This window comes from Ranitomeya imitator, chromosome 2 (genome assembly GCF_032444005.1).
Source record: "Ranitomeya imitator isolate aRanImi1 chromosome 2, aRanImi1.pri, whole genome shotgun sequence".
NCBI classification, from domain to species: Eukaryota; Metazoa; Chordata; class Amphibia; order Anura; family Dendrobatidae; genus Ranitomeya; species Ranitomeya imitator.
The window spans coordinates 50,151,561-50,295,739 of NC_091283.1; the positions used below are offsets into that span (position 1 = coordinate 50,151,561).

The 144,179-nt window shown below is 45.8% G+C and overlaps 1 protein-coding gene across 1 annotated transcript; it reads left to right on the forward strand.

The window, feature by feature from the left end:
- Positions 1-7,119: 7,119 nt before the first annotated feature.
- Positions 7,120-118,221, forward strand: LOC138661784 (cytochrome P450 2A4-like). Its single transcript, XM_069746701.1, has 10 exons — positions 7,120-7,237; positions 15,836-16,049; positions 16,148-16,310; positions 62,559-62,708; positions 72,427-72,587; positions 72,862-73,038; positions 86,779-86,920; positions 110,354-110,541; positions 114,465-114,606; positions 116,826-118,221. Exons 2-10 carry the CDS (start codon positions 15,882-15,884, stop codon positions 117,008-117,010), a joined length of 1,476 nt encoding a protein of 491 aa, XP_069602802.1. The 5' UTR covers positions 7,120-7,237; positions 15,836-15,881; the 3' UTR covers positions 117,011-118,221.
- Positions 118,222-144,179: the final 25,958 nt, after the last annotated feature.

Sequence of the window (144,179 nt, forward strand, 5' to 3'; positions counted from 1 at the left end):
CCTAGTCATATATTTAGAAGCACCTAATATTTTCCCCTTCTTCCCTTCTACAGGCCAGTGACCGCCTCATTCTGACACTGGAGCGAGTTAATGTAACTACAGAAGTTCTGGCGAATCTGTCCACATCTGCTGTACCTGACCTGGCATCACAGTCACTCGGGATGTTCCTCAAAATCAGAGATGATCTTTCAATCTGTGTAAGTTCATATGGTCCTCATGCTCATTAACTGCATGGACTGGGCTTTTATGTTTCGTGGATGATATTAGAAATATTGACGTATGACTAATCAATCTCTTGCATTTTTCACATTCAGAAAGAATCACCAGGACACAGTAAAACACCTTCTGATGAGCTGAAGCCATGGTTGCACCATCTCCAGCACTTTGTAGAAGAGGTAAATGTCCTTCACTAATCTACAGATGCACTAATAGCATCCTGTCTTTTTTGGTGGAGGAGATAATTAACCCTGGACATGGACAGTAGATGAGGGTCAACTTTGGCTTGAGAGACCCCATAATGCTCTTAATGGAAACTAAATTTGATGATATTATAAAACTGAATATTAAGAGAACATAGATACAAGGAAGAATCCAATGGCATATAGACTAGGAGAAATTATAGGTAATGCTGAATCCATAACAAGCATAATAAACATTTTTCATATTATTTTGTAGGAATCTTTGCAATGTCTCCAGGAAGCCGTGCTACTCAGTCTTATCTCGCTGGTGGTAGAAGATATTGGATGTTGGGCTCATGGGAAGTAACTACAAAGATATTTTATAAAAGTTTCCAAGTCTAGACGACGCTCTTCAAATGGTGGAACATTTTCCAATAACATCGCTGTGATTTTGTTCCCTATTTATATGTATGATACCCTTCATGAAGAATTGACTAGGACATTACATGATAGCTCTCATTAGAAGCTCTCTAGAAACTGATCTACAGTCACCTGTTGTAAAGTCTCAACATCAAGATCAAATAGGAAATGAATTTTCTCTTTGTGAATTTTCCTAAATATGCATAATTTGGTTGTGCTTTCGATATTTTCAATAATATATTTATTTATATCTGTTATAATATGTATGTAATTATTTTATTTTGATATTTTGAAATGTATATTTATTAATATCTATTTTTTTAAATATGTAATTTATATTTTTATTTATTTGCATTCTGGTTTTCTGTTGAAAAAAATAATTTTAATAAAAGTAAATTAATTTACCTATTGTTCTTATAACTATGGGAAAAAGAAAAGCTACGATTGAGAAGTGGTTAAGAAGTGAATGTTCACTTGGGATGATTCCAAAGATTTAACAGGAAGAGATGTGTACGTTGCCACAAAGGCATTGCCTTCCTCACGGGGAGGGTGATGCCATGCCTGGACGCAAGGAGGGATTCCCTAATCAGGTAATACAAACATACAACACCTTCCTAACTCCAGACCAGAAGAGGGAGCTCTAAACCCGGTTTCAGGATTGCTTCCCTATAAGTTCTGGTCTGGAGGTGGTGTTAGTGAGTTTAGTGTGAGACGATGAAGGGAAAGGAAGCAAGACAGAGAAGCCTGGGGTTTGGAGCTGCGATTGGGCTCATCCCAAGATAAAGCGCAAAGAGACCGGACACCGGAGTCTGTGGTGTTGAGAGTATTGCATACTCAGCCAACAAATCTGGAGGGCAGGAGATTCCAAGTCTGCTGGCTCCAACTGACATCCGGAGGCAACACAGCAGGTCAGGAGCCTGGGGCTGCCATTGAAAAGGCAGTGCCCAAGATAGGCTCAGACTGTCAGCCATATGGGTGTTAGGGCTAGCGGAACGCACCAAATAATTAGAGCGAAGGTATGAGGTGTGTTCGCAGCCCAGGGTCCACCGTGCAGAGATGGAACGTGCTGCTGAGTAATGACGGACTATATGGCGGTACAATGTGGATACAGACATGGGTTAACTTCACAATGTATGAAGGAAGCGAACCCTGTTGTGTCACAGGGCCACGGTATCGCACAAAGAGCGCAAGCAAGGAATCACAGAACTCTATCCCAGGACACAGGATTAGAGTTCGTGGATACCTCTTGCACTCGACACCACAATTGGGGTATCAGAGTAACTGAGAAAGTAACTTAAATTCACAAGAGTGCGTGCTATGCCACTCTGGCGGATGCCACTAACCACCCAGACTTGGGTCAGGAAAGCACTCTTATAGCGCACGGCGCCACACTGGCAGTCACAGCAATTAGACACTGTTTTGTGTGTCATTGTGCTGATTGCTCAGCCAGGCGCTAGATAGCAGACATCCACCTTACGCGAACAGTCATACACAAGGGAGGGGATGATTAAAGAACGACTTGCACTCATCAACACACACACATTTTCAAAAGCACACTAGCTCAAAGCCGAGCGGCCATGCAAACCTTTTATAGCGGCAGTACTGCAAGACCTTCCAGATGGACCAATAGGAGCCACAACAGGACCTGAGCATGTGACCCCCAACCTCCAATGGGAGGTCGTCCCATGGGCATGCTCAGTATGAGATAAGCAGGAATTCTGATCACTGCTGGCTACAAAGACAGAGCCTGGAAGGGCAGCAGTAACCAGTCGTCCAGTATCAGCCTGAGGTAGACGCTGGGACCGACGTCTCTGCTGAGCAGGTTCCACTGCGGCTGGAGAAGAATGAGAGACCGCAGTGGAGATGGTTCGAGATTCCCCCTGTGCAGAGGTGGGAACTTGACACCTAAAAATGGGTTGGAACTACAGACGCAGAGGACTTGTGCAGAGCTTCAGGCAGCAAGAGTCAGAGTCCAAACATTGAAGGAAGACCTCCGAACCCACCTGATTAGATGGATCCCAAGCTGTTTCCAGGCTGCCCGGACCCCATCACCAACTGCTACCTGTATCCTGGACTGTACCTGCTTTTCATCAGTAAAAGGTAAAGGAAACTGCTATCCCTGTGTCCCTTATTTCCTGCACTCCACCATCAATCATCCCTCTTACCAACTGTACCGGTATCCCTGGGGACTAAGCTCTACCTGTGGGGAGCTACAGTATACCAACTCTGCTGCAACTTCATCAGCCCCAGTGGACCCCCTTAAACAACGTTGGTCATCCCTGGCCAAATACCACAGGTAGCATCACAAATTATCCTTCATAGACTTATTATCCACTCATCCCCTTTTAGTGGACGCCCGGGGCACCGGACCTGGTTACTGCCACTGTGACCACCCCTTTAAGTACCGCCGGGCCCGAGTACCCCACGGCCCTAGCAGGTGCTCCAAACTTGGCATCACGAACAGGATTCGCACCCCGGCTTTGCCGGGTGCTGTGTGCTGTAGACTTTGTTAAACTAAGTGATAACAGCCATTGCCGCGCCACATGGTGCACGAGGAACAAAGGAGGCGTGTCTTTGTGGGAGGAGCCTAAGAAAAAGCGCGAAGGAAGTGGCGCTTCGTGCTCTGCTGTGCACAGATAAAATAAGCAGGAGGCCCCGGACTAGAGAACCAGAAGGAACACCGTACAGACCGCCGGTGGACCAGCCGTAGACTCCGGTAACAAAACACAGAGCCTGGCTGAGGTTATCTAGGGGGAAGGAATAAGTCCAACTCGGGTGGAGATTCAGCGGCAGCCGCAGCCGCAGCCCCCTTGATACCGCCAGATCCCGCAGCGGCCGCAGCCCCTATAAACAGGCCAGATCCAGCCGCAGCTACAGCATGCATAATGCTGCTATCGATGCCATACATACCGGGAGCTTCCTAGTTACCACAGTACTGAGGGGAGTCACACACTCTGAACAATTTTAAGGAGAGACTCTGCAGTTTGTTTGAAGTGTACCCCCTGTCTGAACATCAGAAAGTCAGCATCCTCACTGGCCAGTTAATTGGTGCAGCTCAGAGAGAAGTAAAGTCCTGGCTGGACACTGATAAAAGGAGTGTTAAACATATCTTGGCCAGGTTAAAGGATACCTTTGACACCAGCACCACAGCAGAGATAAAGATGAGATTCTTTGGGTGCAAACAAAGGGTGCAGGACAGTGTACAGAACTATGCCCTTAGTCTCTATGAGGCACTGCGGGCCATTAAGCAGGTTGACCCTGATAGCATGCAGGATGAGGACAAATTGTTAAAGGAGCAGTTTATTGAGGGAGTCCTGTCCAGCACCTACAGGACACAGCTGCGCATCTTGGCCCTACAGAACCCTGACCTGGACTTTGCACACTTTAAAGATAGGGCCATCCGGGTGCTGCATGAACCAAATTCCAGCCACACAGTGCCCCCTAGGCACCCAGCAATTATATACCACCGGGAAATGGCATCCTTTCCACAGACCCTCGTGGAAGCCGACACACAGACCCTGGATAATACATACATAACTACATCTCCAGGTCCAGGAGCTGACCAAAAGTGTAGCTGCACTAGCCAAAACTGTACAGTCTCAGCAAAAGTCCTCAAGGGAGAAAATCCAGCTAGCTTCAAGTACAGATGACCTCTTGTGACAATGGCAGAAAAGGATCTCACCGACCCTAGGGAGAGACATTGACCGCTATGACCAGAACGGATAACCATTTGTCGCCACTGCAGGAAGGCGGGACACATCGCAAGATTCTGCAATTTAAACAAGCAACCCCTGGGGCAGAGGCAAGCCAAGTACGTCAGAGGAAGGCTGGTCTTCCCAATTTTAATTGACGGCATCCCAATGAACTCTTTACTGTACACCGACTCTCGGGTGACTACTATGCCATATATATTTTACAAATGGTACTGGGCTGACTCTGATATTACCCACACCCCAGATAGTGATTTGACAATAGTTGCCAGCAATGGTAAGTCTTTTCCACAAATGGGGTACAAGGAGGTGTGTTATGAACAGGTGATTCAGAACCACAATGGACCTGGTGGTTACGAGCACAGAAAATGACCTGATAGTTGCTAATCACATAGGACGAGCTCTGAGACGTGGGAACTCTGCTGACCGCAATTCCTAATCCTATCATACCACACTAAAGGTAGCCGTGGAGCGTTCCTGACCAGACCTAGACGCCTCGGGCACAGCCTGAGAAACTAGCTAGCCCTGAAGATAGAAAAATAAGCCTACCTTGCCTCAGAGAAATTCCCCAAAGGAAAAGGCAGCCCCCCACATATAATGACTGTGAGTTAAGATGAAAATACAAACACAGGGATGAAATAGATTTTAGCAAAGTGAGGCCCGACTTACTGAATAGACCGAGGATAGGAAAGATAGCTTTGCGGTCAGCACAAAAACCTACAAACAACCACACAGAGGGGGCAAAAAGACCCTCCGCACCGACTAACGGTACGGAGGTGCTCCCTCTGCGTCTCAGAGCTTCCAGCAAGCAAGAAAAACCAATATAGCAAGCTGGACAGAAAAAATAGCAAACAAAAGTAACACAAGCAGAACTTAGCTTATGCAGGGCAGACAGGCCACAAGAACGATCCAGGAGAAAGCAAGACAAATACTGGAACATTGACTGGAGGCCAGGAACAAAGAACTAGGTGGAGTTAAATAGAGCAGCACCTAACGACTTAACCTCATCACCTGAGAAAGGAAACTCAGAAGCCGCAGCCCCACTCACATCCACCAGAGGAAGCTCATAGACAGAACCAGCCGAAGTACCACTCATGACCACAGGAGGGAGCTTGACCACAGAATTCACAACAGTGGTGACCATTAAGGTTGGGCAAGTAGAGTTGAAAGCCTGAGGTCTGATAATTGTAGATATTGATCAACGAGAATGTAAGCCAATGATGTCCTTAGGTACTAATGTAATAGAAAACTGTCTTGGCAAGGTTATTGTGTTGTAGCAACAGGTGGCCGAAACTGCTGGTTCCAGTGAGCAGCGTGTCCTGCAGAAGGAGATCAAAGCACTCATGCAGAGACAACAGATAGAACTATCTGGTGGAGAATTTGGCAGTGTCAGAGTGAGTGATCCAATCCCCATTGCAATACCCCCCAGGAGTGAAATGTTAATCTGGTGTCGAGCAGCGATAGGCCTCAGAGGTAAAGACTACCAGGCCCTGGTAGAACCCGTGTATTCTGATAGTAGGCCCAACATCCTGATAGCCAGAGGGGTAGTCGATGTCCGCAAGGGGAGGGTACCGATAAGTGCTCACCACACGTCTAGATGAATTCGTTGAGGAGCCCAGTTTCCAAAATGGAGTCACTTTTTGGGAATTTCCACTGTTTAGGCACATTAGGGGCTCTCCAAATCTGACATAGCAACTGATAGCGATTAAAGCCAATTTTGCTTTCAAAAAGTCAAATGGTGCTCCTTCTGTTCCAAGCTCCGCCGTGCGCCCAAACAGTAGCTTTCCCCACATGTAACATATCGACAAACTCAGGAGAAATTGCATAACAAATTGTTAGGTGCATTTTCTCCTGTTACCCTTATGAAAATAAAAAATATAGGGCTAAAATAAAATTTTTGTGAAAAAAGTAACTTGTTCAGTATTCCCTTCCACATTGCATTAATTCTTGTAAAGCACCTGAAGGGTTAATAATCTTCTTGAATGTGATTTTTGAGGACTGTAAGGGGTGCAGTTTTTAGAAAGGTGTCACTTTTGGATATTTTCTTTCATGTAGGCCTCCAAAGTAACTTCAAATGTGATGTGGTCCCTGAAAAATGGTTTTGTAAATTTTGTTGGAAAAATGAGAGATTAATTTTAACCCTTCTAACTTCCTAACAAAAAAAAAAAATTCAAAAATGATGCTGTCGTAAAGAAGACACGTTGTAAGTGTTATTTATTAACTGTTTTGTGCAGCATAACTCTCTGATTTAAGGGCATAAGAATTAAAAGTTTGAAAATTGCTACAATTTCTAAATTTTTGCAAATTTTTTAATATTTTTACAAATAAATGCAAGTCATATCGCACAAATTTTACCATGTAGTACAATACGTCATGAAAAAATAATCTCAGAATCAGTGGGATTCGTTGAAGCGTTCCAGAGTTATTACATAAAGTGACACTGGTCAGAATTGTAAACTTTTGCCTGGTCATGAAGATGAAAACTGGCTTGGGCGATGAAGGGGGTTAATGTTTCTGGTAAATAACTAAACCTGTAAAAATGTAATCTGTCTTCACCTAAATTGATGACGTAAATAAATAATCACTTTGTTAATGTTACCACTGAATTTCCATCTTCTGTGCCGTTGTTTCTGCGCACCTGTTTAGAGCAGCGTTGACCCAGTAGCTTCGTGAACGCGGTCTGGTTCATCAAACACTTAACGGAATGAGGTAAGAAAGGAGGATAGAGAAAGCATAATGGGGTCATCTCCTTTCCACAATAGTGTAGCCCCTAAGCATCCTAAGCATCACCAGAAAATAAAGAAAAAATGCATGCCTCTACACTGATCAGAAGAAAAACGCTGAGGGCATGATTCAAATTGTATGACGCATTGATTGTTAACGGGCTTTAGGGTCTCTATTAAATTGTGCAGGCATAGGAATATGTAGAGTTTCCCAAGCAAAGTGTTGCTCATTAGGATGAGGCAGGTGTTGAGGATCTGGTGGAAAGACTGCAGGAGTCTGAGGCAGTGGATCCAGAGGGTCTGTGAGGTTTTGCACAGCTTCTTCACTGACAGTTGCACTATAGGTTCAGGCAATTAATCCATATGTCACAGCAACAATGTTGTTACTGCTGAGCTTTTGGAATCCATGGTCTTTTTATTTTGTTTGGCTCACCTGGTGAGATGAATCGTCCACACCCAGGGTCTGAGTGTGCATATGGGCCATGGGCATCCATGCGGCAGACTTGTGAGGGGCGAAGGGCACAGATAACAGAGGTACTGTAAGCCGCCGACAGATAAGCAGAGGTATTGTAAGCCACGGGCAGCCACGTAGCTGAGATACTGGAAGCTGAAGGCACATAGGTAGCTGAGGTTCTGGAAGCTGCAGGCAGAAAAGCAGCTGAGGTTCTAGATTCCTCAATCAGACAAGTTTCTGAGGTACTGGAAAACTCAAGCAGACAGGTAACAGGTATTGGAAGCAGCAGGCGGACAGATAACCGAGTTTCTGGAAACCGGAAGCAGACAGGTAGCTGAGGTACTTGAAGCTGCAGGCAGACAAGCAACTGAACTATTAGTTGCATCAGGTAGACAAGTTGCTGAAGTACTGAAAATTGCAAGTGAGTCACCCACCAGGGCCGTGGCGTACTCGGTCCGGTAGTTAAGGGGATGTGTTACGGCAGCGATCCGGTACCGGGCCCTGGGCGCCCAATTAAGAGATAAGTGTCTTAGGGGATTTATGAATAGAGTTTGTGTTCGTGATGCCACCTGTGGTATTCAGAAAGTAGGGACCGATGCTACTTAAAGGGGTCCTCTGGGGTGATGGTATGGCTGCTTGATGGTATAACTTCCCACAGGTGAAGTGTGTCCCCAGGGCTCCCGGTGTATAGGTAAAGATGGTGGATGGTGTGATGAAGAACGAGGACACAGGTTTGCAATGTCTTTACATGGTTTACTGTAACTTCAGGCAACCACAGTCCAGGGCACCAGACAACAGGTACAGGCAGGATCCGGATGGCTTAAAAGCGAATCCAGAGTCCCCTTTACCAGGTGCAGATCAAAGCCTTCTTCCAAGTGTGGTGTTGATATGGTTCCTTACTGCCTAAGGTTACAAATAAGGTCCTCACAGTTCCTCTCTGTCCCCCATAAAGGTTAGAACACAACCCGTATGACAGGTGAACTGGGCCGTTTTACAGGGTCTCTATCACGACCCGGGCCTTATAGATATCACTGTGTCTCCTGGGTATCAATACGGGCAGGTGATGTACAATCTAGCTGTCCTGCCAGTTTCAGCTATGCCACTATAGAGTTCAGCACGGCCACGGTCTTCTAGCTACCGGAATCTGCACTAGCCAGGGTGGTAGCCACTTCTAAGTTCTGCTCCACTGGTGTTATTCTCCTGTGCTTTGTCTCTTGTTGACTCTTTCTACAAGTTGTTCATTTTTTCTGTTCTCTTCCTCCAGGAGCTGTAGTACCTCGGACTACACGGTTCCTTCAGACCTTCCGACAGTATAGGTCTGTTTGCTCTCTTCCTTGTCCTCTGACAGTCTGCTCACTACCTTCCCATCAAGCCAGAATATAAGAAAGTTCCCCTTAATCCGGGTTCAGAGCTCCCCCTTCTGGCCTGGAGTGTGAACATGTTGTATGTGAGATTTACCTGGTGAAAGATATCCTTCATCGCTTCCAAGTGTGACATCTCTCTCCCCAAGGGGAAAGTAATGTCACTGTGATGACCAGGACCCTGGGGCGTCACACTCCCCACCTTTAAAATCCAGTACTACCGGACTGGGAAAAGAAACATAGACAGATGGTATTAATAAGACATGTACATTTTTGATATGCATAATAATGCATAATAACATTTTAAACAGGTAAATTAATAACTTGGAGCTTCCTTTTATGGGAGGAATTAATTTCTTTTTAACGTTACCAAACATATTTATACTAATGTAAATAACTTCTCAAGACTATGTAACAGTAATTACCCTTATGGGGATGCTATCTTTAAGAGTTCAAAGTGCAACACAAACGTAATTTTCATTTTCATTCACTATCTCTCACTTTAATATTTAAACTCTCATTTTAATATTCTCTGCAATCATATTTTAACTATCTGACATTTAAACAATTTCTCTGTCTAACTTTTCTCGCAATATAATTCAGTGCAATAAATCAACATTCCTTTAAGGGTGCAAACATTTTTCAAATCTTTCAACACTTTCTTTCAACTAGGTTAAACTTTCATTACTGAGGTAGTGCAATTAAAGATGTAAATGATATTTAAGTCAAAAACTTTTCAACAGCAGCAACGAAGTGAGGGACCCGTTATCAACCCCCAACGTAGGACTGGGGCGGGCTACAAGGTGTGTATCCAGACCCACTGTTCTGCTGTGCCAACGGGTTTTTCTTTAGATCTCTATGTAAACAGATTCAAACTTTTAAAATTAACATTAGAAACAGTTCCTTTAAGAGCTTTATGTAAAACCAATAGAAAGCACCTTAAGAAGTGCCAACTATTGACAACACAGTTTGTGAATCATTCCCTGTTCATGATCCTCATGTCCTTTTAATGATCAACTGAACTTTCAGAACGGAAACCTGGTCAGGTTTAATGAAACGTTCCAACTAGAACAACAAAGGTATTACTCAACAGGGTTAATTTAACTTTTTGCAGTCATATTCAAACTGTTTATTTCCTTTGCCAGGGTAGCTGGGAAGGATTGCTACTCCCTGACCGGGAATATTCTGGATCATATCTCTCCATGGGTACTGCACACCAGAGTCTGCTGGCTGGTTCCACCACTTGTGTCTGGGTGGATTGATAGCACTTGGGCATTGGCCTGGCCTGCTGCGTCTGCAGGGACTGAGGGTGTCACACATCTTTTGCAATCCAGAGCATACCACCCCTTTTCACCTATATGACGGGTGTAGGTTACACGGTCACCAGCATTTAAATCCCTGTCAGGGAGTCCTTCTATCAAATGGGATTCCATACACCTCCGGTTGATGAAGATCTCATTTATCATTCCGGCTTCTGTTATAAATCCCCAGCCTCTCTGCTTATTGAAAACCACTACTTCCCCCTGCCACAGTGGTCCTCTTTCTGCCCGGGGAACTTTGCACATACAGGCCTTCCCTGCCAGATTTCTATCCTCAAATTCAGCTTCATGGGCCAGGGATTCCTGTCTCTCCCTATCCTCCCGATGCCTGCAGTGCTCCAGCCAGGTAATCATGGGGATCTCACCCTGAAGCATGATCAGGTCCTTCTCTGCGGGTCCACCTGCAAATATCATGGGCTCTGGGGAGCTAGCCTGGGGTCCACTTAGTGGGATTAGTGAAGCTGTCATCTGTCTCAGGCTGCTGTCGTCCTGCGGTAGCCAGTGACTTGTCCGTCCGAGTGTCGGTGCTGACGGGATCGGGAAGGGGCCTAGCAGGAAGTTGTCGGGCCCAGGGGTTTTGCGTAGAGCTGGTGGCTGGGATACTCTCGAGGTGCGGTGGCGTGTACTTGAGGGCCTCGTAACCCTGGTCAGGTGCATACAGCGGTGGAGGTAAGTCGGGGATGTCTGTCAGGCCTTTCGCCACCGGGGTCGTCAGAGCCTTGTCACTTACCTCTGCGGAGCACTGGAACTTACTTTTGGCCCCAGACCAGTCAGGGTATTTAGTGGTAGTCCAGCGAGACTTCCTATGAGGGCCTCTCTCCACCTGGCCATGGTCTCCTGCTGTAACTGCGTGAGCTGCCGGATGAGTTCCTCCACTTCTCTCCGCAGGAGGTCCGGGTTCATCATCGGCTGGGAGAGTCCTCTTGCTCTATCCCATGCATCAGTGTCTGCTCACCTCCCTCCACCATGTTGAATTCCGGTTCTGCCTCCTCGGTGTTCTTTCCCGCGGTTTCTTTCCATCACGCCCATCTTTGTGGGCGTTTCCTTTTTTTCTCCCCGCCATTCCAGATCAGGAGGCGGACCTCTCTCGCTGAAGGGCATATTTCTCTCACATAGTAGTACTGATGAGGGGCGGCCATAGTTTCCTCCAGGTGCCGCCCACGACAACGCACCCATTTCCTCCCGCATGCCACATGATGCTATAATGGTGGCGGTTTTGGTGCAAGTTACAGTTCAATAGTCACACAGCAAATCACAGTTTCTTAGGTGCACATGACCGGAATTTTTTCGGGTCGGTCAATCCTGTTCTTGACGCCAAGTTGAGTCACCCGCCAGGGCCATGGGGTACTCGGTACCGGGTCCGGCACTTAAAAGGAAGTGTCATGGCAGCGACCCGGTCCATGGCCCTGGGTGCCAAATTAAAGGATAAGTCTTTTAGGTGTTTTATGAATGGAGTTCGTGTTCATGACGCCACCTGTGGTATTCGGTCAGTAGGGACTGATGCTGCTTAAAGGGGTCCTCTGAGGTGATGGTATGGCACTAGATGGTATTAATTCCCACAGGTGAAGTATGTCCCCAGTGCTCCCGGTGTACAGATAAAGATGGTGGATGGTGCGATGAAGAACGAGGACACAGGTTTGCAATGTCTTTACCTGGTTTACTGTAACTTCAGGCAACTGCAGTCCAGGACACCAGACAACAGGTATAGGCAGGATCCGGATGGCTTAAAAGCAAATCCAGAGTCCTCTTTAACAGGTGCAGATCAAAGCCTTCCTCCAAGTGCGGTGGTGATGTGGTACCTTACTACCTAATGCTTTAAATAAGGTCCTCACAGTTCCTCTCTGTCCCCCATAAAGGTTAGGACACAACCCGTATGATAGGTGAACTGGGCCTTTTTGCAGGGTCTCTATCACGACCCGGGCCTTATAGATATCACTGTGTCTCCTGGGTATCAATACAGGCAGGTGATGTACAATCCAGCTGTCCTGACTGTTTCAGCTATGCCACTATAGAGTTCAGCATGGCCACAGTCTTCTAGCTACCGGAATCTGCACTAGCCAGGGTGGTAGCTACTTCTAAGTTCTGCTCCACTGGTGTTATTCTCCTGTGCTTTCTCTCTCCAGCACTCTTTCTAGAAGTTGTTTGTTCTTTCTGTTCTCTTCCTCCAGGAGCTGTAGTACCTCGGACATCATGGCTCCTTCAGACCTTCCTACAGTATATGTCTGTCGGCTCTCTTCCCTGTCCCCTGACAGTCTGCTCACTAATTTCCCCTCCAGCCAGAACATAAGGAAGTTCCCCTTAATCCGGATTCAGAGCTCCCCCTTCTGGCCAGGAGTGTGAACGTGTTGTATGTGAGATTTACCTGGTGAAAGATATCCTTCATTGCTTCCAGGTGTGACATCACTCTCCCCAAGAGGAAAGTAATGTCACTGTGACAATCAGGACCCTGGGGCGTCACAAAAGCAGACAATTTGCTGAGGTACTGGAATCCACAAGCAGACATGTAACTGAGGTACTGAAAGCTGCAGGCAGACTGGTAACTGAGGTACTGAAAGACGCAAGAAGACAGGTAGCTGAGGTACTGGAAGCAACAAGCAAACAGGTAGCTGAGTTACTGGAAGCTGCAGGCAAACAAGCAACTGAAGTACTAGATACAACAGGCAGACAAGTTGTTGAGGTACTGAAGGCCACAAATAGACAGTTTGCTGAGGTACTGGAAGACACAAGCAGACAGGTAATTGAGGTACTGAAAACCACAGGTAGACAGGTAACCGAGGTACTGGAAGCCCAGGCAGACAGTTAACTGAGTTACTGAAAGCCGCAAGCAGACAAATAGCTGAGGTACGGAAAGCTGCAGGCAAACAAGCAACTGAGGTACTAAATGCATGAGGCAAATAAGTTGCAGAGGTTTTAAAAGCCGCAAACAGACAATTTGCTTGGGTACTGGAAACAGCAGCAGACAGGTAACTGAGATACTGGAAGCCACAGGCAGACAGGTAACTGAGGTACCGAACATCGCATGCAGACAGATGTGCACAGACAAATTAAAAGTCTTAATACCAAGACACAGGTGTGTGTCTTGGTAGGCCTTATATAGGTCCAAGCAGATGATCACATGAAATCATTCCAGCCATTTGCAAAGCCCGACACGGAGCACAGCAAAATTTAGTGGAGTGGAGTGAGGGAAGCAAAACCCAGACCTGAAACAGGTGCGTAACAGAAAACAAAAAAACATAAAAAAATTAATAAATTAAATATCACAGTAATCATACTGACCAATAAAGTTATTGTCATACCACATAGCGAAGACCACAACTCTCCCCAAAAAGCAAAACAGATATTCCTGTTTATTTTCCTATTACGCCTCACAAGGATATTGGAATCCCTTCTAGACATGTCATATGCCCAGTCCCATTTTATGAATTGGACTCAGAAACTAAACCCACTCCATACAATGAGGTTGACTGATGCTTAAGCCCTGAGATACTGTTATTAATTGCGACTGCAGCAACTAAATGGTTGACAGAGGGGTGGCTTTTTCGGTCACCCCATTGACCAATGTCAAAAGGATGTCATGGAAGCTGGGGACCTGTTGAAGATAATTGAAGTAGATTTGCAGCAAACAAGCATTATCAAGTTCAAGTCCTTTAGAGCTAATTATAAAATGTAAAAAAAATGATAACACTGCAAATTTGAGTCACCACATTTTTACAATTCTTAATAAATTATTGAACATATTAGGTATTGCTTCGCCGTAAAAGTCCAGACTTTAAAATTTTATATTTATCCTGCCCAATGACCAATGTTAAAAAAGAAAAATAAATACCAGAATTCATGCCTTTTTCATAGTTTTTTTTTTAAATAATCTTGATTTCCATTCAAAATTAATAAACAGTGATCAAAATGTCTAAGTAAAAGTTTTCTTTAAGAAAAAAAAGGAGCTCTTGACCATTATATAGCCAATAATCAAACATATACTGTATGTTCCAAGATTTTTTTTCGTCATGGTTCCAGTTAAACTCTACAGCAGCTACATGATAATTGATCCAAAAATTTATGGCCAAGTCCACCAAAGGCTTGATTTCAGAAGAAGCTCTGAAACATTCTGGAGTGGTCATCACAAATTCCTGACTTGAACCCCATAGGAATTCTTTGGTGGGATTTGAAGAAGGTGGCTGATGCATGCAAACCCAAGAACATTTGTAACGTGGATGCCATTGCCCATGAGACATCCTCAGGAATGCTACCAGAGGCTGGAGTCTGACTATGCATCACATTTGCGGCAGATTATCAAAAAGGCGCTTGTCATGAAGGGGTGAATAATTCTAAGACTGCAGTGTCAAAGTGACATTTTGTAATGAAATTAGAGAAAGCTCCAGTTATATTAGTTGTGTTGAGCAATTTACATTGTTTTGCTTGGTTTATTAAAATCAGCAGAAACTTTTCTAAGTATTGGGTACCGTTACACTAAACGACTTACCAACGATCACGGCCAGCGATACGACATGGCCGTGATCGTTGGTAAGTCGTTGTGTGGTCGCTGGAGAGCTGTCACACAGACAGCTCTCCAGCGACCAACGATGCCGAAGTCCCCGGGTAACCAGGGTAAACATCAGGTTACTAAGTGCAGGGCCGCGCTTAGTAACCCAATATTTATCCTGGTTACCATTGTAAAAGTAAAAAAAAAAAAACACTACATACTCACATTCCGATGTCTGTCACGTCCCCCGCCGTCAGCTTCCCGCACTGACTGTGTCAGCGCCGGCCGTAAAGCAGAGCACAGCGGTGACATCACCGCTGTGCTCTGCTTTACGGCCGGCGCTGACAGTCAGTGCAGGGAAGCTGACGGCGGGGGACGTGACAGACATCGGAATGTGAGTATGTAGTGTTTTTTTTTAATTTTACAGTGGTAACCAGGGTAAATATCGGGTTACTAAGCGCGGCCCTGCGCTTAGTAACCCGATATTTACCCTGGTTACAAGTGAACACATCGCTGGATCGGTGTCACACACGCCGATCCAGCGATGACAGTGGGTGATCAGCGACCAAAAGAAGGTCCTGATCATTCCCCAACGACCAACGATCTCCCAGCAGGGGCCTGATCATTGGTCGCTGTCACACATAACGAGATTGTTAGCGGGATCGTTGCTACGTCACAAAAAGCATGACGTTGCAACGATATCGTTAACAAAATCGTTATGTGTGAAGGTACCTTTACTAATCAACTAACTAATAATTAACTAACTAATAATTTGCAATGAGTGTGCAATAATTTTGATTGCAATCGTTAACAAGGAAAGCAAAAGCAGATAGTGTTACATACAATCCTTGTCCAAAATAAACTAATTATATAACTTGCTAATAAGGAGTTAATATAAAATCTAGTGGAACCTGATCGTGATGTCTCCGCCTAGTCATGTGTATAGTATTCCTTCTCACTTTTTTGACAGGAAAGCTATTTGAGCGCAGTGAGTTGTGAGCTCTAGGTCTGTGAACATGGACATTACATGGATGGGAATCCTGGTCGTCATCTGCATTATCATCTACTCAACATGGGACACCTTTTACAGAAAACGTAACCTTCCTCCTGGTCCTACACCACTGCCTCTCGTAGGAACATTGCTGCACATTAAGAGAGGGGAGATGGTTAAGTCTCTCATAAAGGTCTCTTGCTTTTATTTCTCCATAAGATAGGGAAAGGAACATTTTAGAATATTTTATTTTCATTTTGGAATCATGTCGATGTGTAACCTATTTTTCAGCTTTGGTCTCAATATGGATCAGTGTACACCCTTTACTTTGGTTCTCGGAGAGTGGTCGTTCTCTGTGGATACGAGGCAATGAAGGAGGCACTTATTGATCAAGGAGAAGTATTTGGTGCCCGTGGAAGCTTACCTATATTGGATAATTTTTTCCAGGGTTATGGTAAGCAAAACATTTGAACAATATTCCTTAGTAAATGAAATTATGGATTACAAGAATAACAATTTATATAAAACTATCATAGTAGACATTTAATGATTTCCAACTTCGGAACGTAGACAGTCAAGCAGTAGCTCCAATGCTTTGCACGGATGTATACGTTATTGGCAGAACTGTGTATGGCATTAGAATGAGCCAACATATTAATTTCCTAGAGGATAACTAAATTTTTTAATAAAAAGTTTGATATTTTATAGTCACATGATAGTAGTATAAATCTTTCAGCGTCCTGACAACTCATTAATTGTCTAGATGAAGAGGCAGATCCTCAGAGCTTGAGCAGAGTGGTAAACCAAACCATAGATTTTCAAGGGGGCTCCTCTGTAAATACAGATGCAAATTTTGTCTTAAAGGAAACCTGTCAGTATTTTTTTTTAAATATGAAAGTTGTAGTACTGCTGTTTACGTGTTTGTCCACCCCATTCCCCAAAAAAACATAATACCTAGTTTATTGAGATTTATTGTGCCAATCATGAAAAATCCAGCTTAGAAATAATATGCAGATAGGATTTGAAGTGCATCAGATGTGTGCCAGTACATTTAGGGCTCCTGTAGATATCCATGCAAATCAGTCTGATCTTGGCCTGCATTGAACAGAATGGTTGTGGATTTTCCAACTCGAGTGAGACAACCTCACAGAAAGGCGTGAGTCTGTCACAGTGTCAGGTGACCTGTGGCAAGTTTGCAGTTAGACTGCATCTTCCTAGGACACAGCCACCCTGTCCAGATTTCAGTCAACAAAGATCTTCTGTCTTCTTCACAGATCTTGTCCAGTCTTCTACTGCTCCATAGGGTTGAGCGAAACGGGTCGGCCATTTTCAGAAGTCGCTGACTTTTGGCAAAGTCGGGTTTCATGAAACCCAACCCGACCCCTGTGTGGGGTCGGCCATGAGGTCGGCGATCTTCTGAATCTGGTATCGGAATTCCGATACTGAGTTCCGATATGTTTGCAATATCGGAAATCAGTATTGGAATCCATATTTAAGTGTAAAATAAAGAATTAAAATAAAAAATATTGCTATACTCACCCTCTGACGCGCCCTGGTACTAACCGGCAGCCTTCCTTCCTTAGAATCAGCGCATGAAGGGCCTTAGATGACGTCGCGGCTTGTGATTGGTCACGCGAGCGGTCACATGGGCGGTCGCGTGACCAATCACAAGCCGCGACGTCATCTAAGGCCCTTCATGCGCTGATTCTAAGGAAGGAAGGCTGCCGGTTAGTACCAGGGCGCGTCAGAGGGTGAGTATAGCAATATTTTTTATTTTAATTCTTTATTTTACACTTAAATATGGATCCCAGGGCCGGAAGGAGAGTTTCGTGGGTTTCGTGTTTCGGCCGACCCCGACCCCGACCCCGACTTTTTTATAGGATCGGCCGATTTCACTCGACCCGACTTTTGAAAAAGTTGGGTTTCGTGAAACCCGACCCAATCCTATAAAAGTAAAAGTCGCTCAACTCTACAGCTCCAGCATTGTCTAGATTTTGGCATTTTATTACGTAGAACGTGACCTCGCCAGTGACTAGTGTTGAGCGATACCGTCCGATACTTGAAAGTATCGGTATCGGATAGTATCGGCCGATACCCGAAAAATATCGGATATCGCCGATACCGATATCCGATACCAATACAAGTCAATGGGACATCAAGTATCGGAAGGTATTCTCATGGTTCCCAGGGTCTGAAGGAGAGGAAACTCTCCTTCAGGCCCTGGGATCCATAGAAATGTGTAAAATAAAGAATTAAAATAAAAAATATTGATATGCTCACCTCTCCGGCGGCCCCTGGACATCACGCTGCTAACCGGGAGGCTTCTTTGTTTAAAATGCGCGCCTTTAGGACCTGCGAATGACGTCCCGGCTTCTGATTGGTCGCGTGCCGCCCAAGTGACCGGCACGCGACCAATCAGAAGCCACAACGTCATTCGCAGGTCCTCAATTCCTAGAATTAGGAGTTTTTGTGAATGAGAATGACGTCGCGGCTTCTGATTGGTCGCGTGCCGGTCACATGGGCGGCACGCGACCAATCAGAAGCCGCGACGTCATTCTCATTCACTAAACTCCTAATTCTAGGAATTGAGGACCTGCGAATGACGTCACGGCTTCTGATTGGTCGCGTGGCGGTCACATGGGCGGCACGCGACCAATCAGAAGCCGGGACGTCATTCGCAGGTCCTAAAGACGCGCATTTTAAACAAAGAAGCCTCCCGGTTAGCAGCGTGATGTCCACGGGCCGCCGGAGAGGTGAGCATATCAATATTTTTTATTTTAATTCTTTATTTTACACATTTCTATTGATCCGATACCGATACCCGATATTACAAAAATATCGGATCTCGGTATCGGAATTCCGATACCGCAAGTATCGGCCGATACCCGATACTTGCGGTATCGGAATGCTCAACACTACCAGTGACTGATCAGCACCTGTAGTACTAAAGACTGGACGAGACCTGTGAAGAAGACCAAAGAACTGTTGTGATGGAAACTGGACCAGTGCGAACTAGACAGTGAACTGCAAAGAGCAGGTGAGGACTGGGAAGAGGTGAATACTATTTTTTAATTATATTTTTTAAACCATTGCTAGCCCTTTTGAATCCAGCAAAATAGTAGCCCCATTTGTTGGGATATTGGGCATCTCCAGTCACCAATAATGTAAAGTTTTCTCCTCACCATACATGTACAGTAGATCGCACTAACTTTTATCACCAACATTGCGTATACATGCAAATGTCACCAAGAAGTTAACTTTGTCTTTTTTTAATGTTTTTATTATTCTGATAAAGGGACAGAAGTGACCAGTCCTGTCCGGCACCTGGCAGTCTTCCCACCACAGTTGACTAACATGTCTCTCCCTATGCGCACACTTATGAAAGAGCTATCAATGAACTGTAGTGGGACATAGAGAAGCCAGGCTGTGACAGGCAGGATGATTTTAGTGACAGGTTCTCTTTAAGGAATAAGAACTACTACCATCCCTTACTTTTACCTCAGGCTGTAGCCAAAACTATGTCCACCGGGGCCGGCTGGCGAATGCTTGGAGGGGTTGTTAAAGTTTAGCACAATGTCCAAAGAAAAAAAAAACAGAATCAAGATAAGATCTGGGATCACAGCCATGGACAAAGGTTAAACCATGTCCCAAAAAAATCACAAGAGTTCAAAGCCGGACACATTACAGCTGATGTTGGATTATACAATAAATGTCAGCAATGTTTTGTCAGGTGTCCAAGGCAAATGCCTGTGTTCATGTGAGCAGGGGACAGGTGGGGAAGTGCATCAGGTTGATGCGAAGCTGAATACAGTTCCTCCGATAATTGTGGTACCTGTCAAATGATATACTGTATACAATGTTACATCTAAGTTTATGTGTGCTACACCCTTTTCTATTACAGTATGCAACCTGTATTAATAACAACTATAAATCACTCTGTTTAATTTATGCAGCATATGTACAATTGCATCTACTGGTTTTATGTGGATAACTTGTTATGATACTTATCTTATATCGCGGATCCCCTAGCAGCCGCAGCAACTTTGGGAGGGTATGTGCCGGTAGGAGCTTTACTCCAGCATATGCCGATATACGACGAGCATATCATGGCATTGCAGGATTGGGCTGAGAGGGTCTGGAGTATTCAGCGTATGTGTAATCTGGCCTCCGCGTTACGTGCAGAGTCGGCATTAAATGCACTAGAGGGTGATGCTAGGCGAATGGTGATGATGGTACACCCAGAACCAGGGAGTAATACATTAGAGAACATTTTGGAACTGTTAGAGGGGACTTCGGGGGATCCAAGCTCGTGTGGCCCAGCTTCTGTCCCTGCTCTTTAATCGCCCTCGGCCTCAAAGGGAATGTGAGTCCCTGATACAGTACTGTAATATCTTACAGGTAGTGATAAGCGAATAGCATTGTTGCTTGGGTTTCCCCGAGCATGCTCGGGTGATCTCCGAGTATTTTGGCCTACTCGGAGATTTATTATTCGTCGCCTCAACTGCATGATTTACGGCTGCTGGACAGCCCCAATACATGTGGGAATTCCCTATCAAACAGGCATTCCTCACATGTATTCAGTCTGTCTAGCAGTTGTAAATCATGTAGCTGAGGCAATGAAAATGAAATATCCGAGCACGCCAAAATACTCAGAGATCATCCGAGCATGCTCCGGGAGACCTTAGCAACGAGTATACTCGCTCATTACTACTTACAGGAGATGTTGAATGAGATGCAGTGACTAGACCCAGGGTCTATGGGGGTATTCTGAGAGGTGGACCGCTATACAGTCATGGCCAAAAGTATTCACACCCCTGCAATTCTGTCAGATAATACTCAGTTTCTTCCTGAACATGATTGCAAACACAAATTCTTTGGTATTATTATCTTCATTTAATTTGTCTTAAATGAAAAAAACACAAAAAGAATTGTTCTAAAGCCAAATTGGATATAATTCCACACCAAACATAAAAAAGGGGGTGGACAAAAGTATTGGCACTGTTCGAAAAATCATGTGATGCTTCTCTAATTTGTGTAATTATGAGCACCTGTAACTTACCTGTGGCACCTAACAGGTGTTGGCAATAACTAAATCACACTTGCAGCCAGCTGACATCGATTAAAGTTGACTCAACCTCTGTCCTGTGTCCTTGTGTGTACCACATTAAGCATGGAGAAAAGAAAGACCAAAGAACTGTCTAAGGACTTGAGAAACCAAATTGTGAGGAAGCATGAGCAATCTCAAGGCTACAAGTCCATCTCCAGAGACCTGAATGTTCCTGTGTCTACCGTGCGCAGTGTCATCAAGAAGTTTAAAGCCCATGGCACTGTGGCTAACATCCCTAGATGTGGACGGAAAAGAAAAATTGAAAAGAGATTTCAACGCAAGATTGTGCGGATATTGAATAAAGAACCTCAACTAACATCCAAACAAGTTCAAGCTGCCCTGCAGTCCGAGGGTACAACAGTGTCAACCCTTACTATCCGTCAGTGTCTGAATGAAAAGGGACTGTATGGTAGGAAACCCAGGAAGACCCCACTTCTTACCCCGAGACATAAAAAAACCAGGCTGGAGTTTGCCAAAACTTACCTGAAAAAGCCTAAAACGTTTTGGAAGAATGTTCTCTGGTCAGATGAGACCAAAGTAGAGCTTTTTGGGCAAAGGCATCAACATAGAGTTTACAGGAGAAAAAAAGAGGCATTCAAAGAAAAGAACACGGTCCCTACAGTCAAACATGGTGGAGGTTCCCTGATGTTTTGGGGTTGCTTTGCTGCCTCTGGCACTGGACTGCTTGACCATGTGCATGGCATTATGAAGTCTGAAGACTACCAACAAATTTTGTAGCATAATGTAGGGCCCAGTGTGAGAAAGCTGGGTCTCCCTCAGAGGTCATGGGTCTTCCAGCAGGACAATGACCCAAAACACACTTCAAAAAGCACTAGAAAATGGTTTGAGAGAAAGCACTGGAGACTTCTAAGGTGGCCAGCAATGAATCCAGACCTGAATCCCATAGAACACCTGTGGAGAGATCTAAGAATGGCAGTTTGGAGAAGGCACCCTTCAAATATCAGGGACCTGAAGCAGTTTGCCAAAGAAGAATGGTCTAAAATTCCAGCAGAGCATTGTAAGAAACTCATTGATGGTTACCGGAAGCGGTTGGTCGCAGTTATTTTGGCTAAAGGTTGTGCAACCAAGTATTAGGCTGAGGGTTCCAATACTATTGTCTGGCCCATTTTTGGAGTTTTGTGTGAAATGATCAATGTTTTGCTTTTTGCTTCATTCTCTTTTGTGTTTTTTCACTTAAGACAAATTAACCCCTTCCCGACCTTTGACGCCACGTAGGCGTCATGAAAGTCGGTGCCAATCCGACCCATGACGCCTATGTGGCGTCATGGAAAGATCGCGTCCCTGCAGATCGGGTGAAAGGGTTAACTCCCATTTCACCCGATCTGCAGGGACAGGGGGAGTGGTAGTTTAGCCCAGGGGGGGTGGCTTCACCCCCCCCCCGTGGCTACGATCGCTCTGATTGGCTGTTGAAAGTGAAACTGCCAATCAGAGCGATTTGTAATATTTCACCAGTTATAACTGGTGAAATATTACAATCCAGCCATGGCCGATGCTGCAATATCATTGGCCATGGCTGGAAACACTAATGTGCCCCCACCCCACCGATCGCCCCCCCCAGCCCTCCGATCTGTCCAGTACACTGCTCCGGCTCCCCTCCGTCCTGTGCTCCGCTCCCCCCGTGGTCTTGTCCGCTCCCCGCATGCTCCAATCACCCCCCCGTGCTCCGATCCAACCCCCCTGCACTACGATCAACCCCCCCGTGCATCATCCACCCCCCTGTGCTCCGATCCACCCCCCCGTGCTCCGTTACACCCCCCGTGCTCTGTTCCACCCCCCCGTGCTCCGATCCCCCCCGTGCTCCCCCCCACCCCATCATACTTACCGATCCTGCCGGGGTCCGTCCGTCTTCTCCCTGGGCGCCGCCATCTTCCAAAATGGCGGGTGCATGCTCAGTGCGCCCGCCGAATCTGCCAGCCGGTAGATTCATTCCAAAGTGCATTTTGATCACTGAGATATAATCTATCTCAGTAATCAAAATAAAAAAATTAATAAATGACCCCCCCCCCCGCTTGTCACCCCCATAGGTAGGGTCAATAAAAAAATAAAGTTTTTTTTTTTTTTTTTTTCCACTAAGGTTAGAATAGGGTTAGGGTTAGGGGTAAGGTTAGGGGTAGGGTTAGGGGTAGGGTTAGGGGTAGGGTTAGGGGTAGGGTTAGGGCTAGGGCTAGGGCTGGGTTAGGGGTAGGGTTAGGGTTAGGGGTAGGGATAGGGGTAGGGGTAGGGATAGGGGTAGGTTTAGGGTTAGGGTTAGGGGTAGGGTTAGGGGTAGGGTTAGGGTTAGGGGTAGGGTTAGGGGTAGGGTTAGGGCTAGGGCTAGGGTTAGGGCTAGGGGTAGGGTTAGGGGTAGGGTTAGGGGTAGGGTTAGGGGTAGGGCTAGGGTTAGGGTTTCGGTATGTGCACACGTATTCTGTTCCTCTGCGGATTTTTCCGCTGCGGATTTGATAAATCCGCAGTGCTAAACCGCTGCGGATTTATGGCGGATTTACCGCTTTTTTTCTGCGCATTTCACTGCGGTTTTACAACTGCGATTTTCTATTGGAGCAGTTGTAAAACCGCTGTGGAATCCGCAGAAAGAAGTGACATGCTGCGGAATGTAAACCGCTGCGTTTCCGTGCAGTTTTTCTGCAGCATGTGTACAGCGATTTTTGTTTCCCATAGGTTTACATTGAACTGTAAACTCATGGGAAACTGCTGCGGATCCGCAGCGTTTTCCGCAGTGTGTGCACATACCTTTAGAATTAGGCTATGTGCACACGGTGCGGATTTGGCTGCGGATCCGCAGCGGATTGGCCGCTGCGGATTCACAGCAGTGTTCCATCAGGTTTACAGTACCATGTAAACATATAGAAAACTAAATCCGCTGTGCCCATGGTGCGGAAAATACCGCGCAGAAACGCTGCGTTGTATTTTCCGCAGCATGTCAATTCTTTGTGCGGATTCCGCAGCGTTTTACACCTGTTCCTCAATAGGAATCCACAGGTGAAATCTGCACAAAAATGCTGGAAAACCGTGGCAAATCCGCAGGTAAAACGCAGTGCCTTTTACCTGCGGATTTTAAAAAAATGGTGCTGAAAAATCTCACACGAATCCGCAACGTGGGCACATAGCCTTAGGGTTAGGGTTGGAATTAGGGTTGGGGTTAGGGTTGTGATTAGGGTTATGGCTACAGTTGGGATTAGGGTTAGGGGTGTGTTGGGGTTAGTGTTGGAGGTAGAATTGAGGGGTTTCCACTGTTTAGGCACATCAGGGGTCTCCAAACGCAACATGGCGCCACCATTGATTCCAGCCAATCTTGTATTCAAAAAGTCAAATGGTGCTCCCTCACTTCCGAGCCCCGACGTGTGCCCAAACAGTGGTTTACCCCCACATATGGGGTACCAGCATACTCAGGATAAACTGGGCAACAATTACTGGTGTCCAATTTCTCCTGTTACCCTTGTGAAAATAAAAAAATGCTTGCTAAAACATCATTTTTGAGGAAAGAAAAATGATTTTTTATTTTCACGGCTCTGCGTTGTAAACGTCTGTGAAACACTTGGGGGTTCAAAGTGCTCACCACATATCTAGATAAGTTCCTTGGGGGGTCTAGTTTACAAAATGGGGTCACTTGTGGGGGGTTTCTACTGTTTAGGCACACCAGGGGCTCTGCAAATGCAACGTGACGTCCGCAGACCATTCCATCAAAGTCTGCATTTCAAAAGTCACTACTTCCCTTCTGAGCCCCGACGTGTGCCCAAACAGTGGTTTACCCCCACACATGGGGTATCAGCATACTCAGGAGAAACTGGACAACAACTTTTGGGGTCCAATTTCTCCTGTAACCCTTGGGAAAATAAAAAATTCTGGGCTAAATAATTATTTTTGAGGAAAGAAAACGTATTTATTATTTTCACGGCTCTGCATTATAAACTTCTGTGAAGCACTTGGGGGTTCAAAGTGCTCACCACACATCTAGATAAGTTCCTTTCGGAGTCTAGTTTCCAAAATGGGGTCACTTGTGGGGGAGCTCCAATGTTTAGGCACACAGGGACTCTCCAAACGCGACATGGTGTCCGCTAACAATTGGAGCTAATTTTCCATTCAAAAAGTCAAATGGCGCGCCTTCTCTTCCGAGCCCTGCCGTGTGCCCAAACAGTGGTTTACCCCCACATATGAGGTATCGGCGTACTCGGGAGAAATTGCCCAACAAATTTTAGGATCCGTTTTATCCTATTGCCCATGTGAAAATGAAAAAATTGAGGCGAAAAGAATTTTTCTGTGAAAAAAAAGTACTTTTTCATTATTACAGATCAATTTGTGAAGCACCTGAGGGTTTAAAGTGCTCACTAGGCATCTAGATAAGTTCCTTGGGGGTCTAGTTTCCAAAATGGGGTCACTTGTGGGGGAGCTCCAATGTTTAGGCACACAGGGGCTCTCCAAACGCGACATGGTGTCCGCTAACGATGGAGATAATTTTTCATTCAAAAAGTCAAATGGCGCTCCTTCCCTTCCGAGCCTTACCATGTGCCCAAACAGTGGTTTACCCCCACATGTGAGGTATCGGTGTACTCAGAAGAAATTGCCCAACAAATTTTTGGATCCATTTTATCCTGTTGCCCATGTGAAAATGAAAAAATTGAGGCTAAAAGAATTTTTTTGTGAAAATAAAGTACTTTTTCATTTTTACGGATCAATTTGTGAAGCACCTGGGGGTTCAAAGTGCTCCATATGCATCTAGATAAGTTCCTTGGGGCGTCTAGTTTCCAAAATGGGGTCACTTGTGGGGAGCTCCAATTTTTAGGCACACAGGGGGCCCTCCAAACGTGACATGGTGTCCGCTAAAGAGTGGAGCCAATTTTTCATTCAAAAAATCAAATGGCGCTCCTTCCCTTCCAAGCCCTGCCGTGCGCCCAAACAGTGGTTTACCCCCACATATGAGGTATCAGCGTACTCAGGACAAATTGGACAACAACTTTCGTGGTTCAGTTTCTCCTTTTACCATTGGGAAAATGAAAAAAATTGTTGCTAAAAGATAATTTTTGTGACTAAAAAGTTAAATGTTCATTTTTTCCTTCCATGTTGCTTCTGCTGCTGTGAAGTACCTGAAGGGTTAATAAACTTCTGGAATGTGGTTTTGAGTACCTTGAGGGGTGCAGTTTTTAGAATGGTGTCACTTTTGGGTATTTTCAGCCATATAGACCCCTCAAACTGACTTCAAATGTGAGGTGGTCCTTAAAAAAAATGGTTTTGTAAATTTCGTTGTAAAAATGAGAAATCGCTGGTCAAATTTTAACCCTTATAACTTCCTAGCAAAAAAAAATTTTGTTTCCAAAATTGTGCTGATGTAAAGTATACATGTGGGAAATGTTATTTATTAACTATTTTGTGTCACATAACTCTCTGGTTTAACAGAATAAAAATTCAAAATGTGAAAATTGCGAAATTTTCAAAATTATCGCCAAATTTCCGTTTTTATCACAAATAAACGCAGAATTTATTGACCTAAATTTACCACTAACATGAAGCCCAATATGTCACGAAAAAACAATCTCAGAACCGCTAGGATCCGTTGAAGCGTTCCTGAGTTATTACCTCATAAAGGGACACTGGTCAGAATTGCAAAAAACGGCAAGGTCTTTAAGGTCAAAATAGGCTGGGTCATGAAGGGGTTAAATGAAGATAATAATACCAAAGAATTTGTGTTTGCAATCATGTTCAGGAAGAAACTGAGTATTATCTGACAGAATTGCAGGGGTGTGAATACTTTTGGCCATGACTGTAGACCGACAAGAAGCGGAGCATTGTTTTGCTGTAGCTGTTTTGGCGCCAAAGAATTTGGGACTGGCTGAAGCTGATGCAAGTCATATGCCTGAGTAGAGACTCACCTCAGGTTAACGGTATTGTAATAATAGATACCCGGGTATCCCCAGATTAAGTGTTTAAGAACATTATTGTATTTATATTTATTGTTATTGTGGGTTTTGAATGGTTTATGCTCAGTATGCCATCCCAGGGGGTCAACTAATACCACCCCATCCAATTTACCCCTGTTTTCTTAGTACATTGTTTGAGCTCTTGGACAGGTAAATGTATTCCAAACCTCAGTGTAACACACTCAGAGCGGGAACTTTTGGATTGGCACATTGTTTTCAACTCTGGCTGAATGAGTGTAATAGAAAGGGGATCAATTTATAAATTGTAAATAGACTCCTCCAGGACAAAGTGATAGAGATGGCCCGGTCTGCACCAGAATTATCCTTCTGGCAGATTTATTGAGCCACAGTGGAAGGGGAGGAGGAGTCTACCCTGGTGGTTGAGGGGGTCGTGGACAGTGCACAACTGGGGGAAGGCCAGGCATCAGGTTCAGGAGGGGAAGAGCTGGTAAATGTTATACAGGCTCTGCGTGCTAAGTTGAAGGAGCTAAAGCTTGAGGTGTCTCAACTCAGAGTGAAGCCGGTCTCTATTCCCATGGAGGGGGCATATGCTGTTCCTTCTGGAACAGTGATTCCGCAGACTGCCAGGTCACCCCCCCCTTGAATGATTCAAGTCCTCATCCACGAGAAGCTGTCACCTGCTGGAGATGTGAGTGCCTGGACATATCTCTTGTTACTGCTGGATGTCCGCAGCCCAGGAGGCTCCTTTTCTTGCGTTAAACTCCCCACCACTGATGAGAGGGTGAGCAGCAATTGCCCACTCTCCACAAAGCACGCGACGGGATGAATAAGATTTGTTTGCATGCAGTCCAGTGCTGGAAGCAGAGTTTGAAGAGTGGAATATGAGATGCTTGGTTGACACGGGATTCGAATGTAACATAATGCTCATAGAAGTGTATGAGAGATACTACAGTCAACTAGTGGTTCCCAAAGATGACTGAGTGATACGACTTACCACCGCTAACAATGTCCAACTGATGGTTAAGGGGATCGTGTGGATGCAGTTGAAAATGTTTGGTCAAGAGCTCTGTCAGAAAGGGATCGTGCTGTGGACCATCTCCCCAGAAGAGGAATTGAGGTGATGCTCGGAATGAACGTGTTGAGAGTTTTGAATCATCAGATGTATGCCATTGATGGACCCCGATACCGGGCCTGCACTACAAACCACCGACCCACACAGAGAATGTTACACCATCTAGTGCCGAGCTGGGACCTTCTGGAGAGTGCAATCCCAGAGGACCGGGTGGGCCTAGTTCAAGTGCCATCGCAGACCACGATCTTGGAGGCACCAAGACAAGAGGAACTCTTAATGCTGCTGGTGGGGGCTATGCAGAGATTGAATGGGCTTGAAGTACTACTGGAGCCAGCTCCTGAGAAGTCCTCATTTGCCAAGGCACATGTGGCCTGGTCTCTGGCGATTGTGAAGAATGGTCGGGTGCCAGTCCAATGCATCAACGTCTTAGATGAGGCTATTACAATTCCCACTGGGACTATTCTGGCAGAACTGTTTGTGCCGGTGGGAAAGGTGCCTGACAAGGCAGTATTTGAACTGTGCCCAGATCAACTGTCATCCTGAACATATGCAGTCAAGGTAGGCCAGACTGAACCTCCTAAGAAGAATGGAATTGTTGTGTGATGATCATGGATCAGATGGAAGTGGATCAGCAGAGACTGACCTCCGTGCAGTTGGAGCAGTTGGAGAGCGTTTTGTGGGAGCATCAAGAGACCTTTTCGTGACAAGGGGAAGACTTTGGATGTGCTCGGACGATTGAGCATGAGACTTCCACTGTGGAAACTCCTCCCATGAGGGAAATTTATCATCAAATTCCCCCAGTGCTCTATCAAGAGGTGAAGGTTATGGTGGCCAGTATGCTTGACAATCAAGTGATCCAACAAAGCCAGAGTTCCTGGGCAGCTCCTGTCGTCTTGGTAGAAAAGAAGGATGGGACCCTTCTATTTTGTGTGGACTATCGAAAATTGAATGCCCACATGATGCGGGATGCTTATCCTTTACCTCGTATTGAAGAATCTCAGTCAGCATTGGGTCGAGCCAAGTATTTCTCGATGTTGGATTTGATAAGTTAAGTGGCTACTAGCAGGTACCAATGGCCAAAAGAGATTGGGCCAAGATGGCGTTTATCTTACCAGTGGGGCTCTATGAATTCAACCGGATGCCTTTTGAGCTCACTAATGCTCCAGGAACCTTCCAACGCCTGATGGAACACTGCTTATTTGATCTGAATTTTGAATCGGCCTTGATATACCTAGATGATATTGTGGTGTTCGGGACCTCATTTGAAGACTATTTTGAGGGGTTAAGTCAAGTTCTCTGGTGGCTCAGTCGCTATAGCCTGAAAATAAAGCAAAAAAAGTCAACTGTTCCAGAGCCAGATTGAGTACTTGTGCCACGTGGTGACCTCTGACAAGGTGTTGCCTGCGGCTAGTAAGGTTAAGGCTGTACAGGAGAGGCTCTGCCCGCGACCTGCAAGAGGTGCGGGCCTTCTTGGACTAAGCAGGATACTATCATTGATTTCTGCCTAAATTCTCACAAGTGGTGGGTCCCCTGAATGAACTTTTAAGAGGGACATCACTGGTGTTAGGGCTGGCGGAATGCACCGAGTAAATATAGAGATGTTATTTGGTGCGTTCGCAGCCCGGGGTCCACCGTGCAGGAAAAGAACCTGCTGCTGGCAAACAGCGGCACAATATGGTGGTAGAAGCGAACTCTGTTGCATCACAGAGTCGCTATAAGGAAAGTACTGTGTCCTGTTAAACTCCACAGGAATACACAGTAACTGCTGAGCAGATAGCAGCTTGTGGTCACGCAGTCCAGGAGGCAAACATACAATCTCCTCACCGGAGGAGCCGGTATTCTAGTGGCTTATTTCAGCCGGGTCCCTGAATACACACAACCGTGACCACACTGGCGCAAAACTCATGTCATGCATTGATACTAGCGCATGGCCGTGCGGCCATGCGAGCCTTATATAGCTGCAGCAAGTAAAAGACCTTCCTAGAAGGACCAATGAGAGACATTACATTACTTAGTTCTCTTAGTTCTCTTAGTTCTCTCTTAGACTGCCATACCTGAGCATGTGACTCTAGATCTCCACTGAGAGATCTTACCCTGGGCATGCTCAGAGTGTGAAAAGCAGGAGTTAGTCCTAGCAGCTATAGGACCTTGCTACCATGTGACCCTCGATCTCCACTGAGAGATCTTACTCAGGGCATGCTCAGAATGAGAAAAGCAGGACTTAGTCGCAGAAGTGTTTGCTTGCCGCTGCCCAGCACTGACTTCAATGGCAGAAGCAGGAAAGGCAGCAGTAACTCTTTGTACAGAGTGGGACTGAGCAAGACGCTTGGACTGATGTCTCCGCTGAGCAGGCTCAACTGCGGCAAGAGAGGAATGGGAGACTGCAGCGGAGATGGCCCGAGATTCCCCCTGTGCAGAGGCGGGAACTCGACCCCTAACATTACCCCCCCTCCTACGGCCCCCCCCTCCTTGGACCTCGCTACGCTCAAATGCAGCAATGAGCTGCAGAGCCTGAATGTGCTCAGCAGGCTCCCAGGACCTGTCCTCAGGACCATAACCCTTCCAGTCCACCAAATAAAAAATTTTACCACGTACCACCTTGCACCCCAAAATAGCATTCACCTCGTAATCGTCCGTAGACGAACCCGATGTCCCAGCAGATGACTCGGAAAACCGGGACATGTATACGGGTTTCAAGAGGGACACATGAAAGGTGTCGGTGATACCCAGGCGTGGCGGAAGGGCTAAACGATAGACCACAGGATTAACCTGTTCGAGGACCTTAAAAGGACCCAAGTAGCGAGGTGCAAACTTAGTGGACTCCACTCGCAGCCTGATGTTACGGGCGGAGAGCCACACCAAGTCGCCAGGAGCAAAGGTCGGAGCGAGGCGCCGATGTGCATCGGCGGAGGACCTCATTCTCTCCTTGGAGGCCCGAATGGCATCCTGAGTGCGGTCCCAAATATCCCTTGCCTCCACAGCCCAGTCTGCCACCCTGGAGTCGGCGGAAGACACGGGCAAAGGCACAGGTACCCGCGGATGCTGACCATAGTTAAGGAGAAATGGGGTTTGTCCAGTGGAGTCGGCCACGGCGTTGTTCAGCGCAAACTCTGCCCAAGATAGCAAGGATGACCAGTCATCCTGCCTGGCTGAGACAAAATGTCGCAGATATGTGACCAAGGTCTGGTTGGCCCTCTCTACCAACCCATTCGTCTCGGGATGATATGCGGAAGAGAGATTTAACTCAATGCTGAGAAGACGACAAAGCTCTCTCCAGAACCGAGACGCAAACTGGGGACCCCGGTCACTGACAATTTTGTCCGGCATACCGTGTAGGCGGAAGATGTGTTTTATGAACAACGCTGCCAAGGCCCGTGCAGAAGGTAACCGTGGAAGCGGGACCAAATGCACCATTTTAGAAAAATGATCGGTGACAACCCAAATGATGGTACAGCCACGAGACTTGGGCAAACCCACCACAAAGTCCATCCCGACCATCTCCCAGGGCCTGTCTGCCACCGGCAAGGGATAGAGTAACCCTGCTGGCCGTTGTCGAGGAGATTTATTTTTGGCACAGGAGACACACGCCTGAATGTAATCTCTGACATCACGAACCATATGTGGCCACCAGTACGACCTCGCCAGTAGGTCAGATGTCCTTTTTGTCCCAAAGTGTCCACCCACCCTGGACGAATGAGCCCAAGAGAGAACCTCCTGTCGCAAATTAATGGGTACAAAAGTCTTGCCCAGAGGCACAGACTCTAGCGAAACCGGAGCTACGGTTCTCAGGCTCTCAGAAGGGACAATAAGCCGAGGCTCCTCTTCCTCCTCCTCAGATGACACAACAGAGCGAGAGAGGGCGTCAGCACGAATGTTCTTCTCCCCAGCGAGATAATGGAGGGTGAAGTGGAACCGGGAGAAGAACAAGGACCATCTGGCCTGGTGAGAATTTAGCCGCTGGGCTGTTTGCAAATATAACAAATTTTTGTGATCCGTGAAGACTTGAAAGGGAAAGCGAGCCCCCTCCAAGAGATGTCTCCACTCCGAGAAAGCCAACTTCATCGCTAGCAACTCCCTGTCCCCGATGGAATAATTCCTCTCCGCTGGTGTGAAGGTCTTGGAGTAGAAGAAGCAAGGATGCTTCCGACATTGAGCATCCTTTTGGAAGAGGACTGCTCCTGCACCAACGGATGAGGCATCCACCTCCATTATGAATGGCTTATCAACATCGGGACGATGTAGGATGGGAGCGCTAGCAAAACGGGACTTAATAGAAGAAAAGGCCCTGGAGACCTCTTCTGACCACAATTTTGGATTTGCTCCCTTCTTGGTGAGGGCTACCAAGGGAGCTACCAAAGTTGAGAAGTGGGGAATGAACTGGCGGTAATAATTAATGAACCCCATAAAGCGCTGCACCGCTTTAAGAGAATGGGGTTCTTGCCAGTCCATCACAGCCTGTAGTTTGGTAGGATCCATAGCCAATCCCTGGGCGGAGATGATATAGCCCAGGAAAGGTAAAGACTCCTGCTCAAACATACACTTCTCCAACTTTGGGGTGGATCCGGTCCCTGAGCACCACATCACACTCACCATGGGTAAGCTCCCGTTCTAGTAGAAGTGCTTTATATGTACTTTACTTCCCTCAGTATCGGCACTTGTCCATATAATGATCTGAAGGGGATGTTTTTTGGCACTGGTGACATTTAGTTTCAGGAGCTAACTAGGTAAACATATGAACCATGTTATGATATATGCAGGACGTATTGGTCATTCATATGATTATTAATGATTACTTATACCATGGTGTTGTTTGGTGATGTCTGTGCCCAGGCTTTTCACTTGATTTTTACTAGGGCCTCTTTCTTGTTTCTTTATTTATTTATTTATTTAGTATTATAGTTGTATGTTTACAATAAACTTTATTTATATTTTTCTATTTTTGTGTATGGAACTCCATTTCTTTTTGATGGAATATGTGTGTATTGGGAGTATACACTCACGTTGTCAGTATTGTATGGGTAGAGACTATTAACCACAAAAATATTACGCAGTATATAAACCCCATGCTTTATCTGTGAGTTTGAGTTTACTTCTCCAACTTTGCATAGAGAGAATTTGCCCGTAAGAGGTCGAAGACTCTGCCAACATCTCTCCGGTGGGAGTCAATATCTGGAGAAAAGATGAGAATATCATCCAGATAGACTACGACCGAGGTGGAAAGCATATCCCGGAGGATGTCATTGACAAAGTCTTGGAAAACGGCTGGGGCATTACAGAGCCCGAAGGGCATCACCAGATACTCATAGTGCCCATCTCTGGTGTTAAATGCCGTCTTCCATTCGTCCCCCTCACGGATGCGAATCAGGTTATAAGCACCCCGCAGATCTAATTTGGTAAATACCTTAGCTCCCCTTAGCCTATCAAAAAGCTCAGAAATCAGGGGCAGCGGGTACTTATTCTTAACGGTGATGGCGTTAAGACCCCTGTAATCTACGCAAGGACGTAATTCTCCATTCTTCTTCTGCACGAAGAAGAACCCTGCCCCTGCTGGTGACACTGACTTCCTAATGAACCCTCTTGCCAAATTCTCCTGGATGTATTGGGACATGGCCTCCGTTTCCGGAAGAGAGAGGGGATAGACACGTCCCCGAGGAGGTTCTGCTCCAGGCAAGAGATCTATAGGACAGTCATAGGGGCGGTGAGGCAGAAGGGTCTCCGCAGCCATTTTGGAGAAGACGTCTGCATAGGACCAATAGTATTTGGGAAGAGAAGAGAGATTTGCGGGTATCTCAGTGGTGGAAACCTGAACGCACTCTTTCACACATCTGCCCTTACAGGATTCACTCCAACCCAATATCCTCCCAGAGGACCACTCAATATGTGGGGAGTGGAAATGGAGCCAGGGTATTCCCAGCAGAATCTCATCCATTCCCTCGGGAAGGACAAGAAGGGAAATTATCTCCTGGTGGGATGGGGACATAGCTAACGTGAAAGGGACAGTCTGGTGTGTGATCTGAGATGGAAGTGTCGACCCATTCACTACCCTAACAGTCACTGGTTTGGCGAGCATCACCAGAGGTATTGCATGTCGCAGAGCAAAAGCTGAGGAGATGAAATTCCCCTCAGCTCCAGAATCCACACAAAGCTCGACTGTTAGAGAGTAAGAGCCTAATATGATTGTCCCTTTGAAGGACAGCTTGGAGGAAAATGCCGCGGTGTCTAGTGAACCTCCTCCAAGGGTTACTAGACTCGATCGTTTACTCGACCGCCGTGGACATTTATTGGCATAATGTCCTTCTTGTTGGCAATTTCTGCAAACCACGGGTACTCGAGCGGTCCGAGACTTAGGTCCCGCTCGAGAAACCTCCATGGCCTCATGGGAGTCGGACGCCTGAACGGAAGATTCCAGAGGTCTGGCGAAGGTGGGAGCCAGCCGAAACCTCTGCCTACACTGGGCCCGCTCCAACTGTTATGTTTGCTAATGACAGGTGTTATGAAGGCAATCCAGAAACACAGTGTGCTTAGCGATCAGAGCGCACACAGTGATCTGACAAATACCCAAAAATACAAGAACGAGCTCTGAGACGTGGAAACTCTGTAGACTGCACACCTGATCCTATCCTAAACACAACTAAAAGCGGCTGTGGATTGCGCCTAACAACTACCTAGGCAACTCGGCACAGCCTAAGAAACTAGCTAGCCTGAAGATAGAAAAATAGGCCTGACTTGCCCCAGAGAAATTCCCCAAAGGAAAAGGCAGCCCCCCACATAAAATGACTGTGAGTAAGATGAAAAGACAAAACGTAGGGATGAAATAGATTCAGCAAAGTGGGGCCCGATATTCTAGGACAGAGCGAGGACAGTAAAGCGAACTTTGCAGTCTACAAAAAACCCTAAAGCAAAACCACGCAAAGGGGGCAAAAAAAACCCACCGTGCCGAACTAACGGCACGGCGGTACACCCTTTGCGTCTCAGAGCTTCCAGCAAAACAAAAGACAAGCTGGACAGAAAAAAAGCAACAAAAAAAACAAAAGGCACTTAGCTATACAGAGCAGCAGGTCACAGGAACAATCAGGAGAAGCTCAGATCCAACACTGAAACATTGACAAGGAGCAAGGATAGCAGCATCAGGCGGAGTTAAGTAATGAAGCAGTTAACGAGCTCACCAGAACACCTGAGGGAGGAAGCTCAGAAGCTGCAGTACCACTTGTGACCACAGAAGTGAATTCAGCCACAGAATTCACAACAGTACCCCCCCCTTGAGGAGGGGTCACCGAACCCTCACCAGAGCCCCCAGGCCGACCAGGATGAGCCGCATGAAAGGCACGAACAAGATCGGATGCATGAACATCAGAGGCAAAAACCCAGGAATTATCTTCCTGAGCATAACCCTTCCATTTAACCAGATACTGGAGTTTCCGTCTAGAAACACGAGAATCCAAAATCTTCTCCACAATATACTCCAATTCCCCCTCCACCAAAACCGGGGCAGGAGGCTCAACAGATGGAACCATAGGTGCCACGTATCTCCGCAACAACGACCTATGGAATACATTATGTATGGAAAAGGAGTCTGGGAGGGTCAAACGAAAAGACACAGGATTGAGAACCTCAGAAATCCTATACGGACCAATAAAACGAGGTTTAAATTTAGGAGAGGAAACCTTCATAGGAATATGACGAGAAGATAACCAAACCAGATCCCCAACACGAAGTCGGGGACCCACACGGCGTCTGCGATTAGCGAAAAGTTGAGCTTTCTCCTGGGACAAGATCAAATTGTCCACTACCTGAGTCCAGATCTGCTGCAACCTATCCACCACAGAATCCACACCAGGACAGTCCGAAGACTCAACCTGTCCTGAAGAGAAACGAGGATGGAACCCAGAATTGCAAAAAAATGGAGAAACCAAGGTAGCCGAGCTGGCCCGATTATTAAGGGCGAACTCAGCCAACGGCAAAAAGGACACCCAATCATCCTGGTCTGCAGAAACAAAACATCTCAGATATGTTTCCAAGGTCTGATTGGTTCGTTCGGTCTGGCCATTAGTCTGAGGATGGAAAGCCGAGGAAAAGGATAGGTCAATGCCCATCCTACCACAAAAGGCTCGCCAAAACCTTGAAACAAACTGGGAACCTCTGTCAGAAACAATATTCTCAGGAATGCCATGCAACCGAACCACATGCTGAAAGAACAAAGGTACCAAATCAGAGGAGGAAGGCAATTTAGCCAAGGGCACCAGATGGACCATTTTAGAAAAGCGATCACAGACCACCCAAATGACTGACATCTTTTGAGAAACGGGAAGGTCAGAAATGAAATCCATCGAAATATGTGTCCAAGGCCTCTTTGGGACCGGCAAGGGCAAAAGCAACCCACTGGCACGAGAACAGCAGGGCTTAGCCCTAGCACAAATCCCACAGGACTGCACAAAAGTACGTACATCCCGTGACAGAGATGGCCACCAGAAGGATCTAGCCACTAACTCTCTGGTACCAAAGATTCCAGGATGACCAGCCAACACCGAACAATGAAGTTCAGAGATAAGTTTATTAGTCCACCTATCAGGGACGAACAGTTTCTCTGCTGGACAACGATCAGGTTTATTCGCCTGAAATTTTTGCAGCACCCGCCGCAAATCAGGGGAGATGGCAGACACAATGACTCCTTCCTTGAGGATACCCGCTGGCTCAGATAAACCTGGAGAGTCGGGCACAAAACTCCTAGACAGAGCATCCGCCTTCACATTTTTAGAGCCCGGAAGGTACGAAATCACAAAGTTGAAGCGGGCAAAAAATAACGACCAACGGGCCTGTCTAGGATTCAAGCGCTTGGCAGACTCGAGATAAGTCAAGTTCTTATGATCAGTCAATACCACCACGCGATGCTTAGCTCCTTCAAGCCAATGACGCCACTCCTCGAATGCCCACTTCATGGCCAGCAACTCTCGATTGCCCACATCATAATTACGCTCAGCGGGCGAAAACTTCCTGGAAAAGAAAGCACATGGTTTCATCACTGAGCAATCAGAACCTCTCTGTGACAAAACCGCCCCTGCTCCAATCTCAGAAGCATCAACCTCGACCTGGAACGGAAGAGAAACATCTGGCTGACACAACACAGGGGCAGAACAAAAACGACGCTTCAACTCCTGAAAAGCTTCCACAGCAGCAGAAGACCAATTAACCAAATCAGCACCCTTCTTGGTCAAATCGGTCAATGGTTTGGCAATGCTAGAAAAATTACAGATGAAGCGACGATAAAAATTAGCAAAGCCCAGGAACTTTTGCAGACTTTTCAGAGATGTCGGCTGAATCCAATCCTGGATGGCTTGGACCTTAACTGGATCCATCTCGATAGTAGAAGGGGTAAAGATGAACCCTAAAAATGAAACTTTCTGCACACCGAAGAGACACTTTGATCCCTTCACAAACAAAGAGTTAGCACGCAGGACCTGAAAAACCATTCTGACCTGCTTCACATGAGACTCCCAATCATCTGAGAAGATCAAAATGTCATCCAAGTAAACAATCAGGAATTTATCCAGATACTCACGGAAGATGTCATGCATAAAAGACTGAAACACAGATGGAGCATTGGCAAGTCCGAACGGCATCACTAGATACTCAAAATGACCCTCGGGCGTATTGAATGCAGTTTTCCATTCATCTCCTTGCCTGATTCTCACCAGATTATACGCACCACGAAGATCTATCTTAGTGAACCAACTAACCCCCTTAATCCGAGCAAACAAGTCAGATAACAATGGCAAGGGATACTGAAATTTAACAGTCATCTTATTAAGAAGGCGGTAATCAATACACGGTCTCAGCGAACCATCCTTCTTGGCTACAAAGAAGAACCCTGCTCCCAGTGGTGATGACGATGGGCGAATATGTCCCTTCTCCAGGGATTCCTTCACATAACTGCGCATAGCGGCGTGTTCGGGCACGGATAAATTAAATAATCGACCTTTAGGGAATTTACTACCAGGAATCAAATTGATAGCACAATCACAATCCCTATGCGGAGGTAGAGCATCGGACTTGGGCTCTTCAAATACATCCTGACAATCAGACAAGAACTCTGGGACCTCAGAAGGGGTGGATGACGAAATCGACAAAAATGGAACATCACCATGTACCCCCTGACAACCCCAGCTGGACACCGACATGGAATTCCAATCCAACACTGGATTATGGGTTTGTAGCCATGGCAACCCCAACACGACCACATCATGCAGATTATGCAACACCAGAAAGCGAATAACTTCCTGATGTGCAGGAGCCATGCACATAGTCAGCTGGGCCCAGTATTGAGGTTTATTCTTGGCCAAAGGTGTAGCATCAATTCCTCTCAATGGAATAGGACACCGCAAAGGCTCCAAGAAAAACCCACAACGTTTAGCATAATCCAAATCCATCAGATTCAGGGCAGCGCCCGAATCCACAAACGCCATGACAGAAAACGACGACAAAGAGCATATCAAGGTAATGGACAGAAGGAATTTGGACTGTACAGTACCAATGACGGCAGACCTAGCGGACCGCTTAGTGCGCTTAGGACAATCAGAAATAGCATGAGTGGAATCACCACAGTAGAAACACAGACCATTCAGACGTCTGTATTCCTGCCGTTCAACTCTAGTCATAGTCCTATCGCACTGCATAGGCTCAGGTTTAACCTCAGGCAGTACCGCCAAATGGTGCACAGATTTACGCTCGCGCAAGCGTCGACCGATCTGAATGGCCAAAGACAAAGACTCATTCAAACCAGCAGGCATAGGAAATCCCACCATGACATCCTTAAGAGCCTCAGAGAGACCCTTTCTGAACAAGGCTGCCAGCGCAGATTCATTCCACTGAGTGAGTACTGACCATTTCCTAAATTTCTGACAATATACTTCTATATCATCCTGACCCTGGCACAAAGCCAGCAAATTTTTCTCAGCCTGATCCACTGAATTAGGCTCATCGTACAGCAATCCGAGCGCCAGGAAAAACGCATCGACACTACTCAATGCAGGGTCTCCTGGCGCAAGAGAAAATGCCCAGTCTTGAGGGTCGCCGCGCAAAAAAGAAATAATAATCAAAACCTGTTGAATAGGATTACCAGAAGAATGAGGTTTCAAGGCCAGAAATAGCTTACAATTATTTTTGAAACTTAGAAACTTAGTTCTATCTCCAAAAAACAAATCAGGAATAGGAATTCTTGGTTCTAACATAGATTTCTGATCAATAGTATCTTGAATTTTTTGTACATTTATAACGAGATTATCCATTGAAGAGCACAGACCCTAAAAATCCATGTCCACACCTGTGTCCAGAATCACCCAAATGTCTAGGGGAAAAAAAAAAAATGAACACAGAGCAGAAAAAAAAAAATGATGTCAGAACTTTTTCTTTCCCTCTATTGAGAATCATTAGTTTGGCTCCTTGTACTGTTATGTTTGCTAATGACAGGTGTTATGAAGGCAATCCAGAAACACAGTGTGCTTAGTGATCAGAGCGCACACAGTGATCTGACAAATACCCAAAAATACAAGAACGAGCTCTGAGACGTGGAAACTCTGTAGACTGCACACCTGATCCTATCCTAAACACAACTAAAAGCGGCTGTGGATTGCGCCTAACAACTACCTAGGCAACTCGGCACAGCCTAAGAAACTAGCTAGCCTGAAGATAGAAAAATAGGCCTGACTTGCCCCAGAGAAATTCCCCAAAGGAAAAGGCAGCCCCCCACATAAAATGACTGTGAGTAAGATGAAAAGACAAAACGTAGGGATGAAATAGATTCAGCAAAGTGGGGCCCGATATTCTAAACAGAGCGAGGACAGTAAAGCGAACTTTGCAGTCTACAAAAAACCCTAAAGCAAAACCACGCAACGGGGGCAAAAAAACCCACCGTGCCGAACTAATGGCACGGCGGTACACCCTTTGCGTCTCAGAGCTTCCAGCAAAACAAAAGACAAGCTGGACAGAAAAAAAGCAACAAAAAAAACAAAAGGCACTTAGCTATACAGAGCAGCAGGTCACAGGAACAATCAGGAAAAGCTCAGATCCAACACTGAAACATTGACAAGGAGCAAGGATAGCAGCATCAGGCGGAGTTAAGTAATGAAGCAGTTAACGAGCTCACCAGAACACCTGAGGGAGGAAGCTCAGAAGCTGCAGTACCACTTGTGACCACAGGAGTGAATTCAGCCACAGAATTCACAACATCCAACCTCCGCTCGTTAAAACGGAGGTCGATGCGGGTAGATATAGAAATAAGCTCCTCCAGTGTGGCGGGAACCTCCCTGGTGGCCAAGGCGTCCTTCACATGGTCTGCCAGTCCTCTCCAGAACACCGGAATAAGGACTTTATCCGGCCATTCCAGCTCAGAGACCAGAGTCCGGAATTGCACAGCGAACTGGCTGACCATGGACGAACCCTGTATTGTTGCCAACAATTGGAGCGCGGTATCGTGGGTGACACGAGGTCCCAAAAAGACCTGTTTCAGAGCGTCCAGGAAGAGAGGAGCACTCTGCGCCACATGATCATTGCGCTCCCATAGCGGCGTTTCCCACTCCAACGCCCTGCCCGACAAACGGGATAAAATAAATCCCACTTTCGCCCGTTCCGTAGGAAAACGTGCAGCCAGAAGCTCAAGATGTATGGAGCACTGACTCACGAATCCCCGACATAGCTTACTGTCACCAGCAAACTTGTCTGGAAGCGGGAGACGGGATAAAGTCGGAGCAGGGGTGGCAGAGGACAAACTGGCTGCAGCTACACTTGCAGCCTGAACAGCGACTGCCGTAACATCCACAGCTGAGGTTGTGCGCTCGAGAGCCGTCAACCTACCCTCCAGCTGCTGGATGTACCGCTGTAAACGCTGATCGTCCGCCATTTACCAGCCAGACCCTGGCGCTAGTATACTGTTAGGGCTGGCGGAATGCACCAAGTAAATATAGAGATGTTATTTGGTGCGTTCGCAGCCCGGGGTCCACCGTGCAGGAAAAGAACCTGCTGCTGGCAAACAGCGGCACAATATGGCGGTAGAAGCAAACTCTGTTGCATCACAGAGTTGCTATAAGGAAAGTACTGTGTCCTGTTAAACTCCACAGGAATACACAGTAACTGCTGAGCAGATAGCAGCTTGTGGTCACGTAGTCCAGGAGGCAAACATACAATCTCCTCACCGGAGGAGCCGGTATTCTAGTGGCTTATTTCAGCCGGGGCCCTGTAACCAAACACACAATCTCCTCACCGGAGGTGCCGGTATTCTAGTGGCTTATTTCAGCCGGGTCCCTGAATACACACAACCGTGACCACACTGGCGCAAAACTCATGTCATGCATTGATACTAGCGCATGGCCGTGCGGCCATGCAAGCCTTATATAGCTGCAGCAAGTAAAAGACCTTCCTAGAAGGACCAATGAGAGACAGCCATACCTGAGCATGTGACCCTAGATCTCCACTGAGAGATCTTACCCTGGGCATGCTCAGAGTGTGAAAAGCAGGAGTTAGTCCTAGCAGCTATAGGACCTTCCTACCATGTGACCCTCGATCTCCACTGAGAGATCTTACTCAGGGCATGCTCAGAATGAGAAAAGCAGGACTTAGTCGCAGAAGCGTTTGCTCGCCGCTGCCCAGCACTGACTTCAATGGCAGAAGCAGGAAAGGCAGCAGTAACTCTTTGTACAGAGTGGGACTGAGCAAGACGCTTGGACTGACGTCTCCGCTGAGCAGGCTCAACTGCGGCAGGAGAGGAATGGGAGACCGCAGCGGAGATGGCCTGAGATTCCCCCTGTGCAGAGGCGGGAACTCGACCCCTAACAACTGGGTCCTCAAAATTGCGCCCTCCAATGGGGACCCCAAAAGAAAATAGCATTTGATGAAGTGAAAACCACCCTAATGAGTGCCCCTTTGTTGGTGTATGCCTGGCTTGATGCCCCTTTTCTGTTGTACACAGATGGTTGCCTTCATGGATTGGGGCGGTAATAGCACAGGTGCAGGATGGCCAGGAGTATGTGATTGCCTATGGCAGCAGGTCTTTAAGAGACATCAAGTGAAATCTGGCCAACTACAGCTCATCTCAGCTAGAATTGCTGTCTCTGGTGTGGGCAATGACAGAACGCTTTGCAAAGTATCTAACAGGAGCTGAGGTGCTAGTCATGACAGATAACAACCGGCTGGCTCACTTAGAGAATTGAACATTGGAGCAGTGATGGGTCACTCGCCTTGCTAAATTTAATTATCGGATTAAGTTTTGGCGCCAAAGAATTTGGGACTGGCTGCAACTGATGCAAGTTATATGAGCACTCACCTCAGAGACTCACCTCAGGTTAACAGTGCCGTAATAATAGACACCCAGGTATCCCCAGTTTAAGTGTTTAAGAAATTCTGTTGCATTTATATTTATTTGTATTGTGATTTTTTAACAGTTTAAACTCAGTTTGCCATCCCAGGGGGTCCCATAACACCACCCCATCTGATTTACACCTGTTTTCTGAGTACCTTGTTTGAGCTTTTGGACAGGTACATGTATTCTAAAACTCACTGTAACACACTCAAAGCTGGAACTTTGGGACTGGCATGCTGATTTCAACTCTGGCTGAATGAGTATAAGGCCGGCGTCACACACAGCGTAAAACAATACGGTCCGTATATTACGGCCGTAATACGCTGAAAAGTCCCGAAAAAAGTGGTCCGTAGCTCCTCCGTAGGCAGGGTGTGTCAGCGTTTTTTGCGCATGGCATCCTCCGTATGTAATCCGTATGGCATCCCTACTGCGTGGTTTTCTCGCAGGCTAGCAAAACCAACATACCGCTATAGAAGTGATCCATGTGTCCCAAAAAGAAAAGAAAATATATATATACTGTCTATATATATATATATATATATATATATATGTCAGTAGACACATATATTAGAGAGAAAGGCCGGTAATTCAGTGCGGTGTACAGTAAAATCACACTGACAGCTTACAGTAGAATAGGTAGAATAAATGTGTACACATAGAATAGGTATATATATATATATATATATGTCAGTGAGACACATATATGTATATATATTAATATTTATTCCAGCGCTATACAGCTTGAAAGCCGGTAATTCAATTACCGGCTTTTTCTTTCTCCTTCCTAAAACCCGACATGATTTGAGACATGGTTTACATACAGTAAACCATGTCTTCTCTCCATTTTTTTTGCAGATTCCACACTACTAATGTCAGTAGTGTGTATCTGCAAAATTTGGCCGTTCTAGCTCTTAAAATAAAGGGTTAAATGGCGGAAAAAATTGGCGTGGGCTCCCGCGCAATTTTCTCCGCCAGAGTAGTAAAGCCAGTGACTGAGGGCAGATATTAATAGCCTGGAGAGGGTCCACGGTTATTGGCCCCCCCTGGCTAAAAATATCTGCCCCCAGCCACCCCAGAAAAGGCACATCTGGAAGATGCGCCTATTCTGGCACTTGGCCACTCTCTTCCCATTCCCGTGTAGCGGTGGGATATGGGGTAATGAAGGGTTAATGCCACCTTGCTATTGTAAGGTGACATTAAGCCTAATTAATAATGGAGAGGCGTCAATTATGACACCTATCCATTATTAATCCAATTGTAGTGAAGGGTTAAATAAAACACAAACACATTATTTAAAATTATTTTAATGAAATAAAAACAATGGTTGTTGCAGTATTTTACTCAACGCCCAATCCAGTCACTGAAGACCCTCGTTCTGTGAGTAAAAAAACATAATAAACCAACAATATACTTACCCTCCGCAGATCTGTAACGTCCAACGATGTAAATCCTTCTGAAGGGGTTAAAACATTTTGCAGCAGGGAGCTGTGCTAATGCAGGCTGCTCCTCGCTGCAAAACCCCAGGGAATGAGGCTAAAAATAGATCAATGATCTATATTTAGCTTCATTTGCGGTGAGGCGCCCTCTGCTGGCTGTTCATAGATCGTGGGAAATTACCAGGGAGCTTTCTAGGTAATTTCCCACGATCTATGAACAGCCAGCAGAGGGCGCCTCACCGCAAATGAAGCTAAATATAGATCATTGATCTATTTTTAGCCTCATTCCCTGGGGTTTTGCAGCGAGGAGCAGCCTGCATTAGCACAGCTCCCTGCTGCAAAATGTTTTAACCCCTTCAGAAGGATTTACATCGTTGGACGTTACAGATCTGCGGAGGGTAAGTATATTGTTGGTTTATTATGTTTTTTTACTCACAGAACGAGGGTCTTCAGTGACTGGATTGGGCGTTGAATAAAATACTGCAACAACCATTGTTTTTATTTCATTAAAATAATTTTAAATAATGTGTTTGTGTTTTATTTAACCCTTCACTACAATTGGATTAATAATGGATAGGTGTCATAATTGACGCCTCTCCATTATTAATTAGGCTTAATGTCACCTTACAATAGCAAGGTGGCATTAACCCTTCATTACCCCATATCCCACCGCTACACGGGAATGGGAAGAGAGTGGCCAAGTGCCAGAATAGGCGCATCTTCCAGATGTGCCTTTTCTGGGGTGGCTGGGGGCAGGTGTTTTTAGCCAGGGGGGGGGCCAATAACCGTGGACCCTCTCCAGGCTATTAATATCTGCCCTCAGTCACTGGCTTTACTACTCTGGCGGAGAAAATTGCGCGGGAGCCCACGCCAATTTTTTCCGCCATTTAACCCTTTATTTTAAGAGCTAGAACGTCCAAATTTTGCAGATACACACTACTGACATTAGTAGTGTGGAATCTGCAAAAAAAAATGGAGAGAAGACATGGTTTACTGTATGTAAACCATGTCTCAAATCATGTCGGGTTTTAGGAAGGAGAAAGAAAAAGCCGGTAATTGAATTACCGGCTTTCAAGCTGTATAGCGCTGGAATAAATATTAATATATATACATATATGTGTCTGACTGACATATATATATATATATATACCTATTCTATGTGTACACATTTATTCTACCTATTGGACTGTAAGCTGTCAGTGTGATTTTACTGTACAACGCACTGAATTGCCGGCTTTTCTCTCTAACAGCGCTGCGTATTTCTCGCAAGTCACACTGCTTGTCCGTGTGTAATCCGTATTTTTCACGCTTCCATAGACTTTCATTGGCGTATTTCTTGTGCAGTACGGTGACAAACGCAGCATGCTGCGATTTTGTACGGCCGTAGAAAGCCGTATAATACTGATCAGTAAAATACGGCAAATAGGAGCAGGGGCATAGAGAATAATTGTGCCGTATTTTTTGCGAGTTTTACGGACGTAGATTCTGCGCTCTTACGTCCGTAAAACTCGCAAGTGTGACGCCGGCCTAATAGAAAGGGAATTTCAGTCTGTTTCCTTCAATACTAAACTTCACTCAAACTGTCATTTTAGTAAAGATAGTATTGTTATTTCTGCCTCAGTCTCAGTTTGTGACCACCTGTATCTTATTCGGACGTCTGGTCTTTACAAAAGGAGCTTATAGTTAGATTTATTCATTCCAAAAAGTTCTTTTAAGAGCAACTGAGGGTGAAAATAAGTTATTTGTTAGAGAGATTTAATACAAAGAGAGCAAAAGGCAGGCACCTGGGTGTCACATCATGATTGCAAGTACATGCTGGACATCTCTGCTATTTTGCATTGTGAGTTGTATATTTTAGGATTATGAAAAGACTATGGCATTAGGGAGAGATAGGCAGGCTTACTTCCACTACCATAATCTACAAATCAGCTCTTTTTAGAGGCAAATAATATTTGTACCAGCATATACAAAACCAATTTTTTTGGAGCTATATAATATTCCTGTGTAGCAGAATATACATTTTTTTTTACAACTAAATAATATTCCTTAGTGCCAGCATATAGTAAAATCATTTTAAAAACCTAATTGCTAAATAATATTCCTCATCTATTGCTTAAATAGCTAATATTTATTTAGCAGTTGTGCGACTGGCGTAAAACCAGTTGTGCTACGAAAACGTCACTATTTACCAGTAATTTCCCTTAGTCTGCTGTTGACATGTCTCATAAAGGCGATGTAAAAAAAATCCCCCAAAATTTCTATTGGTTAAAAAAATAGCGTATTTTTATCTAGTAGTTGTGTGACTGGCGAAATCTCAGCAGAGATAAGCAAACGTGACAATTTACCAGTGGCAATAATTTTAATTTGTCCGCTGTTGCAGTGTGTCAGCAAGGTGATATAAAAAATACTAATTTTCTATTGGTTTAATAAATAACGTATTTTTATCTAGCAGTTGTGTGACTGGCGCAACGCTCTGAGGGTTCTTGTGAAAAATAAAGACAGGAATGTTTTTTTCATAAGCATAGCGCATTCAATATGAGAAAGTGTGACATTAAGGGACGTGGGTGTGGTGGTGCCAGCCAAGGCCGTGTGACAGATCAGAAGGTGACTGTATCTCATTCTAGCTTCCTGTCAACATTTGCTTAGCGCACTACACCACTGACGAACCCAGATGAGTGAGAGGATGTTGTGGGTTTTGTGGCAGACAAAGGTTCCAGTGTATTGACAAGCTGTACCACAAAGTCTTCCACATGGTCCAATCTCAGTAGCCAAGAGGCTGGGCCTCTGAATCCTCAACCCGGTCCTCCTGTCTCCCACCATCAAGAGTCCCAGGAGACATATGATTCCAATGCTGGACACTTTGAGGAACTGTTTACTTCCCCTTGAAATTTTTCAGGTCTCACTATGCACCATTAAAGAGGTTCATGATGCACAGTTGACATCAAGGCAGCCTCAAATCGCAACTGAGAAGGAGGATCAGATTGTTGAATTGGAACACAACATGGTTGATAATGAGGCCACTGATTAACCTGGCACAGAGGCACACCTAACGAGCACAGCAATGCAGAGAGGGATGGATTTGTGGCACGAAAACAAGCAAGAAGAGGTAGTGGTTTGACCAGAGGAAGAACTCAGTCAACTGTTCCACAGAGCCCCCCCCCCACTCGGTTAGATAACAGGCCAAGGTTGCGTTGTTCCCCTGTATGGCAGTTTTTCCTGAAATTACTTCAGACAAAACAACTGTAATTTGCAGTATCTGCCAAAACAAGCTAAGAAGAGGCAAGAACACTGCCAACCTGAGCACCACCAGCATGGCAGCCAAGCGCCCAGTAGTTGGGCGGAACGCCTGGGTACAAAATCTGTGTCTGAGGCTGTGTTACAGCCTTCCCAATCTGCTGTCCATGAAGCAGACACTGATGCCTCCTTGAAAAAAATAGGAAAATCTAGTACCCACATTGCCAGATTGCTAGCCCTGTAAATGTTACCGTTTCGACTTGTGGGAACTGAGTCTTTCCACGACCTCTGGAATGTGGCATCACCACAAGACTCGATTTCTAGCTCCCACTATTTTTCCCGGTGTGATGTCCCAGCGTTACATAAGCACGTGTTACACAATATCAGCTGTGCTCTGGCCAACGCAGTCACAGAGAATGTCCACCTAACCACAAACACGTGGACAAGTTTTTGTGGACAGGGATGCTACTTTTCTCTGACAGCACACTGTGTTAGCCTGGTGGAGTCTGGGATAGAGTCAGACGCTGAGACATCACACAACTTACCCTCACCAAGAATAGGGGCCCAACTTCCATCAGGGTTTCAGTCTCTTCGTATTCCAGTTACTGTCTTTCCTCCTCCTCATCCTCAGCTGAACTAGTCTCCCCATCACTCCCCAGCTAGGAAGTCTGCAGCACTGTCTTGGCAAAGTGGCAGCACGCTCTGCTGAAGCTCATCTGTTTAGGTGATAAAGCTCACAACCCAGCTGAGCAGTTGAAAGGGGAAAAAGAACAGACCGATCAGTGGCTCTTCCGGCTGAGCCTCCAACCAGGTCTAGTTGTGTGTGACAATGGGCATAACTTGGTGGCAGCATTAAAGCTTGGCAACCAGGTACATGTTCCATACATGACCCAAGTGCTGCACTTGGTTGTACAGTGGTTTTTAAAAACATACCCTGACTCTCCAGACCTACTTGCCAAGGTACGCCGTTTCAACGCACATTTTTGAAAATCATCTCAGGCTTTCACTGGTCTAGCTACACTGCAGCAATGCTTTAGTTTGTCTCGTTACTGATTTGTAACCTGCCCACATGAGAGAATTAGACTTTTCATATGTTGGCAAGACTTAGTGAGCAGCAAAGGCAGTGTCTGAATTCCAACTTCTCAATGCCCGTAAGAGAAACAGTCAGCCCCCACACATAACAACTGCCGAGTGGGTATGGATCACTGACATATGTGATGTTCTTCAGAACTTCGAGTACTGCACCAAGATGGTGAGACCTGATGACGCTTTTGCAGCGCCCCAGAGATCTGGTCGTTGCAGTAATGTCGCTCTGCCACTAAGGGGAGTGATGGTACCTCTGATGGCACTAAAGGAGTTCTACTGACCAGGTATCACCAAACACACACTACACTTCACACTCCGGCCACTAAAGAACGAGGCCTGGGAGAGCTCCAGGGAGGACCTGTCAGAACTGGGAAATCTGGCAGGTACCTAGCGAAAGGACAGATTGTTACGGAACCGCGCCTGCACTACCTTGCGGCGGTATCCTAAGAAAGAGACAATAAAGGAAGGATATTGTGGAACAGTGAGAAACAAGATCAGCACAAAGGAGATCCAGTAGGAGTCGTACCCCGAGAACGGCAACATCTTACTGAGGCGCATAGCCGGTGGCCGGAGCACCGAAGAAGTAACAGTCTCCACGCATTACTTCAAACAGCGGCCGGACAGTTAATTACAGGTTGGCTATCTACCATACAACACCTAAGAAGGACATAGGAGGCAATCGTGGGAGATGGGCGACACTAGGGTTCCAGAATAACTCCAGGCCTACCTGTCATAAAGGTGCGTCCTAGCCATAACATACTTGGGGGACGGAGAAGAGAAAGATCTAGAACGAATATGAACAGAAGTTGTGAGGACTATCCTGAATGCTCAGCAGGGAAGCACTACAACACACAGGCGCTAGTGGGTAGACACTGATTTCCACCTGCAAAGGGAACTCTGGATGTGCCTTCGGACCGGCCGGTCTCAGCCAGCCCTGTTGAAAGTGCTCTGGATTGAGGATCCTGAAACCTTCAGTAAAAGGTAAAGAAACTTCAACCTTGTGTCCTCATTATTGACTGTACCTCACACCATCACCATCCACCTTACTGTGAAGCCCTGGGGACATACTTCACCTGTGGGAAGGTATACCATCCAGCTGCCATTCCATCACCCCAGTGGACCCCATAGCAGCGTCGGTCACCCTCACCGAACACCACAGGTGGCGTCACGAACCACTGACAGACTGTTTCACCACTTTCATTGGATGCCCCTTAGCAGGGTCGCGGACTGGGTCTAGCCACCGTGACAGCCTCAGAACCGAACCAGAGAGGCCCGGTACAGAAACGCGTGGCCCTAAGTCTGGGGTTGCTCCACTTTTATCAGTGTAACCATCCATCTGCTCTTTTTATTAAAATGTTTGCTGCAGAATTTAAAACAGGAAGCTTTGAATGCCAAGCAGGTAGTTATGGAGCAAGATTTTTCAGTGGCTGATACCACACAGCGCAGCCTCATACAATATTCTCAGGCGACATTAGGCTATGACGAGGAACAGGATGAGGAGGAACAGGAGTTTTAGGTCTGCGCATCAGAGGGGATTCCCAATCCCAGCATCATGCCTGTCCAGCATGGATGGCCTGAAGAAGAGGAGGAGGAGGCTATGCGTCATGAGGAGGAGAGGATGGTTACTGTTCTTCCTGGTAAGGACAGTGAAAGTTTGACTCTTTGTAGTCTGCCACACATGGCAGAGTTCATATCCAGATACCTTTCCCAAGACCCTCTCATGAAACACATTTTGTCCAACATGAAATACTGGCTGCGCACCTTTCTTGACCCATGGTACAAAGATAAATTTGCTTCTCTCATGTTGGAGGCAGACGTGCCATTCTCAGTGCATGCATGCCAGAGGGAACACTTGCTAAAAAGATTACCCTCGGACAATGCTGCTGACAGAGGTACCAGCTCTTTTTACCCACAAGGATTAGAGGGGAGGGCCACGCACATGAGGTGCAACTCAGGGGGGGAATGTCTACTAACTAGGCCATTTTCATAAAATTGTCACATCAGCAAGGACTATCTGTGGGTGTAACTATGATGATGAGGGAGAAATTGACCATGATGAAGGACTACTTAAGTGACCATATCAGCATCCTTCATGATTCTCCAGTGCCCTTTAACTATTTGTTGTCCAAACTTCGCCCGACCTCTCCTTTTACGCCTTGGAGTTGCCTCCATGCCCTGCTGCAAGTGTTTTGTCTGAGCAGGTTTTTAGTTCGGCCGGTGCAATCATAAAGGATAGGCGCACACGGCTGTCAATGTAAAATGCAGACAGGCTGACTACTCTAAAATTGAACAAGGGCTTGATTTTCTTCAACTTTGTAATCCCTACGAAGGACAGCAATGTAATGTAAATGCTGCCCACATTTTGTTTTTTCGGAAGCTGTCTTAATGTCCATCCCTTACCATTTTGTTCAGTAAATCATCTTCTCTTCCTCATCTTCCTCGTCCTCCTGTTTCTGCAACAAGTACTTATGGTCATCTATGTATACCCCACGTGGGTAATGTTTTTTACTTTTTGAAAACTTTGCACATTGTGCAATGGTGAAAACTATACTCCCTATCTCTGCCTCTTGTAATAACTGCAAAGAGTATTGTGAGGTCACCATCATGGCATCGTTCAGCTGATACAGAACCCTTGGGTAAATTTTTTAAAACATTGCACATTGTGCAATGGTGAAAATTGTACTCCCCATCTCTTCCTCTTGTAATAACTACAAAATGTATTGTGATGTCTCTATCACGGCCTCTTTAAAATAGTCTAATACAGACCCCATGGGTAATTTTGTTAAAGTTTGCACACTGTGCAATGGTGAATCTTATACTCCCATCTCTACCTCTTGTAACAACTGCAAAATGTTTTGTGAGGTCCACATCAAGGCCTCTGTCAGCTTGTCTGATACAGATCCCTTGGGTAATTTTTGGAAATTTTGCACATTGTGCAATGGTGAAAATTGTACTCTCTATCTCTACCTCTTGTAATAACTTCAAAATGTATTGTGATGTCCCCATCATTGCGTCTTTCAGCTGGTCTGATACAGACCCCTCTCACCCAACATTTTGAGAACACGAGGATGATGGGAAAGGCAGCGGAACATAAACTCAGGCATGCATGCAACACTGCTAACAGTCGATACTTCCGTGTCATCACCAAGAGGACAACTGACCATGCTCTCCTCCTCCTCCTTGTCCTCCGGCCTCCACAACTTTCGAGAAACCTCAGTAATATCATTGTAAATACATCCTTGTAAATACATTCTACTGTAGTTTGTATCTCCCCCACCTCATTGTAGATAGTAAGTTGTCATGAGCAGGATGTTTTTTGGGGGCTTAGTTATTGCTCTCATTGTAGTGTAGATTGTAAGCTGTCACGAGCAGGGTTGTTTTATTTCTGTTTAATTATTATTGTTATCGGTGTTACTTTGGACTGTTTTGTTTTAAACTGTAAATATGTTGACGCTAGATAAATAACTATAAATAATAATATTAGAACACAGAGAAGCAGGATGGAGATGTTAATTATGGCGTCATTGCCTCTCACCATCTTGGTGAATTCCTCAAAGTTTTGGAGGATGGTACATATGTCTGACATCCATGTCCACTTATGAGATCTTACGTGTGAAGTCAGAACTGAATACCAATGGCCTTATTGATGTTGGTAGTCAACAACTGCCCTCTTCTGCTCACAAATCCTTTACAAAATATGCAGTGTAGCGTTCCAATGCATGGGGAGGACATCACGCACCAGTCGGTGAGCCAAAGGCTGCAAGCGCAGCAGAATCACGGCAAGGGCGGATGAAGCTGTAGCTCACTTTCTAAAATGGATACGCAGAGCCTCGTACTTTTCCTAGCAGATCAGGCACCTCCGTGTCGCTTTTCAGGAAACGTTGAATAATCAGGTTAATCACATGAGCCAGGCATGGCACTTGTGTGAGCTTGCCTCGACACAGAGCAGCCACCAGGTTCCAGACATTGTCACACATGACTATGTCTGGCTGTAGGTTCAGTGGTGTCAGCCACAGATCTGCCAGCTCTTTCAGAACTGTCCTCAACTCTTCATCATTGTGCGGTTTGTCACCTAATCATATTAACTTCAGCACAGCCTGTTGCCGATTGCTTGAGGCAGTGCTGCAGTGCTTCCAGCTTGTGACAGATGTGTTACTTTTGGAGATGGAGACCAAAGAGGATGCAAAGAAGGAGGAGGTGCAGGAGCTGTTGACTGTGGCAGCAACCCAGATTGACGTAGGGCCAGCAATACTCAGGGTTGGGAGGACGTGCACCATCCCAAGGTGGGACTGTGTCCCGGCTTCCACTATGCTAACCCAGTGTGCCATTAGTGAGATGTACAGTACCTGTCGACAAGCACTTGTCCACGTGTCTGTGGTTAGGTGGACTTTCCCAATAACAGCATTGAGGAGGGCATGGGTAATGTTGCGGGACACATGCCTGTGTAATGCCGGGACGGCACACCGGTACAAATAGTCCCGCATATTCGGGGCCTCGGGGTGATCCTCGACTCTGCCCACTCTTTCAAGATACATATCCAAGCTCTTGGCCACTACAACTCAAAAACATTTCCAGGATCCGTACATTCCAAGAAACTGCAAAAATGTTTGCGCACGCCCTCATGATCTCCCGCCTACACTATTGCAACCTTCTACTCTCTTGCCTCCCCTCTAGCACTCTTGCACCACTCCAATCTATCCTAAAGTCTGATGCCCGAGTAAGCCAACTATCCCACATCATAGGTATCAAATCTGCATCATCCTCAACGCACCTTGGGCATTTTGAGTCACCTCTCAGCCCTGCCTTCCTCATACATGCCGTAGTCCTGTACACCCTATACACCAAGTATAACTCCGACACCCTCTTAGCCTCACTCAAGGAAGCCCTGGGGATGTATTGAAGTATAGACTCCCACTGGGACTCCGACAAAGGACCCACGTCTGCCACCCATTTTTCATTTAGCCTTAAAAGATGTTTCAATAAAAAGGTATCCATCAGACCCCTCTACATCATGGTAATGAAGCCTCTCGTACTCCTCTGAGGCCCGATAAGATTCAACAAGCTATCGGAGTGCAGAATCACGCGCGACCCCTCCTTTTGACAATTTAGGGCATGTCTCAATTGCAAATATTGAAAGAACATCTTCAGGGACAAAGGAAACTCAGTCCTAAGTGTCTCGAATGTTTTAATAACATCCCCATCAAGCAACTGAGACACGAACCAAATGCCAATGCGCCTCCACTGACTGAACCCCGCAATCTCATGAGCTCTGACAACCTAAGATCAAACCAAATCGGCTTATATCTCATAAATTCCGTAACTCCCCTCCAATACTTAATTTTCTGCCAGAATTTCCACATCATAGCTATTGTTGGGAATTGTTTGGGGTTAATTCTGAATCTGCCTGCTTCCAGACTGGCTAACAATGGGCCTTTCCCTACCGCGTGTTCAATGATTATCCCCGCTTAAGCACTCTGTTCTGGTTCTCCCCAACCTACCATATGCTGGTATTGAGATGCTATATAGTAAATCCATGGATTGGAGACCGCCAGACCACCCTCATCCTTCACCCTTAGCAGATGTTCCAATTTGATGCGCGCCAGGCCACACTTCCAAATTAAGTCCCTAAATAGAATTCTGATCCCATAAAATTTACTCTGAGGAAGCCACATTGGAGCATTATGCAATGTGTATAGGAGCTGAGGCATAAGTATCATTTTGATCAAATTTACTCTTCCTGCAACCGACAGAAATAGCTTCTTCCAGGCCCCAATCTTCTGCTGGAACTTCACAGGCTGAGCAGTGCATAGGAGTCAGGTTGAGCCACACATAGTCCTCTATTTTGCCCAAAACCACGATGCCCAGATATTTAAACTCATGTACCACCCTTAAGGGAACCCCAGGGTCTAGTGTCAGTGGAGCTGCTGCGTCCATGGGCAACAACACAGACTTATCCCAATTAATAGATAATATGGAAAGAACCCCAAATTTTTTAATGCTGTTCATAACAGCCCCCAAAGACTAGTGCCCATTGTTAGGGCTAGCGGAACGCACCAAATAATAAGACTGACAGTGTACGGTGCGTTCGTAGCCCGGGGTCCACCGTGCAGAGATGGAACCTGCTGCTGAGTAATGACGGACTATATGGCGGTACTCATAAGTATACTAGCGTGGGTTAAACTTCACCCAACGTGAAGGAAGCGATCCTGTTGCGTCACAGGATCGCGGTACCGCACATAGAAGGCGAGCAAGCAGTCAGCGAACTTAACCCCAACTAGGATTGAAGTCCGATTAGACCACTTGCTGACACAACACCGCAACAGGGTGTGTTAGGCAACTCTTATAATTAGAGCACCGAAGTGCGAACTGTGCCGTGCTGGCAGGCACCACTAAGCACCCAGACGTGGGTCAGGAAGCGCACTACTGGCGCGTGGCGCCGCACTGGCGGTCACAGCAATAGATGCTGATACGTGTGTGACACGTTGAGTGATTTGTCGGGCGCTAGATAGCAGCCATACTCCATACGCGAACAGTCATACAATAGGGTAGGGGTATTTAATGAACGACTTGCACTCACAACAAACACACGTATTCAATTGTACACTAGCGCATGGCCGTGCGGTCATGCGCAGTTTATATAATTGCAGGACAGGAAGTGGCCACAGAAACTTTGCCCTTCCAGGTCCTGCCAAGAGAACCAATGGAATGCGCTGCAGAGCCAGAGCACATGACCCTCGATCTCCAACGGGAGATCTTGCTCTGGGCATGCTCAGTGTGCGCAAACAAGGACTTAGTCCCATGGAAGTCCGCTCGCCGCTGACCAGCACTGACTTTAATGGCAGGAGCTGAAGAAGCAGCAGTAACTCTCTGTACAGAGTGAGAGCGAGCAAGACACTGGGAGCGACGTCCCTGCTGAGCAGACTCCACTGCGGCTGGAGGAGAATGGGAGACCGCAGCGGAGACGGATCGAGATTCCCCCTGTGCAGCAGAGGAAACTCGACTCCTAACACCCATCTTCCAAGAATAGCAACCCGTCGTCCGTGTACAGGGCAATCTTTTTTTCATAGTTTCCATTTCTAAATCCCTTTATTTCCCTATACATCCGTATCGCCGCTGCCAAGAGCTCAACAGCAATTGCAAACAAGAGAGGAGACAAGGGGCACCCCTGCCACGTTCCCCTATACAAAGGGAAATCCCTCGACAAGAGCCCATTTACCTGTATCCTGGCTCCTGGAGAGGCATATAACAATTGCACCAAATTATAAATCTCTCGCCAAAACCCATAGCCTTCATAACCGCCCACAAATAACGCCATTCCACACTATCAAAAGCCTTAGCGTCGTCTAAAGACACCACAACCATCTGACAACCATATTGTTTGACTTTACCTGCATATTGAGAAACAATCATCTAAGTTTACATGCTGTAGAAATATTGGGCATAAAACCGGACTGCTCCCGGTTTATTAGCGTCGTTATCACCTTATTAAAACGATTAGCCAACATTTTCGGCAAGATTTTGATATCTATGGTTAATAATGAGGTTGGGCGATAAGAAGCTGAATCCGTCGGATCCTTACCCTGTTTTGGCAACACTTCAATTACTGCCTCGGGCATGGACCGCAACAACTCACCCTCCACCACAGCAGCAGCATACACCTCCAACAAAGCAGGAAGCAATATCTAGTCTTTACATTTTATTTACACCTCCCCTGGGATAACATCCACTCCTGGGGATTTATCATTAGGCATAGAGGCCAGTGCGGCGTCAAGCTCCTCCAAATTAAACGGCTCTTCAAGAAATCCCTGATCAACCATACACAGTCTAGGAAGCTGAACCTCTGCCAGAAAACCATCCACCTCCTCCATAGTTGGTTGTACCCGCGATTTAGAAAGATCTGAATAATACTCCGTCATCACCTCCAAAATTGCCCCGCAACCAGTATGCTCTGACCCATCCTTTCCCTTCAAAGCAACTATATGGTTGTAGTCTTTCTGTGCTTCCAGTATTCTAGAAAGTAGATGAGCCGACTTGTCCCCCTCCTTGTGCACTCCTCTTTAAACTTAGTTTTTCACAAGCATCCATCAGTTTGTTTGGTTTTCTTCCAACACTGATCTACTTTCTATAATTCAGCATCTCACAAACATGTTGCACTTTGCCCATTAGACAGACACGTGCGTCTTTGGTTTGCCAACATATTTTTGACAGGCATTTTTTAGGCCGAGTCAAACATGCGCATCTGTTACACCGATCTTCTGACGAGCATGAAACACATTCTGGTAATTGGTGGTGCACAACTATTTATTATTATTATTTATTTATTTATATAGCACCATTAATTCCATTGTAGGCTATATCCTGGATCTCATACCTCCCGTAGCCACCGCTGTTATTAATCATGTATGTTCCCATTCCTGTCATCACCATGCCCCTTTTCCTGATCACTTCATCCAAGGATTCGTCCGCTATATTTTTACTACAAACCTGCACCTTCCCGGCAGCAACTGTGTAGGAAACCACTTTACAGTTTTGCAAGGTGTTTATGATGCCCGTAAACAATTGTTTTAGAAAAATTGCCACCACCATGGGGAAATGTTTGTCAGCCCATGCACTTAGTGTATGAGCATTACAAGTGTAGGAGACACAATCCTTTACATTGGGCCTAGATTTTAATGAGGCCTTCAGCAATGTCTCATCATATTCCACCACCAGAACACCAGGGTTCACATGTTCCCTGCTGCTGCAGAAAGTAAATTTTTGGGAAAGGGTGTCTAGGATCCACATGAACAATTTTTTTTTACAAATTAACCACGCATGAGCAAATGCTTGTCAGGCCAGGCACTCCATTACAAGTCTAAGAGACCAACACCCCTACATATGGCCTGCTTCTTAACTCTGTCTCCTGCAATATGTCCTTTACCTGCCACTAGATGACCAGGGTTAACGTGCTCTGTATGGTGAGTTTTGGGCAAGGGGGCTGTGAAGGCACTCTTATTTTTTTTAAAAAGGACCCCACATTGGGGAATTGGGCATGACATTACATTGGGCCGACTTCTTCATTCTATCTCCTGCAATGTGTCCTTTAACTGCCTCTAGATCATGAGGGTTAACGTGCTCTGTACGGTGTATTTTTACGATGTATTTTGGGCAAGGGGGCTGTGATGGCACTCTTATTTTTTTTTTAAAAAATGACCCCACATTGGGGAATTGGGCATAACATTCCATTGGGCCGACTTCTTAACTCGGTCTCCTGCGATCTAAAATGTACCTGCCACTAGGTCACCAGTGTGAACGTGCTCTGTACTGTTATAGGCTGTTGAAGTTTGGGCTAGGGGCATGCGATGGCACTAGTCTATTTTTTAAAAAAGGTACTCCCATTGGGGAATTGTTTGGCAGATCATGCACTGCATTACAAGTCTCAGAGACCCACACCACTACATTGGGCCTAATTCTTAACTCTGTCTCCTGCAATGTCTCTTGTTTAACTGCCACTAGATCACCAGAGTGAACGTGCTTTGTACTGCTATAGGCTGGTGAAGTTTGGGCAAGGGGGGCTGTGATGGCAATAGTATATTTTTTTAAAAAGTTCCCCACGTTGCTGTAACCACATCCTTGATGGCAAACACTTGACATTTGTTTATCTTAAGAGCCCACTTGAAAAGCTCCTTTTTGTGTTGCCTGGTTGCTAACATTGGACACAATACACTTCATATAATATTGATAAAGCAATGCTGTTACTTTGGCTCAGTAGTTCATTACAAATATTTCTTTGTCCACTATACTAGTTTCTTTCCTTGAGAGCCATAACTTTGGCTGCCTCAAATGTACAAATGGAGAATATGCAAATGGTGATTTGTAAACAAGATTGAAATACTGTAGACCGAATGCATTCAGACAATCACATAGCTGCATTTTCTGTAAAACATTTACAGATATGACAGACAATGCTCATAGTGACACAATCTTGATAAATGTTTGTTTACTCACTTCACAAACAGTTCTACGCCTCTATATGTTTGTTGTTTGCCATTGTAAAACATTAATGTGTACTAAAACTCTGCCTGTGGTGGTTTGGTCTAAATCCTTGTGACGTTGCAGCGTCCTGGATAGCGATCTCGTTGTGTTTGACACGCAGCAGCGATCAGGATTCCGCTGTGACATCGCTGGTCGGAGCTAGAAGTCCGGAATTTTATTTGGTCGTCAGGTCGGCGTGATTCGTCATGTTTGACAGCAAAAGCAACGATGCCAGCAATGTTTTTACATGGAGCTAACAACCAGCGAGAACGATAAGTACGTCACCGGATCGCTCCTGCATCGTTCTGCTGTTGCCGTGTTTGACATCTCTAAGCGACCTAAACAGCGACGCTGCAGCGATCGGCTCGTTGTCTATATTGCTGCAGCATCACTGAGTGTAACGGTACCTTAAGACAGATGCCAAACCTGTGGTACCTGTACATGTACAGTATGCTGATACCTGCATAATTGGGGATGCCCATGCAGTGTAGGTAATCTCCCAGGGGTTCTCTGTCTTGGTGTTGCTTCTCTGAAATTTCAGACGGACGATGTTTAAAAGCCTCTTGGTGATGATCTAAGTATACTGTATGTAGTTAATCTTCATATATACGTAATCAGTATATTTATGTAATCCTTATATGTACTTATTAACCTTTGCATGTTATTGTTAACATAGTACATAAACCAAGAGAACAACATATAGTAGATGGAGTGCATCCACCGAATATAACACAACCTATAAATATGATGCACAACTCAATATGTATAACAAATCATGATTTTATTAAAGAAAAATAATAAAATTAAATAATACAGGGGAAAACAATAAGGTAGATGGAATACAGGATATCACAGGGTATCAATAAAGTTCCATCTAGTATATAGTAACAAATAACAAGTATAATTTTTGGATGATACAACCCATATGGTTAGGTAACCACATTACATGATCTCAAACATCTGGTACAAAATTGGCAATTAGATTAATAAATATATCTTCCCCTCAAGCTTTAAACATGCCTCCATCACACCTATCCTCAAAAAGCCCTCTCTTGACCCATCCTCTGTATCTAGCTATCGGCCTATATCACTTCTCCCCTATGCCTCAAAACTACTGGAACAACACGTCTACCTTGAACTGTCCTCCCATCTCTCTTCTTGCTCCCTCTTTGACTGCCTACAATCTGGCTTCCGGTCACACCTTTCCACCGAAACTGCCCTAACTAAAGTCACCAATGACCTCTTAACCGCCAAGAGCAAGCGACACTACTCTGTCCTCCTCCTCCTCGACCTGTCGGCTGCCTTTGACACAGTGGACCATTCCCTATTATTACAAACCCTCTCATCCCTTGGCATCACAGACTTGGCCCTATCCTGGATCTCATCATACCTAACAGACCGGACATTCAGCGTCTCCCACTCACACACCACCTCCTCACCTCGCCCCCTATCTGTCGGAGTCCCACAAGGCTCAGTCCTTGGGCCCTTGCTCTTCTCCATTTACACCTTTGGCCTGGGACAGCTCATAGAATCTCATGGCTTTCAGTATCACCTCTATGCTGACGACACACAGATCTACATCTCTGGACCAGATATCGCCTCCCTTCTAACCAGAATCCCTCAATGTCTGTCCACTATTTCATCCTTCTTCTCCGCTAGATTTCTGAAACTTAATATGGACAAAACAGAATTCATCATCTTTCCCCCATCTCACGCGACCCCCCCAACGAACCTATCCATTACAGTAAATGGCTGCCCACTCTCCCCAGTCCCACAAGCTCGCTGCCTCGGGGTAATCCTTAACGCTGATCTCTCCTTCAAACCACATATCCAAGCCCTTTCCACTTCCTGCCGACTTCAACTCAAAAATATTTCACGAATCCGTTCATTCCTCAACCATGAATATGCAAAAACCCTAGTCCATGCCCTCATCATCTCTCGCCTTGACTACTGCAACCTCCTGCTCTGTGGCCTCCCCTCTAACACTCTCGCACCCCTCCAATCTACTCTAAACTCTGCTGCCCGACTAATCCATCTGTCCCCACGCTATTCCCCGGCCTCTCCCCTCTGTCAATCCCTTCACTGGCTCCCCATTGCCCAGAGACTCCACTACAAAACCCTAACCATGACGTACAAAGCCATCCACAACCTGTCTCCTCCATACATCTGTGACCTCGTCTCCCGGTACTTACCTACCCGCAACCTCCGATCCTCACAAGATCTCCTACTCTACTCCCCTCTTATCTCCTCTTCCCACAATCGTATACAAGATTTCTCTCGCATATCACCCCTACTCTGGAACCCTCTACCACAACACATCAGACTCTCGCCTACCATTGAAACCTTCAAATGAACCTGAAGACCCACCTCTTCAGACAAGCCTACAACCTGCAGTAACCACCGATCGACCAAACCGCTGCATGACCAGCTCTATCCTCACCTACTGTATCCTCACCCATCCCTTGTAGATTGTGAGCCTTCGCGGTCAGGGTCCTCATTCCTCCTGTACCAGTTATGACTTGTATTGTTTAAGATTATTGTACTTGTTTTCATTATGTATACCCCTCCTCACATGTAAAGCGCCATGGAACAAATGGCGCTATAACAATAAATAATAATAATAATAATCATATGTAAAGTGCTATGTGCACAATAAATATATAAATAATAACCTCCTTAGGTAAAAGTATAAAAAAATGTTTTCAGGAAAGTATCATAGTGCCGTAAATAATATGGAGTGGGATACCAACCAGTATGGGAGCCTGTGAGAGCCTGCGTTTCGCCTGAGCTTTGACGAGGGAATGAAAGACCGGAGGTAAGGAGCAGCGTTTTAACTGAGAAGGAGCCAATAGTGAAGTGGCCGTAATCAAGTCAGCTGTGTTATGAGCATGTGACATACCATGCATGGTAGCGCCGGAGACTATCTCCTCCCAACAGACGCGTCTCCAAGGAGCGCGTCATATGGGGGAGACCGAAGCCGGCGTGCGCTCCAGCTTGGACCGCAAGGAAAGACCGGATGTGGTGTGTGGTATTTAAATGACAATGACGTGATGTGTACAAGCAGAGCGGACGGAGCGCACAAAGTAAAGAGAAAAAATTCAATATAGAATGTAAGTGTCGTGTCAACAATACATGGTGATACAGATATAACAATTAACAAGTGATAGAATAGCCGCAATACAATTCGGCAGTGAATAAACAGTGACAATTAACTCCGTAATTCTACAATAATTACATAATGAATAAACCAACATAACAATACATAAGGTTATACCAAATAGGATTTTTTTTTTTTTTTTATATATATACCAACAGATGTGTAGTAGACATAAAAAATATATAAAATATAAAAATAGTAATAATATATATGGTTATATAGTACTAACCAGGAAAAATGGCATGTATCTCGGAAAAAAATGATTAAGGCTAGGAGTCAGGAATGCTTCCAGGGGCGATCCCCATGATGTCCCTGTGTCATTTGAGCAGTGCTTCCATCATTTTCAAATGTTTTTAGACCTTAAAAGGACCACCGGGGGATTGTGGTAAAAATACTCGGGTCTCCCATAGACTTACATTGGGCTCGTTGTTCTGGCCGAGTACCCGAGTATTCAAATTTGCTCGACCCGAGCAATGAGCACCCGAGCATTTTAGTGCTCGCTAGTGATGAGCTAATATACTTGTTACTCGAGATTTCCCGAGCACGCTCGGGTGGTCTCCGAGTATTTTTTGTGCTCGGAGATTTAGTTTTCCTTCAGCTGAGGTGAGGAAAACTAAATCTCCGAGCACAAAAAATACTCGGAGGACACCCCAGCGTGCTCGGGAAATCTCGAGTAACGAGTATATTCGCTCATCACTAATAATTATACACCATAGTGATCATCTGGGCATCATACTTTCTCTGGTGATGTAATATGTACTTTTATTCTGCTACAACTTGATTTCATTAGCACAGTTTGTGTCTGTTCATAGGATCAGCCCTAAACGGATTATAGAAAAACGTATTCCCTTTGGCGTTCGCTATCTTAAGAATAGTACTCTTTGCACCTTGGAATTTTACAGTGAGTTCTTTAGATATCATATTCTTCTTACCAGATAACAGCCCTCCTTCTAGACTGAGGATACACAATATATCTTTTATGCTAAGGCTACATTCTACCCTTTTTTACTGGGGGATATCGGGACATTATGACCATTTTTTTTTAATTTAATCTGCTTCCATCAGCAATATAAATTGTTTCCATGTAATTAAGTTCTGTTAAAAAAAAAACGTTGTTGTGTCACTTGTTACCAAGTATTGACGCATTGTCATTGTCCGATTCATGCTGCGCTTGGATTGGGTAGCATGTGTCAGCTGTCAGGTTACCTTTAAGACAAAATGTCTGCATCTGTATTTCCTTTTGTTGTAATTAAAAAATTGCTGTAGACAAACCAAAAAAATTACAAATACCATTCGTTGTTTCTATTTACATCAAACTTGCAACAGAACAAATATTCTACAGTGTTGCCTTGTAGGCATCAGTCTGAGCAATGGCGAAAGGTGGAAAGTCATCCGGACGTTTGCTGTGAAGACACTGAAGAGCTTCGGGTTTGGGAAGAAAAGTATCGAGTCCAAAATTCAAACAGAAGCGCAATGCATTGTGGAGGAATTTAGGAATTCTAATGGTAAGATGAGCACGATTCCCAAAATGTAGAGCACATAATTTGGGACATTTAAGTCCTGCTCCCAAAGAATGGCTTCTATAAAATATTTTGGTCTTGGCTTTGTTAAATGTTACCCCTTTTGCAGTCCTGGAATTGTGATGTGAAAATTGAGACGCCAAAAAGGAGAAAATTGAGACTGTTGGCAACTATAAAAAATGCCGTGCAATAAACTGATATCTAGATCTGAGCTCTTGTAGAAATATGACGGACGACAGCACCTCTTAGTGGAAAGAATATGAATGGTGCAGGTTCAATGACTACATATAAGCAAAAGGGCCCAAGGATGAATGTATTTATACAGGGTATATCTAGATGTAGCGGGGCTGATTTTGTCATATAAGGCTGTAGGTTTAGTTGGATTGTTTTTTTGATACCACTCTTAGCAATGGAGTAAACGTAGAGGGAACCTAAGGCACATGTTGCACCAATTAATCTCCCCCTTGCAGCAAAATTAAGCCATTTCTTCTTTCTTTGTAAATAAATAATAATGAGGATTGTATAGTGTGTGATTATAGCAATTGAGACAAAAGCTGCAATATTTTTCATTACTACTATATTTTTCATTATAGATAGAAAATGGTGATTCTGTGATTCTGGAGGCTGTTTTTGTCTATTATGTATCTCTAGAATTCTTTAGTAAATGTGAGACATGACATATGTTAGCTCAATCTTCACATTCAAGTGGTTCAATCCAACAGACAATCGCGAGCAACTTTGATAGATTTAATAGATAATAGATAGATAGATGATAGATAGATAGATAGATAGATAGATAGATAGATAGATAGATAGATAGATAGATAATAGATGATGCTGATATAATTTCCTTTCCCTACATATATAATAATTCTGGGAGTTTCTGCCTTTCTGGTGAAAGAATCTTTTTCTGGGAATTCTTGAGCTTTGCAGTGTTGAAGTTGGAGTAGGGTTGAGCGAAATGGGTCGGCCATTTTCAGAAGTCGCCGAATTTTGGCAAAGTCGGGTTTCATGAAACCCGACCCGACCCCTGTGTGGGGTCGGCCATGAGGTCGGCGATCTTCTGAATCTGGTATCGGAATTCCGATACCGAGTTCCGATATGTTTGCAATATCGGAAATCGGTATCGGAATCCATATTTAAGTGTAAAATAAATAATTAAAATAAAAAATATTGCTATACTCACCCTCTGACGCGCCCTGGTATTAACCGGCAGCCTTCCTTCCTTAGAATCAGCGCGTGAAAGACCTTAGATGACGTCGCGGCTTGTGATTGGTCGCGCGACCGCCCATGTGACCGCTCACGCGACCAATCACAAGCCGCGACATCACCGAAGGTCCTTCAAGCGCTGATTCTTAGGAAGGAAGGCTGCCGGAAAGAAGCAGGGCGCGTCCAAGGGTGAGTATATTCCTTCCCCGACTTTTCTATAGGATCGGCCGATTTCAGTCGACCCGACTTTTGAGAAAGTCGGGTTTCGTGAAACCCGACCCGATCCTATAAAAGTAAAAGTCGCTCAACCCTAGTTGGGAGTAGTTGCTGGAGAGTTTTGTGTGCAATAGTTTAATGAATCTCCTCGTCCTTAATCCAATTTATTTTGTGTATTCCTCCCTTTACCTATCATCCTCCTTATATTGGTGAGTGCTTTGTTGGATAGTGGTTTTCAGTTACCTGTCTGTCTTCGTGTCTTGTTTCCCTTACTTTTCTCTCCCATCCCTCATGTGGTGGGGAGGGGGCAGATAAGGATTTAACAGAAGCAGAGTAAGGCTAGAGACCCAGGCCTCTCTACCATCAAGGGTACTCCTGGGACAGCTATAGTTAGAATATCAGTTCAAGGGACAGAATTGGGCCTCTGTCCCTTACTTCAGACTGTCATATCGTGACAGCTACATCATATCAAATCATAAAATAATGTCCAAAAAGAAGAGAGATGAGACAAATTATGTCTTCTAAAGATTGTATATTATTTAAATTCCACATTTAATTCATTAGGCTACAAAGTATTAATTCTATCAATCCATTGTAAATCTTTCGTTTTAGGTAAGTTAATTCAATCACTGCCCTTTCTCAAAGGTGGTACATGATCTATAACGCAGAATTTTAGATGTTTCTCATCAACTTCGTACCATAAATTGAAAGGACACTGTAACAAATAGCATACTCGGACTCACAAGTTAAAAAATGCTTAATACCAAATATTTCCTCAGTGATGAGGTGTTAAAACTTTTCACCATATAACATGTTTGTACTGGTAATATAACCGAGGCAAAGAAAACATCCCAACTTGCGATTACCAGGCAGGGTAAGTTGAATATGGGATTTTAAAGAACCAATATTAAACTTCTCACAATTTGGGTCCGTTAGCTAGGTCAAGAAAGTCTTACATACAGGACACTACAGACTTTCATTGTAAACTGCAAGAAGTTTAATTGGAGCAAATATTATTCTTGTGATCTTGTATCACTTTATGCATCATTAGTCAAGATAAAGAACTTATGGCAGTTAGTAGGAAGTTATATAACTCATCATGTACACCAGAAAGTATTGATATTATACTTAAATATGTAGTTATGGTACTTTGGAATAATTACTTCCTCTTTGGTTCTGTATATTGTATTCAACAGTTGGCGACCGTGATAGGCACAAATTTGGCGCCCACTTATGCTAATTTACTGATGTTAAATTTGGAGGAGGTCTTTGTCTATGTGTCGCACCACTTCAACCATGTTATCAGGTGGTAAGAGATACATGGACGATGTCTTCCTCCTATGGTCTCGCTCTGTATCTGAACTGAACAGTTCTGATAAATTTTTGAATGGCTTGGACAATGAAATCAAATTTACTCTAGTTGCATTCTGAAACTGAAATCCAATCCTCAATTTATTGGTTACTTATAATGAAGGAAGTTTACTTACTAAACTGAATGCAAAACCAACAGATAAAAATAATATTTTGAAATATGAGATCCATAATTCCAGTAAATGGTACAATCATTACCCTATAGTCTTCTTTTATGAGTTAAAAGAATAGTATGTGAACCTGAAAGAGGGTGGAGCAGTGCTTTGTACAAATAAAGATTTTTTTTTGCGTGTGTTTTTGCTTTAAACTTACATGGTTAGTAATAGTGGTGTTTTATAAACACCTCTCTATTGCTAACCCCTGGGCTTGATGTCAGCTGACATTACAAAGCTGACATCAACCCCAAAATATTACCCTGCATTCCAGCACACCAGAGCAAGAGGGAAGAGACAGGTGAAGTGCCAGAAGTGGCATATCTAATGGATGCTCTTTTTGGGGGGCGGCTGTGGGCTACTATTTTTATGCTGGAGAGGACCAAATATCCATGGACCTTACCAGCCTGAGAATACCAGCCCCAAGTTGTCTGCTTCACATTGGCTGTTTATCGAAAAAGCTAGTCTGAATAATGTGTATGGTATGAATGTACCAAGACAAATCTAAATTTTATACCACTCTACTGTCAGTGGATCCCCAGCCCTATCTATAGGGCACACTACACATGAAAACCTTCCATTATATACAGTCATGGCCAAAAGTATTGACACCCCTGCAATTCTGTCATATAATACTCAGTTTCTCCCTGAAAATGATTACAATCACAAATTCTTTGGCATTATTATCTTCATTTAATTTGTCTTAAATGAAAAAACACAAAAGAGAATGAAGCAAAAAGCAAAACATTGATCATTTCACACAAAACTCCAAAAATGGGCCAGACAAAAGTATTGGCACCATCAGCCTAATACTTGGTTGCACAACCTTTAGCCAAAATAATTGCGACCAATCGCTTCCGGTAACCATCAATGAGTTTCTTACAAAGCTCTGCTGGAATTTTAGACCATTCTTCTTTGGCAAACTGCTCCAGGTCCCTGATATTTGAAAGATGCCTTCTCCAAACTGCCATTTTTAGATCTCTCCACAGGTGTTCTATGGGATTCAGGTCTGGACTCATTGCTGGCCACGTTAGAAGTCTCCAGTGCTTTCTCTCAAACCATTTTCTAGTGCTTTTTGAAGTGTGTTTTGGGTCATTGTCCTGCTGGAAGACCCATGACCTCTGAGGGAGACCCAGCTTTCTCACACTGGGCCCTACATTATGCTGCAAAATTTGTTGGTAGTCTTCAGACTTCATAATGCCATGCACACGGTCAAGCAGTCCAGTGCCAGAGGCAGCAAAGCAACCCCAAAACATCAGGGAACCTCCACCATGTTTGACTGTAGGGACCGTGTTCTTTTCTTTGAATGCCTCTTTTTTTCTCCTGTAAACTATGTTGATGCCTTTGCCCAAAACGCTCTACTTTTGTCTCATCTGACCAGAGAACATTCTTCTAAAACGTTTTAGGCTTTTTCAGGTAAGTTTTGGCAAACTCCAGCCTGGCATTTTTATGTCTCGGGGTAAGAAGTGGGGTCTTCCTGGGTCTCCTACCTTACAGTCCCTTTTCATTCAGACGCCGACGGATAGTACGGGTTGACACTGTTGTACCCTTGAACTGCAAGGCAGCTTGAACTTGTTTGGATGTTAGTCGAGGTTCTTTATCCAACATCCGCACAATCTTGCGTTGAAATCTCCTGTCAATTTTTCTTTTCCGTCCACATCTAGGGAGGTTAGCCACAGTGCCATGGGCTTTAAACTTCTTGATGACACTGTGCACGGTAGACACAGGAACATTCAGGTCTTTGGAGATGGACTTGTAGCCTTGAGATTGCTCATGCTTCCTCGCAATTTGGTTTCTCAAGTCCTCAGACAGTTCTTTGGTCTTCTTTCTTTTCTCCATGCTCAATGTGGTACACACAAGGACACAGGACAGAGGTTGAGTCAACTTTAATCCATGTCAACTGGCTGCAAGTGTGATTTAGTTATTGCCAACACCTGTTAGGTGCCACAGGTAAGTTACAGGTGCTTTTAATTACAAAAATTAGAGAAGCATCACATGATATTTCGAACAGTGCCAATACTTTTGTCCACCCCCTTTTTTATGTTTGGTGTGGAATTATATCCAATTTGGCTTTAGGACAATTATTTTTGTGTTTTTTTCATTTAAGACAAATGAAGATAATAATACCAAATAATTTGTGATTGCAATCATTTTCAGGAAGAAACTGAGTATTATCTGACAGAATTGCAGGGGTGTCAATACTTTTGGCCATGACTGTATTTTAAGCTGTAAGCATGAGACAATTTCAATATAAGTTGTCTAATCATCCTATCAAATTAGGATAGTAGCATCAATTTACATATAGTAGAATGAGATGAAAGTGGGGAGACAGCGGCGCCACATTGCCAAGGTAACAGAGTCACTACAGCACAGACTGGGTAGCGAGCAGCCGCTTAGTTATGCCCTCTATTCCCATGTGACTGCATAGACACACAGCTAGACTGGAGGAGAGACAGGAACAGTGTGCATTCCAAGTCCCCTCCAGCCTTGCAGCACACAGGAGACAGGAAGTGGATGCATTCCACAGCATAGACGCGGCCGGATGGCGTGCATTCCTCAATATCCTGAGAGAAGACACAGATTAGATATGGGTGGTTGATTACAGGAATATGGGTCAGCTGATGTATGAAAAGGGGAACACTGACTAGAGGCCCAATTAACAATTGGCTATAAAAAAAGACCATTAAGATGATGATCTGGCTACTAGCAGGATTTATAATTAGGAGTATCTGGCCATAGGCAGAATACTTATGTTTGTGCAAGGGTCTCCCCTGAAGAACACAGAAGGGGAAAGTGCATCAGGAAGCACAAGAAAAATATACAGGGTGAGTTCACTGTGAGGGCCAGCTGTGGACTGCCCTTATAAGGGCAGGAGCAATGGGAACAGGGCCAACTTGAGGGTGATACAGGACCTCCATGAAACTCTAGCCAACTTGATAAACATGAAAGATGGATATCTCTAGCTGCAGTTGATCTCAGAAGGATCAACAAATGAGTGAGACCATTCCTTTTCTTTTGATATAATGTTTACAGGACTCAGTTGTTTAGCATGAACAGATATTAACCCATTACTTGCCAAATTAGAATTTTTACAAGTACGGATTTTTCAGAAAAGGGCGTCCCAATATACATTTAAAAATGACAATGACATGATTTCCTATTTTGAAAACATTCATTTTACAAACACAACACAAAAAATTGGACCTAATTATAAAAATGATAAAATCTTAGTTGCTAGAAGCTAAAGATTAGGCATCCCTAAAAAAGGACATTGGTAGATAATGGTTTAACATTTAGGGACTAATACTGAATTTACGGTAGTTCTATCTGCAGATTCCCTGTTTCTATTAGTGCTATATATACACCAATATAACACAACCCTTTTGTTTGTTTGGTGGTCAAAATACAGAATTTATGCTACACTTGGTTTAGACTGGTTTGATGGTGACATAGTAATTTGTATAGCATATATCTAGGAGACTATAGGTTGAAAAAGGAAGGCCTATTTTTGCCTGGACTGGTGAGAATAAATTTATATAAATAATTTGGGCCGGGGTCTAGTGTACATTTCTGTCATATATTACACTCCAAAAAAAAGTGTTAAAACATTTTGCTGGGTTAAATTTCTCAGACATATTCTATTCCGGGGTTACATCTCTGTGATATCTAGCACTTCCAAAAGCATTTTAAAACATTTCTGGGTTAAATTACTCATTCTTACAGTATTCCGTGGTGTGGGGTACATTTCTGTTATATCTAACACTGCTAGCAGAAACCTGCACTGTCTAATATGTAGGTGAAGGGCTTCTAATCAGTGCAGGAGTATGATCAATCAGACAGTGCGGTCTTCTGGCTCCTCTCTGTCGCGGTAACCCCGTGACACTATACTTATACATTTTAGATGCAGAGTGTACAAATTGGTCATTTCGTGTGTGCCCATCAGCGAAGACAAGATGTAACTTTCTTTGATGAGAAACTAAACTATCAGACTTATTTCTTCTGGGCCAAATCCTACTAATTTAAAGGAAGGGTCGAATCCAGCACTTAACAAATCCCAGATCTGTGGATGTCTCTGTACAGATCCTTCTGTCCCTTCATTTACAGACTAGGTGATGTTTACATCAGGGCGCTTTGGGGGTCACATCATTACTTCCAGAACTCCAGTATTGGATATCATGAATACTGACCAATTTCCCATCTTAATTTGCTGAAATGTTGCCCTAAACTTGCAAGTACTCTACACCATCCATCACAGCTGCCTTCAGTCACTCATTACGATCTCCAGTCTTTCAGTAAAAAAATGCTTTTTATTACATCCAAAGATTTCAAATTTTGACTCATCAGTAGTGAGGAGTGACTATGCTCATTGCTCTGGTCTCCCCGAGCATGCTCTGGTGATCTCCGGTTTTTGGATGTGCTCGGAGATTTAGCTTTCGTCTCTCAGGAACTCCCACATGTATTTAGGCTGTCCAGCAGCTGTAAATCATGCAACTGAGGCAACAAAAACAAAATTTCCGAGCACTAACAAATACTCGGAGACCAACCGAGCAGCAATTCGCTCATCACTACATCAGTCCATTGCACCTTCTGCCATTTTTCTGCATTTAGTGGCTCAAGGTGCCTACTGTTGTGAATTCTGCTTTTGGGTTCCCTCCAGTGGTTGTAGGTGGGAATGCAGTTTTCTCTGAGTCACAATCCTGGCCAGGTGTATCTGCTGATAGCAGTTCTGACTGGGATATTTAGGTGTGCAGGATTCATTAGTCCTTGCCAGTTGTCAATGTTTCTTGTGAAGTGTTGGATCACTTTCTGGCTTCTCCTGCTTAGCTGCCATTTCAGCAAAGATAAGTGTCTGTTTGTTTTTCTGTGGCACACAAGCTGTGTGCTTATATTCTGTGCTATTCATTTGTTTTTCTCTTGTCCAGCTTAGACTGTGTCAGTGTTTTCTCAGTCTTTTTGGATTCTCTGGAGTTGCAGATATACGCTCCACATCTTTAGTTAGATGGTGGAGTTTTTGTATTTTCTGCTGTGGATATTTTTGGAAGGATTTTTTTTACTCACCGCTTAGTATCCTGTCCTATCCTTTCCTATTTAGCTAGTGTGTGCCTCATTTGCTAAATCCTGTTTCCTGCCTGCGTGTGTCTTTTCCTCTACTACTCACAGTCAATATTTGTGGGGGGCTGCCTATCCTTTGGGGTTCTGCTCTGAGGCAAGGTAGAATTCCTATTTCCATCTATAGGGGTATTTAGTCCTCCGGCTGTGACGAGGTGTCTAGGGTTTGTTAGGCACACCCCACGGCTACTTCTAGTTGCGGTGTTAAGATCAGGGTTTGCGGTCAGTATAGTTACCACCTACTCCAGTGAAAGTTTTCATGCTGCTCCAAGGTCACCTGATCATAACAGCCTACCTCAGCAAAGCTTCTGATCTCAGTGATTCACTACAGCAGTGATGTATGCAGTCAACGTGACATAACTAGTGCAACTGGAATTTTGAAACCAAAGCAACAGTGGGAAGCCAAGGCCCGGGGAAGGTAAGTACATGCATTGCTTGTCACTTTAGGTATTTTACAGTGGTTTGATTGGCGTCCACTTCCTTGAAAGTGGAAACTCATTTAACACTTCTATTTTTTGCAGCATTTTTACATTGCAGAATTTTTCCCATACCTGCCTAAACCATTTGCACTGCACTATACTGTATATCTTGGCAGCTGCAGTGTGCTGCTGTATGTATTTCAGTCACTGCAATTTCCCCTTTTTACATTGAATTATTTTGTGAGGAGGTGGTTTTGGAGATAGTGATTGCCTCCATGTTTAACACTCACCCTCCCATCAGTCTAAGGTTGTTTTCAAGTAGAGCTGGATCCTACCTGCCCTTTAAATTTTCTGGCCTTGGCCCAGAAAAGGTGAGCCTGATACACTAGATTCTCATCAATAAAAGATAATCGTTGTTTTGATTGGTATGCACACATAAACTGGCCAATTTGTTATATGTTCAATCACAATTTCAGGTTTTCTATATGAATGAAATTAATGTAAAATAATGTACAATCCTGTCACTGTTGCATATCACACTTGAAAGATGTATCATCCCGTATGAATGAAACTAAATCACTGTATCTAATCAACTGCGTTTATTAATTGTCAATTATATAGTTAACGTATGTAACTGCTGCACTTACTTAAAGAAGCACTCCTCCCATCAAAACATTCATCATATTATAAAACACTGCATACTTACAATTGATCATTTTGCCTTTCTACCCAGATAATTCTTCTCTTTTTCTCTGCTATAGGTGAAAATAGGATGTCTCTTGTCACTGCATTTATCATTTTCTTTTTTAACTCCTGATCCAGCTTCTCTGCCAGGCACTGCTCAATGACTCCTGCAAGGAAAAGAGACTTCCTATTTCTACATAGAACTTGGAAGGATTCAGCTAGTCTGTTTTAAATCGCAAGATGTCATAGACCTAATGGAAAAGAGAAAAACTAATTGGGTAGAAAGGCAAAATGAGCAATTGTAAGTACACAGTGGTAAATAATATGATGATTGCAATGTATTAAGAGAAGAAAAATTTGATGGGAGGAGTGCTCCTTTAATTTTTCACACCAGAACACTGCTTGAAAAAGGTTCTATCTGGAACTGAAATGTTGCATTTTTTGATTTCGGAGAATAAATCATGTTACTTTTTTATGAATACTGCCATATTTGTACTAGATAGCTATACACATAGATAAATAATTATTAAAATTCAATTCCAGGTCAACTCTTGGATCCAAATAAGAATATCATGGTTGCATTTTCTAATGTTCTCTGTTCTGTCATATTTGGAGATCGTTTTGAATACAAGGATGAGAGGTTTATTAAGTTCCTCAAAATTATAGAAGAAACTTTTTATCTGACAAGCTCCACCTGGGGACAGGTAAAGAATGAGTATAATCTGCTGGTGATTAGACCGATAATCAAGGTAGAGGAGCATGTTGGTATCATGTTTAAAGTGTAGTAACCCAAATAATGCGATCCTCTGGGGAAGGGAGTCCTGCACAGGTTTTAACCTTTGGGACCATATAAGGTGGATCCCATCTTCCCCAAGGGCTCCATAGCACTTACATGGTCTGCAAACTTTTCACAAAATGACGGCTAATGTGCTCCCTTTCTGACTAATCACTATTTTCATATTTTCCTTGGCATTACAGCTACAGAGTATTCTTCCCACAATTATGAAGTTTGTTCCTGGACCTCATCATAGAATTATCACCATCGCAAAAGAACTGGAAGATTTTATTCATGAGAGAATCAAAGCCAGCAAGGAGAACTTGGATCCATCCTCACCCAGGCATTTCATTGACAGCTTCCTCATCAAAATGGAAGAGGTATTTATCCATAAAATAAAAATAGGAAACCCTAAAGTCTAAATATTGATATGAATAGATTTTGTAAGGCAGCGGCATTCATGACAGTGTGGTAATGAGGCACTGACCCATGATAGTTCAACATAAATGTCTTTATTTTGGCAAATTACGAAAATTAACTCACATGTTGTCCTCCTATTCTGGCTATCCAAACCTCTGCACCTATGGAAGTCTAATGATTGATTGATGATTGTAACTTGATACAATATTTACGGGTATTGCATGATGGTCACTGATCACTTCATCAAGTTTGCAGTGATGACCCCCACCTGGGATCAGACAGCAAATGCTACAATCAGAGCCATTTGTCAGTAGTACATCTGCATATATGGGTGCCGAAAGCGATTTCACGCCAACCAAAGTTTCTGCTTCCAGGGGCGAGTGATGGACGAACTGTATCGTATCGATAGAATCAGTAAATCCACGAGGGAACTGGGCCTTTGAGAGCTTTAACTGGACCCTCTTGCAAATGTTGCAAATACTTGAAAAGGACAAGAAGATGAAGGGCCCGAATTCGTGTTTGAGTTGGTGCGGGTTTACAATAATTGAGTCCATGCGACTACAGGGTACACATGCTGCTGTTGGCAGAGAGATCACTGAACTGGAACTGAATTTGGAAGACTACTGTCCAGGCAGTAGTCCAAGTGCCTGGATCCGAGAACATCGACTTCAGATGGTAAGGAATCTGGTTGAACAGAAGTTTCGGGAAGTGGAACATTCAAATCTATCCCAATGTCAGGGGGATAACTTCAGCCAGGGGAATGTGTATTGGTGTGAGCCAAGAGAACCGGGAACAAGCTGGATCATCAATGGGAGGCGATACCCTATCGAGTGGTGAGGAATATTCACCTGAATAACTCAGTCTACGAGATTAGACCTAAGGGAGATGATGTAGTGGCACCTCGGGTGCTGCACTGGAATATGCTATGACCCTGCTCTTCCAAAGCAGAAGACCGTACCAAGGTCAGACCCCTGACAGATGTGGCTTAGGTCCAGCAAAGAGGAGTCTTAGAAGAAGAGGAAGAATGGGTGGCAGGGTGGGTGAGTTCTCAGAATATAGCATTGCCACTCTAGAATTGGACAGAAAGTGAAATTGGGGTCAACTTACCACCTCCAGTGGCTGTCTCCAAGTACCTCAGGCGCTCCTCTGCAGGAAGTGCTCAACGGGACTGAGAGGTCCAATGCCAGAATTCCCCCAACCGGAATGCTCAGGATGAATTTGCCTGATTACAGATACAGGAGAAGATCAAGAAGTGTGCTCACCTATTGGCTTAACTGAGTCTACCTGTAGAGAAACTTCGAACTTATAAGAATTCTTCTCACCATAGGACTGAAAAACAAAAAAGGGGGGAGGAATGTAGCAAGAAGCCATGACATCTCTGGAGAACTCTTGCAGGATGTGCCTTTAATGAGGAGAGACTGTCATATGCTGGCCAGCTGAAATCAAGCAGAACCAAAGTGTGCCGGTAGATTTGCAGGGGGAGCGACCTTGTGTGTTAGACTGGATCAACTGTAGCAGCACAAGTGGTTTTTAAAAAATGTAAACCACCGTAATTTTACACAAGGCAGGTTAAACTGCAGGGATGACTAATTTAATCCAGAAACATTTTTTACCTTTTCTTTGGAGTTTTATATACCACCGTAATATAACACTAAGCAGTGCATTAAAGTCTATGGATAATAATAATTTTATTCATATGGTGCCAAAATATTCCACAGCACTCTATATTTTAGAAGGGACTTGTACAGGCATTAAATGACATTACAGAATAACAGTAATCACAGAAATCAACAGATACTAAGAGGAGTAAGGACCCTGCTTACAAACTTACAATCTATTAGGAAATAGGGGAGACATGAAAGGTGGATGTAATAATTGCTTGCATTGTATGGTCCAGCCATCAATGTAACAAATAGGGAGTTCACGTAACGCTGAATGACCCGTTAACCATGTGAAAGTGCAGACACATAGCTATTACATACAGTGGGGCAAAAAAGTATTTAGTCAGTCAGCAATAGTGCAAGTTCCACCACTTAAAAAGATGAGAGGCGTCTGTAATTTACATCATAGGTAGACCTCAACTATGGGAGACAAACTGAGAAAAAAAAATCCAGAAAATCACATTGTCTGTTTTTTTAACATTTTATTTGCATATTATGGTGGAAAATAAGTATTTGGTCAGAAACAAAATTTCATCTCAATACTTTGTAATATATCCTTTGTTGGCAATGACAGAGGTCAAACGTTTTCTGTAAGTCTTCACAAGGTTGCCACACACTGTTGTTGGTATGTTGGCCCATTCCTCCATGCAGATCTCCTCTAGAGCAGTGATGTTTTTGGCTTTTCGCTTGGCAATACTGACTTTCAACTCCCTCCAAAGGTTTTCTATAGGGTTGAGATCTGGAGACTGGCTAGGCCACTCCAGGACCTTGAAATGCTTCTTACGAAGCCACTCCTTCGTTGCCCTGGCGGTGTGCTTTGGATCATTGTCATGTTGAAAGACCCAGCCACGTTTCATCTTCAATGCCCTTGCTGATGGAAGGAGGTTTGCACTCAAAATTTCACGATACATGGCCCCATTCATTCTTTCATGTACCCGGATCAGTCGTCCTGGCCCCTTTGCAGAGAAACAGCCCCAAAGCATGATGTTTCCACCACCATGCTTTAAGGTAGGTATGGTGTTTGATGGATGCAACTCAGTATTCTTTTTCCTCCAAACACGACAAGTTGTGTTTCTACCAAACAGTTCAAGTTTGGTTTCATCAGACCATAGGACATTCTCCCAAAACTCCTCTGGATCATCCAAATGCTCTCTAGCAAACTTCAGACGGGCCCGGTCATGTACTGGCTTAAGCAGTGGGAAACGTCTGGCACTGCAGGATCTGAGTCCATGGTGGCGTAGTGTGTTACTTATGGTAGGCCTTGTTACATTGGTCCCAGCTCTCTGCAGTTCATTCACTAGGTCCCCCCGCGTGGTTCTGGGATTTTTGCTCACCGTTCTTGTGATCATTCTGACCCCACGGGGTGGGATTTTGCGTGGAGCCCCAGATCGAGGGAGATTATCAGTGGTCTTGCATGTCTTCCATTTTCTAATTATTGCTCCCACTGTTGATTTCTTCACTACAAGCTGGTTGGCTATTGCAGATTCAGTCTTCCCAGCCTGGTGCAGGGCTACAATTTTGTTTCTGGTGTCCTTTGACAGCTCTTTGGTCTTCACCATAGTGGAGTTTGGAGTCAGACTGTTTGAGCGTGTGCACAGGTGTCTTTTTATACTGATAACAAGTTTAAACAGGTGCCATTACTACAGGTAATGAGTGGAGGAAAGAGGAGACTCTTAAAGAAGAAGTTACAGGTCTGTGAGAGCCAGAAATCTTGATTGTTTGTTTCTGACCAAATACTTATTTTCCACCATAATATGCAAAAAAAATGATAAAAAAACAGACAATGTGATTTTCTGGATTTTTTTTTCTCAGTTTGTCTCCCATAGTTGAGGTCTACCTATGATGTAAATTACAGACGCCTCTCATCTTTTTAAGTGGTGGAACTTGCACTATTGCTGACTGACTAAATACTTTTTTGCTCCACTGTACATAAAGAATGTGAGAACAAATGATACAAGGGTCCTGATTTTGAACTAAATTTTATATGGGCAAAACAGAGATAGCTAGATAAATATGTTGAGTTAGTAGGTCAGTCTTAAGAAATGTTTTTTAGGGCATGCTTAAAACTGTGGGTTTTGGGGATTAATTGAATTGTGCGGCTACATTCTGCCACTCTCCCTGCTCCTGCAACTGTCCCTAGGCTAAATGCAGAATGTCTCAAAAAGGACAAATGGAGTTTAAAAAAAAATGCACAAAGGCCTTTATTGACACAATAATAAACATACAAAAAGACAGATAAAACCATGTGCTATAAGGGACACCACAAAAAGTGGTGGTGTTCAGTACAAAATATAGCTCAATTCACAGTAACTAACTTAGTAATGGTAAGATGAGGACTTGCTGGTTGAGCTCAGAGAGTCACATAACAATGTCCCTTGCTGTAGGCAAAAAGTACCATCAGTCATTATACTATTTCTATGTCTATACCAATGCCCAGGGTTGCATCGTTTGTGGTCAAGAGCTAAGGGTCCAAAAGCAATCTGCCATTACAGTCATCAAAGGTTCCCCAAGTTCATTTGTATAATACACAGTCATAAAATCATCTTACCCCATATTGAAACGCCAGCACCCAAACCCCGATGCGCGTTTCGCTGTACATTGACTTTGCTTCCTCAAGGGGGAGTACTATTCTTAGTCAAGCTGCAGGACCTTTTATCTCCATAGTAACAAGTCATGTGAAAATCAGACCATGATCTTTCCACCACCAAATTTAACTGTTTTGTGGGTGTATTTTGGATCAATACGGGCTCCAGTAGGTCTTCTGCAGTGTTTGCTGTCACTGTGGAGTAATTCTATTGAAGATTCATCAGAGAAATCCACCTTTGCCACTTTTCCAGAGTCCACACGGTTTTTTATTTGCCTTTTGTTTAGTGCTGGCTTCTGGGCACTGATTCGACCATGGAGGCCATTTCAAGACAGAATAATACAAACTGTTCTAGTTGACACAGGGATTTGAGGTGACCAGGCCTGTTGGAGCTCTGCTGCAGTTGAAGAGGGGCTTGCTTTGGATTTTCTAACCAACAAGCGTTCCTCCTGAGCAGTTGTCTTGTGGGATCTGCCAGACCTGGGCTTGTCAAACACATCCTCAGTCTCTTCAAATATTTTTGTAATTCTTTGTACTTGACAATGAGACACATTAAAGGTGCCAGCCACCTCTGCAGTGTATCTGTTATTCAGCCTCTTGATAATCCAGGCTTTGGTCGCAGGGTGGATTTTTGGCATGTTGTCAGAGCTCAAGATGCAGTTCAAGTGAAGGTCTGAGGTGCTAGGTTTCTTTTTATGCACACACAGTAATTAACCGATCATTTACTAAGCACAGGTGAGGATGTAAACTAGGATTAGGTGCATTGTATGACCAGGCAACAAAACTTTTGTCTTGCCAAAATCTGACCATTCTGTGTCCATTAAATGATTAATATTTCTGCATTGATGCCAATTTATTTTAGTAACATAGTAACATAGTTATTAAGGTAAAAAAAAATCCTTCCCGACTCCACATATGGCAATCAGACTAGTTCCCTGGATCAACAACCTATCAAGGAATCTAGTACCCTGTAACATTATACTTTTCCAGAAAGGTATCCAGTCCCCTCTTAAATTTAAGTAATGAATCACTCATTACAACATCATATGGCAGAAAGTTCCATAGTCTCACTGCTATTACAGTAAAGAATCTGCGTCTGTTATTATCCTTAAACCATCTTTCCTCCAGATGCACAGGATGCCCCCTTGTCCCTGTCTCAGGTCTATGATTAAAAAGATCATCAGAAAGGTCTTTGTACTGTCCCCTCATATATTTATACATTAAAATAAGATCACCCCTTAGTCTTCGTTTTTCCAAACTAAATAGCCCCAAGTGTAATAACTTATCTTGGTATTGCAGACCCCCCAGTCCTCTAATAACCTTGGTTGCTCTTCTCTGCACCCGCTCCAGTTCAGCTATGTCTTTCTTATACACCGGAGACCAGAACTGTGCACAGTATTCTAAGTGTGGTCGAACTAGTGACTTGTATAGAGGTAAAATTATGTTCTCCTCATGAGCATCTATGCCTCTTTTAATGCATCCCATTATTTTATTTGCCTTTGTAGCAGCTGCCTGACACTGTCCACTAAATATGAGTTTGTCATCCTCCCATACACCCAGGTCTTTTTCATTGACGGTTTTGCCCAGAGTTTTAGAATTAAGCACATAATTATACATCTTATTACTTCTACCCAAGTGCATGACCTTACGCTAGGTTCACATTGCGTTAGTGGGTGTCCACTAACGGAATCCATTACATTGCACAATTGTCGCAATTAACGCTATGTAATGGATCCGTTAGCGCACCCATTGACTTCAATGTGCTAACGGATCGCTAACGCATCGCTAACGTATGCCTTTTTTGGCATGCGTCAACGATGTCCTGTTATTTTCAGACGGACCTCGAACGCTGCTTGCAGTGTTCAGGATCCGTTCTTCACTAGCGCAGCTTGGGCATCAGCGCTAGCGGGATTGCCAAATGCAATCCCTTTTTGGACATTGCATTAGCGCATTCCATTAGCGTATCCGCTAAATGGATTGCACTAATGCAATGTGAACCTAGCCTTACATTTATCTCCATTAAAGCTGACTTGCCATTTATCAGCCCAAGCTTCTAGTTTACATAAATCATCCTATAATATAAAATTGTCCTGCTCTATATTGATTACCCTGCAGAGTTTAGTGTCATCTGCAAATATTGAAATTCTGCTCTGTATGCCCCTTACAAGGTCATTAATAAATATGTTAAAAAGAAGAGGGCCCAATACTGACCCCATGGTACCCCACTGCTAACCGCGACCAAGTCCGAGTGTGCTCCATTAATAACCACCCTTTGTTTCCTATCCCTGAGCCAGCTCTCAACCCACTTACACATATTTTCCCCTATCCCAAATTATTCTCATTTTATGTATCAACCTTTTGTGTGGCACCGTATCAAAAGCTTTTGAAAAGTCCATATACACTACGTCCACTGGGTTCCCTTTGTCCAGTCCGGAACTTACATCTTCATAGAAGCTGATCAGATTAGTCTGACATGAACGGTCCCTAGTAAACCCGTGCTGATACTGGGTCATGAGGTTATTCCTCTTCAGATACTCCAGTATAGCATCCCTTAGAATGCCCTCCAGGATTTTACCCACAGTAGAGGTTAAGCTTACTGGCCGATAATTTCCGAGTTCAGTTTTTGTCCCCGTTTTGAATATTGGCACCACATTTGCTATACGCCAGTCCTGTGGTACAGACCCTGTTATTATGGACTTTTTAAAGATTAAAAATAATGGTCTATCAATGACTGTACTTAGTTCCTGCAGTACTCGGGGGTGTATCCCATCTGGGCCCGGAAATTTGTCAATTTTGGTGATTTTTAGATGCCGCCATACTTCCTGCTGGGTTAAGCAGATGACATTTAATGGGGAATTTTTGTCACTAGTCATTTTGTCTGCCATGGGATTTTGTTGTGTAAATACTGATGAAAAAAAAGTCATTTAGCATATTGGCTTTTTCCTCATCCTCATCCACCATTTCACCCAGACTATTTTTAAGGGGGCCAACACTATCATTTTTTCGTTTCTTACTATTTACGTAGTTAAAGAATATTTTGGGATTATTTTTACTCTCTCTGGCAATGAGTCTCTCTGTCTCAATCTTTGCTGCCTTGATTTGATTTTTACAGAATTTATTCAATTTTCTGTATTTATTTAATGCCTCAACACTACCTACTTCCTTTAATTTTCTAAATGCTTTCTTTTTGTCACTTATTGCGCCCCCTACAGCTCTATTTAACCATATTGGTTTCCTCCTATTTCTAGTATGTTTATTCCCATACGGTATATACTGTGCACAGGTCCTATCCAGGATGCTAATAAATGTCTCCCGTTTTCTTTGTGTATTTTTATGTCTCAGGATATTGTCCCAGTTAATTGCACCAAGATCATCTCTCATCCGTTGGAAATTTGCCCTCCTGAAGTTTAGTGTCCTTGTAACCCCTCTACTACACATCTTATTAAAGAATACATGAAAACTTATTATTTTGTGATCACTATTCCCCAAGTTTTCTTAACCTAAACCACATTTCGGAGGGTTTCAGCTTTCAAAAGAATAATTTATACAACCAATGGATGAATTTAACGTCAGGTTATAAACTTTTATTTACATAAATGGATAATCAACATAACTTCTGTCAGGGAGTGTAGTTCAGCATCAGCACCAATATCAAAACTATCGGACTCTGATTAGTTCAACTTTGCACATTCAGGCCTGGATAACTGCTCTTTCTCTCCAATCAGAACTATCTCTGAGTTGTGCAATGGTGTCAGTGAGCCGAGAGTGGCAAGCCTGTCATTTTATAATCTGTGAGGCAATGCAAGCAGCTAATCACAATGATGCCATTACCAAGATGGCTATGGTATTACACTGACAGGCAGGAAATCCTTGCATGCTTATTGGCTTTGTAACATGCGTAAAACATGCCAGGTGGTGATTCGAGCTTCAAATCCAAGCACCAGCCACTGCTCGTCAAGTAAATAGCATATCCAAGCACCGAGATACTCGAGTGATATCCGAGTATCACCGAAGATGTTTGCTAATCCCTAGTACCCATCAATTTAGCTTTGGAATCAGTACAATAGGACTAGCCAACTCACTCCTGAATTCCTTAATAACTCCTTGCATTTGTTTCACCTCAGCCACAATGACTTGTCTCCTGACCCCCTGTATGGTATGGTTTCATTCAAACCTTTACCTGAGGCTCGGTGACAATATCATAGTGGATCACACATGTACAACCGAGCAGTTCTGTGAATATGTCCGTATTCTGCTGCAGTTTTCAGAGAGCATTGCTTATATTAACCTTATTTCCAGCCTACTCCCGGGCCAGTGTTGGAGGGTTCATAGTCGATTCGCATCAGTATTCATACATTCCCGTGCTTTCCACACATTTGACAGATTAACATGATATAGTTGCTCAGGTTTCCTCTTCCCAGACTGATATACCCTGTAATTCACCTCCCCAAGACTTCATATGGCCCTTGCCACATTGCCGTGAGCTTACTTTCTGTGGTGGGCACCAAAACTAATACCCTATCCATTTTTTAAATGGCCTGACTGTGGCCTTTCTATTGTACACTTGGCTCTGTGGTGCCTGGGATTCCACTAGATGTTCCTTTACAATAGGTATCACAGTCGCTATACTCAAAACTTGCTTCATTTCCCTTTTATGAGGAGTGGGCTCCTGTTCCCACATCTCTTTGACTGTGTCCTGCAAGCTCCTGCGATGTCTACCATATAATAGTTTGAATGGAGAGAACCCCGTTGAGCACTGCGGTACCTCCTGGATGGCAAATATTAAATAGGGCAGTAACATATACCAATCATTCCCATCTTTGAAGTCCACATTCTTTAACATAGGTTTAAGTGTTTTGTTAAATCTTTCAATAGACCATCTGTCTGTGCGCGGTACTTCGATGTGCACAATTGTTTTGTTTCGAGCAGTTCACACAATTCCTTTGTAATCTTGGACATAAAAGCAGTTCCGTGATCAGTTAGGATCTCCTTACGTAGCGCCCAAGGTGACAGAACATGGAAAACAGCTCCCAAACAATAAGTTTAGCCAAGGTGTGATAAATCGGAATTTCCTCCAGTTAATAAGTAGCATAGTCTACTACCACTAACATGTATTGGTGGCCATGGGCTGACTTTACTCTGAGCCATACAAGATCCATAGCAATCTGCTCAAAAGGTACCTCTATATTAGACAGAGGAACTAATGGACTATGGAAAATTTCAGTAGTTGTGGTCAGCTGACACTCTGGGCATGACTCCTAAAACCTGAACCTTGAGGAAAAACCCGGGCAAAGAAGAACCTTTGAAGAATAAGGTCTTGCGTCTTTTTTACACCTCAATGATCACCGGCATGTGTTCATGAACAATCTTGAGCACCACCCTGTGGTACAATTGGGGCACTACCAGCTGTTCAACTGCTTCTTCCCAGATTTTGTGGACCCGACATAGCAACTCCTGGTTGATCTCCAAGGGCGTAAAAAATGCCTTTGCCCCCAGTTGCTTAGCTACCCTATTTATCTCTATCACCCTTTTCCATGTCTGGGCCAGTGAGGGATCCTGTAGCTGAGCTGTCCCAAAAGTCACCTGGGATACTTCCAGCTCTGGGATGATGTGTTATCCTTGATCTCTACTGCCAAGACCTCTTGGGGAAACCTATCAGGTTTACACTCTCTCCCTTTGAGGGTGGCCCCCACAACAGGTATTCCCGAATCGGTATTTTCAGGTTTCATCCCCCGACAGACCTTTACCATGGTAGCGTTATTTTGACTCTTCCACAGGGACCAGAACAGGGGCAAGTCTCTTCTTATTATAGAAAGGATTTATACTACACCCATCATATGTGTTTTCTCCCACATTGATGAGGAAAAGGTAACTTCTTCCGTTGGATACTCTCAGAGAGGGCTGTCTGTGTATACAAATGACCCCAACTTTCCCCTCAGTGGATTCTAACACAGAGATCAATGACCCATGGACAATTGTGACTATGCTCCCGGAATCCAAGAGAGCCTCCACCCGGTGTATTTTGACATACACCTGGTTCCCCACGGTGTGGATGGTGGGCATACATTGATACCCAGCGAGTAAACCTGCAGATCATGGGTTCAGCAGTCAGGGAGCAATTGGCAGCCAAATGTCAAGGCCCATGTCACTTCCAGTACTTGATAGTGGCAGCACTGTTTGTCTACGGTTTAGGGATAAGTTGTCTCCTGCCACCCTCACTCTGGGGTACCCACTCACTATGGGCTCAGTTCTGACTGACCCAAGCAGAGGGTCAAGTCCCTTTTCCAGGCTCCTGGGTTTGCATCGGCTGGCGTGATTCCTGCCATGGGGCACAGTACCATACAAAGACCTGGGTGTCCACATAACGCTTGATCAGGCTAACCACGGGATTTAAATTGTCTGTGTCCTCTTGCCCCACCGAGTGCTGTATGGCTACCATCAGAGTTCACACCAACTGGTTGACTGCTACTCTCTCCACCATCTGGACTCTGCTCAAAGTCCTAGGCAGGAGCCATTTTTTACTAGAAGTAAAAAAATTATATGCCTGAGATCTAGCGCGTCGGGCTTCAACAAAGGATTACTGGTACGCTTGCTGTGATATATGTATTAACCCCTAGCTGGGCAAGGACCTCACCTTGGAGTTTCCAATAGTCCTGGATATCCTCAAAGTTGAGGTCAAAGTAAGCCTTCTGGGCTTCTTCCATCAGGAATGGCTCCACCATTTCAGCCCACTGGGAAATCAACAAGCTCTTTTGCTCCACTTTATGTTCAAACACAGTGAGGAAAGCTTCCATATTGTCCTCTGGACTCATCTTCCTCAATGCTGACCTGACTCAGTCCTGAGCCTCAAGATGGACACATCTGAGGTGGGGGCATCTTTGGCATGGCAACAATCTGTTGTAGAATCTGATTGTTAGTCTGCTGCTGCAGCTGCTCCTTCTGAAACTTCTGCTGCTGAGCCCAACTACTGTAACGCTCGCGCCGAGACTGGTTGGCGCGGGCACCTGGGGGTGTGGCCCCACTGGACCACAGACCGAACTTCCCTGGAAGGGGCGTAACTAAGTAGCTTCCTAGGTGTTCGCTGGAGCCTCTGATGGTGAGGTCAGACTTGTGCAATAGGAAGCTACCAGGTACCACTCCAGGGTGGAGTCGGACTGTGGATGCTGATCCCACCGGGGACAAGACACGGGCAGGCAGGCACGGCTGTGACACTGGCTGACAGACGGGTATGGCAGAGGCCCTGACGGGCGGACTGGCTTGACGGAGATACAGGCAGGCAGACGGGCGTGGCTGGCATTCAGGCAGACAGGCGGGCACGGCTGGCACTGGCAGACAGGACTGATACTCTGGTAGGAACTGGTATTCAGATGGATGTGTGGAAACAGGTAAGAACCTGTTCAGACTGGAGAATATAAAGGAACAGGTAGAGACATGTAGGGAAAGTTGCAGAATTAAGATAGAGCAAGAGTGGAAGAAAAGCTGAATTGCAAGAGGCGGAGTACGAGTTGAAGGTGGAGCTATGAGCAGAGAATGAGAAGGCAGAGCAGAGAGTAGAGGAGGGGAAGGCAGAGCCAAGGACGGAGCTGCAGGATGCGGAGCCAAGAGCAGAGACGCTGGAGGCAGAGCCAAGAGCGGAGACGCGGGAGGCGGAGCCAAGAGCAGAGATGCTGGAGGCGGAGCCAAGAGCAGGGACGCTGGAGGCGGAGCCAAGAGCGGGGACGCTGGAGGCGGAGCCAAGAGCGGGGATTTTTCGCGTTTTTTTCGCGTTTTTTTGGCTATAAAAACGCTATAAAGCAGTGAAAAAAATGCTCACATTAAGCATCCTATTTAATAGAATGCAATCCGCATTTTTTGTGCACATGCTGCAATTTTTTCCTGAGCGGATTCACATTCCAGAAAAAAACGCAGCATCTTCATTAAATTTGCGGAATCGAGTGGATTCCGCACACCTAGGAATGCATTGATCTGCTTACTTTCCGCATGTGGCTATGCCCACCATGTGGGAAGTAAGCAGATCGTGTGCGGTTGGTACCCAGGGTGGAGGAGAGCAGACTTTCCTCCACGGACTGGGCACCATATAATTGTTAAAAAAAAGAATTAAAATAAAAAAAATCGTGATATACTCACCTCCGATGGCCCCTGGAGACTTCCTGCCCCTCAGCGCTGCACGTGGCCGCTTCCGTTCCTGTAGATGGTGTGTGAAGGACCTGCGATGACGTCGCGGTCACGTGACCGCGACGTCATTGAAGGTCCTGCACACACACCATCTATAGGAACGGAAGCCGCTGAGGAGATCGACTGTTTGCGGTAGGTGAGTATAACCATTTTTTTTTAATTATTATTATTTTTAACATTCTATCTTTTACTATTGATGTGGCATAGGCTGCATCAATAGTAAAAAGTTGGTCACACTTGTCAAACACTGTTTGACAAGTGTGATCGACCTGTCAATCAGTTTTCGAAGCGATGCCACAGATCGCTTGGAAAACGCTAGCATTCTGCAAGCTAATTATGCTAGTAAAACGCTAGTTTTCTGCGGGAATATGCATGCCAATTCTGCATGCGATATACCCGCGGCAGAAGCGCAGAATTGCCGCGGAATTTTCCGTGGCAATGCTGCAACGTGTGCACTTAGCCTTAAGGTGATTCTTTGCCATTTTTTGCCTGCTTCTCCCATATGTATAAGGGGGTAATTATATATATATATATATATATATATATATATATCTGTGAATGTATATGTTAATGCACTAAAGGAGACTCCTTGGTATCTTTCCCGCTTCTCCTACATCTAGTAGGATAAAATATATACATACTGTATACATGTACATGTTAATCCTTCATGCGTTGAAGGCGACTCTGATAGTTTTCCTGCTTCTCCTATATTTACAAGACATGACTCTCCAGAGATGCTATCCAGTATCCTCTTTATAAGATGTTGGGTTATTGTATATAAAGCTGTGTATAGTTCTTCTTTGTGTAGGTTTTCTTTGAGGGAATCGTTGTTTTTTAACATGGAGGGTCTAAGCTTGTTTGTATATTTGCTCATGTATATATGTACAGCACATTTATATTGTGTATTTATTGTTTACTATTTATTTTTTATTTATATTATGAATTTACTCTGCTCCAACCGCAACAAATTCGGCGCGGGTCGGCGCAGCGTGAAAATGACGTATGCGTAGGCATCCGCAAACATCCGCATGGCCTGCGTACCCAAGATAGGGTGAAACTAGCCTTGGTGCCTGTGACTATACTGTGGGAGACCAATTGGCTGAAACTTATCGCTTAGCAAGGCCTGGAGTTTGTTACAAGGAAAACGCTAGAATACCCCATTACAAGCCCACTGCCGTTGTGAGAAATGGATGAGCCATCAATGTAATATTCTATAAACCTTAGCTAAATACCGGTAGTCATTATTGAACTTTGGGACTGAAATCTGATTTTTTTTACAGGAAAAGAATAATCCCAACACTGAGTTTAATTTAAAAAATCTCCTAAGGTCGACTCATAACTTATTTGTGGCGGGTATAGAGACGGTCAGCACCACCCTGCGATATGGATTGCTTATCTTACTGAAGTATCCAGAAATACAAGGTGTGTAAGCAGTCACTGTTGCCTATATTAGGCCGGCGTCACACTAGCGAGTTTTACGGACGTAAGAGCGCATAAAATACGTCCGTAAAACACGCATTACACACAGCCCAATTATTCTCTATGCCCCAGCTCCTATCTGCTGTATTTTACTGATCCGTATTATACGGTGTTCTACGGCCGTAGAAAATCGCAGAGTTTGTCACCGTATTGCGCAAAAAAATCGCCAATGAAAGTCTATGGAAGCCAGAAAAATATGGATTACACACGGACCAGCAGTGTGACTTGCGAGAAATACACAGCGGTGTTAGAGAGAAAAGCCGGCAATTCAGTGCGGTGTACAGTAAAATCACACTGACAGCTTACAATAGAATAGGTAAAATAAATGTGTACACATAGAATAGGTATATATATATATGTCAATGAGACACATATACAGTGGGGCAAAAAAGTATTTAGTCAGTCGCAAAAGTGCAAGTTCCACCACTTAAAAAGATGAGAGGCGTCTGTAATTTACATCATAGGTAGACTTCAACTATGGGAGACAAACTGAGAAAAAAAAATCCAGAAAATCACATTGTCTGTTTTTTTAACATTTTATTTGCATATTATGGTGGAAAATAAGTATTTGGTCAGAAACAAAATTTCATCTCAATACTTTGTAATATATCCTTTGTTGGCAATGACAGAGGTCAAACGTTTTCTGTAAGTCTTCACAAGGTTGCCACACACTGTTGGTATGTTGGCCCATTCCTCCATGCAGATCTCCTCTATAGTAGTGATGTTTTTGGCTTTTCACTTGGCAACACGGACTTTCAACTCCCTCCAAAGATTTTCTATAGGGTTGAGATCTGGAGACTGGCTAGGCCACTCCAGGACCTTGAAATGCTTCTTACGAAGCCACTCCTTCGTTGCCCTGGCGGTGTGCTTTGGATCATTGTCATGTTGAAAGACCCAGCCACGTTTCATCTTCAATGCCCTTGCTGATGGAAGGAGGTTTGCACTCAAAATCTCACGATACATGGCCCCATTCATTCTTTCATGTACCCGGATCAGTCGTCCTGGCCCCTTTGCAGAGAAACAGCCCCAAAGCATGATGTTTCCACCACCATGCTTTACAGTAGGTATGGTGTTTGATGGATGCAACTCAGTATTCGTTTTCCTCCAAACACGACAAGTTGTGTTTCTACCAAACAGTTCCAGTTTGGTTTCATCAGACCATAGGACATTCTCCCAAAACTCCTCTGGATCATCCAAATGCTCGCTAGCAAACTTCAGACGGGCCCGGACATGTACTGGCTTAAGCAGTGGGACACGTCTGGCACTGCAGGATCTGAGTCCATGGTGGCGTAGTGTGTTACTTATGGTAGGCCTTGTTACATTGGTCCCAGCTCTCTGCAGTTCATTCACTAGGTCCCCCCGCGTGGTTCTGGGATTTTTGCTCACCGTTCTTGTGATCATTTTGACCCCACGGGGTGGGATTTTGCGTGGAGCCCCAGATCGAGGGAGATTATCAGTGGTCTTGTATGTCTTCCATTTTCTAATTATTGCTCCCACTGTTGATTTCTTCACTCCAAGCTGGTTGGCTATTGCAGATTCAGTCTTCCCAGCCTGGTGCAGGGCTACAATTTTGTTTCTGGTGTCCTTTGACAGCTCTTTGGTCTTCACCATAGTGGAGTTTGGAGTCAGACTGTTTGAGGGTGTGCACAGGTGTCTTTTTATACTTATAACAAGTTTAAACAGGTGCCATTACTACAGGTAATGAGTGGAGGAAAGAGGAGACTCTTAAAGAAGAAGTTACAGGTCTGTGAGAGCCAGAAATCTTGATTGTTTGTTTCTGACCAAATACTTATTTTCCACCATAATATGCAAAAAAAATGATAAAAAAAACAGACAATGTGATTTTCTGGATTTTTTTTCCTCAGTTTGTCTCCCATAGTTGAGGTCTACCTATGATGTAAATTACAGACGCCTCTCATCTTTTTAAATGGTGGAACTTGCACTGTTGCTGACTGACTAAATACTTTTTTGCCCCACTGTATGTATATATATTAATATTTCATACAGCACTAGATAGCTTTAAAGCCGGTAATTCAATTGCCGGCTTTTGCTATCTCCTTCCTAAACCCGACATGATATGAGACATGGTTTACATACAGTAAACCATCTCATATTCCCATTTTTTTGCATATTCCACACTACTAATGTTAGTAGTATGTATGTGCAAAATTTGGGTGCTCTAGCTATTAAATTTAAGGGTTAAATGGCGGAAAAAATTGGCGTGGGCTCCCGCACAATTTTCTCCGCCAGAGTAGTAAAGCCAGTGACTGAGGGAAGATATTAATAGCCTGGAGAGGGTCCACGGTTATTGGCCCCCCCCTGGCTAAAAACATCTGCCCCCAGCCACCCCAGAAAAGGCACATCTGGAAGATGCGCCTATTCTGGCACTTGCCCACTCTCTTCCCATTCCCGTGTAGCGGTGGGATATGGAGTAATGAAGGGTTAATGTCACCTTGCTATTGTAAGGTGACATTAAGCCAGATTAATAATGGAGAGGCGTCAATTATGACACCTATCCATTATTAATCCAATAGTCTATTAATATCTGCCCTCAGTCACTGGCTTTACTACTCTGGCGGAAAAAATTGTGCGGGAGCCCACGCCAATTTTTTCCGCCATTTAACCCTTAAATTTAATAGCTAGAGCACCCAAATTTTGCACATACACACTACTAACATTAGTAGTGTGGATTGGAATATGCAAAAAAAATGGGAATATGGCATGGTTTACTGTATGTAAACCATGTCTCATATCATGTTGGGTTTTGGAAGGCGATAGCAAAAGTCGGCAATTGAATTACCGGCTTTCTGCTATATCGCGCTGGATGAAATATTAATATATATATATATACAGTGGGGCAAAAAAGTATTTAGTCAGTCAGCAACAGTGCAAGTTCCACCATTTAAAAAGATGAGAGGCGTCTGTAATTTACATCATAGGTAGACCTCAACTATGGGAGACAAACTGAGGAAAAAAAATCCAGAAAATCACATTGTCTGTTTTTTTTATCATTTTTTTTGCATATTATGGTGGAAAATAAGTATTTGGTCAGAAACAAACAATCAAGATTTCTGGCTCTCACAGACCTGTAACTTCTTCTTTAAGAGTCTCCTCTTTCCTCCACTCATTACCTGTAGTAATGGCACCTGTTTAAACTTGTTATCAGTATAAAAAGACACCTGTGCACACCCTCAAACAGTCTGACTCCAAACTCCACTATGGTGAAGACCAAAGAGCTGTCAAAGGACACCAGAAACAAAATTGTAGCCCTGCACCAGGCTGGGAAGACTGAATCTGCAATAGCCAACCAGCTTGGAGTGAAGAAATCAACAGTGGGAGCAATAATTAGAAAATGGAAGACATACAAGACCACTGATAATCTCCCTCGATCTGGGGCTCCACGCAAAATCCCACCCCGTGGGGTCAGAATGATCACAAGAACGGTGAGCAAAAATCCCAGAACCACGCGGGGGGACCTAGTGAATGAACTGCAGAGAGCTGGGACCAATGTAACAAGGCCTACCATAAGTAACACACTACGCCACCATGGACTCAGATCCTGCAGTGCCAGACGTGTCCCACTGCTTAAGCCAGTACATGTCCGGGCCCGTCTGAAGTTTGCTAGTGAGCATTTGGATGATCCAGAGGAGTTTTGGGAGAATGTCCTATGGTCTGATGAAACCAAACTGGAACTGTTTGGTAGAAACACAACTTGTCGTGTTTGGAGGAAAACGAATACTGAGTTGCATCCATCAAACACCATACCTACTGTAAAGCATGGTGGTGGAAACATCATGCTTTGGGGCTGTTTCTCTGCAAAGGGGCCAGGACGACTGATCCGGGTACATGAAAGAATGAATGGGGCCATGTATCGTGAGATTTTGAGTGCAAACCTCCTTCCATCAGCAAGGGCATTGAAGATGAAACGTGGCTGGGTCTTTCAACATGACAATGATCCAAAGCACACCGCCAGGGCAACGAAGGAGTGGCTTCGTAAGAAGCATTTCAAGGTCCTGGAGTGGCCTAGCCAGTCTCCAGATCTCAACCCTATAGAAAATCTTTGGAGGGAGTTGAAAGTCCGTGTTGCCAAGTGAAAAGCCAAAAACATCACTACTATAGAGGAGATCTGCATGGAGGAATGGGCCAACATACCAACAGTGTGTGGCAACCTTGTGAAGACTTACAGAAAACGTTTGACCTCTGTCATTGCCAACAAAGGATATATTACAAAGTATTGAGATGAAATTTTGTTTCTGACCAAATACTTATTTTCCACCATAATATGCAAATAAAATGTTAAAAAAACAGACAATGTGATTTTCTGGATTTTTTTTTCTCAGTTTGTCTCCCATAGTTGAAGTCTACCTATGATGTAAATTACAGACGCCTCTCATCTTTTTAAGTGGTGGAACTTGCACTTTTGCGACTGACTAAATACTTTTTTGCCCCACTGTATGTGTCTCACTAACATATATATATATATATATATATATATATATATATATATAGACAGTACATATGTTTTCATTATTTTTTGAGCACATGGATCCCTTGTATATACGTATGTCGGTTTCGCAAGCCTGCGAGAAAATCTCGCAGTACGGATGCCATACGGATTACATACGGAGGATGCCATGCGCAAAATACGCTGACACACCCTGCCTACGGAGGAGATACGGACCACTATTTTGGGGACTTTTCTACGTATTACGGCCGTAAATTACGGACCGTATTTTTATACGCTGAGTGTGATGCCGGCCTTATTCTGTGATACAAAAACTGACACCAACACTTATCATAGAAAAGCTTGGGACAGTCATCTAAGCAGCAGGGATCTCGGGTGCCAATGAAAAAATACAAATATTGTGGAATGTGAAAGAGGAAAAACTCGCACTCACTGTCTCTTAAAATGGTCCTTTATTCATGAAGTTTAAAACATGGCGGCAGGTAGAAAATGCACCTCAGTAAGTAGTCACTGCTACCTATATTACTCCATGTAGTAATATAGATAACACAATATAAATAGAAACAGCTGACCGCACCACCGCTCCTCGGACCCGAAACACAACAGACTCCCAAACTTCAGCCACCCGGCAGACCTCGGGTGCTTAAGCCAGAAAAGCGAAAATCCACAACATAACGATGTAGGGACAACGGCAGCACTCACCAGTCTTCGCAAACAGGTACTTTATTAATACATATCTTCACGGCACGGAACCCGTTGAAGCGCCAGGTGGGCGCGAAACGGCCGTCGTTCGGCTGCCACTTTTTTGTATCATACACACCCCCATGCCGTGAAGATATGTATTAATAAAGTACCTGTTTGTGAAGACTGGTGAGTGCTGCCGTTGTCCCTACATCATTATATCAGTAATATTGATAAGCACACAAGCATCCCACTTACTTTCTAGGGCACATTTCTAATGGTATACAAGGATTGTGGCCATTTTATGTTTAAGCAGTATTTATTCCCCCAAGAAAATGAAGAATTGAAAGGGAAGGTGCCATCAAAAAAACATTTTTTTCCAGCAATGGAAAAAAATGTAAAGAATTAATGTTTACATAAAATATGAAAAATAATTTGAAAAGGTATTGTATTTCCAATTTTAAACACTAGGGGGAGCAGCTACTGAAATTTGACAAAATCCTAGTGTACAATTAGCTCACATTACTGCACTGCAGTAATTATGGGTGGAATCTGCTGACATGGGTGTGATGTCACTCCTCTCCTCCACTTCTGGGTGTTTGCTAAGGGATAAGTGAGGTTGATATTCAGGAACACAGTGAGAAGCCATTTTGTTTGTGATTGCAAAGTTATACTGACAAGTAGTCACAGAGGATGGCAGGCAGCAAAGATTCTGGCAGATATATGGTTAAGGGAGCAGGATGACAGCAGCACAGAGTATTTCAGGAGAGCAGTGTGCTGGTGTATGGGGGGCACCCTGTTCAGTGTGCGGAGGAAAGGCTTTTATTCTCCACCTGGACAAGGGGACTCTGGATTTGCCTCCAAACCGGCTGGACTCTGCCTGCCCTGTGATCTGGTACTCTGGACTGTGGATGCTGAAGTCTTCAGTAAAGGTAAAGAGACTGCAACCCTGTGTCTTTGTTCTTCTCTGCGCCACTCACCATTCACCATCTATACACCGGGAGCCTTGGGGACATGCTTCACTTGTGGGAAGGTATACCATCTAGCTGCCATAAAATTACCCAAGCAGACCTCTTAAAGCACCGTTGGTCACCTTGACCGAATACGAAAGGTGGCGTCACAAACATAAACTTTATCCCTTTAAAGACCTTCCCCTTTTTCATGGATGTCCCAGGGCCACGGACCGGGTCAGCCACCATGACATCCCCCTGTGAACACCAGAGTCGGCACCGAGTATCCCACTGCCCTGATGTGGCTCTCCAAACACACGGCTCAGCAGTCAGTATCACAGGATAGGATTAGATACACGGCTCAGCAGTCAGTATCACAGAATAGTATTAGATACACGGGTCAGCAGTTAGTATCACACAGGATAGGATTAGATGCACAGCTCAGCACAGTATCACACAGGATAGGATTAGGAACACGGCTCAGCAGACAGTATCACGCAGGTCTGATGTCCTGATCAGTAGCTGCAGTGAGAGGCAGGGCCGGAGCAGCACAGAGAGCCTCCCCCCTTCCGTCTCTGTGTTAACTCTCTGCAGCTCATGATAAAGACATCAGATCACAGCACGTCATCCTCTAGCGATTCTAGAGAATACAACCAGCGCACCAGGCAGCATAGAAGACGACATAACAGCGCGGCCCTCAAGTGGAGCTCACAGATATACTGTGGGCTCCAGAAAGATGGCGCCGATCTCCTCTCTCTGCTGTGATCTGGACAGCCCAGATCACAGCAGGGAGCAGCTCAATACAAAGTATAGCATTGGCATCCGACCGCTGTCTCCTATGTCCAGGGCAGCCGTATTTGCAGAGTGTAAGTGTCATGCTGGGACCCTTACACTTCTGTAAAGCAAAATGGAGGTGTCCAGTGGCTGCAAAAATAATTATTAAAAAAAAATATTAAAGTTAAAAAATTCTATTTTGTATTAAAATTAATTTTTTATATAAGCAATCATTTTTAGTAAAAAATTCCCTTTAAGGCCACGTTCACTCATTCAGTATTTGGTCAGTATATTACATCAGTATTTGTAAGTGAAAATCAGGAGTTGGTGAAAGATGCATTATTATTGGTGTACATGTTTCTATTATACTTTTCCTCTGATTGTTCCTCTCCTGATTTTGGCTGACAAATACTTAGTGATGAGCAAGCACTAAAATGCTTGAGTGCTCGTTACTCGAGTCGAGCAAATCGTAACGCTCTGGTGCTCGACTAGAGTAATGAGTATAACGAAAGTCAATGGGAAACTCGGGCATTTTCAGGTGGCCAACCCCCAGAGGTCTGGAGTGGTCTGAAAATTGCTCAAGTCAATGGAAATGGCACTAAAAATGGCATGGGAACAGAATGGGGAAGACCCATGGAAACATCTCTGAATCCCAGGTTGCAGCTGAGAACAATATTGTTAAGAGTATTAGCCAACTTTTGTGGACTGACAATAAAACATTCAAAACAGGAGATAAAATGTATTTTACTAGAAAAAATGTTAAGAAACTTTCTTTCCAGGATAGTGACTTGAAAGTAAGGCAAAACAAATAAGAGAAAAAATGCTCTTCCACACCTTGGGCTATGTTCACACGTAGTGTTTTTGATGCTTTTTTGCAGGTTTACATTGTTTTAAATGGTTAAAAAACAATCACCAGGAAATGCAATTTTAAACTTTTAATATCTTATCTGACCATGTGGTGAGTGAGACATGATCAGACACATTCTGTTTAATTTATGAAGGAGGGACTATGAAAGTCGTCATTTTTTGTTTCAGGGCTGACAGACGGCCCTCACTATTTTTAGAGAACCATCAAGTAGCCCTTTCTATTGTTAGAAGGCCAGCAAGCCTCTTGTGGGCTGATGAGACGCAGATAGAGCTTTATGGTAAAGTACATCATTCTACTGTTTACTGTAAATGGAGTGAAGCTTACAAATAAAAGAACACAGTACCTACAGTCAAATATGATGGAAATTCAAAGATAATTTGTGGTTGTTTTGCTGCCTCTGGCCTTATGTGCATCGTGAAATGTGAAGATTCCCAAAGGATTTTGTGTGGCAATATAGTGCTTAGTGTCAGAAAGCTGGTTTTGCATCCTAGGTCAGGGATCTTTCAGCAGCGCAATAACCCCAAACATACCTCAACAAGTACACATAAATGGCTTGAAGCAAAGCACTGGAGAGCTTAGAAGTGGTAATTCCTGCTTTAGTAGCATAAAGTCACCCACCACTACCTCCTACAATCAAATGCTACAGAGAATCTACGAATTAAATCAGGTAATTTTGCCTGCTTTGATAAATTTCTGAGCACAGATCACCGTAAAGAACACGAATCTGTCAATGAGTGTATAGAAAAAAGCAATCAAGTTATGGACTGTAGAAGAGATCTATGAGACCACAATGAACACTCATTTCCAGCAGATGATCCCTAGCACCTATCCCTATACTAAATGCAGCTAACAGAGGTATTAATAGGGAATAGAATAGATGTTACCTTGATATAATTTTTTTAAGTTGCATCCCAAGGATGATAATTTATAAGGCAATAATCCATGACTACATGCCTGTGATACGCTGTCCCTACTGCAACAACTCACCCTACATGAATTGCAGATAAAAGCGGTATCATAGCAGAATATAGAATGGATTTGACTCGGCCCTGAAAAGATTTTTTTCTTGTACGTGGCAGCAGCAAACTCTAGAGGCAACCAAGCCTGCTTTTGATGTATTTCTGAGTACAGAACACCATAAAAAACAGGAATCTGTCAATGAGTGTATAGAAAAAAGCAATCCAGTTATGGACCGTGGAAGAGATGTACAGTATGCATATTGTGTATATATTTTACCTGAACTAGAAGGTGGAGCCTTAGAAAAACATTTTTTTCCATTCTTAAGGAGTGGGTCTCCTAGACTGGTAAAGTGTATGCACTAAGTGCAAGGTTGGCAAAAAATTAGAAGGAGGCACTCCAATACCCCTTTGAACAGATGCAAAGGAGTATTTTTTTCCCATTATTAAGGAGTGGGTATTCTAGACTGCATGACTGAAAAACATTTACACCAGGGATATTAAATATATATAAAAAATATTAGAGGTAGGCATCTTAAAATTCTTAATGTGGGCATCATAAGCATCTGAACCCCTTCATGGCCCCAGCTTTTTTCGGTTTTGCGTTTTCGCTTTTCGCTCCCCTCTTTTCCAGAGCCATAACTTTTTTATTATTCCGTGAATATGGCTATGTGAGGGCTTATTTTTTGAGGGAGAAGTTGTACTTTTGAACGACACCATTGGTTATACCATGTCATGTACTAAAAAATGGGGTAAAAATTCCAAGTGCGGTGAAATGGCAAAAATGTGCAATCCCACACTTGTTTATTGTTTGGCTTTTTTCTAGGTTCACTAAATGCTAAAACTGACCTGCCATTTTGATTCTCCATTACGAGTTCATAGACACCAAACATGTCTAGATTATTTTTTTATCTAAGTGGTAAAAAAAAATTCCAAACTTAGCTAAAAAAAAAAATTGCGCTATATTCCGATACTTATAGCGTCTCCATTTATCATAATCTTGGGTTGGGTGAAGGCTTATTTTTTGCATGCCGAGCTGAGGTTTTTAATGATACCAATTTGGTGCAGATATGATCTTTTGATCGCCCGTTATTGCATCTTAATGCAATGTCGCGGTGACCAAAAAAACGTAATTCTGGCGTTTCAAATTTTTTTCTTGCTATTCCGTTTAGTTATCAGGCTAATCCTTTTTTTATTGATAGATCAGACGATTCTGAACACGGCAATACCATTTTTTTAATTGTTTTATTTTGAATGTGGCGAAATGGGGGTGATTTAAACTTTTTATATTTTTTTATTTTTTTCATATTTTTTTCTAAAAAATTTCTTACTTTTCCCATGCTTCAATAGCCTCCATGGGAGACTAGAAGCTGGCATAGCCTGATCGGCTACATAGGAGCGATGTTCAGATTGCTCCTATGTAGTAGAATTGCTGCATTGCTATAAGCGCTGACCACAGGGTGGCACTCACAGCAATCCGGCATCAACAACTATAGAGGTCTTCAATAGACCTCTGGCTGTCATGCCGATGCATCGCTGACCCCCGATCACGTGACGGGGCCAGCGATACGCGCATTTCCGGCCCGATGGCTGGAAGCGCTAGTTAAATGCCACTGTGAACGTTTAAAAAATGTATCGTTAGGGAGCATGATCACCCTGTTGATATGACGGTGGAGGAGTACGACACAAAAAAAGATGAAATCCTGAAGCGTATATCCATGTTTGGATGGGAAGAGGTGCATGGGAATACACCAGAAAAAAAGAAAAAAACACTGCATTTCAGTTTATGTTCTGCTGCTGTCATCTGGTGGTGTACAGAAGTCTGGCCCAATTCAGCCCTTGTTCATTTTGATCAGAGTCAGCCTATCAGCATTTTCAATTGACAGATGGATGCACCTATCGGTTATAATACTTTAGGCAACTCTAAAAACCCGCTGTGAAAAAATTCTAGCGGCAGGACAGGTCAGGTCCTTCAAGTCGTAGAGACACACTTCAGGCCATGTGTCTAGCTTGGATACCCAATACTCCTTCAGCATTTTTCAAAACTTTTCACTCCTTGTCAGAGTATTCTGCACATCAGGCCCTGGGTACTAGGAGGATCTGAGAAAACTCCCAGACATTTGAGAGTGTTCCGCTGCCTCTGCTGCTGTATCTGTTGTGTGTCTCCCCTGTCTCTTCTCCTTGGCTGTCCAAGGAACTGTGACCTCTGCCTCCATCAATGTCAGATGGGAATTTTTTAAAGAATTCTTCAACTTGGGCCTTCTTGTACTGTAACATTTTATTAGCCCTCTCCATCACGGGAAGGAGAGATGGAAAGTTCTCCTTGTAACAAGGGTCTGTAAGGGTGACCAACCTGTAATTAGTGTTGGCCAAAATGTGTACAAAGTGAGGGTCATGGGAAAGGCAGCGGAACATAAACCCAGCCATGTGTGCCAAACTGCCAACACCCAAGACTTCCCTGCCCCAACAAGAGGACGACTGGCCATCTTCTCCTTTTCATCCTTGTCCTCCTCCCCTTCAGGCCATCCACACTGAGCAGACAGAATTAAGGTGGTGTGGGTAGTACTGTCTGTAGCACAGGCAAGCAGCTCCTGTTTCTACTCCTTCTCAATATTACCCAATTCGTGTTGAGAAGATGAGATGAGACTAGGCTGTCTGACATCTGTACTGTTCTCCAAAACTCTAAAGTCTTGACTAGGGTTGAGCGAAACGGGTCGAACATTTTCAAAAGTCGCCGACTTTTGACAAAGTCGGGTTTCATGAAACCCGATCCGACCCCTGTGCGGGGTCGGCCATGCGGTACACGACTTTCGCGCCAAAGTCGCGTTTCAATGATGCGAAAAGCGCCATTTCTCAGCCAATGAAGATAAACGCAGAGTGTGGGCAGCGTGATGACATAGGTCCTGGTCCCCACCATCTTAGAGAAGGGCATTGCAGTGATTGGCTTGCTGTCCGCGGCGTCACAGGGGCTATAAAGGGGCGTTCCCGCCGACCGCCATGTTACTGCTGCTGATCTGAGCCTAGGGAGAGGTTGCTGCCACTTCGTCAGAAGCAGGGATAGCGTTAGGCAGGGTCCATTAACCACCAAACCGCTTGTGCTGTAGCGATTTCCACTGCCCAACACCACCTTCGGTGTGCAGGGACAGTGGAAGCTACATTTTTTTTTTTTTTCCCCCTCAGCGCTGTAGCTCATTGGGCTGCCCTAGAAGGCTCCCTGATAGCTGCATTGCTGTGTGTACGCCGCTGTGCAAACCAACTGCTTTTTTCAAAGCACAAATCCTCTTGTTCCTTCCTTTCTGCACAGCTATCTTGTTTGTTTGTCCACACTTTTTATTTAATTTGTGCATCAGTCCACTCCTTATTGCTGCCTGCCATACCTGGCTGAGATTACTGCAGGGAGATAGTAATTGAAGGACAGTTCCTTTTTTTTTTTTTTTTTTGTGGGAGATTAAGATTGGCATTTCTGCTAGAGTGCCATCCCTGTCTGTGTCATCTCTCACTCAGTGGGCCATAGAAAGCCTATTTATTTTTTTGCTTGATTTGGGTTCTAAAATCTACCTGAAAAAATCACTACATCAATCAGTGGGAGAAAAATATTGGCCTCAGGGCTTGTGTGCCACTCCTTACTCCTGTGTGTGCCATCTCTCAGTGGGCCATAGAAAGCCTATTTATTTTTTTGCTTGATTTGGGTTCCAAAATCTACCTGAAAAAATCAATAAATCAATCAGTGGGAGATAAATATTGGCCTTTGGGCTTGTGTGCCAGTCCTAAGCGTGCCATCTCTCTCTCTCAGATAGTAGGCCATAGAAAGCCTATTTATTATTTTTTTTATTTGGTTTATAAATTTTCCCTGGAAAAAAAAAAAAAAAGTGGGAGATTAATATTGGCCTCTGGGCTTGTGTGCCAGTCCTGAGCGTGCCATCTCTCTCACAAATAGTGGGCCATAGAAAGCCTATTTATTTTTTTGGTTGATTTGGGTTCTAAATTCTACCTGAAAAAATCAATAAATCAAACAGTGGGAGATAAATATTGGCCTCTGGGCTTGTGTGCCACTCCTGACTCCTGTGTGCGTCCTCTCTCACTCAGTGGGCCCTAGAAAGCCTATTTTTTGTTTTATTTGTTTTCTAAATTCTCCCTGAAAAAATCATTTTATTTTATTTGGTTTCTAAATTATTCCTGAAAAAAATCATTTTTTTTGTATTTTTTTTTTCTAAAGTCTCCCTGAAAAAAAAAAAAAAAACAAATCAGTGGGAGATTAATATTGCCCTTTCTGCTTGTGTGCCAGTCTTGACTCCTGGGTGTGCCATCTCTCTCTCTCCAATTGTGGGCCATAGAAAGCCTATTAATTTTTTTGCTTGATTTGGGTTCCAAAATCTACCTGAAAAAATCACTTAATCAATCAGTGGGAGATAAATATTGGCCTCTGGGCTTGTGTGCCACTCCTGACTCCTGTGTGCGTCCTCTCACTCAGTGGGCCCTAGAAAGCCTATTTTTTGTTTTATTTGTTTTCTAAATTCTCCCTGAAAAAATCATTTTATTTTATTTGGTTTCTAAATTATTCCTGAAAAAAATCATTTTTTTTGTATTTTTTTTTCTAAAGTCTCCCTGAAAAAAAAAAAAATCAAATCAGTGGGAGATTAATATTGCCCTTTCTGCTTGTGTGCCAGTCTTGACTCCTGGGTGTGCCATCTCTCTCTCTCCAATTGTGGGCCATAGAAAGCCTATTAATTTTTTTGCTTGATTTGGGTTCCAAAATCTACCTGAAAAAATCACTTAATCAATCAGTGGGAGATAAATATTGGCCTCTGGGCTTGTGTGCCACTCCTGACTCCTGTGTGCGTCCTCTCTCACTCAGTGGGCCCTAGAAAGCCTATTTTTTGTTTTATTTGTTTTCTAAATTCTCCCTGAAAAAATCATTTTATTTTATTTGGTTTCTAAATTATTCCTAAAAAAAATCATTTTTTTTGTATTTTTTTTTTTCTAAAGTCTCCCTGAAAAAAAAAAAAAATCAAATCAGTGGGAGATTAATATTGCCCTTTCTGCTTGTGTGCCAGTCTTGACTCCTGGGTGTGCCATCTCTCTCTCTCCAATTGTGGGCCATAGAAAGCCTATTAATTTTTTTGCTTGATTTGGGTTCCAAAATCTACCTGAAAAAATCACTAAATCAATCAGTGGGAGATAAATATTGGCCTCTGGGCTTGTGTGCCACTCCTGACTCCTGTGTGCGTCATCTCTCACTCTGTGGGCCCTACAAAGCCTATTTTTTTTTATTTGTTTTCTAAATTCTCCCTGAAACAATCATTTTATTTTATTTTGTTTCTAAATTCTTCCTGAAAAATTCATTTTTTTGTATTTTTTTTTCTAAAGTCTCCCTGAAAAAAAAAAAAATCAAATCAGTGGGAGATTAATATTGCCCTTTCTGCTTGTGTGCCAGTCTTGACTCCTGGGTGTGCCATCTCTCTCTCTCCAATTGTGGGCCATAGAAAGCCTATTAATTTTTTTGCTTGATTTAGGTTCCAAAATCTACCTGAAAAAATCACTAAATCAATCAGTGGGAGATAAATATTGGCCTCTGGGCTTGTGTGCCACTCCCGACTCCTGTGTGCGTCCTCTCTCACTCACTGGGCCCTAGAAAGGCTATTTTATGTTTTATTTGTTTTCTAAATTCTCCCTGAAAAAATCATTTCATTTTATTTGGTTTATAAATTCTTCCTTAAAAAATCATTTTTTTTTTTTTTTCTAAAGTCTCCTTTTTTTAAAAAAAAAACACAAATCAGTGGGAGATTAATATTTACATTTGCGCTTCAGTGACAGTCCTGCGTGTGTGGCATCTCTCTCATTTGTTGCCACCAACAACAGAGTGTGTAACATTGTGCCTGATTTTCGTTGTGGTCTCACCCACCTGTAAAGGGGTAGCTAAATCATACTGAAGTTATAGCTCACCGTGTAAGTTGTGTTACTGCAACAAATACCGTTAGTTTGGTAACGTTTTTAAAACAATGAGGAAGTCTGGTGGAAGAGGTCGTGGCCGGGGGCGTTCATTGTCAGCTGGTAATGAGGGTAGTGGTAGTGGTGGAGCATCAGGTGGTCGTGGGAAAAAAAATATTGCACCTAAGTCTGGAGCTGTGGAGCCAGGTTCGTCGTCTGGCTACACAAGGCCTCGAACGCTCCCTTTTCTGGGAGTAGGAAAACCGCTTTTAAAGCCGGAGCAGCAAGAGCAAGTTTTGGCTTATCTGGCTGACTCAGCCTCTAGCTCTTTTGCCTCCTCTCGTGAAACTGGTAAATGTAAAAGCAGCGCGTCGTTAGTGGATGTTCACGGTCAGGGACAAGTCGCTTCCTTGTCCTCTTCAGCAAAAACAACAACAGAGAAGAATGCAGCAGGCGACACAACGGGTTACTCCATGGAGCTCTTTACACATACCGTCCCTGGCTTAGAAAGTGAAGCAGTTAACAGTCCATGCCCATTACAAGTTGAATCTGACATGGAGTGCACTGATGCACAGCCACAGCCAGACTACTATGCTGGTCCTTTGACTCAGACCACAACATTGCCCTCGCAGGGTGCTGATCAAGAATCAGACCCTGATGAGACTATGTTGCCCCATCACGAACGCTATACCACCGACCGACAAGGTGAGACAGACGAAGTTGCACACGAGCTACAAGAAGAGGTAATAGATGACCCAGTTCTTGACCCCGATTGGCAGCCATTGGGGGAACAGGGTGCAGGCGGCAGCAGTTCTGAAGCGGAGGAGGAGGGGCCACAGCAGGCATCAACATCGCAACAGGTTCCATCTGCCGGGCCCGTATCTTGCCCAAAACGCGTGGCAAAGTCAAAACCTGTTGGAGGACAGCGTGGCCATCCGGTCTGCAATGCCTGAAAAGGTATCCGATGCTAGAAAGAGTGCAGTCTGGCATTTTTTTAAACAACATCCAATTGATCAGCGCAAAGTCATCTGTCAAAAATGTTCAACTACCTTAAGCAGAGGGCAGAATCTGAAAAGTCTCAATACAAGTTGCATGCATAGACATTTAACCACCATGCATTTGCAAGCTTGGACTAACTACCAAACGTCCCTTAAGGTTGTAGCACCCTCGGCCAATGAAGCTAGTCATCAACGCAACATCCCTTCCGGCAGTGTAGGGCCACCATTTTCTGCACCACCTGCAGTATCTGTGCAGGTTTCTTTGCCAGGCCAAAGAAGTCAGGGTCAGGGAATCACCAGTTTCGTAGTAGGAAACACTGCATCTAGGGCACCGGCGGCAACAATACCATCTCCCACCGTCTCTCAGTCTGCCATGTCCACCGGCACCCCCGCTAGTTCCACGATCTCCAGCTCTCCAGTCCAGCTCACCCTACATGAGACTATGGTTAGAAAAAGGAAGTACTTAGCCTCGCATCCGCGTACACAGGGTTTGAACGCCCACATAGCTAGACTAATCTCGTTAGAGATGATGCCCTACCGGTTAGTTGAAAGCGAAGCTTTCAAAGCCCTGATGGACTACGCTGTACCATGCTACGAGCTACCCAGTCGACACTTTTTTTCCAGAAAAGCCATCCCAGCCCTCCACCAGCATGTTAAAGAGCGCATCGTCCATGCACTCAGGCAATCTGTGAGCACAAAGGTGCACCTGACAACAGATGCATGGACCAGTAGGCATGGCCAGGGACGTTACGTGTCCATCATGGCACACTGGGTAAATGTGGTGGATGCAGGGTCCACAGGGGACAGCAAGTTTGGGACAGTTCTGCCTAGCCCACGGTCTAGGAAACAGTTGGCTGTAGCCATTCGCACCCCCTCCTCCTCCTCCTCGTCCTCCTGCAGAAGCGAGACCTCGTCCACAGACCGCAGTCGCACAACCACTCCATCCGCAGCTGCCACTGTTGCACACCAGGTCTCCCATTATGGGGCAGCTACTGGCAAACGTCAGCAGGCTGTATTGGCTATGAAGTGTTTGGGCGACAACAGACACACCGCTGAAGTTCTGTCCGAGTTCTTGCAGAAAGAAACGCAGTCGTGGCTGGGCACTGTAGATCTTGAGGCAGGCAAGGTAGTGAGTGATAACGGAAGGAATTTCATGGCTGTCATCTCCATTTCCCAACTGAAACACATTCCTTGCCTGGCTCACACCTTAAACCTGGTGGTGCAGTGCTTCCTGAAAAGTTATCCGGTGTTATCCGACCTGCTCCTCAAAGTGTGTGGACTTTGCTCACATATCCGCCGTTCGCCCGTACACTCCAGCCGTATGCAGACCTATCAGCGTTCTTTGAACCTTCCCCAGCATCGCCTAATCATAGACGTGGCAACAAGGTGGAACTCAACACTGCACATGCTTCAGAGACTGTGTGAACAGAGGCGGGCTGTTATGTTTTTGTGGGAGGATACACATACACGGGCAGGCAGTAGGATGGCAGACATGGAGTTGTCAGGTGTGCAGTGGTCGAAGATTCAAGACATGTGTCAAGTCCTTCAGTGTTTTGAGAAATGCACACGGCTGGTTAGTGCAGACAACGCCATAATAAGCATGAGCATCCCCCTAATGCATCTGCTGATGCAAAGTTTGACGCACATAAAGGATCAGGCGTCTGCAGCTGAGGAAGAGGAAAGCCTTGATGACAGTCAGCCATTGTCTGGCCAGGGCAGTGTACAGGACGAGGTAGCGGGCGAAGAGGAGGAGGAGGACGAGGAGGATGATGGGGATGATTATATTTTTAATGAGGAAGCTTTTCCGGGGCCAGTGGAAATTGTTGGCGCGGCAAGGCCGGGTTCTGGTTTTTGGAGGGACACAAGTGACGTGGATTTGCCTGAAACTGCCCCTCAACCAAGCACAACCACAGATTTGAGAACTGGAACTTTGGCCCACATGGCGGATTATGCCTTACGTATCCTCAAAAGGGACACACGCATAACAAAAATGATGAACGATGATGATTACTGGTTGGCCTGCCTCCTTGATCCTCGCTATAAAGGCAAATTGCAAAATATAATGCCACATGAGAACTTGGAACTAATATTAGCAACCAAACAATCAACTCTTGTTGACCGTTTGCTTCTGGCATTCCCTGCACACAGCGCCCGTGATCGTTCTAACACGAGCTGCAGGGGCCAGCAGACCAGAGGTGTTAGAGGGGCAGAAATCAGAAGTGTCGTTGGCCAGAGGGGTTTTCTGACCAGGTTGTGGAGTGATTTTGCTATGACCGCAGACAGGACAGGTACTGCAGCATCAATTCAAAGTGACAGGAGACAACATTTGTCCAGTATGGTTACTAACTATTTTTCATCCCTTATCGACGTTCTCCCTCAACCGTCATTCCCATTTGATTACTGGGCATCAAAATTAGACACCTGGCCAGAATTGGCAGAATATGCATTGCAGGAGCTTGCTTGCCCGGCAGCTAGTGTCCTATCAGAAAGAGTATTCAGTGCTGCAGTTTCAATACTAACAGAAAAAAGGACTCGTCTGGCTACCCAAAATGTAGATGATCTAACCTTCATTAAAATGAACCACAACTGGATTTCGAAATCTTTTGCCCCACCTTGCCCGGCTGACACCTAGCTTTCCTATGTAAAGGTCTTGCCTGTGGACTATTCTGAACGACTTTTCCAATCTCGTAATTTGCAGCACCTGATTGTCCAGCATCCGACATGTTAATACCTCCCTAAATGGCCAAAGTCCCCACACGGGGCCGTGGTATCGCCACTTGGCGCCAGCACCCGTGAGAGTACTGTTTGTCTGAAGAGGTGGGTGTGCCCGCTTTTGGTCGACGGCACTGCCACTAGGTCCCTCATAGCACAATAAAGTGTCTGGCGGTGGTGGTGCGCACCCAACGTCAGACACACCGTTGTAATATGAGGGGCCCTGGGCCTGTACCGCCGGCCACAAGACAGTCCCCCCCCCCCCCCCCAGGTCAAACAGTGCTGTACCACTTGCAAAATTTTCTCTCACAGCTCCACCAATGTTTAGTCTATGCGCTGACATCCTTCAATGCCTGGCACTGTCAATACCATTGTATTGACATTTTTCTTATGTTAGGCCTTCGAAGCCTGTCTGCGGTCCCTCCTTCCACTAGGCCTCCACTGACCTGTCTACTGCTGCCCGGGTTCCCCTGGAACCAATTTTAAATTGCCTACAGCCAGCCCAATTTATTATGTTAGGGCTTCGAAGCCTGTCTGCGGTCCCTCCTTCCACTAGGCCTCCACTGACCTGTCTACTGCTGCCCGGGTTCCCCTGGAACCAATTTTAAATTGCCTACAGCCAGGCCAATTTATTATGTTAGGGCTTCGAAGCCTGTCTGCGGTCCCTCCTTCCACTAGGCCTCCACTGACGTGTCTACTGCCGCCCGTGTTCCCCTGGAACCAATTGTAAATTGCCTACAGCCAGGTCAATTTATTATGTTAGGGCTTCGAAGCCTGTCTGCGGTCCCTCCTTCCACTAGGCCTCCACTGACCTGTCTACTGCTGCCCGGGTTCCCCTGGAACCAATTTTAAATTGCCTACAGCCAGCCCAATTTATTATGTTAGGGCTTCGAAGCCTGTCTGCGGACCCTCCTTCCACTAGGCCTCCACTGACCTGTCTAATGCTGCCCGGGTTCCCCTGGAACCAATTGTAAATTGCCTACAGCCAGCCCAATTTATTATGTTAGGGCTTCGAAGCCTGTCTGCGGTCCCTCCTTCCACTAGGCCTCCACTGACCTGTCTACTGCTGCCCAGGTTCCCCTGGAACCAATTTTAAATTGCCTACAGCCAGCCCAATTTATTATGTTAGGGCTTCGAAGCCTGTCTGCGGTCCCTCCTTCCACTAGGCCTCCACTGACCTGTCTACTGCTGCCCGGGTTCCCCTGGAACCAATTTTAAATTGCCTACAGCCAGCCCAATTTATTATGTTAGGGCTTCGAAGCCTGTCTGCGGTCCCTCCTTCCACTAGGCCTCCACTGACCTGTCTACTGCTGCCCGGGTTCCCCTGGAACCAATTTTAAATTGCCTACAGCCAGCCCAATTTATTATGTTAGGGCTTCGAAGCCTGTCTGCGGTCCCTCCTTCCACTAGGCCGCCACTGACCTGTCTACTGCTGCCCGGGTTCCCCTGGAACCAATTTTAAATTGCCTACAGCCAGCCCAATTTATTATGTTAGGGCTTCGAAGCCTGTCTGCGGTCCCTCCTTCCACTAGGCCTCCACTGACCTGTCTACTGCCGCCCGTGTTCCCCTGGAACCAATTGTAAATTGCCTACAGCCAGGCCAATTTATTATGTTAGGGCTTCGAAGCCTGTCTGCGGTCCCTCCTTCCACTAGACCTCCACTGACCTGTCTACTGCTGCCCGTGTACCCCTTGAACCAACATCAGAAAATATAAAAATAAGCATTTTGCTTATAAAAAAGAAAATACTGGAGAGATATCAAATGCAGACATTTTAACATTAAAAACAAACACATACAACAAAAATCTGGTACAGTACTAAAAATGGCCACCAGCTACAATAACTTTCTCCTGCAAGTAGTTAACTGAAAGTTTTTTTCAATTTAAAACACAGATATTACATCCACCGAGTGTTGTCCTGTCGCGTCTTCTTTATATTATTGCCAAGAAGATGCAAAACAATGAAAATAATAAAATCATTATTTACCAAAAAAATAGAGTAAGTCAAAACCACATTGCAAATAAACATTCATTACAAATAAAGAAGCAGGGCGCGTCCGAGGGTGAGTATATACCTAATAAGAATATAATCACCCTCGGACGCGCCCTGCTTCTTTCCGACAGCCTTCCTTCCTAAGAATCAGCCCTTCCGTGGTGTAGAGAGAGGGTGTGTTACACTCGAAGGTGTTCCCCAGGTTGCCTTTCCTGAGCTTCAATCTTCATGCTCTCGTTTTGTAGTTGTCGGAAAGTAGGCTGCATTAGGCCTACAAAATGGGTATGGGGTGGAGAGAGATGGTGTGTTACACTCCAAGGTGTTCTCCAGGTTTCCTCGCCATTGCTTCGATCTTCCGACTCTCGTTTAGTAGTTGTAGAAAACTACACTGCATTAGGCCTACAAAATGGGTATCGGGTGGAGAGAGATGGTGTGTTACACTCCAAGGTGTTCCCCAGGTTGCCTTGCCATTGCTTCGGTCTTCCGACTCTCGTTTAGTAGTTGTAGAAAACTACACTGCATTAGGCCTACAAAATGGGTATCGGGTGGAGAGAGATGGTGTGTTACACTCCAAGGTGTTCTCCAGGTTTCCTCGCCATTGCTTCGATCTTCCGACTCTCGTTTAGTAGTTGTAGAAAACTACACTGCATTAGGCCTACAAAATGGGTATCGGGTGGAGAGAGATGGTGTGTTACACTCCAAGGTGTTCCCCAGGTTGCCTTGCCATTGCTTCGGTCTTCCGACTCTCGTTTAGTAGTTGTAGAAAACTACACAGCATTAGGCCTACAAAATGGGTATGGGGTGGAGAGAGATGGTGTGTTCCACTCCAAGGTGTTCTCCAGGTTGCCTTTCCTGAGCTTCTATCTTCAGGCTCTCGTTAAATTGTGGTTAAATGGAACAACTGCATTTGGCGTACTAGTTGGTTTGGGGCCTACTAACAGTGTCTGCCGCTCCTTGCTGTTCTCCTGGTTTCCTGTCCTGAAATTCCGTTTTCAGGCGCTCGTTAAGTAGTTGTTAATGTTAGACTGCATTTGGCCTACTAGTTGGGTTGGGGCCTACTATCGGTGTCTGCCACTCCTTGCTGTTCTCCTCCACTGAACAAAGCTGTGCCGCCTGTTTACTACGGTTGCCAATTTTGAACAGCATTTCGACTACTTACTGATTTGGGCCTACTCTCTGTGTCAGCCTCTCATTCCAGTTGTCCTCCACTGCAATGCCCCCTGGTTATTCCTGTGTTACCAATTTTGAACTGCATTTAGCCCACTTTATTATTTGGGCCTATATCTGTGTTTCCTCCTCATCCTGCCCATTGCCCAGCCAGTGATAGATGAGTCTGCTGGTACATTGACCCATAACGCAACATTCCCCGTGCACGCTACACAACAACATTGTGACCCTGCTGAAAGTCAGGTTGCTCTTCCCGCATACCATACCACCTTACACGGGGACAAAGAGGAAGGTGCAGATGAAAGTGCAGGTTCCTTCATCAGGTGGGGGGAGGAATACTAGTTGGCGACGTCACTGGCACAGGGCCTCTCATAGTACGCAAAAGTGTTGCTGCCGGTGGGAGGCGCCCCCGCCGTGCAAACACACCGCTGTACTTTGAGGGGCCCTGTGCCAGTGCCAATGCCAACGAGTGGGCCCCCCCTGCTTGCTCAGGTTCACAGCACTTGCAAAGTTGAAATACTTACCTCTCCCTGCTCCACTGCCGTGACGTGGTCCAGATTTCCTGGGCCCACAAATTCTTGAACCAGCCCTACCCACCACAACTTTAGCCAAATGACCCCCAATTTCAAATGCCTTCCAATTATTATAAGGTAAATTACGCTTGACAAGCTTCATTAAGAAGAATGGATGGTTTTGACATTAAAATGGGCACTCTAGGTGTTTTCCTGGCCCCCACTCACTGCCGACTATGCTGCCCCATTGACTTGCATTGGGTTTCGTGTTTCGGTCGATCCCGACTTTACGTCATAATCGGCCGATTTCACTCGACCCGACTTTTGAGATAGTCGGGTTTCGCAAAACCCGGCTCGACTCTAAAAAGGTCAAGGTCGCTCAACTCTAGTCTTGACCAAGATAGTAAGTGGAGATGATGCTATGATCAGTGTAACTATCCCACTTCTGTCTACTGAAACGCTCACTGCTCGCAATTAAAGAGGAGGTGTTTCATGCGGAGCAAGTTGACATGGATGAATTGAATGAATATAACATCCAAGGAGAAAGTCCCAAGATAAATGTAATGTCCTGGTTGACGCGTTTCGAAGTGATACTTTTTATTCATAACCTGAGGACATTAAATTACTCTTCGGACTTTCTCCTCGGACGTTATATTTATTCATTATAGAATGTGAATTTTCCCTGGAATCATGTTTTAATCTATGGAAATAAAAATTTTGGATTTTATTTGAAGTGCTGGATCTACCCCCTTCTTTCTGTTATCACCAACAGCGGTGGTACAGCCCACCTGCACTCAATGTGCAACTACCACTCTCAAGAACTCAGAACAGAACTCCTGATTAGCTCCTTTTCAGCAGCCACTTTCATTCAGTATGTACTTTGGTGGCATATGTACAAAGCTAGTATTAGCTGCTTACTGGGAGTGTTGGACCCCACCAATCCTATTTTGGCAACCTTTCATAGAGCAGACCTTCAATACAAGGTGCCTGGACAACGCCTTTAATTCAAATAGGAATGAAGCTGTCGTGTGGGTGCTGAGATAGCAGTTACATCTGGGCCTTGGTGCACTAGTGTCACAAAGGCTCATTTTCAACGTAAGAAGAAACAAAGATAAGTGATGCTCATATTATAAATTTTGTTTTGGGACCTGGAAGCTTCTAGTTACAAGGAGTTAAAGTCAAGAAGATACCTATGTAGCAAGAATTTACTCCACTTTCCATGGCGCTCTACACTACATTTCTACTGAATTCTAATACTAAGTTTACAAATGGTACATTATGTAAAAGAGTACGTTTAGTATGATAACTGTGTAGTTATTTTGGCACCTGCAACAACTGTAACTGAAGACTTCAAAATAAATCTATAATTTCAGCTAAAATCCACAAGGAAATTGATCAAGAGATTGGACAAGACCGGCCTCCGAATTACGAACATAGAATGGAGATGCATTATACTCAGGCTGTTATGCAGGAGATCCACCGGTTCTGTGATATTGTCCCTTTGAATCTACCCCATTTGGTGACCAGAGATGTCCAGTTTCAAGACTATCAGATCCCCAAGGTATGGACCTCTTATTTATCAATCATTTATTTATGCAATATTTGATATTTGTCAAAACAGTAGGACTGCCATGGAGACTAAGAGTCCTAAAGGAATAAAAAAGTACATAATACATGTAATTTAGACACAGTGTAGATACGCAGATACAAATTTTATGATTTTTTAATGTGGATATAACAGTCATAAATGAAACTTTGATACATGCTATCAGAATCTATATTGACCAAGTTTGAGAAATGAGTGAACACTCACATCCTGTTTAGAGATGAGCGAAATTGTTCATAAAACATTCACCAACCTCAAATTCAGCACAAAAGTTGCACATTCAGATTTGTGTTTGTGTTCCCGAGCATTTTCCTCCAAATCAGCAGAAGACGGCCAAAGTTTGAATAAATGATCGAGTTTCCACTAATGATTTTGTTAGGACTTTGACTAGGATAGTGAAGCTGTATGATGAGCGGGGGAGACGTGTTTGATGAGGGAAGGTGGTGGCGAGAGGACAAAGGAGTGGTGAACTGTTATTCTATTTTTTGAGTGACGCTTCTACTATTGCTGCAATTAGTCAGATAGATAAATAGGCGGTTTATTCTCAGCTAGTTCAGATAGATAGGATCCTGTGTCAAATCGACCACACAGTGTCAAAATCCTTTGTGCTAATTAAAGGTACCTTCACACTCAGCAACTTTACAACGAGAACGACAACGATCCGTGACGTTGCAGCGTCCTGGATAGCAATCTCGTTGTGTTTGACATGCAGCAGCGATCTGGATCCCGCTGTGATATCGCTTGTCGGAGCTAGAAGTCCCGAACTTTATTTGGTCGTCAGGTCGGCGTGTATCGTCGTGTTTGACAGCAAAAGCAACGATGCCAGCAATGTTTTACATGGAGCTAACAACCAGCTACAACGATAAGTGAGTCGCCGTTACGTCACTGGATCGCCCCTGCATCGTTCTGGAGTTGCTGTGTTTGACGTCTCCTAGCGACCTAAACAGCGACGCTGCAGCGATCGGCTCGTTGTCTATATCGCTGCAGCGTCGCTGAGTGTGACGGTACCTTAAGAGGTCAAGCAACCAGTCCATATCTCTGCATCTAAATCCTTTGTGCTAACTGTGTGGTCCCGTCACCAGTCCACATTTCAGCATCTAAATACTTGAGCTAATTGTGTGGTCCAGTCACTAGTCCACATTTCAGCATATAAATTTTTATACTAATTCTGTGGTCCCGCCACCAGTCCACAATTCAGCATCCAAATCCTTTGTGATAATTGTATGGTCCCATCACAAGTACAAATTTCAGCATTTAAATAATTGTCCTAATAGTGATGAGCGAGCAATAAAGTGCTCGTTGCTCGGGTCGAGCAAATTGAAATGCTCGGGTACTCAACCCGAGCAACGAGCCCAATGTAAGTCTATGGGAAACCCTAGTATTCTTATTGCGATCCCCTCAGGGGTCCTTTTAAAGTCTAAAAATGTCAGAAAGTGATGGGAACACTGCTCAAATGACATGGGAACATCATGGCAAATGTCCCTGGAAACATTTCTGACTGCTAGGTCACAGCTGTAAGCAATGTTGTCAGAGTTTCACACCATTTTTACAAGTGCACCAAAAAACATACAATAACGAAACCAAAATGGATTTTGCTAGGGAATATGTTAAGGGACATCCTTCCCAGGGTAATGACTTGTATATAAGGCAAAATAATTAACCCAAAACAAAATGTTCCTCCACCACTTGGGCTATGTTCCCACGCAGAGTTTTTGATGAGTGTTTCAACTTTAACATTGCTTTCAACCAATACAAATGCATTCACTGGGAAATATCATTGTAACATTTAACAATCCTAGCTGACCATGTGGTGTGTGACACATAAGCAGACCCATCTTGTTTCGTTTAGGAAGGAGGGACTCTTAAAGTCACAAAGCCTATTTTTAGAGGGGCATCAGGCAGCATTAATATTCTTAAAGGGCCATTGTTAAACAGTGGGTGTCCTATGCTGTTATTGCCTTTGCAGTGAGTGGCTGGGCTGCTAAGAATTACGACACACCACAATACCCCTTTCACGAGAGGTACAGAAGGGCTTCCTGAAAAAAAGTTGCATTGAATGCAAGGCCTGCCCTGCTATCAAGTCATATGCACCCCAAGAAGCCGTTGAACCCAGGTGCTGAATGGCCACAGGAAAACCCACTTTACATTATTCATTTTGGACTACCATACTGTTTTCTTATGCATTGACTGCAAAGCCTGGCCTGGTACCAAGTCATACGCACCCCAATAAGCCTTTGAAACCACATAATGGATGGCCACAGGAAAACCCACTTCACATTCTGTAGTTGGTCCTGCCATACTGTTTCCTTATGCATTGAATGCACGTGCCCCAATCTCCCTTGGAAGAAACATGGAGGAGGGCCTCATAAAAAATACTGTCCCATTACAAAGGAGCAGGACTCCTAGACTTGTAATGCCCATATACTAAGTCAGTGTTCCCCAACTCCGGTCCTCAAGAGCCACCAACAGGTCATGTTTTGAGGACTTCCTTAGTATTGCACAGGTCAATGAATGCTTGCCTGTCCAAGTGATGCAATTATCACCTGTGCAATACTAAGGAAATCCTCAAAACATGACCTCTTGGTGGCTCTTGAGGACTGGACTTGTGGAACACTGTATTAAGTGTATGGGCTGACAAACATTTTCTACTGGGGGGGTAACAAATCAACATACTTTGTAAATATTTTTTTTTACGGGCATCATAAACACCCTTGCAAAAAACTATAGTGGCTGTAGCAGCACGGAACACGTTAACCCTAGTGATCTAGTGGAAGTGGATGATGAGACGTGGAGGAAGGCCTCATTAAAAATAGGCCCAATTTAAAGAAGCGGGTCTCCTATACTTGGAATGCCCATACACTAACTGTACGGGCTGATAAACATTTCCCTATTGGGGTAAAAATAATTTAAAAAATTGTTCACGGGCATCGTAAACACCCTTGCAAAAAACTAGAGTGGCTGTAGCAGCACAGAACTCGTTAATCCTGGTGATCTAGTGGCGGTGGTTGATGAGACGTGGAGGAAGGTCACATTAAAAATTAGGCCCAATGTAAAGGAGCGGGTGTCCTATACTTGTAATGCCCATATACTAAGTGCATAGGCTGAAAAACATTTTCCCCTGGGGGAGACAAATTAACCCACTGTGTAAATAGTTGTTGTTATGGACATCCTAAACACACTTGCAAAACAATGTAGTGGCTGTTTCATCATGGAACACGGTCACCCTGTTGATGTAGGAGTGGTGAAGGAAGAGATGTGGAGTATGACCTGTGAAAAAGGTCTTCAGGGTTTAAAGGAGCGGGTCTCCTATACTTGTAATGCCCATACACTAAGTGCATGGGCTGACAAACATTTCTCCATGAGGGGTGCATTTTTTTTAATTTTTTTATTGCGATCATAGACACCCTTGCCAAAAAATTGACTGGCTGTAGCGGCATAGAACACGTTCACCCTGGTGTTCTAGTGGTGCTCCCTGTCCTCAGCCCATCCACGCTGAACAGCCGGTATGACAGTTGTGCTTGTAGTACCGTCTATAGTGCATGAAAGTAGCGAGACAGGATGTTGTTAGATGTGCCTTGGGGTCTCCACTTCACCCCCCCTTCCCTAGTGTTTGGGCTTCCCCTCCCTCTCCCGATTGTTGTGCACCTTGCTTCTCCAATCACCCATATGATTAAAGGCTAAATTATAACTACTTTACTTTGGCACTGGAGAACATCCCCTTTTGTACCATTGGGAGCTATTTGACCTTGAAGCTAGACTAGTGCATACTCCATGCATCACACCCAGACTACAGACTGTCTGCTCTGGAATTTCCTGGGATATTTATCTGTAACACAGGAATGATGAGTTGAATTGACACTTTTTGTGTTGTGTTTAAGGGCACGGAAATTTACCCTTTACTCTGTACCGTTCATCGTGACCCCAAACAGTTTTCTTCTCCGTGGAAGTTTGATCCGAACCGTTTCTTAGATGAGAGTGGCAAGTTCAAGAAGAATGAAGCAGTGATGCCTTTTTCAGTAGGTAAGAACTTGAAATCCATGCAGTGGTGCAGTGATTAAGAATGTGACTGATATGGAGTCAAAAATTAAGTTAGTTCTCTGAATGTAAAAAATTGTTAAAAATTATTGACTGCAAGAAGTAATCACGAGATATGATTTTTATTATGCATTTATTCAAGTTTATTTTCATTTATGCACTTCAAATGCATCTTAGGCAAATTCCAGATGAGCATGTTACGAGAGCATTTATGTGTCTGTATTAAGGTTGGAAGTACTAGCCTAACTGTTGCTTTGGCGACACAAATTGAAGCTTTACGTTCATCAAACCTACATTTGGGCCAGGGCATTGTGCAAATACAAGATACAATTCCCAGAGGAGAGCCCCGGACCCAAGTTTCACGTTAGCTTTTTCAACAGGGATCTCTTGAAAAAAGCTAACGCGAAACGTCCTTTCGGAGTTGTCCCCTGGGAACTGTATCATGCACTTGCATATGACTATGGGTGTTATTGATCCTAATTCTATGGCACATGCACTCTGAACTTTATTTTTTTTTTCCTGTTGATTACTCCATTACTTTGGTTTATTCAATCAATTGCAACATATTTGCTGGTGTGTCTGTGAGTCTTAGGGTCAAAATTAAGTAATGGGCCACGCACAGACCAAGGAGCGAGGTTCAGACACTAGCCATACATGGAACAGGGGACAACGTTCAAGCACTGGCCACACATGGACCAGGGATTTGGGTTCAGACACTGGCCGCACAAGGAACAGGGATTCGGCTTCAGGACCTAACCACTCAAGGACCAGGGGACCTAACAGCTCAGTAGTAGCACACTTCACTCACTAATGACTAAATGTTGCTTATGCACCTTGCTATTGGGGAAGGTGCTTTTTATACAGGATGTCTCCTAGCCATTGCCTAGGGGCTTGTTTGCATGTGCACGTCCTGCACCTTTAAGAACGGGGAAGTGAATGCACTAGGCACACCACACCGTCACAGACACAGAAAGCAGGGAACATGCGGGGGAACACGCCGCAAGGCAGAGGAGGTAAATTTGTCGGCATCCCTGCATAGAGGAAGAAGGGGAATCATGCAGGGGCACCGGCATTAGTGTTACATTGTCTGTGCATCTGCAGGGAGAATTCATTTCTGACCACTGAGCTGTCAACAAATCAGTCAACGAATGAACAAAATAATCATTCATAAGGTGATTAGGCTGTTTTTGTTGGTATAAATATCATCATTATCATCAACACATTTCCCAATGTACACAGGGGACATGCTGCCCAAAAAAATATGCTGTATGAAGACAGAATGATGGTGTTAAAGAATGTTCTGTCCCCATCCGTTTGTATTGGCCCAAATGAACAGGTCTGATGTAGGACCTGCCTTGAAAGTGCTTAACTTTTATTATCAAGCATTAGAAGGAAGCTGGTTATCTGCCCTGCTGGTGCTATAATTCCAATAAAATTCAGGAAATGGTGTAGAGGATAGTCAGTGTGGTTTAATCTCAACTCATTTCAAAGTTGAACAAACTTGTTCCTCAAGAGAACCACAACCAAGGGAGAACATTGTTCTGCTTCAAAACGTGTTGAGATAACCCAGCACTGACTATCCCCCACACAATCTTCTGGAATTTATTGGAATTACTCACCATCAGAGCAGATCACCAGCTTCCTTCTAAGGCTGGGTTCACATTGCGTTAGTGGCAGTCCGCTAACGGGATCCGTTACATAGCGCCACTAACGCAATGTAACGGATCCGTTAGCGCACCCATTGACCGCAATGTAACTAACGCATCGCTAACGTATGCCATTTTTGGCATGCGTTAGTGATGTCCCGTTATTTTCTGACGAACCTCGAACGCTGCTTGCAGCGTTTTTCGGTCCGTTCTCGTTAGCGCAGATCGGGCATCTGCGCTAGCGGGATCGCTAAACGCAATTCCTTTTTGGACATTGCGTTAGCGCATTCCGTTAGTGTATGCGCTAAACGGATTGCACTAATGCAATGTGAACCTAGCCTAATACTTGATAACCACATTTGGCTCCTCCTAACCTTTTGATGTTGCAGCACCTGGAACTTTTTAGTTTTTATAACCTTTTCTTTCGCTTGTTGGTCACACAGCCTTAAAAGGAGACCACTTAACTTACCTATTTCATCCCTTTTTTCATCAAATAAGACCGTATTGAGCTTGTATTGTACTCTTATCTTTCTAACGTTTATCATTTACTCTTTCTAGGAAAGAGGATCTGCCCAGGCGAGGTTTTGGCCCGTATGGAACTTTTTATCTTCCTCACCACCATCCTACAAAACTTTAAACTAACTTCAGTGACAGAATTTACAGAATCTGATATTGCTCCAAAAATGACTGGATTCTTAAATACCCCCATTCACTATGAGCTGTCATTTCTACCTCGCATCTGATGTATTTTGCTCTTCTCAGGCAGTTTATGGAAATATCTTTGAACTTTCCATGGATAATACTCAGTTATTCATCTTTGTCTAATTTACTGGTTCACCCTTATCATTACTATATTGCCTTAAATTTTTTTTTGCATGATTTTATTTGTTCTGCCTGATTAAAATGCATATATAGGCTCATCTATATACATTGCATCAAATGCAAGAAAATGAAACATGAAGTAATCACCATGGAAGAATGTTTACGATTTCCTATGCTTACACTCCTTCTTCCCAGTCAGAACTTGTGTTAGATAAAGTTTGGCCCTGGGCAAAATTGAAAATGTGGCTTCAAATGCTAAGATATTGCACCATCACACCAAATATTTAAGGCGGATTTACACTGCTGATTTCATGCTATAAAATAAGTGAAGATTGACTATATAAAAGTCAATTGTTAATAGTTTACACAGTCTCATGGACTATGATGGGCACGCAAATATCGCTAATGATTGTTCAGTCCCCATATACCCTACAAGTTATCAATAGAGTTAAGCAAATTTTTCAATATTCTGTCTGTTACGATCGCTGGTGAATATTGCTTTCGCATTATTCACCGAACACAGCCGAACGCCATTAGAGTCAATCGGAGTAGAACTGTTCGAATATGTTCGGAAACGAATGTTAAACATAAATTCTGCACAAATAGGGTACGAATATGGCACAAATATGGCAAAATTCGGATTTGGTGATCGTTTCCAAACACATTCGCTCAACTCTCGTTATCAAGTGCACATTAGTGATGGGCGAGCACAAAAATGCTCTGGTGCTTGTTGCTCGGGTCGAGCAAATTGGAATAATCACGTGCTCATAAAACTAACAACACTAATATTACCATCAGTGACATTATACGCAGGAGCTCTGTATACAGTGTCAGTGTACAGGTAATACAGTGATCACCAGTGACATTATATACAAGAACGGTGTATATAGTGTCAGTGTACAAGTAATACAGTAACATTATACACAGGAGCTCTGTATATACTGTCAGTGTACAGGTAATACAGTGATCACCAGTAACATTATACACAGGAGCTCTGTATATACTGTTAGTGTACAGGTAATACAGTGATCACTGGTGACATTATACACAGGAGCTCTTGACAAAGGCCATGTTTGGCCGAAACGTTGTATGATGTGATGGCAGAATAAAGACCTCTTTTGATATATCCTTCACCTGGAATGGATGCTGCTTCCTTTTCTACATTTGTGAATTATACACAGGAGTTCTGTATATAGTGTATAGTGTACAGGTAATACAGTGATCACCAGTGACATTATAGACAGGAGCTCTGTATGTAGTGTCAGTGTACAGGTAATACAGTGATCACCAGTGACATTTTATACAAGAACGGTGTATATAGTGTCAGTGTACAAGTAATACAGTGATCACAAGTAACATTATCCACAGGAGCTCTGTATATACTGTCAGTGTACAGGTAATACAGCAATCACTGGTGACATTATACACAGGAGCTCTGTATATAGTGTCAGTGTACAGGTAATACAGTGATAATCAGTGACATCATACACAGGAGCTCTGTATACAGTATAGTGTACAGGTAATACAGTGATCACCAGTGCCAATATACACAGGAGCTCTGTATATAATGTCAGTGTACAAGTAATACAGTGATCGCCAGTGACATTATACACAGGAGCTCTGTATATAGTGTCATTGTATGCAAAATACAGTGATCACCAATGCCATTATACACATGGTCTCTGTACAGAATGTCAGTGTACAGGTAATACTGTGATCACCAGTGACATTATACAGAGGAGCTCTGTATACAGTATATAGTGTAAGTTTACAAGTAACACACTGACTCACCCATGATGTCTGTAGTTGAAGTCTTTCATCTTCATCCAATGGAGACCATCATCACTTGTTCCAGCAAGGACTCATCGCTGCAGAAAATAACACAGTTATCTATAGCTGATCACTTCCAGAGCACATTCCCCAGTATTTTCCCCGACTTCTACACTATGTCAGATGAAGAAAAAAAGACATAGTGCCGCCCTGCACAGGAGCAGGACTCTCTTTTGTTCTCCCCCATGGTAGACAGTAACCTTAAAATAAATTATGTTACAGCAGTAATAATGTCCCCTGATTGACACTTACAGTAATTATGTCTCCATATGCCACCATAAACCAATATTGTATGTTCCTCACCCTGACCTCCATACAGTAATTATGTCACCCCTTTATTTAATAAGGTGCCAGATTCTGAGCCTCTTTATTTAATTTCCCCATCCTGGACCCCAATGTCCATTTTAATAAGGTCCCTATCTTGGGCCCCTTCCAGTAACAATGTCCTCATCCTGGGCCCCTATGTCCACTTTAATAGCGTCTCCTCCCTGGGCTCCTATGTCCGTCCCTATAGCCACTACCTTGCCCAATCACAGGGGGTCATTCTCCTCACCTTCTTGCACTCCCCAATGTCCTCTTGTGGCTTCATGTTCGGCAAGGTTGTTATAATGGCTGCCGACTGCAGCTGTGACAGGGTGCTCTGCTCTGTGACAGGCCGGCACTGACATCACATAGCAGTAACATTGAAAGGCTACAGGCCTATCAAAAGCTGCAAGAGTCATTTAACAAAACTGCTATGTGACGTCAACGCCTGGCCTGTCAAAGAGCATTGTGCCCTGTCACAGCTACAGCCGGCATTCATCTTGATGTGCCTTGCGGCCAGGGTCAGCTCCAAGATTTCGCAGGCCTTGGGTGAAAGAGTATCAGTGGGCTCCTGTATACAGAGCTCCTGTGTATAATGTCACTGATTATCACTGTAGTACCTGTACACTGACACTATATACAGAGCTCCTGTGTATAATGTCACCAGTGATTACTGTATTACCTGTACACTGACAGTATATACAGAGCTCCTGTGGATAATGTTACTTGTGATCACTGTATTACTTGTACACTGACACTAAATACACCGTTCTTGTATATAATGTCACTGGTGATCACTGTATTACCTGTACACTGACACTATATACAGAGCTCCTGTCTATAATGTCACTGGTGATCACTGTATTACTTGTACACATGCCAAAATTCCTGACGCACAGACAAAAATACATATATAGTACAATATACAGTATGGGCACCACATAGTCCACCATACAGTATTATGGGCAACCACATAGTCCTCCATACAGTATTATGGGCACCTCATAGTCCTCCACACAGTATTATTGGCCCCATATAATGCTCATTCATACAGAATATCACGGGCCGCATATACTGTTCCTCCATGCAGAACATTATGGACCCCCTGCTCCTCCATACATCATATCACATGCACCCTGCACCTCCATACAGTATTATGGGCCTCATGCTCCTCCATACAGTATTATGGGCCCCATGCTCCTCCATACAGTATTATGGGCCCCATGCTCCTCAATACAGTTTTGTGGGCCTATGCTCCTCCATACTGTATTATGGGCCCCCTGCTCCTCCACACAGTATTATGGGCCTCATGCTCCTCCATACAGCACATCATGGGGCCTATGTAATGCTCCTCCATGTAGTACATCTTGGGACCATGTAATGCTGTATACATAAAGAAAAAAAATCAGATCCTCACCTCTCCTGTTCCCACCGCAGGTCCAGTATACACAGCATCTCTCGCAACTCTGCAATGCTCAGGACAGAGAGACTGAGCGCAAAGTGATGATGTCATCGCACCCTCTGCCCTGAGACATCGCAGTGTGAGAGGGCACTGAAGACACAGCAGCTGCTGTAATGAGGAGAAGTGTGTTAGGTCTCGAGTTCCCGCTTCTGCACAGGGGGAATCTCGAGCCATCTCTGCTGCGGTCTCCCATTCTTATCCAGCCGCAGTGGAGTCTGCTCAGCAGGGACGTCGGTCCCAGCGTCTTGCTCAGTCTCACGCTGTACAGAGAGTTACTGCTGCTTCTTCAGCTTCTGCCATTAAAGTCAGTGCTGGTCAGCAGCGAGCGGACTTCTCTGGGACTAAGTCCTTGTCTGCACACACTGAGCATGCCCAGGGCAAGATCTCCCGTTGGAGATCGAGGGTCATGTGCTCAGGCTCTGCAGCACATTCCATTGGTCCTCTTGGCAGGTCTTGGAAGGGCAAAGTTTCTGTGGCCACTTCCTGTGCTGCAACTATATAAACTGCGCATGACCGCACGGCCATGCGCTAGTGTACAATTGTTAATGTGTGTATGTTGTGAGTGCAAGTCGTCCTTGGATACCCCTACCCTATTGAATGTCTGTTCGCGGAAGGTGTATGGTTGCTATCTAGCGCCCGACTTAGCCTACAGCACGAATCACACATTACAGCGTCTAGTGTCTGTGACCGCCAGTACGGCGCCGTGCACTTCCTCTGTGCTTTCCTTACCCAAGCCTGGGTGGTTAGTGGCGTTCGTCAGTGCGGCACCGCATGCAATCTTGTGCCTTAAAATCGTGATTTAGTTTCCTTACACACCCAGTTGCGGTGTTATGCCAGCAAGGGTCTAATCGGACTTCAATCCTAGTTGGGGTTGAGTTCGCTGACTACTTGCTCGCGCTCTATGTGCGGTACCGCGGTCCTGTGACGCAACAGGATCGCTTCCTTCACGTTGGGTGAAGTTTAACCCACGTGTGTATACTTATGAGTACCGCCATATAGTCCGTCGTTACTTGGCAGCAGGTTCCATCTCTGCACGGTGGACCCCGGGCTGCGAACGCACCATACTCTATCTGTCTTAATATTTGGTGCGTTCCGCTAGCCATAACATTACACTAGCGCTAGGGTCTGGCTAGTAATGACGGACAAACAGCAATCCTTGCGGTATATCCAGCAGCTGGAGGGTAGGTTGGCGGCTCTTGAGAGCGCAACCTCAGCTGTGGATGTTACCGCGGTTGCTGTACAGGCTGCTAGCGTGGCTGCAGCAACCCTGTCCATTGCCACCCCTGCTCCGACATTTTCTCGCTTCCCGCTGCCAGAAAAATTTTCTGGTGATAGCAAGTTTTGTAGGGGATTTGTGAGTCAGTGCTCTATTCACCTCGAGCTCCTGGCTGCACGTTTTCCCACAGAGCGGGCTAAGGTGGAATTTATAGTGTCTCTTTTGTCGGACAGGGCGTTGGAATGGGCTACGCCGCTGTGGGAGCGTGGCGATCATGTGGTGCAGAGTGCTCCGCTGTTTCTGAGCACTCTGAAACAGGTCTTTTTAGGACCTCAAGTCACCCATGATACGGCGCTCCAACTGCTGGCATTAACTCAGGGTGAGTCCTTGGTCAGTCAATTCGCCGTCCAATTCTGCACTTTAGCTTCTGAGCTGGATTGGTCGGATAAAGCTCTTATTCCCATATTTTGGAGGGGCCTGGCTGACCACGTTAAGGACGCTCTGGCCACTAGGGAGATTCCTGCCACACTGGAGGAGTTAATAACTGTCTCCACTCGAATTGACCTCCGTTTTAACGAGCGGAGGTTAGAGCGAGCCCAGTGTAGGCAGAGGTTTCGGCTGGCTCCTACCTTCGCCAAACCTCTGGAATCTCCGGTACTGGTTCCTGAGTCACATGAGGCCAGGGAAGTGTCACAAGCGGGATCTAAGTCCCGGACCGCTTGTGCACCCAAGGTCTGTCATGTTTGCAAGCAGTCAGGACATCTAGCCACCAGATGTTCTCAGCGATCGAGGAAACGTCAGCGTTTAGTGGTAGTAGGTGGAGGTACACTAAACACGGCGACGTTTGCCTCTTAATTGTCCTTTAAGGGGACAATTACTATAGGCTCATTCTCCCACTCGGTAGAGCTCTGCGTGGATTCTGGGGCGGAGGGCAATTTTATGTCTTCTGCCTTCGCCCAACGTCACGCAATACCCCTGGTTATGCTAGCTCAACCAGTACCGGTACGAGTGGTGAATGGGTCGGCACTGCCCTCACAGATAACACACCAGACCATCCCTTTTACTCTGTCCATGTCGCCATCTCATCAGGAGATTATATCTCTGCTCGTCATTCCTGAGGGAATTGATGAGGTCCTGTTGGGAATACCTTGGCTACGGTACCACTCTCCTCATATCGAGTGGTCCTCTGGCAGAATCCTGGGATGGGGCGAATCTTGTGGGGGTAGGTGTCAGAGGGAGTGCGTTCAGGTTGCTACTACAGAGGTACCCGCAGATCTTTCCTCTCTCCCCAAGCAGTATTGGTCTTATGCAGACGTGTTCTCCAAAAAGGCGGCGGAGATCCTTCCGCCCCATCGCCCCTATGACTGTCCTATTGATCTCTTGCCTGGTGCTGAGCCTCCCCGGGGTCGAGTCAATCCGTTATCTCTCCCGGAGACGGAGGCAATATCACAGTACATCCAGGAAAATCTGGCAAGAGGATTCATTAGGAAGTCAGTGTCACCTGCTGGGGCAGGGTTCTTCTTCGTGCAGAAGAAGAATGGAGAATTGCGTCCATGCATAGACTACAGGGGTCTTAACACCATCACCGTTAAGAACAAGTATCCTTTGCCCTTGATATCTGAGCTCTTCGATAGGCTTCGGGGAGCAAGGGTATTTACTAAACTAGATCTGCGGGGTGCTTACAACCTGATTCGCATCCGTGAGGGGGACGAATGGAAGACGGCTTTTAACACCAGGGATGGGCACTATGAATATCTGGTGATGCCCTTCGGGCTCTGTAATGCGCCAGCCGTTTTCCAAGACTTTGTGAACGATATCTTCCGGGATATGCTTTCCACCTCGGTCGTAGTCTATCTGGATGATATTCTCATCTACTCTCCAGTAGTGTTGAGCATTCCGATACCGCAAGTATCGGGTATCGGCCGATATTTGCGGTATCGGAATTCCGATACCGAATTCCGATACTTCCCGCGTATCGGATACCGGAATCGGAAGTTCCCAGAATTCAAATTGAACGCAGCAGCCAATGAGGAATGAATGAAAGTGTGGGCACATCCTGTTTAGCATGGTGGGCATGTAAGTACTGGCAAGGCTGGGATTGGCTGCTGAAATGATGTCACTCTGCACTATAAAAAAGCGCTGCCGCCATTTTGCGCTCACTCTGCTGTGATTTCAGTTAGGGACAGGACGCTGTGTTCTAACTGAGGGCCAGTTGAGCTTGCTAATTGCTTTATTTTCCTTTCCAAAGGCTAATTTAGCAAAACGCTGTGTGTTCTTCACTGTTCACCTTGCTCTTGCCTTGCAGCGCTGTTTTAACAGCGTTCTGCAAGGTCTCTGTGTGTGTGTGTGTGCAGCTCACTCTGTAGTCTGTGTGCAGCCATATACCCGGTTGTATTCAGCTCAGGGGGGGTTCACACTGCCTCACACAGTTGTTCTTTTTTGCTCTTAGTGCAGCCTGCTGCACATTTTTGCTCAAATTTCCTATTAGTGTTTTTCCACCAGTCTCCAGCTCTATTGTGGAAAAACACTACATAGGATAACCTAGAGGGGGGTTTTAGGGCCTTGCAGCGCCGTTTACGGCTGTCTGCACGATCTCTGTGTGAGCGCAGCTCGCCCTGTAGTCTGTGTGCAGCCATAGCCGGTTGGATTCAGCTCAGGGTTCGTTACTGGCTCATACCTTGAGAAAAATTTTCCTTTTTTTTCAAATAGTGCAGCCTGTTTAAAATTTGAAAAAAAAAAAATCCTATAAGTGTCTTTCCACTCGTATCCAGCTAAATAGTGGAAAAACACTATATAGGATAACCTAGAGGAGGGTTTTTTGGCCTTGCAGCGCCGTTTACGGCTGTCTGCACGGTCTCCGTGTGAGCCCAGCTCGCCCTGTAGTCTGTGTGCAGCCATAGCCGGTTGGATTCAGCTCAGGGTTCGTTACTGGCTCATACCTTGAGAAAAATTTTCCTTTTTTTTAAATAGTGCAGCCTGTTTAAAATTTGAAAAAAAAAAATTCCTATTAGTGTCATTCCACCAGTCTCCAGCTCAATTGTGGAAAAACACTACATAGGATAACCTAGAGGGTTTTTTTTGGGCCTTGCAGCGCCGTTTACGGCTGTCTGCACGGTCTCTGTGTGAGCGCAGCTCGCCCTGTAGTCTGTGTGCAGCCATAGCCGGTTGGATTCAGCTCAGGGTGCGTTACTGCCTCATACCTTGAAAAACAATTTCCTTTTTTTCAAATAGTGCAGCCAGTTTAAAATTTGAAAAAAAAAATTCCTATTAGTGTCTTTCCACTTGTATCCAGCTAAATAGTGGAAAAACACTATATAGGATAACCTAGAGGAGGGTTTTTTGGCCTTGCAGCGCCGTTTACGGCTGTCTGCACGGTCTCCATGTGATTTAAACTAGCTCTGTAGCCCGATCTGCACCAAAAAAAAAGTTAAGTTCACCAAACACAACTTAACACTTGTGTAGGCCACATTTGAAAAATAATAAAGTTTAGTCCACAATTTACAACATTAGTGTTTCTTACACCTGTTAGGAGGAGCATTACAGGAATAAGCACACTAAGGCCTTAGTACTTTTCTGCTTATCTTTATCTGTCAACCAAGATGAAGAGGGCAGGGAGTAAGGCACGTGGGCGTGGGCGCGGAGCAGGGAGAGGAGCAGGGAGAGGACGTGGTGATTCTGTGCCTGCTGCGGGCGCCGGTGACTCGTCGTCACTCAGTTTCAGCAGGGAACAGTCCTTCATGCGCAGCTTTGTTGGAGAGCGCCGTGCACCGCTGCTGCGTGAAGACCAAATTGAAGCCGTTGTCGGGTGGATGGCAGCTAACGCCTCGGCATCGACTTCAGTTAGTGCCACATCCTATCAGGCACAGAGCACTGGAGAGCAGCCATCTGTCTCTTCACCACCTGCCAAATTGGCCAGGCAGTCAGAGAGCCCAGGACAGGAGCCGTCTCTACTTCTGTTCTCTGAATCTCTTGGCTTGGAAACAGGGGGCCAGCCAAGCAGCATTGGAGAAATGGAAGAAGAGGCAGTGTGCAGTGATGCCCAACACCTTTTTCTCTCTGACTCTGAAGAGGCAGGTGGGCCAGTGCCTCCGGTGACCACAGCGCAGTACGCATCTGATGATGAAACTCAGGTGCCGCTTTCTCGTGCGTACTGTGCTGCTGAGACTACCCAGGAGGAGCAGTTGGTGGCAGAGGGTAGTGGAGATGATGAGGTCCTTGACCCATCGTGGCGTGAGGAACAGGAAGGTGGTGGGAGCAGCTCAGAAGAAGAGCTTCCTCTTACGGGCCAAAGAGGGAGAGGGAGGGGGAAGACTGCGGAGCCTGTAGCCTCCACTTTGGCACCCGTTAGGAGCCTGTCTCTTTCCAAAGCCAAAAAGGGCGCTCCCAAGACTTGAAGTGCCTGGTCCTTTTTTGACACAGTTGCAGATGACATTTGTTTTGTCAAATGCAAGCTGTGTCATCATAAAGTAAAAAGAGGGAAAAATGTCAGCAACCTCAATACCACAAATATGTGGAAACATGTGTGGACCAGGCACGCGGTGGAGTTACAGAAACACACTGAAGATGTAGGCCAACCAACAGCGGCAGCTACCACCTCTTCAGCTCGTGTTGCCTCTTCCTCCAGCTCACGCACAGCTGGTTTGGCTTCCTCCCAGAGACCTTGTGTAATTCCACCCACAGCACCACCTTCCCAGTCATCCTCACACTCCCAGTCTACTCTACAGCCATCGGTAGCACAGGCATGGGAGAAAAGGCGGGCATTCTCGGCCAACCACCCCCGAGCACAGGCTCTGAATGCAGGCATTGCCAAACTGTTGTCCCTGGAAATGCTCTCGTTCAGGCTGGTGGAGACTGACAGCTTCCGTGACTTGATGGCATTGGCAGTCCCACAGTACAAGGTGCCCAGCCGCTTTTACTTCAGCAGGCAGGCTGTCCCTGCCCTGCACAGGCATGTTGAGGCAAACATAAAACATGCGCTACTGAACGCCGTCAGTAGCAAGGTCCACCTCACCACCGATGCGTGGACCAGTCAGCATGGACAGGGGCGATATGTTTCCCTCACTGCCCATTGGGTTAATGTTGTTGAGCCAGGTACAGATCGTGCGAGTGGCGCAGGACGTGTCCTGCCCACTCCAAGGATTGCAGGAATCCAGTCTGTACGCATCGACTCCTCCTCTTACACCAGTTCCTCTGATTCCTCTCTGCAGGATCCGTCACAGTCCACCCCCACATGGACCCGTGAACGTTTACCTATGACCGACATGAGCACAGCCGTGGCCAAACGTCAGCAGGCCGTCTTGAAACTAGTTTCATTGGGGCATCGAAGCCACACAGCGCAGGAGCTCTGGAATGCCATCAAGCAGGAGAGCGATGTGTGGTTACTGCCAGCGAATCTCCAGCCAGGCATGGTAGTTTGTGACAATGGCCGAAATCTGGTGGCAGCTTTGGCCCTTGGCAACCTCACTCACATCCCATGTCTGGCACATGTGCTCAATTTGGTTGTGCAGAGTTTTCTGAGGGACTATCCGGATCTTGATGCCCTGCTGCACAAGGTCCGCCTAGAGTGTGCTCACTTCCGGCGTTCCAGCTTGGCCAGATCCCGCATTGCTGCTCTGCAGCGCAGATTCCGCCTTCCGGAACACCGCATCATATGTGACCTACCTACCCGGTGGAATTCCACGTTACATATGTTGGAGCGGTTGTGTGAGCAGCAGCAAGCAGTTATGGAGTACCAGCTGCATCAGGCGCAAAGAAGTCGCAGTCAGCGCCGATCAGACTTCACAACCACAGAGTGGGCCACTCTGAAGGACGTCTGCCAGGTTTTGCGTCCTATTGATTATTCCACGCGGATGGCAAGTGCAGATGATGCACTAGTCAGCATGACTGTCCCCCTTATCTGCCTGCTTCAGCAAACTTTGCAAGGGTTAAGGGATGATGTGGTGGAAGAGGTGGAGGATGAGGAGTCACCTTTTCCATCAGCTTCTGGAGAGTCAGCGCCACGTGGTTCCTCACAAAGGGGTACGCAGGGGCCAATTTGTGAGGAGGATGAGGAGGAGTCAATGGACGAGGAAGAGCTCCGTCCAGAGGAGGGAGCGACACAATTGTCCAGTGGTCAGTGTGTACAGCGAGGGTGGGGTGATGACGAGCGGGCAGAGATCATGTCTCAAGCAGGGGACAGCGTTTCTGGGCCGGTTGGCACTCTGCAGCACATGGTGGATTTTATGCTGCAGTGCCTGAGAAATGACCGCCGCATCGACCACATTCTCAACATGCCTGATTATTGGGTGTTCACCCTCCTCGATCCTCGCTACCGGGACAACGTCCAAAACCTCATCCCTGCGTTGACCCGGGAGCGTAAATTGCGGGAGTACCACGACACACTGGTGAATTCCATCATCTTCTCCTGTCCAACTGAGAGGAGTGCTGCTAGTGCTTTACAAAGCAGCTCAGTGCGTCGAGGCAGTGGGGGAGGCTCTGCCCAAAGAGGGAGCAGAAGCAGTGCCTCTGCCCAAGGCAAGCCGAGTATGGCACAACTCTGGCACACTTTTGTGTGCCCGCCCCAAATGTCTACACCATCACCGGCGGCTCCAGTCAGCAGGAGGCAACGGTTCCGTCAGATGGTGACAGACTACATGGCTTGCCCTCTTACTGTACTCCCCGACGGCTCTTCCCCGTTCAAGTTTTGGGTCTCTAAGCTGGATACATGGCCAGAGCTAAGTCAGTATGCATTGGAGGTGCTGGCTTGCCCTGCGGCTAGTGTCTTATCGGAACGTGTCTTTAGTGCCGCAGGTGGTGTACTAACAGACCGTCGCATGCGACTATCCTCTGATAACGTTGACCGGCTTACTTTCCTGAAAATGAACCAGGCATGGATCTCGCAGGAATTTGCCACTCCTCTGCCTGATTAATTAATTGGGTGTCATCCAGGTCTTCTGCTGTGTTCATCTTTCTACCACCTGAAATGCTATTCCTGGGCTCCAACACCGCCAGTTGCGGCTCAGAAGTGCAGGCTGCACAGTCAAAACATACGACCCAGTGTTATTGGGTTTCAGTAACGTCAGCTGATCCCCAGCTGTGTAGCCGGCAATGTGTCCTGCGACCGCTACGCTGGCACAAGAACCTGAATGTAAGGGAACCTGCCCCCCCCCCCGTCGTTTGTTACTGAAAGAGCCATCTTGTGCAGCAGTAATGCTGCACAAGGAAAAGGTAGCTATTTTTTTTGGGCTCCTTGCACACGCAGAACTTAACACTTATAAAATGTGTTCACTGATACCGTTATACCGTCCCAGAGCTGGGACTTTCCTTCGTAATGTGACGCAGCACAGCCGTCATTCCTACCCCCTTGGTGCCATGCGCTGCCTCCTCAGCGTTGTTTTAAGCTGTCACGGAGCCTGCGCTGTTCTGTTATCCCTTGGCCATGCCCTATTTGTGCTGCCTGTCTTCTGACATAATTTGGTGTCAGGCTGGCTGAGCCTGTGCGGCCGCGCTGCCATAGATCCCGCCTCGCAGTGTCTTCTGATTGAGTCACACTGCGGGCCTGGGATCCATGGGCATGCGCAGTGCATATCTTCCCCTCGGGCTCTCGCTCATTTCCCTCCGCCTTCTTTAGACTGTGCGCCGTCAGCTGATCCCTAATAGCATGCCACGGCCGTGACAACGCACAGTCTGAAGAAGAGGGAAGGAGGGGAGTGAGAGTCGAGGTTATGCACTGTGCATGCCCATGGATCCAAGGCCCGCAGTGGGATTACGTTAGACGAGACTGCGAGGTGGGATCTGGAGCAGCGTGGACGCACAGGCACTGACAGCCTGACACCAAATTATGTCAGAAGACAGGCAGCGCTAATTGGGCATGGCCAAGGGATAACAGAACAGCGCAGGCTCCGTGACAGTTTAAAACAACGCTGAGGAGGCAGCACATGGCACCAAGGGGATAGGAATGACAGCTGTGCTGTGTCCCATTACGAAGGAAATTCGCACCTCCGTGACGGTTTAACGGTATAAGGGGACACATTTTTAGTGTTTACTTCTGTGTTTGCAAGGAGCATAATTAAAAGAGCAACCTTTTCCTTTTGCATCCTTAGCGCTGCACAAGATGGCTCTTTCAGCTACAAACGTCTTGGGGGGGGGGTTAAAGGTTCCCTTTCAACTTGCTCCAATCAGGCTTCGGCCTAGACTCTGTTCCTCTGCTCCTCCTGCTGTCCCTGGGCTCTAACACCGCCAGTTGGTGCCTGGAAGTGCTGTGTGCACAGTCAACAGTCGCTCCTCTGTTATTGGGGTTCAGTAACGTCAGCTGATCCCCAGCTGTGTGTGCGGTAATACCTCCAATCTGCTCCTCCTGCTGTCCCTGGGCTCTAACACCGCCAGTTGGTGCCTGGAAGTGCTGTGTGCACAGTCAACAGTCGCTCCTCTGTTATTGGGGTTCAGTAACGTCAGCTGATCCCCAGCTGTGTGTGCGGTAATACCTCCAATCTGCTCCTCCTGCTGTCCCTGGGCTCTAACACCGCCAGTTGGTGCCTGGAAGTGCTGTGTGCACAGTCAACAGTCGCTCCTCTGTTATTGGGGTTCAGTAACGTCAGCTGATCCCCAGCTGTGTATCCGGCAACGTGTCATGCGACCGCCACGCTGGCCCAACTAAAATGTAAGGGGACCTGTGCCCCCCCCCCCCCTAGGCGTTTGTTACTGAAAGAGCCACCATGTGCAGCACTAATACTGCACAAGGGAAAGGTCGCTCTTGAAATTATGCTCCTTGGAAACGCTGAACTACACACTCATGTAATGTGTCCCCTCACACCGTCCAACCGTCCCAGAGGTGGGACTTTCCTTTGTAATGTGACGCAGCACAGCCGTCATTGCTACCCCCTTGGCACCGTGCGCTGCCTCCTTAGCGTTGTTTGATTCCGTCATGGACCCTGCACTGTTATGTTATCCCTTGGCCATGCACAGTTTGCGCTGCCCGTTCTCTGACATCATTTGTTGTCGTCCTGGCTGCGCCTGTGCGTCCACGCTGCCCGAAATCCCACCTCGCAGTGTCGTCTAATGTGATCCCACAGTGGGCCTGGTATCCATGGCCATGCGCAGTGCATATACTAGCCTCTCATTCCCCTTCTTCACGCTTCTTCAGACTAGGCGGCGTCAGCTGATCCCTAATAGCATGCCACGGCCGTGACGCCGCACAGTCTGAAGAAGCATGAAGGAGGTGAGTGAGAGGCGATGATATGCACTGCGCATGCCCATGGATCCCTGGCCCGCAGTGGGATTACATTTGATGACACTGCAAGGTTGGATCTCGGGCAGCTTTGACGCACAGGCACTGCCAGCCTGACACCTAAATGATGTCAGAAGACGGGCACCGCTAACTGTGCATGGCCAAGGGATAACATTACAGCGCGGGCTCCGTGACAGAACCAAACAACGTTGAGGAGGTGGCGCACGGCACCAAGGGGGTTGGAATGACGGCTGTGCTGTGTCACATTACAAAGGAAAGTCCCACTTCCGGGATGGTTTGACGGTGTGAGGGGACACATTATATGAGTGTGTACTTCAGCGTTTGCAAGGAGCATTATTTTCGGAGCCACCATTTTCCATGTGCAGTATTACTGCTGTACAAGATGGCTCTTTCAGCAACAAATGCCTGGGGGGGGGGGGGTTAAAGGTTCCCTTTACACTTGCTCCACTGCAGGCTTCGGCCTACACTCTGCTCCTCTTTGATTCCCTGGGTTTCAACACTGTCAGTTGACACCTGGAAGTGTTGTCTACACAGAAAAAACACTAGGTGATGTGTCAGTGGGGTTCAGCACCGCCAGCTGTTCCCCTGCTGTGTAGTCGGCATCGTGTCCAGCACAAGCCACGCTGGCACAACCGACCAAAAGCTTCCACCAGTGCAGGCTTCGGCCTACACTTTGCTCCTCTCCTCCTCCTGCTGACCCTGGGCTCAAACACCGCTAGTTTTTGCCCGGAACTGCTAGCTGCACAGAGAAAAACACCAGCCAATGTGTTAGTGGGGTTCAGCAACGCCAGCTGTTCCCCTGCTGTGTAGCTGGCAACGTGTCCTGCAAACGCCACGCAGGCACATGAACTGAAATTGAAGGGAGCCTGGCCCCCTCTCCCCCAGGTGTTTCTATGTATAACAGCCACCTTGTACAGCAGTACTGCTGCATTTGTACAAGGTGGCTGACTTTTTATCCTTGCCCACGTGGAACTCAACACGTACAAAATGTGTCTCTTTGAGAACATTCCACTGTCCCTGAGGTGTGACTTTCCTTTCTAATGATACGCAGCACCCCCCTTGGTAGCGCTTCCCGTCTTCTGACATCATCGGTTGGCTAGTTGCGCCTGTGCGTCCGCCCTGCCTGAATAAAATGCTCCTCGTTGTCTTAATTATTTTGACTGCGAGGGTGTGATTGATGGGCACGAGCAGTGCATATCTTCGCCTGTCTTAACTCATCTCCTTCCGCCTTCTTCAGACTGTGCAGCCTTATGGCCGCGGCATGCGAGAAGGGATCAGATGAGGCCGCCCAGTCTGAAGCAGGTGTAAGGACATGTGTGAGCGGCAAACATATTTAGTGCACCAGGGCACGAATCCCAGCACCACAGTGTGATTTTTTAAAAACACACTGTGGGTCTGGGATTCATGTCCACCGCTAACCGCAACGGCCAACATGAAATGAGGTCATAAGACAGGAAGCGCTCACAGCGAATGGCCAAAGGATCACAAGAGCGCAGACTCCTGTACAGCAACTAACAACGCTCAGGAAGCTGCGTCCATGCAAAAAGGTGTTGTTTTCGACACCTGTGCTGCTTTTCTTTAAAAAGACAAGTCACGCCTCCACTACTGTTTAACAGTATAATGGGCTAAATAGTGTACGTGTTGCATTCAGCGTGTGCAAGTAGACAAATTAATAGAGCAACCTTTTACTTGTGCAGCATTAATGCTGCAGAAGGAGTGGCTCTTGTACTTTGTAACACCTGAGGGGGGGTTAAAGGTAACCTTTGAAATTGGTTCAACTAGGCTTCGGCCTACACTCTGCTCCTCTCCTCCTCCTGCTGACCCTGGGCTCTAACAACGCTAGTTTTTGCCCGGAAATGCTAGCTGCACAGAGAAAAACGCCAGCCAATGTGTTAGTGGGGTTCAGCAACGCCAGCTGTTTCCCTGCTGTGTAGCTTGCATCGTGTCCAGCACAAGCCACGCTGGCACAACCAACCAAAAGCTGCCACCAGTGCAGGCTTCGGCCTACACTTTGCTCCTCTCCTCCTCCTCCTGCTGACCCTGGGCTCTAACACCGCTAGTTTTTGCCCGGACATGCAATCTGCACAGAGAAAAACACCAGTCAATGTGTCAGTGGGGTTCAGCAACGCCAGCTGTTCCCCTGCTGTGTAGCTTGCAATGTGACCTGCAAACGCCACGCAGGCACATGAACTGAAATTGAAGGGAGCCTGCCCCCCACCCCCAGGTGTTTCTATGTATAACAGCCACCTTGTACAGCAGTACTGCTGCATTTGTACAAGGTGGCTGCCTTTTTCTCCTTGCCCACGTGGAACTCAACACGTACAAAATGTGTCTCATTAGAGACCATTACAATGTCCCTGAGGTGTGACTTTCCTTTGTAATGACACGCAGCACCACCCTTGTTAGCGCTGCCCGTCTTTTGACATCATTGGTTAGCTGGCTGCGCCTGTGCATCTCCCCTGCTCGAAACAACGCCCCTCGGTGTCTTATTTTTTTGGACAGCGAGGGTGTGATTGATGGGCATGTGCAGTGCATATGTTTGCCTGTGTTCACTCATCTCCTTCCGCCTTCTTCAGACTGGGTGTCCTCATGGCCGCGGCAGGCGATAAGGGATCAGATGAGGCCGCCCAGTCTGAAGCAGGTGTAAGGACATGTGTGAGCGTCAAACATATTTACTGCACAAGGCCACGAATCCCAGCCACGCAGTGTGATTTTTTGAAAACACACTGTGGGTCTGGGATTCATGTCCACCGCTAACCGCAACGGCCAACATGAAATGAGGTCATAAGACAGGAAGCGCTCACAGCGCATAGCCAAGGGATCACAAGAGCGCAGACTCCTGTACAGCAACTAACAACGCTCAGGAAGCTGCGCCCATGCAAAAAGGTGTTATTTTCGACACCTGTGCTGCTTTTCTTTAAAAAGACAAGTCACGCCTCCACTACTGTTTAACAGTATAATGGGCTAAATAGTGTACGTGTTGCATTCAGCGTGTGCAAGTAGACAAATTAATAGAGCAACCTTTTACTTGTGCAGCATTAATGCTGCAGAAGGAGTGGCTCTTGTACTTTGTAACACCTGAGGGGGGGTTAAAGGTAACCTTTGAAATTGGTTCAACTAGGCTTCGGCCTACACTCTGCTCCTCTCCTCCTCCTGCTGACCCTGGGCTCTAACAACGCTAGTTTTTGCCCGGAAATGCTAGCTGCACAGAGAAAAACACCAGCCAATGTGTTAGTGGGGTTCAGCACCGCCAGCTGTTCCCCCGCTGTGTAGCCGGCATCGTGTCCAGCAAAAGCCACGCTGGCACAACCGACCAAAAGCTGCCACCAGTGCAGGCTTCGGCCTACACTTTGCTCCTCTCCTCCTCCTGCTGACCCTGGGCTCAAACACCGCTAGTTTTTGCCCGGAAATGCTAGCTGCACAGAGAATAACACCAGCCAATGTGTTAGTGGGGTTCAGCACCGCCAGCTGTTCCCCCGCTGTGTAGCCGGCATCGTGTCCAGCACAAGCCACGCTGGCACAACCGACCAAAAGCTGCCACCAGTGCAGGCTTCGGCCTACACTTTGCTCCTCTCCTCCTCCTCCTGCTGACCCTGGGCTCTAACACCGCTAGTTTTTGCCCGGACATGCAATCTGCACAGAGAAAAACAACAGTCAATGTGTCAGTGGGGTTCAGCAACGCCAGCTGTTCCCCTGCTGTGTAGCTTGCAACGTGACCTGCAAACGCCACACAGGCACATGAACTGAAATTGAAGGGAGCCTGCCCCCCACCCCCAGGTGTTTCTATGTATAACAGCCACCTTGTACAGCAGTAATGCTGCATTTGTACAAGGTGGCTGACTTTTTCTCCTTGCCCACGTGGAACTCAACACGTACAAAATGTGTCTCATTAGAGTCCATTACACTGCCCCTGAGGTGTGACTTTCCTTTCTAATGATACGCAGCACCCCCCTTGGTAGCGCTTCCCGTCTTCTGACATCATTGGTTGGCTACTTGCGCCTGTTAGTCCGCCCTGCCTGAATAAAATGCTCCTCGTTGTCTTACTTATTTTGACTGCGAGGGTGTGATTGATGGACACGAGCAGTGCATATCTTCGCCTGTCTTAACTCATCTCCTTCCGCCTTCTTCAGACTGTGCAGCCTCATGGCCGCGGCATGCGAGAAGGGATCAGCAGAGGCCGCCCAGTCTGAAGCAGGTGTAAGGACGTGTGTGAGCGGCCAAAATATTTACTGCTCAAGGCCACGAATCCCAGCACCGCAGTGTGGCTTTATGAAAAGACACTGTGGGTCTGGGATTTATGGCCATCGTTAACCGCACCGGCCAACATGAAATGATGTCATAAGATGGGCAGCGCTAACAGGGCATTGCCAAGGGATAACACAAGAGCGCAGACTCCTGTACAGCAAATAACAACGCTCAGGAAGCTGCGCCAAGCACCAAGGCGTTCTTTTGGACACCTGTGCTGCGTCTCATCAAAAAACCAAGTCACGCATCCACTACAGTTTGACTGTAGAATGGGGTAAATTGTGTATGTCTTTCATTCAGCGTGTGCAAGTAGACAAATTAATAGAGCAACCTTTCACTTGTGCAGCATTAATACTGCACAAGGTGTGTCTCTTGTACTTTGTAACACCTGAGGGGGGGGTTAAAGGTTTCCTTTGAAATTGGTTCAACTAGGCTTCGGCCTACACTCTGCTCCTCTCCTCCTCCTCCTGCTTCAACACGGGCTCTAACATCGCTAGTTTTTGCCCGCAAGTGCTAGCTGCACAGAGAAAAACACACGCCATTGTGTTAGTGGGGTTCAGCAACGCCAGCTGTTCCCCCAGTGTGTAGCCGGCAAAGTGTCCTGCAAACGCAACGCAGACACAAAGCTGCCTCCAGTGCAGGCTTCGGCCTACACTCATCTCCCCCTGCTTACCCTTTGCTCCAACACCGCTAGTTGGGGCTCTAGGAAGACAATCTTTAATAGGCAACGCATCTGGGTTCCAGCACCGCCAGCTGGTTCTCGGCAGTGTTCTTGTCACAGGTACTCCCTCGTGCCAAGCCTGGTTTCAGCACCGTCAGCTGTTTCCGGGTTGTGTCAACTTCACTGAGACGCCTATGCTTGCCCCGTCGTGGTGCGGTCGAGTTAGCCAACTCCAGGGTGCCTCCAGTTTAGGAGCTTCCTATGTGGGCTGCGTGAACTGGTAGTCAAGGCTGGTTCTGTAGTGCCAGTAGGCCCTGCTCCCCCTGAAGGACTGTTGGGGTTCGGTAACTGCGGCTGCCTAGCGGCCTAGCTGTTCTCTCCTCTGCTGTGGACCTTCGGGTCCACCACCTGGTTCCAGCACCGTCAGCTGGTTCCGGGCCGAGCCTTTGGCTTAGGTGCCTCCTCCTGGGTATCTGAGTTCCGCCAACGCCAGGCGGTCCTTGGTAGTGCTTTTAAGCGCGGGCACCTACAGCTTAGTAACCGGGTTCCAGCACCGTCAGCTGGTCCTCGGTCGTGCCATTGGCTCTTGCACACTGGGGCAACGCATCCGGGTTCCAGCACCGCCAGCTGGTTCTCGGCAGTGTTCTTGTCACAGGTACTCCCTCGTGCCAAGCCTGGTTTCAGCACCGTCAGCTGTTTCCGGGTTGTGTCAAGCTCACTGAGACGCCTATGCTTGCCCCGTCGTGGTGCGGTCGAGTTAGCCAACTCAAGGGTGCCTCCAGTTTAGGAGCTTCCTATGTGGGCTGCGTGAACTGGTAGTCAAGGCTGGTTCTGTAGTGCCAGTAGGCCCAGCTCCCCCTGTAGGACTGTTGGGGTTCGGTAACTGCGGCTGCCTCGCGGCCTAGCTGTTCTCTCCTCTCCTGTGGACCTTCGGGTCCACCACCTGGTTCCAGCACCGTCAGCTGGTTCCGGGCCGAGCCTTTGGCTTAGGTGCCTCCTCCTGGGTATCCGAGTTCCGCCAACGCCAGGCGGTCCTTGGTAGTGCTTTTAAGCGCGGGCACCTACAGCTTAGTAACCGGGTTCCAGCACCGTCAGCTGGTCCTCGGTCGTGCCATTGGCTCTTGCACACTGGGGCAACGCATCCGGGTTCCAGCACCGCCAGCTGGTTCTCGGCAGTGTTCTTGTCACAGGTACTCCCTCGTGCCAAGCCTGGTTTCAGCACCGTCAGCTGTTTCCGGGTTGTGTCAAGCTCACTGAGACGCCTATGCTTGCCCCGTCGTGGTGCGGTCGAGTTAGCCAACTCCAGGGTGCCTCCAGTTTAGGAGCTTCCTATGTGGGCTGCGTGAACTGGTAGTCAAGGCTGGTTCTGTAGTGCCAGTAGGCCCAGCTCCCCCTGTAGGACTGTTGGGGTTCGGTAACTGCGGCTGCCTCGCGGCCTAGCTGTTCTCTCCTCTCCTGTGGACCTTCGGGTCCACCACCTGGTTCCAGCACCGTCAGCTGGTTCCGGGCCGAGCCTTTGGCTTAGGTGCCTCCTCCTGGGTATCCGAGTTCCGCCAACGCCAGGCGGTCCTTGGTAGTGCTTTTAAGCGCGGGCACCTACAGCTTAGTAACCGGGTTCCAGCACCGTCAGCTGGTCCTCGGTCGTGCCATTGGCTCTTGCACACTGGGGCAACGCATCCGGGTTCCAGCACCGCCAGCTGGTTCTCGGCAGTGTTCTTGTCACAGGTACTCCCTCGTGCCAAGCCTGGTTTCAGCACCGTCAGCTGTTTCCGGGTTGTGTCAAGCTCACTGAGACGCCTATGCTTGCCCCGTCGTGGTGCGGTCGAGTTAGCCAACTCAAGGGTGCCTCCAGTTTAGGAGCTTCCTATGTGGGCTGCGTGAACTGGTAGTCAAGGCTGGTTCTGTAGTGCCAGTAGGCCCAGCTCCCCCTGTAGGACTGTTGGGGTTCGGTAACTGCGGCTGCCTCGTGGCCTAGCTGTTCTCTCCTCTCCTGTGGACCTTCGGGTCCACCACCTGGTTCCAGCACCGTCAGCTGGTTCCGGGCCGAGCCTTTGGCTTAGGTGCCTCCTCCTGGGTATCCGAGTTCCGCCAACGCCAGGCGGTCCTTGGTAGTGCTTTTAAGCGCGGGCACCTACAGCTTAGTAACCGGGTTCCAGCACCGTCAGCTGGTCCTCGGTCGTGCCATTGGCTCTTGCACACTGGGGCAACGCATCCGGGTTCCAGCACCGCCAGCTGGTTCTCGGCAGTGTTCTTGTCACAGGTACTCCCTCGTGCCAAGCCTGGTTTCAGCACCGTCAGCTGTTTCCGGGTTGTGTCAAGCTCACTGAGACGCCTATGCTTGCCCCGTCGTGGTGCGGTCGAGTTAGCCAACTCCAGGGTGCCTCCAGTTTAGGAGCTTCCTATGTGGGCTGCGTGAACTGGTAGTCAAGGCTGGTTCTGTAGTGCCAGTAGGCCCAGCTCCCCCTGTAGGACTGTTGGGGTTCGGTAACTGCGGCTGCCTCGCGGCCTAGCTGTTCTCTCCTCTCCTGTGGACCTTCGGGTCCACCACCTGGTTTTAGCACCGTCAGCTGGTTCCGGGCCGAGCCTTTGGCTTAGGTGCCTCCTCCTGGGTATCCGAGTTCCGCCAACGCCAGGCGGTCCTTGGTAGTGCTTTTAAGCGCGGGCACCTACAGCTTAGTAACCGGGTTCCAGCACCGTCAGCTGGTCCTCGGTCGTGCCATTGGCTCTTGCACACTGGGGCAACGCATCCGGGTTCCAGCACCGCCAGCTGGTTCTCGGCAGTGTTCTTGTCACAGGTACTCCCTCGTGCCAAGCCTGGTTTCAGCACCGTCAGCTGTTTCCGGGTTGTGTCAAGCTCACTGAGACGCCTATGCTTGCCCCGTCGTGGTGCGGTCGAGTTAGCCAACTCCAGGGTGCCTCCAGTTTAGGAGCTTCCTATGTGGGCTGCGTGAACTGGTAGTCAAGGCTGGTTCTGTAGTGCCAGTAGGCCCAGCTCCCCCTGTAGGACTGTTGGGGTTCGGTAACTGCGGCTGCCTCGCGGCCTAGCTGTTCTCTCCTCTCCTGTGGACCTTCGGGTCCACCACCTGGTTCCAGCACCGTCAGCTGGTTCCGGGCCGAGCCTTTGGCTTAGGTGCCTCCTCCTGGGTATCCGAGTTCCGCCAACGCCAGGCGGTCCTTGGTAGTGCTTTTAAGCGCGGGCACCTACAGCTTAGTAACCGGGTTCCAGCACCGTCAGCTGGTCCTCGGTCGTGCCATTGGCTCTTGCACACTGGGGCAACGCATCCGGGTTCCAGCACCGCCAGCTGGTTCTCGGCAGTGTTCTTGTCACAGGTACTCCCTCGTGCCAAGCCTGGTTTCAGCACCGTCAGCTGTTTCCGGGTTGTGTCAAGCTCACTGAGATGCCTATGCTTGCCCCGTCGTGGTGCGGTCGAGTTAGCCAACTCCAGGGTGCCTCCAGTTTAGGAGCTTCCTATGTGGGCTGCGTGAACTGGTAGTCAAGGCTGGTTCTGTAGTGCCAGTAGGCCCAGCTCCCCCTGTAGGACTGTTGGGGTTCGGTAACTGCGGCTGCCTCGCGGCCTAGCTGTTCTCTCCTCTCCTGTGGACCTTCGGGTCCACCACCTGGTTCCAGCACCGTCAGCTGGTTCCGGGCCGAGCCTTTGGCTTAGGTGCCTCCTCCTGGGTATCCGAGTTCCGCCAACGCCAGGCGGTCCTTGGTAGTGCTTTTAAGCGCGGGCACCTACAGCTTAGTAACTGGGTTCCAGCACCGTCAGCTGGTCCTCGGTCGTGCCATTGGCTCTTGCACACTGGGGCAAAGCATCTGGGTTCCAGCACCGCCAGCTGGTTCTCGGCAGTGTTCTTGTCACAGGTACTCCCTCGTGCCAAGCCTGGTTTCAGCACCGTCAGCTGTTTCTGGGTTGTGTCAAGCTCACTGAGACGCCTATGCTTGCCCCGTCGTGGTGCGGTCGAGTTAGCCAACTCCAGGGTGCCTCCAGTTTAGGAGCTTCCTATGTGGGCTGCGTGAACTGGTAGTCAAGGCTGGTTCTGTAGTGCCAGTAGGCCCAGCTCCCCCTGTAGGACTGTTGGGGTTCGGTAACTGCGGCTGCCTCGCGGCCTAGCTGTTCTCTCCTCTCCTGTGGACCTTCGGGTCCACCACCTGGTTCCAGCACCGTCAGCTGGTTCCGGGCCGAGCCTTTGGCTTAGGTGCCTCCTCCTGGGTATCCGAGTTCCGCCAACGCCAGGCGGTCCTTGGTAGTGCTTTTAAGCGCGGGCACCTACAGCTTAGTAACCGGGTTCCAGCACCGTCAGCTGGTCCTCGGTCGTGCCATTGGCTCTTGCACACTGTTGCAACGCATCTGGGTTCCAGCACCGCCAGCTGGTTCTCGGCAGTGTTCTTGTCACAGGTACTCCCTCGTGCCAAGCCTGGTTTCAGCACCGTCAGCTGTTTCCGGGTTGTGTCAACTTCACTGAGACGCCTATGCTTGCCCCGTCGTGGTGCGGTCGAGTTAGCCAACTCCAGGGTGCCTCCAGTTTAGGAGCTTCCTATGTGGGCTGCGTGAACTGGTAGTCAAGGCTGGTTCTGTAGTGCCAGTAGGCCCAGCTCCCCCTGTAGGACTGTTGGGGTTCGGTAACTGCGGCTGCCTCGCGGCCTAGCTGTTCTCTCCTCTCCTGTGGGCCTTCGGGTCCACCACCTGGTTCCAGCACCGTCAGCTGGTTCTAGGCAGTGTCTTTTGCTCTTGTACCTTCTGCTCCCCATCCTGGTTCCAGTAACGTCAGCTGGTTCCGGGCAGAGCCTTTGGCTTAGGTGCCTCCTTCTGGGTATCCAAGTTCCACCAACGTCAGGTGGTCCTTGGTAGTGCTTTCAGGCACGGGTACCTCCTGCTTAGTAACCGGGTTCCAGTAACGTCAGCTGGTCCTCGGTAGTTCCATTGGCTCTTGGACCTTCGGCTACCCATCCGGGTTCCAGTACCGTCAGCTGGTTCTCGGCAGTGTCTTTTGCTCTTGTACCTTCTGCTCCCCATCCTGGTTCCAGTAACGTCAGCTGGTTCCGGGCAGAGCCTTTGGCTTAGGTGCCTCCTTCTGGGTATCCGAGTTCCGCCAACGTCAGGCGGTCCTTGGTAGTGCTTTTTAGCACGGGTACCTCCTGCTTAGTAACCGGGTTCCAGTAACGTCAGCTGGTCCTCGGTAGTTCCATAGGCTCTTGAACCTTCGGGTAGCCATCCGAGTTCCAGTTCCATCAGCTGGTTCTTGGCATTTTCTCAGCCTTCTTGTACCTTCTGCTACATTTCCAAGTTTAAGACCCTAAAGTCGACGACCCGGAAGACCACCCCGATGACGACGACGACGACGACCCGGAAGACCACCCCGATGACGACGACGACGACGGCGGAGACGACGACGACGACGGCGGAGACGACGACGGCGGAGATGACGACACTGAAGACGACGACCCTGGAGACGACGACATGGAAGACCGAGAAGCAGAAGAACAAGAGGCTGCAGAACAAAGAGCAGAAGAACATTAAGCATAACACTTAATATCAGAGCAAAAGATATTATCTAAATTATATGCAGAAGAAGACTAAGCAGTGTATGGGGGTGAGTCCGTTCCTCCTCGTGGTGCCCCTGGATAAAGCCTGATGCTGCAGGCCAAACTGAACGCGGACAAATGTAACTTTTGTGACTGGCAGAACGGAAGGTGTAATCTTCCAACTTTTATAGATAACAACTACGGGAATGCCTGTCACAAATGAGAATATGATGAAGAAGTAGAATAGGAAGAATAATAACAGTGGAATAAAAAGAATATGTAGAATAGGAAGAATAATAATAGTTGAAGAAAATGAATATGAAGAATGTAATAAAAAAAAAAATAGGTAGAAGATGAAGAAGAATATGAATAAGGTGAAGAAGTTGATGTCAAAGATGCTGATGATGATCAAGATGAAAGTGTGGGAAAAGGAAAAAAAAGAAGGGGAAGGTCGTGGAATAGTGAAACATCAATATCTGACAAAATAAAAAAAAATTTACATAGTCAATATCTTTTTCAATCCGAACGTCTTTAAAAAAAAAAAAAATCATGCTATTCTATTTGATTGGGCTAATCCTCATTGCCTTTAATGTCTCCGCCACCTCCCCCAATACATCCTACATTATTCTTAGTTGTTTTCCTTCATGTAGAATGAACCTACAAGGAAAGAAAGGGTTTATTTTAATTCCGATATTTTGGTCCCATTGACTTGCATTGGGATCGGGTATCGGTATTGGCGATATCCGATATTTTTTGAATATCGGCCGATCCAAACCGATACCGATACTTTCCGATATCGGAAGGTATCGCTCAACACTACTCTCCAGATATTGACTCCCACCGGAGAGATGTTTGCAAAGTCTTCGACCTCCTACGGGCAAACTCCCTCTATGCCAAGTTGGAGAAGTGTATGTTTGAGCAGGAGTCCTTACCTTTCCTAGGCTACATCATCTCTGCCCAGGGATTGGCTATGGATCCTGCCAAACTACAGGCTGTGACTGACTGGCAGGAACCCCATTCTCTTAAAGCAGTGCAGCGCTTTATGGGGTTCATTAATTATTATCGCCAGTTCATTCCGCACTTCTCAACTTTGGTAGCTCCCTTGGTTGCCCTCACCAAGAAGGGGGCGAATCCCAAATTGTGGTCTGAGGAGGTCTCCAAGGCCTTTAACTCTATAAAGTCACACTTCGCTAGCGCTCCCATCCTACATCGCCCCGATGTTGATAAGCCATTTATCATGGAGGTGGATGCCCACTTCTGTTGGTGCTGGAGCAGTCCTCTTCCAAAAGGATGCTCAAGGTCGGAAGCATCCTTGCTTCTTTTTCTCCAAGACCTTCTCACCAGCAGAGAGGAATTATTCCATCGGGGACAGGGAGTTGCTAGCCATGAAGTTGGCTTTCTCGGAGTGGAGACATCTCTTGGAGGGTGCACGTTTTCCCTTCCAAGTCTTCACAGACCATAGAAATTTGGTGTACCTGCAGACAGCCCAGCGGTTGAATTCTCGCCAGGCCAGATGGTCCTTATTCTTCTCCCGGTTTCATTTCACCCTCCATTTTCTTTCTGGGGAGAAGAACATTCGGGCCGACGCTCTCTCTCGCTCCGTTGTGTCATCTGTGGAGGAGGAGGAGCATCGGCTTATTGTCCCCACCGAGAGCTTGAGATCTGTGGCCCCGGTTTCGCTAGAGTCTGTGCCCCCGGGCAAGACTTTTGTTCCATCCAATTTGCGACCGGAGGTTCTCTCTTGGGCACACTCGTCCAGGGTGGGTGGACATTTTGGTACCAAAAGGACATCTGAGTTACTGGCGAGGACGTACTGGTGGCCGCATATGGCTCGTGATGTCGCAGAGTATGTTCGGGCGTGTGTCTCTTGCGCCAAGAACAAGACTCCTCGGCAACGGCCAGCTGGTTTGCTTTATCCTCTGCCGGTGGAGGACAGGCCCTGGGAGATGGTCGGGATGGACTTTGTGGTGGGCTTACCCAAGTCTCGTAACTGCACCATTATCTGGGTGATCACCGACCATTTTTCCAAAATGGTGCACTTGGTGCCTCTTCGACGGCTACCTTCTGCACGGGCGTTGGCTGTCTTGTTCGTCAAGCATATCTTCCGCCTACACGGTATGCCAGACAAAATTGTTAGTGACCGGGGTCCCCAGTTTGCGTCTCGATTCTGGAGAGAGCTTTGTCGTCTACTCAGTATTGAGTTGAATCTCTCTTCGGCATATCATCCCGAGACGAATGGGTTGGTAGAGAGGGCCAACCAGACCTTGGTCACATATTTATGACATTTTGTTTCTGCCAGGCAGGATGACTGGGCATCCTTGCTACCGTGGGCAGAGTTTGCACTTAACAATGCCGTAGCCGAATCTACCGGTCAGACTCCATTCCTCCTAAATTACGGCCAGCATCCGCGTGTTCCTGTGCCCATGCCTGTGTCTTCTGCTGACTCCAGGGTGGCAGACTGGGCTGTGGAGGCACGGGACATTTGGGACCGCACGCAGGATGCCATTCGGGCCTCCAAGGAGAGAATGAGGTCCTCCGCCGATGTTCATCGGCGTCCCGCTCCGACCTTTGCTCCTGGCGACTTGGTGTGGCTTTCCGCCCGTAACATCAGGCTGCGAGT

Coding starts and splice junctions, on each gene's coding strand:
- LOC138661784 (XM_069746701.1), top strand. CDS start 15,882: ATGGACATTACATGGATGGGAATCCTGGTCGTCATCTGCATTATCATC. Junction 86,921..110,353: donor GAAGTATCCAGAAATACAAG/GTGTGTAAGCAG, acceptor CTATAATTTCAG/CTAAAATCCACAAGGAAATT. Junction 110,542..114,464: donor AAGACTATCAGATCCCCAAG/GTATGGACCTCT, acceptor GTTGTGTTTAAG/GGCACGGAAATTTACCCTTT.